This window comes from Homo sapiens, chromosome 4 (genome assembly GCF_000001405.40).
Source record: "Homo sapiens chromosome 4, GRCh38.p14 Primary Assembly".
NCBI classification, from domain to species: Eukaryota; Metazoa; Chordata; class Mammalia; order Primates; family Hominidae; genus Homo; species Homo sapiens.
In genome coordinates, this window is record NC_000004.12 from 88,735 (window position 1) to 206,042 (window position 117,308).

Genomic DNA, 117,308 nt, shown 5'->3' on the forward strand with positions numbered 1-117,308 from the left:
AAATGAGTTTATTGTGCCAATTTTTTCAGGTAAGTACTGGTGAAACTTAATAATTCATGGGATGTTTTGATATATAATTATAGTAAGCATAAGAAAGTACTGGGTAATAGATGCTCCATAATTAGCCATAAATATTATTCTTTCTGGAGTGAGTTTGTAGCTCCAAGTAAGAGAATGAAAATGTCTATAGTGAAGAAATGGCAGTCTGCATGTGGAGAGAACATCTGTTACCAGGCTGCAAAACTGACTCATTCTGAATTTAAAGAGAACCTCTGATTTTATTTTCTAATTATCTTTAGTTTTGGAATATCTTTATGGTTTATTCCCAGCTATGTATGCCTCACACCCCTTCTTCTTTGTGTTATGGCTACAGTCTTCTCACTGTTCTCTTTTTGCCATGTAATTTCATACAGACTTTCTATGTTCTGATTAGAAGTTTGAAATTTTTCAGTGTGGTAAATTGTTTTTAACTGGAGTGTTTGAGGTTATTTATAGCTTATCAATGCAATGTTTAGATCACTTAATTGAGATAAGTACTTTACTGTCTGCAGGGGCATTGGTGGAACATGAAGTGAAACACCAGGACCTGGTTCTGGAGTTATGGAGGGCAACTCCAATCCCCAGTGTGGGCCCCAGCCTCTGGCACACTGGTGCATGCCAAAAAGTACTCCTCAGGCCACCACTACTCTAATCAGTGCCCTTGCTACCATCACTGTTGTCATCTGTGCTTGCATTCCCCTGGTGCCTGGAAGTTCTGTTCTCCAGGTGGCAGATGACTGCTCCCGGCATTCACACGTTTTTATTCCATCTGTGGAGGAGTACTTTATAATTCTGACTGTCTTCTAAAAATCATTTCACTTAAGATAGCTCATTTAAATGGGATTATATACTCTTTGTCACTATGTTTCTGGTATATTTCACTAAATATGATGTCTTAAAGTTTTATGCTTATTGTAGCATGTGCATAATTTGCTATCTGAAGGTACAGCCATATTCCATTGCCTACAAATGCCATATGTTATCCATTTATCAAGAAACTTAAGTAGCTGTCACCTTTTTGTGTGTAGGGGGTTGGGGAATGCTCTTAAAAATATATGTGTGCAAATGTCTATTCCAGGTCCTGCTTTGGATACATAGATTCCCAGAAGTAGGATTCCTGGATTGTATAATTTCTCTTTTCTTTTCTCTTTCTCTTCTTTCTTTTTCTTTTTTTTTTTTTTTTTTTTTTTTTTTTTTGAGATTGGGTTTCACATTGTCACCCAGGCTAGAGTGTAGTGGTGCAGTAATGGCTCACTGCAGCCTTGACATCCCAGGCTCAAATGATCCGTCCACCTCAGTCACCCAAGTAGCTGGGACTACAGTCACATGCCAGCATACCTGACTAATTTTTGTATTTTTTGAAGAGATGGGGTCTCAGTATGTTGCTCAGGCTGAACTCAAACTTCTGAGCCTAAGTAATTCTCCCACTTTAGCCTCCTAAAATGTTGAAATTACAGGCATGAGCCACAGTTCATTTTTAATATTTTGGAAAACCTGCATCCTACTTTTATTGAGGGCTGCATTATTCTTTTCCACCAACAGTGCATGGAGGTTCCAAATCCTACATACTTGACAACATTGATTACTTTTTATTTGTTGAACAGTGGCCATGCTAATGGGTGAGAGTTAAGAGTTCATTGAGATTTTGCTTTGCATTCTTCTCATAAGTGATTTTGATTGTCTTTTCAAATTCCTCTTGGTTATTTGCATAGCTTCTTTTAGGAAATGTCTTTGAAGACACTGGTCCATTAAAAAAATGAAGTTATTCACCCTTGGTGGTGGTTATGTTTCAGAAGTCAAATGGTGGATGGCATTTGTACTCCACTTAGTGTTTCCCTTGATGTGTGGATATGCAGAAGGTTTTGAAAGTTTGATATAGTACCTTTTCTAATTCCCTTCTTGTTGTTCCTGCTTTTAATGTGATATTCGAAAAACCTGCCAAAACCAATGTTACTAGGCTTCTCCCTATATTTTCTTCTAAGTGTTCAAGAGTTATATGTCTTTTAATTTTATGTTTTTATGTTTAGTGTGTGTAAAGTATTTTGTTTGCATTGAAGAGAAAGGTCCAAGTTCGTTATCTTTCATTTAGACGTTGAGTTTTCTCACACCATTGGTTGGGGAGTCTGACCTTTTCTTCACTGTTTGGTCATGGTAACCTAGTAAAAGATTATATGATAATACTTGCACAGGTTTATTTCTGGGTTCTTTGTTCTGTCATGTATCTTTTTTTCACTTTATGCCATTACCACATTGGTTTTATTTTTGTAGCTTTGGACTCTTTTGACATCATGAGGTATGGTACTTTGTTCTTTTCTAAAGCTGTTGGCTATTCATGGTACCTTGAGATTACACATGAATTTTAGAATTATATAAAATATCTCTGCCAAATAAGTAACATTGGAATTTTAATAAGGATGACATTGAATTTGTACAATACTCAGAAATATTGACAGTTTAACAGTATTACATCTCCTGGCTGAGAAACATGTATTTGTGTCTGTGTTTGTGTGTTTGTGAGTGTGTGGATTGGCATCAGAGATAGTGCTGAGATGCAAGACAAAGAGTTCAAAGTGTTTCCTTGGCCTGTCTCTGGTCTCCTGCACAACTCTTAACATACAGAAGGTAGGCTAACCACTTGATCCTCAACTGGTTTATCTTCTTAGATGTATCATTGTCAAGTTGGTAGGAAAATAAAAATTCCTTTCACAAGTTGAACACAATTGTCTGCTTTTGGCCAAATCTCACACCCAAAGACCCAGAAAGTTGGAAGTTAAGGAAGATAAATTCTCCATGGTAGATTTGTAGGTTAATTTGTTTTATTGAATTTTTTTTTTATTTTCAAATTTTTCGGCACTGTGTCATTTAATCAGAATAAGGCACCGTATATGTTTTATCCTTGCCTATATTTGCATATCCATATAAAATGGAAAGAGAACAAAAGACATAAAAAGAACAAAGGAAAGAATGTAAAATAAGAGAGGAAAAAGGAAGCAAAAAAATGCAATTTTAAAAGTGCTAGAAATTAGAACTAAGAAAGCATCTGGGCAGTGTAATCACCATTTTGTTGTACAAGGCCCAAACCAACAGATGCTCCTGAAACAGAGATATCAGACTGCAAATAACTCCTGAACGTTTTCTATTTTTACTGTATTTTATTCTTTCCCTAAGTTACCTCACTTTGTTTTGTCAGCTGAAATTAAACCCAGATATATTAGTTTGTATTTACACTGCTACAAAGAAATACCTGAGAATGGGTAATTTATAAAGGAAAGAGGTAGCTGGGCATGGTGGTTCACGCCTGTAATCCCAGTATTTTGGGAGGCCGAGGTGGGTGGGTCACAAAGTCAGGAGTTTGAGACCAGCCTGGCCAACGTGGTGAAGCACCATCTCTACTAAAAGTACAAAAATTAGCCAGGTATGGTGGCTGGTGCCTGTGATCCCAGCTATTCAAGAGGCTGAGGCAGGAGAATCACTTGGATCTGGGAGATGGAGGTTGCAGTGAGCCAAGATCTCGCCAGAACAGCATGGGGGAACCACCCCCATGATCTAATAAGCACCCGTGAGTTCCCTCCCCAAACGTGGGGATTACAATTCATATTACAATTCAAGATGAAATTTGTGTGGATACACAAAGCCAGACCATATTATTCCACCTTTGGTCACTCCCAAATCACGTGTTTCTCACATTCCAAAACATAATTAGGCCTTCCCAACAGATCCCCAAAGTCTTAACTCATTTCAGCATTAACCCAAAAAGTCTAAGTCCATAGTCTCATCTGAGACAAGGCAAGTCCCTTCCTCCTATGAGCCTGTGAAATCAAAAGCAAGTTAGCTACTTCCAAGATATAATGGGGGTACAGGCATTGGGTAAATACACCCATTTCAAATGGGAGAAATTGGCCAAAACAAAGTGGCTGCAGGCCCCACCCAAGTCCAAAATTCAATAGGGCAGTCATTAAACCTTAAAGTGATCTCCTTTGGCTCCATGTCTCACATTTAATTCACACTGCTGCAAGAGGTGAGGTTTCACAGCCTCGGGCAACTTCACCTCTGTGGCTTTGCAGGGTAGTCTCCCTCCCAGCTGCTTCACAGTCTGGTGTTGAGTGTCTGTGGCTTTTCCAGGCACACAATGTAAGCTGACAGTGGATCTACCATTCTGGGGTCTGGAGAACTTTGCCCTCTTCTCACAGCTTCAGTAGGCAGTGCCCCGGTGGGGACTCTGTGTGTAGGCCTCAACTCCACATTTTTTTCTGCACTGCCCTAGCAGAGATTCTCCATGAGGGTTCTGCCCCTGCAGCAAACTTCTGCCTGGACATCCAGGCATTTCCACACATCCTCTGAAATCTAAATTGAGGCCTCTCAACTTCAGTTCTTCTGTGTGCCTACAGGACCAACACTATGAGGAAGATGCTAAGGCTTGGATCTTACATCTGAAGCAATGGCTCAAGCTGTACATTGGCCCCTTTTAGCCATGGCTGGAGTGACTGGAATCCAGGGAACCAAGTCCTGAGACTGCACACAGCAGGGTTTCCTGGGCCTAGCCCATGAAATATTTTTTGCCTCCTAGGCCTCCAGGTGTGTGAGAGGAGGAGATGCCACAAAGGTCTCTAACATGCCCTGAAGGCATTTTCCCCATTGTCTTGGTGATGAACATTTGCTCCTCACTTCTGCAGCCAATTTCTTCTGAGAAAATGGGTCTTTCTTTTCTACCACATCATTAGGCTGTGAATTGTCTAAACTTTTATGCTTTGTCAACTTTTGGATGTTTTGCTGCTTAATTTCTTTTGCCAGATAACCATAAATTATCTCTCAAGTTCGACCTTCCACAGATCTTTAGGACAAGAGCAAAATGCTACCAGTCTCTTTGCTAAAGCATAGCAAGGGTCACCTTTATTCCAGTTCCCAACAAGTTCCTCACCTCCACATGAGACCATCTCAGCCTGGACTTCATTGTCCATCACTACCAGCATTTTGGTCAAAGCAATTCAACAAGTCTCTAGGAAGTCCAAACTTTCCCACATCTTTCCTTCTTCTGAGCCCTCCAAACTTCTAGCCTCTGCCTGTTACTCAGTTCCAAAGTCACTTCCACGTTTTTGGGTATCCTTATAGCAGTGCCCCACTGTGTCAGTACGAATTTACTGGTAAGTTTATTTTAATGCTGCTCTGAAGAAATACCTGAGACTAATTTGGAAGAAAAGAGGTTTAATTGACTCACAGTTACCATGGCTGCTAAGACCTCAGACTCTTACAATCACAGTGGAAGGGGAACCAAACACATCCTACTTTACATGGTGGCAGGAGAGAGAAGTATCGTGCAAAGGGAAGAAAAGCTTCTTATAAACCATCAGATCTCGTGGGAACTCACTATCATGAGAACAGGGTAAGGGAATTAACCGCATGATCTAATTACCTATGATATCCCTCCCCGAAAATGTGGGGATTACAATTTGAATTAAAATTGAAAATGAGATTTGGCTGGGGAGGCAAAGCCAGACCATATCATCAGTTCTCTAACAATATTTTACTTTGTTGTTATAATCCAGGTCCAAAGAATAAAAATAAAAATGTTTTCTAGTCATGGTTGCTTTATTTCTAAAGTAATCTGGGCAGATTGATCAATTGTTATATGAAGTTGGGACAGGAATCATTTATTAGCATTCTGAACAGGGATCCTGGCCAAGAAGAGAAATTCTTTAGAAAGGAGCCAGGGGTTCCATATATAAGAAAAACTCTTGGCCAGGTTCAGTGAAAATGACAAGCAATTTTACTCTTGCCAGACAGAATTCTGGCTGGCTGTGTGGACAAAAAGCCCAACTTTGGGGAATTCAATCCAAGACCTATCTACCTTCAGTCTTCTGCTGACTTTTGCATGGGGTTGTCATGGTTTTCTGTCTTTTATTTTATTTTATTTTTTAACAATCTGGCCACCATTTTGTAGGGTGACTGGCTTGCTGGGGCTCCACTCCAGAACCTAGTCACCTTGGATTTTCCAGTACCTGGAAGTTCACCAGGGAAGGCTGAAAACCAGCAAAGATAGCAGCCTGCCCCTTCCTCTGGGATCTCCATCCTAGGGGGATACTGATCTGTTCCCTGCCTGAATGCATCTGTAGGAGGTGGCTGGAGACCCTGGTTTGGAAGAAAAAGTCCGGCTGTGTTTTGGTAGAGCATCTGTGCTGTTGATAGATGCAGGAGGCAGATGAGGGAACCTGCCCAGGGTCTTGTCTGCACAAGCCCACAATGAACTGGGGACCCACCAGTGCACTGGGGGAATGGGATGGAGCTAATGGAAAGTTCACACTTTGTGTAGGGGGGAGGAACATGGCCTCTTTAGTTCCTCTGTGGTGGCCTGGTGTTCAAGATTCCTTCTCACTTTGCTGGGAGGTTTTGTTTTGTTTCGTTTTGTTTTCTCTTTTTACCCAATAAATTCTGCTCGTCACCCTTCAGGGTGTCTGCAAACCTAATCTTTCCTTGGTGTGATAAGAATTCAGTTTTAGCTGAGCTAAGGAGAAAATTCTAAAAAATGTTGGTGCCCAGACATGGGCCTTGAGGAAGGGTAAGATGCAAACCAAGAATCTTTTTTCCCTTTTGCTTCTAAGCCTTTTCATCCTTGTACTTCTTCTGAGAATAGAGGAAACTGCACACCACCTCACTCCAACAGTCGCAGGTGCACATGAGATGGACCAGTGAATGGTCACTCCCCTGCACCCTCTGGGTTGGGGCTGGAGTGCATGGCTTGGGCAGTGAGTTATCTGCCACTTATCCAGTTTCTCCCCCTCCTCTGACCAAGGACTCCAGCTCTATCCAAGCCCTGGAGAAAATAACCCATTTGCATAAGAATAAAAAGTCTCTTTCCTGTCCTACACTTAAACCTTTTTTATTCATTTTCTCCACCCCGTCAGAAGTTAACTTTTAAGTGAGAGAGTCCCCCCCACCCCCCCAACCCTGCTTTTAGAGAACATTTTACTAGGCCAGGACACCAAGTATCACTGTGTATATTCTCTGTAAAGTTTTAATTATAAAAAAAAAAATTATGAAGTTGGTCATAAGCTGTAGACAATCTGGTGTGCTTTGCATGTCTTCCTGTTTGATCAGTAGGGATCTTTGCTGCAGGCCTCCATTTTGTTTTATGTCCTTGGGGACGTGACCTGTAACCACATGGCAATATTTTGCTTTAGCCTCTGCAGTCTGGGTTCAATCCTGGGTAAAGGAATGAGTACTTTTGGGTCGATATCTGTGTGACTTTCGCCATTTGGTGATTATCTTCCCTTCATGAACAACTCTTGAGTTTTATCTTAAACCTTCCTTTTTCTAAGTTGCCTTTAAAGGTTTTAGATTTTGTGGCCAGGTGCGATGGCTCACGTCTGTAATTCTAGCACTTTGGGAAGCGGAGGCAGTTAGAACATGAGGTCAGGAGTTCGAGACCAGCCTGGCCAAGATGGTGAAACCCCATCTCTACTAAAAATACAAAAATTAGCCAGGTGCGGTGGTGGGCATCTGTAATCCCAGTTACTCGGAGGCTGAGGCAGGAGAATTGCTTGAACTCAGGAGGCAGAGGTTGCAGTGAGCCAAGATCGCTGCACTGTAGCCTGGGCAACAGAGAAAGACTCCATCTCAAAAAAATAATAATAAAATAGATTTTGTAAGAACTGCTTACCCCTTTGAAACTCAAGTTAAATCATAACCTTAATTGGTGCTTGTTGGTTTCACCTGTACAGTTACTTTTAGGAAAGTCTGAAAACCAGAAATATTGGCTGCTTGGCACAGCTAAAGCAGGTAATGGGGAATTTAAAAGAATTTTCTTAAAGTACATTCAGCTTAACTAAAAGTGCATACCCAGATTTTATACACACACACACACACACACACACACACACATATATACATTTTTTTTTTTTTTTGAGACTGAGTCTCGCTCTGTAGCCAAGCTGGAGTGCAGTGGTGTGGTCTCAGCTCATTGCAACCTCTGCTTCCTGGGTCCAAGTGATTCTCCTGCCTCACCCTCCCGAGTAGCCGGTACTACAGGTGCACACCACCATGCCCAGATAATTTTTGTGTTTTTAGTAGAGACAGGGTTTCACCATGTTGGCCAGGATGGTCTCAATCCCTTGACCTCTTGTTCCACCTGCCTCAGCCTCCCAAAGTGCTGGGATTACAGGCATGAGCCACCATTCCTGGCCCAAGTTATAGGTATATTTAAAGGCCTTATTTTTTTTTTTATTGGACCTTGTTTTGCTGAAAAAAAGGATTCTCAGTCGACTGAATTCTTTTTCTCCATTTTGTTTTTCCACTTTTAATACATGCATGAGAGGCCAATAATCTAATTAGGAGATTGGGAAACAAAACATCTTATAGCTACTGGATTCTTTTTTGCCTATGTATTTATATATGTGCTGTATCTATGTAATGTCTATTTTTATAAAGCTCTAATTGACCTAGAGGAAAATGAGTTTTTGAATCAAATATTTTTTGAAGGGAAAGTAAAAACTGTGGTACATTGAAGTTCACATGACTAATCATTGAGAAATAAAAACAGACTTAGCAATTATTGGTAAAAAGCAGATGTTAAAATATACATTTTTGTTCAGGGTTAAAGGATTGTTCTGAATTAGATAAGATAAAGCTAAAAGTTTAAACAAGTTATAAAAAGTTTCTATAAAATTCATCTTGCCAAAGAAATTTTGTCCATGAACATTAAATTACGAAAGGTATTATATGTTTTTTTGGTAAATTAAGCATTTAAATAATAGCACAACAAGGTACTCTTAAGGCACTAATCTGCTCTTTAGCAAAATTTGTAAAGTGTTATAAACGGGTTTTACTTTTGTAAATTTTTTGAAACAATTGTGGCAAAATAAATAACATGGTAATCTGGAATTCTATTTCATAACATCAAGTGTTTTAAACCTCTAACATTTCTTCCCAAAATCAAACTTCAGTTTCAAAATTGTCTTTCCTCGTGCCTGACTTTTGAATGCTACAGAGGGCCCCTGGAGTATCCAAAAGAGAGGTAAACTGGATTATTTGACATATTTAGTTACATGGGATTGCCAATCTTCTTTAGGTTATATAGGTTATATTTTGATAAATATTCTATAGGTTATATTTTGATAAATGATACTAATATATGTTCCAAAATTGTATGAGATTTCTAATGTCTGAGTATATGCTATCAAAATTAAGGTTTTTATGTTAAGTTATTGTAAACCACAGAGATTATCAAACTTCTTTGTCAACTGTGTTTCTGACTATAACTACCCTGGACATTTTGTTATTCAAAGACAATTGTCTTGTTTAGATCCTTTTCAAGAGATAGTTTATAAGAAGCTACAGAACTGTGACAGGTGCTCTCAAATGCAGTTTTCCAAATAACTTTGGAGATCATGACATTGAAATAAAGTAAAACATACAAGACTCATGAAGAGCTAAAATGTTCACAAATATCAAGCAGAACAAGGGTTAACTAAATGGACTGAACTAATAGAAAACTGAAATATTTTTTTTTTACTTATGGTTGGACGATTGCTGATTCTTGTTTTGTTTTTCAGAGTCAAGGAAACTTATTTTGAGCTATTTATAACCTTTAATAATTGGGTAAGGTATACTCCTGTGAACAAAATTTGGAGCACATTTGGTCTCTCTCTCTCTCTGCCTGGCTTCTCTAGAATTTCAAAACTAGCTGTGAGTATTCTTAACTTATGACAATATAGTTGTTTGCATCAGTGCAATAAGAATTCATTTTTCTTTTGCAACAGGATGCAACTGGAAAAACTTGTTGTTTCACCAAGGCTTTGACTGGAAGGGTACATTTCCCTTTAAGGAGTTAAGCTTGACTTGCAGAGCTGATAAAAGCCTCTTGGAAAAACTGGCCTTATACCTTGTTACACAGTCCCCAAACAAGGTTCCTAACCAGCAGTGAGTAAAGAATGTCACTTTCCAACAGGCCCAGGAATCACGTGCTCTTGGGACCTCAAGAAGGGAGGAGTTTAACAACTCATAGGTATTTGAGAATGTAAACCCATGGTTGGACTTAGCTTTGGAAAGTTCTATCTGAGATTCTTTGTGTACAGAGTTCCATCAAAGCCAGTCTAAAAGGCCCATATAGAAATAATTATTCTTGCTGTACTTTATGCAAATAATCAGGCCAAGAATAAGACTGAAGTCTATTTTGCAAACAACACAGTCCTATCATGGTTTTGTTTAGATGGAGTCTCACTCTGTCACCCAGGCTGGAGTGCAGTGGCACGATCTCGGCTCATTACAACCTCTGCCTGCCGGGTTCAAGTGATTCTCCTGCCTCAGCCTCCCAAGTAGCTGGGATTACAGGCATGCACCACCATGTCTGGCTAGTTTTTATATTTGTTTTTTTTTTATAGAGATGGGGTTTCACCATGTTGGTCAGGCTGGTCTCAAACTCCTGACCTCATGATCCACCCGCCTCAACCTCCCAAAGTGCTGGGATTACAGGTGTGAGCCACCGCACCTGGCCCATGCTTTGTTTTTTAATACAACTGAGAGAGAAAAAAAAATTTTTTTTTTTTGAGACAGAGTCTCGCTCTGTCACCCAGGCTGGAGTGCAGTGGCATGATGTTGGCTCACTGCAAGCTCTGCCTCCCAGGTTCATGCCATTCTCCTGCCTCAGCCTCCCAAGTAGCTGGGACTACAGCTGTCCACCACCACGCCCAGCTAATTTTTTGTATTTTTAGTAGAGATGGGGTTTCACCATGTTAGCCAGGATGGTCTGGATCTCCTGACCTCGTGATCTGCCCACCTTGGCCTCCCGAGAGAGAGAAATTCAGTTTCAATACTTATCATCATTAAATTCTAGTCTTTAAGTTTTTGCCTACATTTTAGATTAACCCTGCTTATTTCTATAAACCAACCATCAATCTCTGGCTACAGCTCAGAAGGAACAAAGGGGATGGGTAATGTAAAAACCTGGATCAACATTCTAGTTCTGGGCAATTATTATGCAAATCCTGTCAGGTGATAGGAATAAATAGGGTGCCCACCCAAATCTTAGCAAGCATAACTATAGCCACTAGTTATCTGGGTATCTCATAAGACATCCTTTTCTCTCCCTTCTTAAAGGAGGACTCAATTCCACAGTTTCACCTTAGCATTTAGCTTATGACAAAGAGTCTATGCAACCACTCGGAGACACATTTTTGTCCCAATCTCAATTCCAATCTTTGGGTCGATGCCCTTGGAAAGGAAACTGGATCTGAGGGATTTGGAGGCAGATGATAATGGAGCTTAGAAGGCACAGTGTAGGTGAGCACGACTAATTCCTGCTGATTAAGACAAGCCTCCAGTTTCATAGATAAAGGTCATCTCTCGTACCCATGACATAAATGAGGTTTAGGGAACTCCATACTCCTGACAGCAGGGCATATAGGGTGTACGTGGGTAAGAGCAGATATCCCACCCCCTAGGCCTCCCTGTTAACATGGGTAAAAGCCACATTGACACCCATGGGCAGCACCCTGTTGCAGTCACCAAGACTCAGGGATACAAGGATGGAAAAGGTAAAGAAGATCCTCTTCCTTCTCTCCCTCACATACCCCGAGTATTTTCTGGGAGGAGAAGAGAACCAGGGATGCCTGCTCCCCTCTTTCTAGATGAGTAGCCATTCATCTTCAGTCTGAACCTATTTTGATTGCATTCTGAATCCCTGGGACTCCCTGAGAAAAAAATGCCTTCTTTTTTCCTTTTTCCTCCTCTGTCCTCTCTTCACTGACAGGTAATTGTGTCTCTGTAATATGGGACACTCATTTCAGATGCATCCTCCAAACTGGGAAAAGTTAATTTTGAAAACCTTAAACTGGTTGGCTTAGGACTGGGCTCTCAAAAGGGTTTACCAGAAGACTGACATGCTGGCAAAAGCATGAAAGTTTTTTTGCCAGCTGGGCTTGTGGCCTCCGTCTCCCTGTGCAAACTGGTAAAAGGCTTTGGGATTTTTAAGCTGTCCTTACCCCCACCGCTGTTTTTTTTTAATACATGTTTTCTAGTAACCTGGTTTTTCTTTTCACATTCAGGCCATCAAACTCCAAACCATCACGCAACCAGACTGGAGCCTCAAACAATAACCTTTTTTGCCAGGAACCCTTTCATAGGCCCCTGAGGGAGATCAGACTGCTGTTTTCTGAAAACAGTACCCTCTGTCAGCAGGAAGCAGTTAAGATTGGTCTTCATCCTTATCTTTATTCTAACGGCAGTTAGATGTACTTCTTTAGGTGCAAAATGATAGATGCAGGAGGCAGATGAGGGAACCTACCCAGGGCATTGTATGTGTATGCCTGCAATGGACTAGGGACCCACCTGCACACTGGAAGGGTGGGGTGGAGCCACTGGAACATTTACACTTTGCGCAGAAGGGAGGAGCCTGGCATCTTCAGTTCCTGTGTGGTTGCCTGGTGTTCAAGATTCCCTCTTGCTTTGCTGAGAGTTGTTTTTCCTTTTCACCCAATAAATTCTGCTGCTTATCCATCAGTGTGTCTGTGAGCCTAATCTTTCCTGGTCATGTGACAAGAACCCAGTTTTAGCTGATCTAAGGAGAAAATTCTGAAACACTGTGTTGGGGATCCCTTCATCCCCTAATTGGTTTGGGCTCTCCAAGGCCCACAGTCTTCATTAGCTGAGATGCACAAACAGCAAAAGTGATGACCCACCACACCCTCCTGGGCATTCCATCTCAGAAAGAAATTAGAACTCTGATGGACTTAGAACATAAACAGGGGTGGTAGGAATCTCTGGCTGGGAGGACACGCCCAGTAAGAAGGAATTAATTGGGGTCCCATTTAAAGAAAAAGTCAACCTATGCCTCAACAAAACTGCCATGCCATGGTGGGGAACCACCTCTACCCTGGCCAGCTTGGACTCTCCAAAGCCTGCAGGCTGGAACGACTGAGTCACCCAAATTGCAAAGGTGGCAGCCTGGCCCCCCTCCCTGCACACTCCATCCCAGACAGAAATCAGAATTCTGTCCATAGAATATGGGTGGGGGTGCCTGGAAGCCTCTGCTGGGAGGAATCACCCAGTGAGCAGAATGAATTGGGGTCCCATTTAAAGAAGTTGGCCACATGTTGGTAAAGCAGCTGTGCTATGCTGTGGGGTTTCTTCCTCATTTGGATCCTTTGGACTCTTCAAAGCCCATAGGCTGCAATGGCTGCATTATCCAAAGAGCAAAAATGGTGACTCACCTCTCCTGTCAAGGAGTCTCACCCATCTCAGGTAGGTGCTACTCTGTTGCCAGTGGCTGTCTGGAATTCTGAGCCAGTGGGTTTTATCTTATGAGGTGCCATGGAAGTGGGACCAACAGACCAACAAGAGCTTCTTAAGCATGTACTTCAAGAAAAAAATATTTTTGTGTCTAAAGTTTGAAAGTAAGAAACTTGATTTGAGAGCTGACATGTCTTTTCTTCAGGGTTATCAGTCCCTGGCAGCCTTTCACTCACAACACTCTAGAGTTCACAAAATGTTCCTATATCCCATCTCTTCTCTGATCTTCATACCCTGAGGCTGTGCAAAATAGGGGCTTGAGTCCCATTTTGCAGATGAAAAAGCTGAGGCTCAGAAAGAAAAGATAATACACAAAGTTTGAGGCAGAACTGGGACTAGAACACAAGATTCTCAAACCAATGCTTTTCCCATCATTAAATCATTCCTTGGGCTAGGAATCCATTAAGACTCCAAAAGATAGAGCACTATTCAATGCGTCCTATCAACATTAGACCTGACCCACCCCAGAAAACTAAACAGCTCTGGGACCCTGAGGTGGAGAACTCAAAGAGAATGATGCCTACATTTGCACATTGGAGCTCCAATCCAAACTCTGCCACTCAACTACAGAACCTCACTTTCTCAGCCTCAGCCTCTTCTGCTATAAAATGGAACTACAGAAGGCATCAAAAATCTAGGGATAAGGGCAGAACTGTACTCTGAATGCAGGAGTGACTGTAAAGTGGATAGCGCTCCTTGACTTTTGGTTTAAACACATGGATGGTATGTTGTGTTTCTTTGTGTCACCTCCATTGTGTCTAGTTCATGGCTCCAGATCCTGGGGGCTTCTCACCAACCCTTATGCTAACTGATGGGTGGATAGATGAATGAATTAGTAGATGAAAATATAGATATAGAAAGATGAATGGATGTGTGGATCCTCAGGGAAGCAGAAAGAAGTAAACAGGAAGTCAAAGAATGAGGCGATGATTGATGGATGGAGAGTCCATGCATGAAATAGAGGCATAGTCTCCAGACCTCATAACTCCACCCAGCCCCAGCACAACCTCCCTTGGGGTAGCAGTGACATGCTTCAAATGATGCCCCCAGTCACCATGACACAGCTTCAGAAGGTGCCATAGTCCTGGGGCCAATCATGGCTCATGAGAAAGGTGCAGAGAGCCAGCAGAAAAAAAAACCCAGCATGATAAAGTGCATGTTGAAGCTCTTCTCACCTGCCATGGCTTCTTCATCAGGCCCTAGTCTATTCACTGCTGGCAGAGGGTATGCATGTCATCCAGCATAAACACTCAGACAGGCTCACAGTGGGGGATAAAGCTCTGGGATTGCTGCAAATTGAGGCTTAAAGGGAGAGTAAGAACCCTTCAGGTCCAGACACAGTCCCTGTGCCCGCAAGTTCAGCATAGCACGAGGCAGCACAATTGAGTGGACAAGTACACCTACCCACCCACCTTCACTCCTCACCCTCCTGCATTTTCTGTGGGCTAAGCAGTCCTGTGGGACATGTATGAATCTGAATGACAGAGTATGCAGGAAAGAGAGAAGGGAAGGTTACCAGGACTGGGCCCCAGCCAAGGATTTGACATCACCTTATTTGCCTACTATAGGGATGAACTATGTGGACAGGTGCCCATATTATTACACTACATTAATACAAATACACCTCCCAGCCCTAGAAAGTAACATACAATTCTGCAGCCAGGAGACGTTAGAATGCTGCTCGAGGATTCCAGGATCTCAGAGGCTGGATTTCAGAGTTCTGAATTTTAGACTTTTCAAGGACATGTGCCCATCTGGGGTTCAGGCATAATAGACTATACTTACTAGATGGTGACTGTGTGCATGCCACCATAACATGTTACACTATTAACTCATTTAAGGGACTCCATGAGGCAGGTACTGCTATCTTCACTTTACAGGAGACACTGAGCACAGGCAAGTAACTTGCCCATGGTCACAAACCTGGAAATAGCAGAGCAGCTGGGATGTGAACCCAGAGTCTGTGTACTTAGCCACAGTGCAATCCTGCATAACTACAGAACAAACTATGTGTGTGAGCTCTGATGGCAAGGCAAGCTGGCTGGGTTTAGATCCTGGCTCCTCGACTCTGGGGCAGCATGGTCTTGACCTGCCTGTGCTTTAGTTTCCTCCTCTGTAAAATAAGCATAATAACAGTGTCTTCTGGGTTTGGAGCTGTCTCCAGGTTTAGCCTCCCTGTGTTTTTTCTGTCCCCTTCACACTCTGGCCACCAGCCAGTCCTGCTTATAATAATCTCCTCCCATTCCATACCAAGGCTCTGGTAAATTAATGTCTGTGCAGGGTGTGAATGACTGACAGCAACTAACTCAATTTCCTAGCAGCCTAATCCAGAAGGATGCCTTCCTAAAAATAATATTCTAATTTTGGATAAATTTTAATTTATTAAAATTATAATTTTAATTGTTATTAATTCCTGGGGACAGGCTGGTGAAAAAATTTCCTGGGGACAGTCTGATGTCAAAAATCCATTTCCTTTACAGGATTACAAGAAAATAAGAACTATCAATATCTCTAAAAGACCATGTTCACTTGCAGTGTTTATGAGGTTAAATGGTTGATGCAGGATAAAAGGCTTTCATTTGGCTCCTTGACTTTCTGGGTTTTTGGATTTTCCTGTGTTTGGTCATCACCTTCTCTCTCCTCCTCAGCATGGCTGTGCTTGTTCCCTAAACCTACACCTGTGCTCACACCAGGCCTTCTGCCTGGTAGTCCAACCCATAAACCCTTTTTCTTTTTTTTTTCTAGACAATTAAGTTAAACTCAGGGTGACTTTTAATATTGCCAGTCAATATTAATGAAACACAAGTCAAAGACAAATACAAACATATTTTACAACAAAATCAGTGAGAAAGCCATGGACAAATTCTTTTTTTTTTTTTTTTTTTGCAAAATACATTAGCCAGTATTAGTAGTCAAACGGCTAATCACAGAAAAAAATCTATTTTGTAAAAAACTTGGAATGTCAGAAGTAATTCTGGCATTACAAACAGCTGTGTAGAGGATCACCAAGATAAGTTTATATACACATACACTTGAGAGAAACCAGACAAAACATTGAACAACAGACTAACAATATGATCAAATACAAAATTGGGAAGGAGGTATTTTTTTAAGAGTCAGGGAAGTTCATTACCAGAACAAAATTACAAAACTCAGTAATTATTATACTGGATTAATACAAAATTCCAAAGCTTTAAAGTTCAAAGAAAAAAAAAAGGCCAATAGCTGCTTTTCATCAAGACCAGCTGTACACTTTACATATTTGTTTCAAAAAGAAAGCCTATTAACAACAGTAATTGTTTAATGCTAAAAGTTTACAGCAGAGACAAAACTGAAATAGCAAATTTATAAGGCAATACTTCCACAGAATTATCATCCCATGTCTCATGCTAAGGCTACAAAGTGCTCCCAGTTGGATATACAAGTATAATTCACTTAAAACATATATATATAGAGAGAGAGAGAGAGAGAAATTTCATACACAGGTGCATTGAAGGCTGAGTAGTAATGGGCGGTTTTAGCATTTGCCTTATTGAGAGAATATGTTTGTGATCAAGCCCTTGAATCCTTTCTTCAGGCCACCGCGGGAAAAGATACCTTCATTACAGGACAACAGCACACTGAGAGCAACACACCACCACAGCGGTTAATTTTGCAAAGACTGCGTTAACATCCGCCAGTGACTGACATTTTACAGAAGACAGACTGGTAAGACTATATAAAAGCCTGAAAAAGCTATGGTCAAAATACAGTTTTCAATTGTAATTCACAAATAAAAGTCCTAATCAGTAAAACCACTGACACCAATAGAGAGAGTAATTGCAAATTGGATTCTAGCAGTGATTTCGACCTAGCTTGCTTTTTTCATAGTGTTTTTTGCGGGATGAGTAGGTGGGAAATGAGTAGTTTACTAGAAGGCTGACAGAGCACTTCATTTTCTTTCTAATAAGCCAAGATGTTGTGTTCCTATGCGTGGTGGACCTAGTGGCCTCTGATCAGTGAAGAGTGCTCCTTCCTCAGCTGCAGCCTTTACCATCTATGCCCTCGTGAGTTCTTTTTGTAAAAGTGTATTTTTGAAAGTTTCAACATTCAATCCTATACACAGTGGTTCTCTACTCTTCCTAGAAGCAGACAGCAGCAGTGAATGCTTTAGAGGGCCATTGCTGAGGGTCTTCTCTCTGGATATGAATGAATCATAACTTTTAGCAACTCTGAAAATTCTTGGGAAAGCACTTGTGGTATCTGAGGTAATCTATTCTCTCTGATTCCATGCCATTGGTCTCCATTCCTGGGAAGAGCACAGACCAGCAGCACAGACCACTGTGAGGGGAAGTGCAAGATATCTGCTTTTGGTAGATGGTATAATTCTCCTGTAAAACTTCACTTGCAAAAAAAAAAAAAGACTATCAGTCTCTTCAACTTGTGGGTTAGAGATCCTTGTTACATACCCACAATCACGAATTTTACAGGTAACTTTGTTGGATGCCCAGTCATCTTCATCTCCTTCTTCAGAGGCAGCACTGGGGATTGAGGTTTGAGACAAGGTTCCTTATCCCTGTGAATTAAAGACATTGAATGAATATACCTCGAGCCCCGGCCAACTTGCAGAAGGAGATCCTTCAACTCTGCTTCTTTAAAGTAACTCGTGATTCGGTAATTTTCACTTATAGCATCAACAAACCTTCCACCATCACGGTATCCATTCTGTGTAAGCATATGAGCATCTGCCCAAGCAGACAAGTGTCAAAGTACGCGAATGCCGTCCGAGCACTGCCTGAGCATACACTTCTCTCAAAGGGTTCTGCTCATCAACGGAGCCGGCCAGTGACTTTTCTGATCGCTTAATGGCATAAATACATGTATCCAGCCTCTCCACGCTGTTAAAACACAGAATCAAATTCTGCAGAGCCCATTTTCTCTGGCTCATGAAATTCTGTTGTAGGCCGAGAGTTCACATCGCTTTCAGTAACTGTAATTCTCTAAGCAGGTGTAGTTTCATCTTCAAACTCATCATCACTGGCTTCCATGTCTTCACCGCAGGAGTCAATCCCAATACCTCCTCGTGCTACCACGACGCTGTCCTAGCAATGACGCAACGCAGAATCCGGAGTAAAAGGGTGAGAATTCACAGGAGGAATCTGTGGCCGATCAAATCCCTTTTCCTGGTATTTCTGTGTCTCTGAAGAGGGAACTAAGCAGAGGTGAACAGCGCTGCGATCCATCCCTGGAGCTTTGGAGCGCAGACTCTCGGGCGTGCGGCGGTGTCAGAGCCGCGCTTGCGGGAGGACTGCGCGGGGCACCCGGGGGTCCCACAGGGACCAGCAGACGCCCCCTCCGTGCCCGGCGCGCCCCGCAGCCCCGCACGAGGCGTTCCCAGGGCCCCGGCGCCCCGGCCGGGAAGAGCCGCCCAGGAATCAGGCAGCCGCCGGGCCTCGACCTGCGACGAGGAGCCGACCCGCCGTGTCCCGTGAGTCGCCCCGGGCCCTCCGCCCGCCCCTCCGCGCTGGGCAGGGCCCCAGCAGCTTGTCCTCCTCCCGCTCCCGGGCTCGGCCCGGGCTCCATGGGGCTCCAGGCGGGCGGCAGCGGCCAGCGGTCCCCTGAAGGGCCGAGTCCTCCCTTCCCTCCTCCTGCTCCTCCCCCGCGCGGTCGCCGAGGGCGAGACCGACTTTTGCCGCAAGGTGCAGGCGGCCCGGGCGGCGGCGGCTCGGGAAACGCATGGCCCTGGGGACGCGGCGAGGACAGGAGAGCCCGGCTGCGAGGTCGGGACCCTGAGGCCCAGGGGCGGGTCCGCGGCGTGCGGGGCCCTGGCGGCTCCTCTGTGCTGCGCTGGGCTCCGGGCGCGCGGGATGCGGGCAGCGGCGGGACGGTCCACACGGGCGGGGCGGCCGGGTTCACCCTCCTGTTCCACCCGCGGGGTCTCCTTCACTCGCAGCCGCCATCGCCAGCCCTCAGCTCGGTCCCGGCTACACTTGAGAGTTCGGAGGATTAATGGGAAAATGTGTGTAAAGTGCATTGGAAATGAGGGATTGTCGGCAGTTTCTCCTCCTGTTCCTCTGCCCGGCTCTTTCGTCTCCCTCCAGCGCAAAGCAGGGGACAGGCGAGAAGAGGGTTAAAGAGCCTGTCGTCTCCCAGCACAGGGCGTGCTAACCAGTGTTTTCAGGATCCTTGGAGTGGGACCATCCCCACAGGACCCTCGCGGGGGAAGGGGAAAGCGCACACCGATTTGACAGATGCAGAAACGGAGGCCCACGGAGGCAAGGTGAGCGGCCCAAGGTGGCAGCACCTGTCAAGAAGAGAGCTAGAGTCCAGCCAGGTCCCCTGTCAGTCTCTCGCTGAGCCCTGCTGTGTGGCGGACACTCTGAGGAGCACAGGCTTCGGCGATGGATGGCACGCTGTCCTGACTCCTGGGGCACCTTCTGTGGCACAATATGGTCAAGGCTGTGTAGCGTGCCTGAGGTCCAGCAAGTGCATGAGGCAAAGAGAGGGCTAGAGGGGGTGAGGGCCGACAGGACAGATTCACAGAAGGTACCCTTGAGAAGGCAGTTAAAGCTCTTCTTCCAGGGAAGGGAAAGATTTCCAGGCACAGAGGCCAACATGTGCAAAGGCACAGGGGCAAGTACCCACTGACACACAGCTGGAGAGAAAGCTCTAAGTGATGTGTGCAGGCTGCCCACATTGCATCCTCCTCCGGAGACCTGCTCCTCCCCAAACCCCATCCTTCCAGTTAGTGATCCAGGCCACTGTCCTCACCTCCTCTCTCACACCCACCTCCTGTGGGCCCCACCTTCAAGACATAAGAATCCAATTGCTTCTCATCCCCCATGACTACTCATTGCCTTCATCCCTCTCCCCCTAACTGGTCTCCACTTTCATTGTTGACCCCTGAAGTCCCTTTGCAACCCACCACTAGGTGAGACCATATCAGTGCTCTGCACAGAACCATGGACTGGCTTCCTGTCTCATCAGAGTAAAAGCCAGAGGCTTTAAGATGACCCACAAGGTCCCGGAGAATTGGCCCATGCTGCCTGCACATCACCCCTCTGAGTTTGCCTGCCACCGCACCTCCTCTCACTTGCTTCCCTCCGGCCACCCTGGCCCTGTGCTCTTCCTGGAACATACGGGCTCCCCAGTCCCCCTGCACCTGCTGTGTTTTCTGCCTGGACTGCCCTTCTTCCAGATAGCTGCTCTAAAATTGCAGAACCTCCTCCCCCAGGGGTTCCCTGTCTTCCTTTCCCAATCTCTTTTTCTCCATAGTCCTCATCACCATCTGTCACACTATGTACATTATTTATTCATTTTGTCTGTTATCTGTCTCCCCCAACTAGAACTCAAGCTCCCACAGGATAGGGACATTGTTTGGTTCACTGCAATATCCCCAGGGACTACAACATGGTAGGCTCTAGATACATATGTGAATGGAAAGACGGAGTCAAAGTGCCTGGGAGAAGGAGGTGGGAAAGGAAATATAGGCAGAGAACTTCCTGGGGTTAAGGCATCTGACATTTTTCACGGAGGTTATGCAAGGGAGAGAGAGGAATCAGACGTTAATTTTCAATTAGGTAGAGAAAAACTCAACGGAGAAATAATTAGCATCTGGATGAGTGGCAGGGGAGATTGCTGATTGAGAGGGGCTGGGTTAATGTAAAGACCTCCACGGGAGTGGTTCACCAGCCCACTCAGAGGATAACAGAAGTCCAGGGGTGCCCAAGGAAAGCACAGAAGAGGCCTGAGTTGTGAGGGTCCCTGACAGCTGAGCCTCTAGTGGCCGGGACAAGATGAGGTCCGAATAGTGGGTGAAGAAACTGGACAGTTGGACCCAAGAGGAAAAAGACCAGGAAGCAAAACGGAGCCTACTGTAGGCTACAGAGTGGCAGAGCTGGCACTCATGTGGCTCCTTGGTTAGGCACCCTGCCTTTGGGCACAAGGAGCTCCATTGACAGTGAGGCCACTGTGACTTGGAAGCAGACACTGGTTCACGCTGGTCAGGAGACTGTCTTCCTCTGTGGCCCTGGCTCGCTATTCTCCAAGGTGCTGGTGACCTTGAGCAAGTCATCGTCCCTCCTGTGGGCTTTCAGTTAGGACACAGATTAGTGGAAGAGCGAGAGAGAGACAGAGGTGTTTCTGTGCTTCCATCCTTTCCCTCCCCTGCCTCTTCAGTGCCTGCCTGATAAAGTGGTGCCTGTTGGTCACACTCGCTACTCATTAAGTCACCTTTCCTGGGGGAAATTCCTCGCCTTGGGTATGGGAGGTTCCATTATTAACCCTTTAGGAATTGCAGAGGGTCTAATGAATCTGTGTGTGGCCATTTCAGGACCCCTTCAAACCTACACCTCCAGACCCCTAGATCACCCTGGGTTAATATTGGGACAGGAGGAAGAAGCAATGACAGGAGAGAAAGAAAGGAAGGGAGGAGGCACAAAAGGGGATCGATCTGGGGTTTGGTGATGGCAGAGGGAGAGGGTCACAAAAGATCCTGGAGGTGAGGAGTCAGCCCAGGGAAGAGATTCCAGAGAGAGGGAAGGCTGTGCAGGGGCCCCAGTGACACTGGCCAGAGCAAAGGGCAAGGGGGAGGGAGTGGAAGAGGTGAGAAAGTTAGAAAGGAAGGGAAGGCCCAGATCAAACCTCGAGGCTCCCTTCTCCGCAGACCATTGTGAAGGTTTTCACTATTCAAAGTCCCAGAGGGCTGTGATATTGGTTTCCAACAGCTCAGTTTGGCCCAGTATCTGAGCTCAGAAGAGACTGCAGGGTCCTTGGGCAGAAACAGGGAGACCGATTCTGGCCCCTCACACTGTGTGCCAGGGCTACTGAGACAATGATGCAGGCCTGGGTGGGAGGACCCACACTGATGCTGACTTTGTTCTCTGGATTTTCACGTCTCCAAGGCAGTTTTCTCACCCATCAAATGAGAACACCACCATCTGTTGCAGAGCATCTTTGAGGAAGACACAGTGGCAGAGGACCTGACCCATTCAAGGAAAATATCTTGGGCCCCAAAGTAACTAAGCTAAAGGGAAAATTCAAGCTGGCAATGCTTAGGGCAAACCTGCCTTCCATTCAATTCAAAGTCATCCCTCTGCTCACTGAAATAAATGCATATCTGATTTCCTCCTTTAAAAAGGCTAATCAGAAACTCAAAAGAAGGCAATGGATTGTCTCTCACCTACCTCTGTCCTGGAAACCCCCTCCCCACTTCCAGTTGTCTCGCTTTTGCTTGGAGTTGTCCTACCTTTCTGGACTGAACCAGTGTTCATCTTACATATGTTGATTGATGTCTTATGCCCCTCAAAATGTATAAAACCAAGCTGTGCTCTGACCACCTTGGGCACATGTTGTCAGGACCTCCTGAGGCTGTGTCATAGACATGCCATCCACAACCTTGGCAAAATAAACTTTTTAAATTAACTGTCTCAAATTTCAGGGGTTCAGAGGGAACAGAACGAAGGCAATGGGGGAGCGAAACATTGCCCCATGTTTATGCAGTGCCGCTGTGTGTGGGGCATGTGCAGGTACCTGGGGGGACATAAACAATCCTAAGACTGGGAAAATGCACGACACTTTGGTAAATCTCCAGGCCCAGGAGTCTCAGAATGAAAGGCTTCTAGGAGGCAGAGGTAGGCCTGGAGATTGGGAAAATGGGAAAATATTCAGGGGAAGGTGTGCCAGGTGGATGGACTTGTGTGAGCAAAGAACAGGAAGGTTGAAAGTATAGGGCAGGAGGGGGAGATGGTCAGAAAGTCAATTTGGAGTCAGGTTGGGAAGAGCCCTTGATGCCACGCTCCAGTCTGGAGTTTATTTTGTAGCAGCAAAGCGCTTCTGATGGGTTTAGAATAGAGTACTAAAGCGAAGACATAGAGTCCAGCCAGAAACCCCAAGGGAGGATCCTCACGGCCTCTGGTGAGGAGGGCTTACTCCTCCACAGAGGCCATTGCTCCATCTCCCAGTCCTTCTGACACTCTCTCTTATTCCTGCACCTACAAAGTTTGGGATCCTGCTGTGGCTCACAGTGGAGCCTCCTCCACATCCAGGGCTGGCCTGGGCAGTTTCTTGGCTCCCTCTGCTCCTCTTACTGGCATCAGGTTTCAGAAAGCTTCTGTTTCCTGCTGCCACCCTCCCACAGGTGTGGCAGCCTCAGTATTCTGTGAGCTCCACGCGGGGTCCTATAGCAAGGGCCTGAAGATGGATGCTGAGAGCCACCCCTAAGAGGGATGAGAACTCAGGTCTGGTGAAAGAATGCAGCACCTGGAAGTGCTTTGCCCTGGTGCCCTGGATTCCGCTGGTCAAGGTCACAACTCCAGAGTCCTGCCTACCCTCCCTCCCCACCTGCACCTGTAGCAGGATAAGCCACAGACGAAACCCCTCAGACACCGAGTTAAAGAAGGAAGGGTTTTATTCGGCTGGGAGTGTCGGAAAGACTCACATCTCAAAAACTGCGCTTCCCAAGTGAGCAATTCCTATCCCTTTTAAGGGCTTACAGCTCTAAGGGGGTCCACAGGAGAGGGTCATGATTGATTGAGCAAGCAGTGGGTATGTGACTGGGGTAATCAGAACGGAACAGAACAGCAGGGATTTTCCCAGTGCTTTTCCATACAATGTCTGAAATCTATAGACAACACAAGCAGTTAGGTCAGGGGTTGATTTTTAACTACCAGGCCCATGGCGTGGTGCTGGGCTATCTGCCTGTGGATTCCATTTCTGCCTTTTAGTTTTTACTTCTTTCTTTGGAGGCAGAAATTGGGCATAAGACAATATGAAGGGTGGTCTCCTCCCTTACACCCTCTTTCTCAGCTCTTTTTACGAGTTCAGATTCTCCATTTACCTGCTTGTCTTCCCCAACAGACTGCCAGCTCCTGGAAGACAGGGACTTATCTGACTCACCCATGGGCCATAGGGCCTGGCTGCAAGCAGCCTAGTGAGGACTTCCTAACCTCAACTAAACTGCAGGGCTCACTGTGGGCAGGAAGTAGGGGAGCAGCTATACTAGCTGCTGCCCTGGACCTGCCATGAGCCATTGATATCCATTATTTCCAACTCACAGCCACCCTGACAGAGCTTAGGGGGGACTTTTTGATTGTCTGCATTGCCACAGAAATTCAGGAATGGGGAAATCATGGGCAAAGATGAGAGACAGAAATCCTACTTATCCTTTTCTGGTAAAGAAGTGTGCTGGTAAGAAAACGGGTTACAAGGCCAGACACAGTGGCTCATGCCTGTAATCCTAGCACTTTGGGAGGCCAAGGCGGGCGGATTGCCTGAGCTCAGGAGTTTGAGACCAGTCTGGGCAACACGTGAAATCCTGTCTCTACTAAAATACAAAAAATTAGCTGGGTGTAGTGATGCAAGCCTGTAGTCCCATCTACTTGGAAGCAGAGGCAAGAGAATCACTTGAACCTGGGAGGTGGAGGTTGCAGCGAGCTGAGATGATGCCACTGCACTCCAGCATGGGTGGCAGAGTGAGACTCCATCTCCCCAACTAAGAAAAAATAAAATGAGTAACAAAGGTGGCTGGAAGGTGTGGGTCTTGTTGCAAGCTTCCTGGAGACCCACTGATTTAATAGCCTTACAAATGTGCATATTATTTGGTCCATCTAGCCATTCCACTTGAAACCTGGCCAAAAAAAAAAAAAAGAGACATAGCCTTCAATACAATTAAAGATACAGAACAAAGCAAAAGATTGTATCACTGTTTTCTTTCTTTTTTCTTTCTTCTTTCTTTTTTTCTTTCTTTCCTTTCATTCTTTCCTCTCTTTCTTTCTTTCCTTCTTTCTTCTTTTTTTGAGAGAGGGTCTCTCTCTGTCACACAGCCTGGAGTGCAGGGTTGCACTGCACTTGATTTTCAGGCATCTAAGGCAGGATATTGCTTAAGCCCTGGAGTTCAAAGCTGTGGTGAGGTATGATCCTGCCACTCCACTCCAGTCTGGATGACAAAACAAGACCCTGTGTCAAAAAAATAAAGTGTGCAGTTTAATAAGTTCCAAAATACATGTGCACCCATAAAGCCATTACCACAATCATAACAATGAATATGCCCATCACACCTCCAAATTTCCTATGTTCCTCGGTAATCTCTTGCTCGACCCCTCCCTGCCTCTTCCCTTCACATTGTTAGGCAAGCAATGATCTTTTTTCTGTCAGTATCAGTCAGTTTGTTTCCAGAGTTTTATAGAAATGGAATCATAACTCTGTCTCTCTCTGTGGCTTCTTTCACTCAGCATAATTATTTTGAGATTCATCCCTGTTGAAGTATGTGTCAATAGCACATTCTGTTTCACTGCTGAGTCATATTCAATTGTGTGGATATGTCACAGTTTGCTTATTTATTCACCTGATGATGGACATTTTCACTGGTTCCAGTTTGGGGTTATTACAAAGAAAATGAAACATTTGTAAGCAGTCTTTGTGTGAACATATGCTTTCCTTTCTCTCTTTCTCTTGGGCAAATATTTGGTAGTGGAATGGCTAGATTATATGATAGGTGAACATTTACCTGTTTAGGAAACTCCCAATTTTTTTCTCAAAGTAGTTTTACCATTTTACATTCCCACCAACAGTGTGAGTGTTCCAGTTGTTCCACATGATAATATAAACTTGGTATGGTTAGCCATTTTCATTTTAGCCATTTTAATATGTGGAGAGTAATTTCTCATTTTGGTTTTAGTTTGCATTTTCCTTATTTCTGTTGCTTCCAAATACAGACTACTGTTTATGTTGGGCATCTTTTTATGTGCATATTTGCCATTTGTATATCTTCTTTTGTCAAAGACATTTGAACAAGAGCAACTCCATCTCGAAAAGGGGCTGGGTAAATAGAGGCTGAAACCTACTGAGCTGCATTTCCAGGAGGTGAGGCATTCTTACTCACAGGATCAGACAGAAGGTCAGCACAAGATACAGGTCATGAAGACCTTTCTGATAAGACAGCATGCAGTAAAGAAGCCAGCCAAAACCCACCAAAACCAAGACGGTGATGAAAGTGACCTCCGGTCATCCTCACTGCTCATTATATGCTAATTATAATACATTAGCATGCTAAGAGGCACTCCCACCAGCACCAAGACAGTTTGCAAATGCCAAGGCAACGTCAGAAAGTTACTCTATATAATCTAAAAGGGGGAGGAACCTTCCTCATTCAGGAAAACTCACGAATAATCCACCTTCTGTTGAGCATACAATCAAGAAATAAGTATAGTCAGTAGAACCAGCTCATGTCCCATCTCTGCCTGTGGTACAGCCAGTTTTCATTCCTTTACTTTTCTAATAAACTTGCTCTCACTTTACTCTATGGACTCGCCCCATATTCTTGCTGGACAACCAAGAACCCTCTTTTGGGGTCCAGATCAGGACCCCTTTCCTGTAACACCTTGGTGAGGCCTATTCAAATCTTTGGTCAGTTTTAAAAATCAGTTTTTTCCGTATACACTCTGGAAACATGTCTCTTATCAAATATATGATTTGCAACTACTTCCTCCCAGTCTATGGCTTATATTTTAAAAATTAAAAGTTTTTAAATTTTTTGATAAAATCTAATTTGTTAATTTCTTATTGCACGCATTGTGTTTTTCATGTCTTATGGAAGAAATCTTTGCTTAATTCATTGTCATAAAAGTTTTCTTTTAAAAGTTTTCATCTAGAGACCACAAAGTGAAGTGATCTGGACCTGGAGATGTTTTTGTGAGCAAGTTTTTAACTAGAAATTTAATTTTTTTTTAGAAATTTAATTTTTAAAATAAATACATGCCATTTAGATTTTTTTTTCTTGGATCAGTTTTTGTAGTTTGTGTCTCAAATGTATTTTAAGTTCTAAAATTTAGTGACATAAAGCTGTTCAGACTATTTCCTTATCCTTTTTACATCTGTGAACATCTGTAGCTATGTCACATCTTTTAGTCTTGATATTGTTATTTTGTGCCTGTTCTCTTTTCTCCCCTGACTGACTAGTCTAGATATAGGATAATCAATTTTATTAATTTTTTTTAGAAAACTAGCTTTGATTCTATTGACCTTTCTCTCTGTGTGTGTGTGTGTGTGTGTGTGTTGTTTTCTATTTCATTGATTTCTGTTTTGGTCTTTGTTATTTTCTCTTTTCTCTTTGGGTTTAATTTTACTTTTTCTAAATTTTTAAGTTTAAAGCTTAGGTCATTGATTTAGACCTTTTTTTCCCCTAATATGATTACTAATGATATAAATTTACCCCAAGCTCATTTTCAGAGGCAGCTCACAAACTTTAGTGTTTTTATTTTCATTCAGTTCAAAATACTTTCTGATTTTCCTTTTGATGTCTGCTTTGACCCATGGATTATTTAGAGCATGTTGACTTTTTATCATGGGTTTGGGGCAATTTTATTGTGATGTGTCATAATTTTCTTTGCAATTCTTGCACTTTGAACTTTTCATAATTTACCAAATTTGCTAATTTTTTGGCTGCTTCTTCAAATATATTTTTGATCCCCTCCTCTTTCTCCTCTCCTTTGGGGACTGCTATCATATATATATATATGTATATATATGTTAGGGAGCTTCAAGTTATTGTACTACTAGCTCACTGATGCACTCTGGATTTTAAAAATTCTTTTTGTTCTCTCTCTCTGTTTCATTTTGAATAGTTTTTGTGGTTCACTAATCTTTTCTTCTGCAATTTCTAATTTGCATAAGATGAAGATTTGAGGTTTCTGTATCTTGATGTGTTAGGCCTTCCAACCTTCTGCTGGTTTTTTGAACATGTGTGTTGCCCTTGGTGAGAACATGATCACTGTGCTTGTGCATAGATGCCTTTACTTTACCCTGTATTCACTTCCCATGACCTTTCTCTCCGCCTCTTTTCTCTGTGTCTCCATGCCAAATGAAAAACAATATTTTCCTTCATTGGAGGGAACAAGTAAGAGTCTTAGGATTTCCAAGGGAATCCTAGCATTGTAAAGGTTTTGAGGAAAGAGGCTGCAGGCCCGGCCAGAGGAAGAAAATCCACTTTGTTTGGAGTGGAGTTCTGCCGCACTCATGTCAGATGACTTTCACATTTTAAAGAGATTTCTTTATAACACTAAGACATTCTTTGTAAAAATTCAAGTGGACTTGACTAAGCTGAGGGTTCAGAAAATGGAATATGAGACATGGGCTTTTTGTGGAAAACAAAGATTGAGAGGGAACTTCCCCATAGTAAAAGCAAAATGGGAAGTGCAGGGTGAGACCCTTTTACACAGAGTGGTGGAGAGAAAATAGAATACTGGAAAGATTCGCCTAGATGCAGAGTGGCCTACAGAGAAACCGCAGCCCTGTTTTTATTTCTCTGGAGTCTCCAAATGGATTATTCAAGGAGCATCCTGTGTAAAGAATTGAGTCAAGGAAAATATTCATACAACCAGCCTGAGTCAATGAGGCAGTGAGAGGGTGGTACACACGCTGGTGATTATTTCATACCAGCAATGCTTATTTCACTGAGGATATTTGAACCTTCAAATCCTCTTCTCTAACAGCCATTTGTGACCCCAAGAGTTGTGTGGAACATTTTCTTTTAAAACACCCTCTCTACATTTCCCATATACTCAGTTTAGCTCTCAGAGAAGGAGCTAAATTATAAAGACAGTGAAGAGTCATCTGAAGTAGTTCTTGGATGTAAAGAAGAAGAGGGTGACTTCAGCAGGCTTTGTATCAAAATCAGGCTGAAGGCTTGTTATGGGTCTTTGTACCTCTTCTCTCTCCCTCCAGCTGCTGCCTGCCTCCTGCCTCTGTCCCTCAGGGCTTGCTGACTCTGCCTTAGTCCTGGGGCTGGCTATTCAGTGGGCTCCTCACTTCTGGCAGTGTAATAGCAACAGAATGTGATTCTTGGGGTACCCCTTGGGGAGCTGAAGGTGGCTGTATTGATGGATCTATTTTGGGACGCAGGAGAAAAGATGCACAGCCCCATCTTCATGCACAGCCTCATCTTCCAGGAGCCATGACTCAGAGGAAAAGGGTGCTTGGATTTTGTTATAGCCATTTGCTTTGTGGAAATTAATGTTTACCATTTTGTATAAAAGAGAGAATATGCATTAGGTCTTCCAACTGTTTATTTTTTAGCTTCCAACTGTATATGTTTATAGATTTTTAAACCAAGATGCTTTATATATATTTTTTTGTGGAAGTATGATAAGTTTTATGGTGCATGGTTGGTACTGTAAACTTGTTTTTCAACTCTATTTTAGATTAAGGGGGTACATATGCAGGTTTGTTTGATGTGCATATTGTGTGATGTTGCTGTTTTGGGTATGAGTGATCTTGTCACCCAGGTACTGAACATAGTACTCAACAGTTTTTCAACACTTGCTTCCCCTCCTTCCTACATCTACTAGTTCCCAGTGTCTATTGTTGCCATATTTATGTTCATGAGTACCCAACGTTTAGCTCCCACTTATATCTGAGAAAATTCAGTATTTGATTTTCTGTTTCTGAATAAATTTGTTTAGAATAATGGCCCCCAGCTGCTTCCATGTTGCAGCAAAAAAACCCATAATTTTATTCTTTTTATGGCTGCATAGTATTCTGCGGTGTATATGTGCCACATTTCTAAAATCCAGCCTACCACTCATAGGTTACTACGTTGATTTCATGTCTTTGCTATTGCACATAGTGCTGCAATAAACAAGTGAGTGCATGTGTCTTTTTGGTAGAATAATTTTTTAAAGATAAATACCCAGTAATGGGATTGCAGGGTAAAATTGTAGTTCTAAGTTCTTTGAGAAATCTCCAAACTGCTTTCCACAGTGGCTGAACTGATTTACATTCCTACCAGGAGTGTATAAGTTTTCTGTTTTTCCCACAGTTTCACCAACATATGTCTTTTGTTGACTTTTTAACAATATCCATTCTGACTGGTGTGAGATGATATCTCACTGTGGTTTTGATTTGCATTGCTCTGATGATTAGTGATGTGGAGCATATTTTCACATTTGTTGGTGCTTGTAAGTTCTCTTTGGATAAATATCTGTTCATGTTTTTGCACATTTTAAAATAGGTTTATTTGTTTTCTGCTTGTTTAATTGTTTATATTTCTTACAGATTCCAGAAATTAGACCTTCATCAGATCCATAGCTTGCAAATATTTTCTTTCATTCTATAGATTTTCTGTTTACTCTGTTGATAGTTTCTTTTGCTAAGCAGAAGCTTTTCAGTTTAATTAAGTCCCACTTGTTAATGTTTGTTTTTCCAGAAATTGCTTTTGGAGACTTAGCCAAAAATTCTTTCCCAAGGCTAATGTCAAGAAATATATTTCCTAGGTGGCATTGTAGCATTCTTATAGTTTGAGGTCTTAAATTTAAATCCTTAATTGATCCTGTGTTAATTTTTGTATACGGCCAAAGGTATAGGTCTGGTTTTACTCTTCTGCATATGAGTAGCTGGTTATCCCAGCACCATTTATTGAATAGAGAGTGCTTTCTCCATTGCTTATTTCGCCAGCTTAGTTAAAAATTAGATGGCTGTAGGTGTGCAGGTTTATTTCTGAGTGTTGTATTCTGTTCTATTGGTCTGTGTGTCTGTTTTTGTACCAGTACCATGCTATTTTGGTCACTATAGCCTTATAGTATATTGGAAGGTAGACAGAGTGATGTTTCTTGCTTTCAGGCAAAGTAGATCCTGAGTCCCAGCCAACTGCTTAGTAGCTTTGGGGCAGTTATATAAACCTCATCTGCAAGAAAAGGCATAATAAAATTGATTGCATAAATGACAAATTTTTTTTGGCCAGGCGCAGTGGCTCACACCTGTAATCCCAGCACTTTGGGAGGCCGAGGTGGGTGGATCACCTGAGGTCAGGAGTTCGAGACAAGCCTGGCCAACATGGGGAAACACATCTTTACTAAAAATAGAAAAAGTTAGCCAGGCATGGTGGTATGTGCCTGTAATCCCAGCTACTCCGGAGGCTGAAGCAGGAGAATTGCTTGAACCCAGAAGGCAGAGGTTGCAGTGAGCTCAGGTCATGCCATTGCACTCCAGCCTGGGTGACAAGAGCAAAACTGCATCTCAAAAATAAAAAAGACAAATATTTTAAAATTTCTTCTTGTATTCATGCCCTTGGCAGTGGCTTTTATAGTCGTTCCCATCAAGAGACAGATTCTGCTTCCCAAACCTTGACTCTTTCTTGCCTTATTTGCACTGGCCAAAGCTGTGCACATGACAGTATGTCAGTTTGGTACCTAGGTTCAAACAGTTTTAAATGCTTCGTTTTGTTTTTCAGAACCCTTTCATCTCTATTAGAACAAGCCCATTTAACTTTCTGGAGGATAAAATAGCATGCTAAGAAAAGCCAAAGTGCCCCAGTTTACAGACAGCTCACTCCCAGAAGCAGAGCCACCTAATTCACCAGCAGCTGAACACTCATGCCTGAAGGAGCCAAACTGAGCCCAGAATAGCCTTGCTGAGCCCAGCCTAAATTTCCAACCACCTCAATCATGAGCTAGTATGTTTTGAGATTGTTTGTTATGCAGTTATAGCTTAGTAATATATATACCCATTAAATACAGGATGCCAGGACAGATTGATTACAAATAACCTGCAAACGCTCGGCACCCTGTAAGTATTGATTTTATTTTCCCTTTATTTAATAGATTTGTTGTAAGATGGTATTCAGTTATTCAGAAGTGAGGTAGGAGAATAGGGTGTAGAGGCAGGGAACTTAAGGCCAATTTGTGCTGACTTCCTAAAAGAAAAAACACCAAGATCTGGGGGCAGGGAACCTAAGACCAGTTAAGGCCAACTTCCAACAGCTAAACCGAAAGAAAAAGAACCCGTCCCCCCACACCAGAGTGGCAAAGGATCAAAGGCTACTCTCCCTACAACCCACCCCGTTCCACCACTCCTCAGACGGAAAGGGAGAGTGCCTTGGAGTGGCCACAGGCTAAGCACACGCCATCCCTTCATCTGCATAGGATGTCAATTCCTGTCAGTTTTTAATTAGCCACAGACCAAATCCTTCATCCAGATAAGGGGCAGCCAATAGGGACCCCAAAAGCTGTACTTAAAACCCAGAAAACTTTGTAACCAGGTCCTTGAGCCATTTGCTCGAGCCCACGCCCACCCTGTGGAGTGCCTTCTCACTTTAATAAATTTCTACTTTTGCTGCTTCTTCCGGTGTTTTGTTCCTCTGTTACTTTCTGCGTTTTGTTCAATTCTTTGTTCAAAATGCCAAGGATCTGGACAACTCACACTTACGGCCTTCCTTCTGGAACAGAAGTGCAGGTAGATGTGGATGCAAGTGATCGGTGCTTAAACTCACAGCATGCCCCACGCCACAGGAGAAAAACACACAGTTACAGCCTGACAATTAGGTCCAAAGATAAATAAGAAACAAGAAGTTTGCCTTTAATCCATTCCCTCTACATCTAAACTTTGGAGGTCAAGGCTGCGAAGATATCTGAAGACATTGTGTTCTCTCCTACTGGAGCCCCATCATTCTTTGTTTATTGTCTGATATTTAAAAGGAAAACAAACCTCTGAGAGAGGAAGCAGTCAGAGGCTGGTTAGGCAGATAGAGAGGGAGGGTTTTGGGACAGAAAAAACACCCACAGGACCGCACCAGCACTGCCCCTGTAGCTAGCAGGAAGAAATGTGGTTAACAACTTCCTTATGCCAGGATGTTGCTCAGAAGGGATTTTTTCAACTTAGGTGCAGGCGCAATAAATCAACCTAAATGTCCTAAACTTGACCCAGCTTATTAGAATATCGTACACACGACATTAGCATTGTTGTTTTAGCACACCCCTTCCCCCATTTCTCCAAGTTTTTGCTTAGGCACTCATGGGTAATAACTAAGATGGAGTCACTGTGGCCCACCCCAGGCATGCACAGATGCAATACCCTTAGTGGGGAACTTACCCCTCCCATTTAGGCAGAACCCCAGAAGACTTCCTTTTTCTTGCCCCATAAAAGACCCAGAACTCGGATGCATGAAGTGGCTCACGCCTGTAATCCCAACACTTTGGGAGGCAGAGGCAGGTGGATGACTTGAGGTCAGGAATTCAAGACCAGCCTGGCCAACAACATGGTGAAACCCCATCTCTACAAAAATACAAAAAATTAGCTGGGCATGATGGTGGGTGCCTGTAATCCCAGCTACTCAGGAGGCTGAGGCAGGAGAATCACTTGAACCAGGGAGACAGAGGTTCCAGTGAGCTGAGATCAAACCACTGCACTCCAGCCTGGGCAACAGAGCAATACTCTGTCTCAAAAAAAAAAAAAAAAGAAAAAAGAAATTAGGCCCATTTCAGGCAACCTGCTTTCAGGTCCCCTTTTGCTGCTGAGAGCTTTCCTTTTGCTTAATAAATCCTACTCTGCCAAACTCACTCTCTGGTATTGCCATGCTTCATTCTTCTTGGTCGTGGATGAGAGGCTAGACCTGGCTGAACTGAGGAGACCACCACATCTCTACAAAACAGCAACTGGGAGACCGTGGTCTTCACGTGGACACTCTCAGCTTGCAGCCCCTGCTCTCTCTAGGGGTTCTGTCCCACCCACCCTTGATCCTGAGGAGAAAAGTTGGTAGAGAGGCTGTTCCCTCACTTCCAGCAGAAAAGACGTGTTCAGGCCCTCAATTCCCTGAGGTCAGAACCCTCATGTCTGCACTCAATGTGGCAGCCACCTGCCATATGTAGCTACTGGGTACCTGGAATGTGGATGGTTTGAAGTAAAATGTGCTGCAAACAAAAAATGCACAGTGAGTTTAGAATAATTATACCAGAAATATACTTTACTTCTTTTTTTTTTTTTTTTTTTGAGACGGAGTCTTGCTCTGTCGCTCAGGTTGGAGTGCAGTGGTGCAATCTCGGCTCACTGCAAGCTCTGCCTCTCGGGTTCACGCCATTCTCCTGCCTCAGCCTCCTGAGTAGCTGGGACTACAGGTACCCGCCACCACGCCTGGGTAATTTTTTTGTATTTTTAATAGAGACGGGCTTTCACCATGTTAGCCAGGATGGTCTCGATCTCCTGACCTCGTGATCCACCCACCTCAGCCTCCCAAAGTGCTGGGATTACAGGCGTGAGCCACAGCGCCTGGCAAAATATAGGTATTCCTAATTATGTGTCTGGAGTTGGTTCCTTCCGGTGGGTTTGTGGTCTTGCTGACCAAGAATGAAGCCACGGACCTTTGTGGTGAGTGTTACAGCTTTTAAAGATAGCACGAACCCAAAGAGTGAGCAGTAGCAAGGTTTATTTTGAAGAGGGAAATAACAAAGCTTCCACAGCATCGAAGGGGACCCCAGTTGGTTGCCACTGCTGGCTGGGGTGGTCAGCTTTTATTCCACCTCCCATTTCCCCTTAATTGTGCCCTCCCGTGTTCCGTTTTTGTCCTATCACAGTGCCCTTTTTTCAATCCTCCCTGCAATTGGCTACTTTTAGGATCCTGCTGATTGGTGCATTTTACAGAGTGCTGATTGGTGCATTTTACAATCCCCTTGCTAGCTACAGAGCACTGATTGGTGCGTTTTTACAGAGTGCTGATTGGTACATTTTACAATCCTCTTGTAAGACAGGAAAGTTCTCCAAGTCCCCAGTTTACCCAGGAAGTCCAGCTGGCTTCACCTCTCAATTATATATTGATCACATATTAAAACAATAATATTTTGGATATAGTAGGCTAAAATTATCACAAACAATCTCACTTGTTTTTATTATTTTCGATGTGGCTAATAAAAAATTGAAAATTCACTAATAGCTAACATTTTATTTTTTAGAGGATTACTTCCTTCTTAAAATCTCATGTGTCCTACTCAAAAGACCAGAGGCCAGAAAGGTTATAAAACATTAAAATAATTGTCATTATATTGTTTCCGTTTGTGAACAAGTTTGTGTATGCACGCGTGCATGTGTACGTGTGTGTGCATGTGCGTGCATGCATGCGTGTGTGTATAATTTATATTATAAATGGACCTAACCTTACATACCACAAGGTTAAAAAAATGACCACTGGGCTGTACCAAGCCAAGCACAGAGATAACACCCCAGCCTGGGCCGGGCGTGGTGGCTCACGCCTTTAATCCCAGCATTTTGGGAGACATAGGCGAACAGATACCCTGAGGTCAGGAGTTCAAGACCAGCCTGGCCAACATGGTGAAACCCTGTCTCTGCTAAAAATACAGAAATTGGCCGGGTGTGGTGGTGGGCACCTGTAATCCCAGCTACTTGGGAGGCTGAGGAGAATCGCTTAAACCCGGGAGGCAGAGGTTGCAGAGAGCCGAGTTCGCGCCACTGCACTCCAGCCTGGGCGAGAAGAGCCAGACTCAAAAAACAAACACAAAAAACCTGCCTCAAAGTACCAGGAGGCCAGAGCCTGTCACTCTCGCCTCATTCAGTGCTGTGTATGGTTGCAACTTCTGTCACTCAAGGCCTGAGGCGGGAGACTTACAGCTCTATCCAATTAGAGCGCTGGATTGACAACTGCCGAATGAGGCGCGCAGCAGAGAGGAGGGTGCGGCATCCGGGATCTGGCGCGGCTTTTGCTTGTAGCTCCAGCCAGAGCTCGGTTAGGGCCTCATCGCTCTGCTCCCGCTCCTTAGGGAAGCCTCGGTGATTCTGCCACAGCCTCAGCCTCTGTGGCTCTGTGACCTGCCGGTATTGGATGATTCGTATCTAAGACTCTGGGACACTCCTGAAGTCGGGAAATGGTGAGTGTGCAGGGCAGGGCGTCCCAAGGCTGTGGAGGCCTCATCGGAACCGGCGGGAAATGGCGGCGGTGGGAGGAGTCTGTGAATGGAGTTCCCGCTCAGCCCTCTGTCCTCAGTCCCCTCCGGTGAGGGACCCGCGCTCTTGTCAGTCCCCGTACAGCGGCTCTGGCCCAGCCTGCAGCCCTCCTTGTGCAGCTCTGCGCCGGTAGCCCTGCACTTTCCCCGGGCTGTGGAGTGAGTAGGAGCTCATCCGGAAGACACCGCGGCGGCCTGCGCGGTGCCGGCGTGGGAGGAGCTGTGGTCCGGAATCCCGTCCCTACTTTACCCTGTTCAGAATGAGATTGAGGCCCCATCAAAACATGGAGTTCATGTGAGCAAACAGGACTTATTAATGGGAAAGCTCTGCCGTGGCTCGTGGTTTGGGGACTGCCAGCGGGTCTTGAAGGAAAGGCTTTTGTGAGGTGTGTGAGGAAGCGAAGCAAATCACCTGCCTGCGCCAACTTTGCCGCCAGTCCCCTTGCCCTGTGCGCCTCCTCCGCGTGGCTGTTCCTGAATACGCTGGTGTCTGTTCGCATCTTTTAGAATACGCTGGTGTCGGTGCGCACAGCGCTTCTCTTAGTTCTGTGAGTAGTTCTGCCACATTATTGAACTTGAGGAGGGTGTGGGCGTCCCTGGTTTGTAGGCAGGGGTTCAGAAATGAAGACGGGTGTCCAGAGGCAGGGACTGGCGTCTGCAGGAGAGCAGCTGCGGGAAGAGTGCTGAGCTTGTGGGGTCAGCGCTGACTCTGGGTGGTGTCGTTAGTGAGTTGCTGGACACCCCGTTGGGGTTGGAGCATTGACTGGTGTTGAGGAAACTCCGCAAGTTTTCTGTCAGAAGAAAGACATGGCCGAGTCTGGGTTGGAGGAAGTCACCTGGTGTCCGCAGGAGGCGCGGCCGGGTTCTGCACAGGCGCTGTCCCGCTGGGCACTGTCCTCTTCCTCCAGGCCTCCTCCCGGGGAGAAAGGGGACTGGGAACTTAGAGGAAAGCAGTTCTAAGAAACATCCCTTCCCCGCATCCTGCTGCCAGCCCCCACCCAATGCTAACCCACTCCTGAGCACGCCCACTGGGCATTCGCACGGCCACACCTGGCCTAAGACAGGGTTCTACCCTCAGGAATTGTGCCCATGGCAGTTTTGCTCCTACAGTTTTCTGCCAAAAGCACACGCAGTGCCCAGAAGACTCCTGGCTCATCTCAACCCCAGATCTGTTTAGCAGGAGCCCGTTTCCTTCTCCAACCCAGGCTTCTGGACCATCTGATCTTAATCTCCTATGCCTTTATGGACTCAGGAATCAGTCAGTGCGTAGCCCTGCCTGGGCCTGTACCTGTAGCACAAACCAGTCCTTTCATCAGTTGTGCCCTGCCCCCACCCCATGGCTCTTGATAGCTCCTTGCTGTCTTGTGCTTTTTCCTTCCCCACAAATCCTCTTTTCTGTGCATACAGTGTGCCCAAGTTCATCCCTTACGTGCCTACAAGAATTCAGACGTTAGGGAATTCAAGACCATGCCTTAGACCTGGCTGTTGTAGGAGCAAATACAAATTAGAAGAGGCTTAATGATTTCTCTTTAGAGTGAGGGAAGAATTTTTGCTCTTCTCCCTTTTCTTAAAGCATTTAGGTGGAAAATTTTTATAATTATTTTCACCAGTTTTTGAAATATATGTAAATCATTTTTATCAGTTAAATAGGTCATTTGTCTTTTTTGACTCAGACTTGTCTTTATCTAGGACTTGGGAACTATTGCTTTGAAATGTGAATAGCAAGAATATATCCCACAGTTTCTGTAGGAGGGTGGGAGGCTGCCTTCAGCAGGTACCTGGCTCCACATTGTGGGTCTACGTCCTGTCATGAAGATGTGGGAAGTTTATTTTTCTTTTGAATATTACCAATTAGAAAACCCAGATTACCTCCCAAATTACTAGGTGAAATAATAAACTGTGTAAATGGTGCTTTCAAGTCTTCTACTTAAGAACTAATGGTGACTTTTTTTCTGTGTTTGCAGTCTCTTAGTAGATTGCCTGTGATGCACATCACATTTTGGTTTAATTATATAACAAAACATTTTCTTGCTGTTCTATTATGGTGGAAAATTTTTTTAGGATTGGAGATAATTTTTCTCTTTTTTTTTTTTTTTAAGACGGAGTCTTCGCTGTGTCGCCAGGCTGGAGTGCAGTAGTGCGATCTCGGCTCACCGCATTCTCCACCTCCCAGGTTCAAGCGATTCACCTGCTCAGCCTCCTGAGTAGTTGGGATTACAGGCGCGCCACCACACTCAGCTAATTTTTTTGTATTTTTAGTAGAGACGGGGTTTCGCCATGTTGGCCAGGATGGTCTCCATCTTCTGACCTCATGATCCACCGGCCTTGGCCTCCCAAAGTGCTGGGATTATAGGCGTGAGCCACCGTGCCTGGCTGAAAATTTTTCTTTTAGTCATATTTTCCATGCACTGTTTAGAAGTACTGGACGTTATATACAAAGTGCCCACCAGGCTTCACTTGAGAGAAAAACCTTTCTTCTCAGGATTCCAGCCACAACCCACAATTGTATGACAAAGTGCAGCAAGGTGCTCCCCAAATCTGCAAACAAAATAGTCTCTCTATTTGGGATCTACAGTCCCTTCTAGAGCAGTTAGACTAGATTTCTACAAAAATCACTTCAGGACAGCAATCAGTTATTTCACCTCCTTCAGTGCTCCTGTCATCTTCAGATCTGACACGGATTCAGAGATCACGGGGCCCATAAACCCAACCAGGATCATACATGTGCATTGATTAAACTTGAGAACTTCAATTCTCTCCCTCCTCCCTTTGCCCAAATGCCCGCAAATGTGCATAGCTCACCAGCCCTCCAAGACCTAAATGTGCAGTTCCAAATTCTGAATTTATTTTCTGGGATTTGAGAGAAGAAAAGAACTTTTATTTGAGAAATACATGTTCTTTTAATGATCAGACCCAGAGACTGGTTAAAATGAGACCACAGTGATGTACTGTTCCCGTCTTTGAACTATTTGTCTTTTGAAATTGCTTGCTATTGGCACAAGTGGCTATAAATTAACCTAATAATGCCACACTGGACACTATAATCCACACCCAATAGCTTAACAATGTATATAACCAATCACTAACCAATGTTACTTCTGTAAATAAGAATTCCTGACAACTTTCTATCCTGCCTTCCTTTTTGCCTTTACAAATATACTTGTAATTGGAGTGTATATTCAGGTAGCTTTATACTCCAGGATTGCAGTCTTCAAGCTTTGGCCCCAGAAAACTCTCTACTTATATTATGTTTATCCCAGTATTTCCTTTTAGGTCAAAATATTCTTAAGAATGTGTTGAAGGAGCCTCCATGAGGTGATCTCTCCTCTGGTTTTACTCTGCTTACTCTAACCCCTAAGAATGTAGAGGCACATTGATCCCACCTAGAATCTGCATACAAAAGTTGGCCTCTGCCTGGGATTCCCAACACTGGACCAGACTTTGGGTTGAAGACATACGAAAAACTCACAGAAGACATTTTCTGCATCATGAGAGGTCAATGTAGACATCTTAAGCCCCATTTTTAGAGTGGGGCCCTTTGAGTTTTCCAGATCTTGTTCAGTGACCTGCTACAGCTGTGTGAGAGGCTTCTGATGGGAACAGAATCCTGTGGCAGAATCTTTAAGTGTAAACAAGCATCTTAGCAGTGGGAGGTAAGGCCACAAAATATCCAGAGCCTTAATGACAACCATAATCACAAGTGTACCTTCCTCCTCTATACTGTGTTATGGGAGTAGAGTACTTTTGTCCTTCTTCTTACCTCAGAGTTAGCTGATCAGGGACAGGGGATATCACATCTGGAGCCAAGATGTGCAGGACCACCAGGACAGCGCCATTTTCTGTTTGCACCACACAAAGTCAGCCTGAGTGTCTCCTCCGTGGATCACTATGAGGGCATCATTACTCAGCATCTTTGAGTAATGAGACATTTGAGGATGTCATGTGCAGACTGGGGTCAGTCTGACAAGGTCTAATTCTGCTCCCATTTCAGAGGAAGATAAGTGACTCATGCAGGGTTTGTTCCTCCCCTCACAGAAAGAATCTCCTTGGTTTGTACCCAGATAAGAATTGCTCCAGTTTTCTGGTTCTTTGGTGAAAAATGAGGAATCTGGAGACTCAAACTGATCAATAAGCTAATTGCTTCTATTTCATATGATCATTAGAAAAAGACATAAAGCAGTCATGGTCCCTACCATCAAGGAACTTGCAGTCTAGAGCACATGAATAAATGATTGAATTCAGCATCGTGTGTTCAGTACAAAGACAGAAACTGTATGGAGACTTAAGCTTAATTTGTGTTACTTCCCTTTTATTGTTTTGTGAGTTTTAATGCCACCATCTGATCAGCTGTTCATTGACAGAAGAGAAATTGTTGTTATTATTTGTGTTGTTTTTACCTTGCTAAGAATAAATAATTAGCTTCTAATATAATTGGTCTAGAAAAACATAAGGGTTTTGGTTAAATTCCTTGTTATTGTGTGTTATAATGTTATAAAATAGGGAATTAGCTAAAATAGATTAAGATACAGAAACTCTGGGAATCAAATTTCTCTTGGGCAGGCTTAGAAAAGACAAAACTGAAAATACTTACGGGCATAGAGAGCAGATGCCTAGGGCCCACCTTCTGTCCCAGTTCTGCCCAGATCCACCCTCTGCTGAACCTTGTCCAGGTCTTACCCCACACTGAAATCTCTCACAGAACTGCTTAGAGGAGATCAGAGTTTGGGGTGGCTACCCCTACTGCCTCTCCAGAGCTGGTGCTCACAATTTCCTGATACCCAAAAGCAGATAAATGAGGAAAAGCAATATACTTTTGTGCCTTAAATTCTTTTTTATAAAATTAAAGTCAGTGTTTCTAGAGACATCCTATCCAGCAACCTGTTCCCCATCTCTGCAGTTTCAGTGGTTTTTTTCACAAGTCTCATAATAACTACAAACACAAAAATAAAAAATTCCTCTGAATTGCACTTAGCACTTCCTTTCTGTATCTGTCCCGTCTCTCTATATTGAGCTATTATTCTACGCATTTAAAAAAAAAAACAATGATAAGAAAACAGAAGAACAAATAGAAATGCTGGGGCCCTGCATTTAAATCCTGGGAAGCATGGGACTACTTTTCAGGATGTTATAGTATTAACACACATAATGTGAACTTCCCAGCACACTGCTCTATGGCATACTTCTGAGCACATAGTACATGCTCTATAAAGATTGCATTGATGCATATACACGTTTTTCAAATGCAGACTTACTCAGACTTGCCACCATCTTCCGCCTCTGTAAACATTAAAGGGCTTGCAGAGAATGCCGTATTTCAAGATGATGATTGGTGGTCTTGTCTTCGGATGTAAAGTATTTGTGTCGTGATAAGGGTGTTGCAGTGAGGGACTCATGCTGTGACTGCTTTTTCTAGCTGAGTGGTATAATGGGTCTAGGGGGAGGAGTGTCAGCAATAAGAAGACTTGCAATAACAGGAGACTTGCAATAAGAAGCTAATTCATGGACCCTTTTCAAACCTGCAGAATTTTGTTACTTACAGTGAGGCTTTGAATACCAAATAATTTATATGCATTTTGAACCTTAGAGGCAATGCTTGGCTGAGTGACTCTTAGCCCAGTCTTGCAGTAGAATTACATGGACAGTCTGAAGAGAAACCATAACGTGTGCCCTCCCCACAGATCCTGTCTGTTTTTCTGGGTGGAAAAATTCCTGTTTTTGGTTAGGCGCGGTGGCTCACGCCTGTAATCCCAGCACTTTGGGAAGCCGAGGCAGGCGGATCACGAGGTCAGAAGATGGAGACCATCCTGGCCAACATCGTGAAACCCTGTCTCTAATAAACAAAAATTAGCCAGGCATGGTGGCGGGTGCCTGTAATCCCAGCTATTCGGGAGGCTGAGGCAGGAGAATCACTTGAGCCTGGGAGGTGAAGTTTGCAGTGAGCTGAGACCGTACCACTGCACTCCAGCCTGGGCAACAGAGCGGGACTCCGTATTAAAAAAAAAAAAAGAATTCTGTCACTTGATAAATGTGTATTTTCAGGAACTCTTAACATTCAAGGATGTGGCCATAGAATTCTCTCCAGAAGAGTGGAAATGTCTGGACACTTCCCAGCAGAATTTATATAGAGATGTGATGTTGGAGAACTACAGAAACCTGGTCTCCCTGGGTAAGGATAACTTTAATATGTAATTCCTAATACTTTTTCAGAATTTCATTTTCTTCCTTTGTAGAATGTCTCTTGAGAGCTTCTGCTTTGCATGAATTAATTTCAGTTCCTTCACGAAAAAGTTGGGAGTTTGGTGGTATAAAAAATAAAATCTTTAGGATGTTTCATCTTTACATAAACCTTCTTTTGAGCTAATTTGTTTCCTTCGCTCTAGGCTAGTGGTAATTCTAGAAATTAATGATATAAAATAATTGTCTTTCACATCTTAACATGCAATTTGCACTACTTATTTTTGATTCAGTAGTACTCGGTAGTGGAACTTAAAGCCCACAGATTTAAAATACTTAAATATTCTACAGATTCTGTCGGAAAACAATTTTTGGATTAATTTTCTAGAATCTTCCCTAATTTCTCTATTCTACTTAGCATAGTACTAGGTTGGTAATTGGAGTATCCCCAGCAATAGTCATGTTAATTTTTTTTTTAATAAAACAGGTGTTAGTATCTCTAACCCAGACCTGGTCACCAGTCTGGAGCAAAGAAAAGAGCCCTACAATTTGAAGATACATGAAACAGCAGCCAGACCCCCAGGTAGGTGAGAGTGAATGGAGGAGAGGACACAGACAAGGAGGCCAAAAGTCAAGAAGGAAGCCAGGCCTTCAAATGTTGTTTGAGAGGCTGAGCACCGTGGCTCACGCCTGTAATCCCAGCACTTTGGGAGGCCGAGGTGGGTGGATCACCTGAGATCAGGAGTTCAAGACCAGCCTAGCCAACATAGTGAAACCCCGTCTCTACTAAAAATACAAAAATTAGCCGGGTGTGGTGGCGGGCGCCTGTAATCCCAGCTACTTGGGAGGCTGAGGCAGAGAGAATTGCTTAAAAACACAGGAGGCGGCCGAGGCGGGTGGATCATGAGGTCAGGAGATCGAGACCATCCTATCTAACATGGTGAAACTCCATCTCTACTAAAAATACAAAAAATTAGCCGGGTGTGGTGGCGGGCGCCTGTAGTCCCAGCTACTCAGGAGGCTGAGGCAGGAGAATGGCGTGAACCCAGGAGTCGGAGCTTGCAGTGAGCCGAGATCGTGCCACTGCACTCCAGCCTGAGCGACAGAGCGAGACTCCGTCTCAAAAAAAAAAAAAACCCAGGAGGCAGAGGTTGCGGTCGGCTGAGATCGTGCCACTGCACTCCAGCCTGGGCGACAGAGCGAGATTCAGTCTCAAAAAAAAAAAAAAAAACCCAGGAGGCAGAGGTTGTGATTGCGCCACTGCACTCCCTCCTGGGCAATATAGAGCTAGACTCTGTCTCAAATAAATAAATAAATGTAGTTTGGGAAGCTCTGTGACAAAGAAAATAATTTCTGAAAAGGCTGCATTTTTTCTCTTAGGGTCATCTTCTCTCCCATGCTCTTAAATCTAAGAATTCTGTTTTTCCTTTAGTGATCTCCCTTCAAGTTTACAGGGAGTGCCAGTGTCCACTTTATCACTTACAAAGGGCTACATGATCTGACTGCTGTTCATTGCTTTTGGGGACCTGGGAACATTTGTATTATTGAGGAGCTCTATGTTAAAGTTTTTCTTTTTTTCAAATATTGTCTTTGCATCATGTCTAAAATGTGTACGGTGACTAGTGGATATATTGGGATTTGGTTCAGAGATCCCAGGAACACCAGAGACAGTTGTTGCAGGTATTGCATCTTTTCTGCTTAGTGATTTTTAATCCTATAGAGGTTGCAAATGTAATTCTACAAAAATTCTTACTCAGCAATTTTATCAGAACAATAAGTGTTTTCCTAAATATGAAAAAATGTAATTTTATTTTACTTCAAAATGTTATTGTTTTAATATAAACTGAGATTTGTAATTTAAACTCTATTTTTGCAAGTTTTCAAATTATTTAAAGCATGGGTTTCCAACCTTTTGGCTTCCTTGGACCACATTGGAGGAAAAATTGTCTTGGCCACACATAAAATACAGTAACGTGGCCGGACACGGTGGCTCACACCTGTAATCCCAGCACTTTGGGAGACCGAGGGGGCAGATCATGAGGTCAGGAGTTAGAGACCAGCCTGGCAAGCATGGTGAAACCCCATCTCTACTAAAAATACAAAAATTAGCCTGGCATGGTTGTGCGCACCTGTAATCCCAGCTACTTGGGAGGCTGAGGTAGGAGAATTGCTTGACCCCAGGAGGTGGAGTTTGCAGTGAGCTGAGATCGTGCCACAGGCACTCCAGCCTGGGCAACACAGCAAGACTCCATCTTAAAAAAAAAAAAAAAAAAATATATATATATATATATATATATATATATATATGGTAACACTAATAATAGCTGATGAGTTTAAAAAAAAAAAGGTTTGTGAATAATTTTTGTGATATCCACTACCACAGATAAGTAAAAATGCCCTCACATTCAAAGGGTTGGCCACCACTGATTTAAGGTATCTACTCACCTTCTAGATTTCTTAAATGCACTGTCATCAACCAGCTTAGAACATTGCTAAGTGTATAGTAAGCTCTCAATTATTACCTTATTTCTTAATAACTATTATCTTTTAATTTTGTCTTATTTAGTAGGAAGCCTACTGAAGTTCTGTTGAGATCTATCTATATATAAAAATGTGTGTCTCACACACATACACATACCTATATAAGTTATATATGTGTATAATAAATTCTTACTTAACTTTGCTGATAGGTTCTTGGAAACAGTAAGTGAAGCAACATATTAAGTAAACTAATTTTTACCAGAATTTAATACAAGAGTTATGTTTGCATGACATATAGCAACAATGTTCATTTAAAGATGCACTTTTCATGAACCTATTTTGAACATAAAGTGAGGACTTACTGTACATACATGTGCAACCTGGATTTTTCTGATAAATAAAAATTGTATAATGTGTACAGTATAATGATTTGATATGTATATACATTGTAAAATAAAATATAGTCAAGTTAGTGAACACATCTATTACCTCAGGTAGATAACCAGTTTTTTTGTAGTAAGAACACTTAAGGTCTACTGTTGTAGCAAATTGTAAGCATACATTACAGTATTACTAACTATAAATAATGCTATTTTGCTGATCTAATGCTGAATGTACTTTAGATTTTTCAGAGTTACTCAAGTTACAACTAAAAATTTGTACTCTTTGAACAACATTTCCGTATTTTCCACCCTCAGGCACTAACAATCACCATCAATCAATGTTAAAGTTTTTTTGTTTTGTTTTGTTTTGTTTTGTTTTTGAGATGGAGTCTCGCTGTCACCCAGGCTGGAGTGCAGTGGCGCGATATCTACTCACTGCAAGGTCTGCCTCCCGGGTTCACACCATTCTCCTGCCTCAGCCTCCCAAGTAGCTGGGACTACAGGTGCCCGCCACCACGCCCGGCTAATTTTTTGTATTTTTAGTAGAGATGGGGTTTCACCATGTTAGCCAGGATGGTCTCTATCTGACCTCGTGATCTGCCCACCTCGGCCTCCCAAAGTGCTGGGGATTACAGGCGTGAGCCACCGTGCCCAGCCAATCAGTGTTAAAGTTGTTTAAGGTTACACTTAAGTTTCAAAATTGTGTTTTCTATTACTGTGAAAAATGACACTAAAATTTTCACTTTGAATATATAGATCACTTATGATAATACGGTACTTTGACAGTATTAGTTATTCTAATGGAATATTTTTCCATTTATTTGTGTCTACTGAAATTTCTGTCATTAACATCTTATTGTATTTAGTGTATACATATTTAATCTCATCGGTTAAATTTACTATGATTAAATTTTTTATTTTTAAATTGTTGCAAATGAAAATTGTTTCTTTTTTGTTTGTTTGTTTTTGGAAAGTTTGTTGTTACTATTTGGAAATGCAACACATATTTTTATGTTGGGCCAGTTCCAGTGACTCATTTCTGTAATCCCAGCACTTTCAGAGGCCAAGGCTGATAGATCACTTGAGCATAGGAGTTTAAGATGAACCTGGGCAACAGAGTATTAACTCTGAAAATCTGAGACAGGTCTCAGTTAATGTAGAAAGTTTATTTTGCTGGCCAGGCACAGTGGCTCACGACCGTAATCCCAGTACTTTGGGAGGCTAAGGTGGGTGGATCACAAGGTCAAGAGATCAAGACCATCCTGGCCAACGTGGTGAAACCCCATCTCTACTAAAAATACAAAAATTAGCTGGGCGTGGTGGCACGCGCCTGTAGTCCCAGCTACTAGGGAGGCTGAGGCAGGAGAATCACTTGAACCCAGGAGGTGGAAATTACAGTGAGCTGAGATTGCACCACTACTCCAGCCTGGAGACAGAGTGAGACTCTTGTCTTAAAAAAAAAAAAAAAAAAGTTTATTTTGTCAAGGTTTAGGACACGTGCCCCTGACACAGCCTTAGGAAGTCTTGATGACGTGTGCCCAAGGTGGTTTGGGCACAGCTTGGTTTTATACATTTTAAGGAGACATGAGACATAAATCAATATGTGTAAGATGTACATTGGTTCCATCTTGAAAGGCAGGACAGCTTAAGCAGGGATAGTGTTTCTAGGTCACAGGTACATGAGAGACAAACTGCTGCATTCTTTTGAGTTTCTGATTTGTCTGTCCAAAGGAGGCAATCAGATGTCCCTTTATCTCAGTGAGCAGAGGGATGACTTTGAATAGAATGGGAGGCAGGTTTGCCCTAGGCAGTACCCAGCTTGACGGTTTAGCTTAGTGATTTTGGGGGCCCCAAGAGTTCCAAGATTTATTTTCCTTTCACAAGATTATGTATCCTGATGCTTTAATGAATGCATTTATTGAGTTTTTGTTCATTTACTCTAGAGTTATATATATGTGCATGATTATATAATCTACAGACAGTAATGTTTTTATTTCTTTCCCAAAGCTGGAGAGCTTCGTTTTCCTTTTCCTTGCCTAATTGTTCTCATACAAATTTTTAGTAATATGTTAAGATAGAAGCTGTGGCCCTGGAGGCAGGCCTGCAGATCTTGGCCTCAGCTGTGGTCTCTGAAGCAGCCCTGTGTCTGTACGTTTGAAGGATCTAACAATGATTATAATTTCTGTAACTATAACAATGATTACAATTTGGCAGGTAAAGAACTCCTTTTGTTCTGTCCTCCTGCTGATGAGATTACCTCTGCTTTTGATGGTTGTGTTACCGGAGATTTGGACAGTCATGGATTCTTTCTGGGCCCTGGAAAGATTAAATTTCCTTGAGGACATTAATCTGTATGGCAGGCAGTAAGGCAGGGTTTTGAAGTTTGTCTGCGTATGATAGGCCAAGTACCAGGTGTATGAATGGGTTTGGCTTCTACTGACTACCGGGGAACAGTTTTCACAGGTCTCTCTGAGTCCCTGAGTGTGTACAACTGGCCATGGACTGTGGCTGTGAGGGCTAGAACTGAGTCACAGGACTGCTTCAGGGAACATAGCTGAGGCCGAGATCTGTAGGCCTGCCTCCAGGTCCATGGCTGGGTGTGTCTCCTTGCAGGTCTCTTGATAGGAAGGACCACTTGTGTACTGTAGCTGAGAGGAGTTTGAGACAGGTTGCAGAACTGCTTCAGCATCCTTAGTAAGACCAAGCTTAGTGTGCCATGTTTTATCTGCAGCCATGTCTATGGGCTCTTGAGTTGGCCACCTGGGTGAGGCCCTGCTTTTTCCAAATATCCCTACTTGATCTTTGGCTCCACTGAGGTTTCACAACCCTAGCCAAAGGCAAGCACCTTTCTACTTGTGTTTTCTGTGAGTTTACTACTTAAGATATCTTACCTAAGTGGAATCATACACTGTCACTTTATTAGTATCTTATTTCACTTAAAATAATGGCTTTAAGATTTATCCTTATTGTAGCATCTGACAAGATATTTTCATTTGAAGCTAAGGAATATTTCATTGTATGTATAAGCCACATCTTTTTAAATCATTCATCTATTGAAGGGTGTTTGAGTTTTTTCACTTTTTGGCTTTTGTAAGTGATATAGTTTGGATCTGGGTCCCCATTCAAATCTCATGTCAAGTTGCAGTCCCTAGTGTTGGAGGTGGGCCTGGTGGGAGGTGATGGGATGGTAGGGTTGGCTTCTCATGAATGGTTAACACCATCCCCTTTGGTACTGTCTTTGGCATAGTGAGTTTGTTCTCCTGAGATCTCATTTTTTAAAAGCATGTGGCACCTCTCCTTTCACTGTCTCTTGCTCCTGCTCCCACTATGTGAGGTGACTCACTCTTTGTTTGCTTTCTACCATAATTGGAAGCTTTTTGAGGCCTCTCTAGAAACAGAAGCTGCTATGCTTCCTGTACAGCCTGCAGAACCACGAGCCAATTAAACCTTTTTCTAAAAAAAAAAATTACCTAGTCTCAGGTATTTATAGCAATGCAAGAATAAACTAATACAGTGAATATTGCTGCAGTAAACATGGATGTGCAAATATTTCTGTCAGATATACTTTGCATATTTTGAATAGGATGCTCAGAAGTAGAATTAGTGGGTCATAGAATAACTTCATTTTTTTTTTGGAGGAACCCCTATACATTTTTTAGGGGCTGCATCACTTTCTTCCCACCAGCAGTGCACAAGGGTTTCAATTCATCTACATTGTTGACATTTGTTATTTTTTGTTTGCTTGATATTGGCCATTCCAATTAATACACGATAATACCTCATTGTGGTTTTGCTTTACATTTTTCTAAAGATTAAAAATTTTTTCAATAATTGTTTGCTGTGTGTATTTATTCTTTGGAGAAACATTTTCACCTCCTGTTCATTTGTTAATCATATTACTTACTCTTTGTTGACTTTTTGGAGTTTATTCTGGGTGTTAACTTCTGTCAAATGTATACTTTTTACTTTTTTTTTTCTTACTCGGGACTGACTAAATGTTTATTTTAATGTTCAGAGATAAATTTAATGTAGTCCATTTTTCTGTGTTTTTAAATTTGTTACTCATGTAGTTGATGCTATATGCAAGAAAACATTGCCAAGACCAATGTCATAATCTTTCTTCCTGTATTTTCTTCCAAAAATTGTAGAGTTATGCTTCTTACATTTAAATATTTAATTTATTCAAGATAGTTTTTGTATATGGTTCAGGATTTTAAATTTTTATGAGTACACAGTAGCTTTTTGTATCTATGGGTTACATGAGATATTTTGATGTAGGCATGAAATGCATAAAAATCATATCAGGGTAAATGGGTATTCATTACCTCAAGTGTTTATTCTTTGTTTTACAGACAACCTAACTACATTCTTTTAGTTATTTAAAAATGTACAATTAAATTGCTTTTGACTATAGTCACTCTGTGTACTAGCAACTGCTACATCTTACTCTTTCTAATTATTTTTCTACCCATTAATCTTCCCCACTTCCCCCAGTCCCCTGCTACACTTTCCAGCCTCTGGTAACAATCCTTCTGCTCTCTGTCTCTATGAATTAGTTTAATTTTAGCTCCAGCAAATGTGTGAGAACATGCAACGTTTGCCTTCATGTGCTTGGCTTATTTTTCTTAACATAATGACCTCTAGTTCCATCCATGTTGTTGAAGATGATGGGATCTTGTTCTTTTTTATGATTGAAAAGTACTCTGTTATGTATGTGCACCACATTTACTTTGTCCATTCATGTAAGGGACACTTAGGTTGCTTCTAAATTTTGGCTAATGTGAACACTGCTGCAGTGAAAATGGAGCTTCAAATATCTCTCTGATGTCCTGATTTCCTTTCTTTTATGTACATACCTAGCAATGGGATTGCTGGATAATATTGTAGCTTTATTTTTCATTTTTTGAGGAACCTCTAAACTGGTCTCCATGGTCATTGTAGTAATTTACATTCCCACCAAGAGAGTACTAGAGTTCAACTTTCACTTTTCTCCACATCCTCACCAGCATTTATTAATCACCTGACTTTTGGATAAAAGCCATTGTAACTGGGGTGAGATAATATCTCATTGTCATTTTGATTTGCATTTCTCTGATGATAAATAATGTTGAGCACCCTGTCATATGGCTTTTTGTTATTTGTAGGCTCTCTTTTGAGAAATTTCTATTCAAATTTTTTGCTTATTTATCATCAGATTTTATCCTATAGAGCTGTTTGTGTGCCTTATGTATTCTTGTTATTAATTCCTTATAGGCAGTTTCCAGATATTTTCTCCCATTTTATGTGTTGTCTCTTCACTTTGTTGATTGTTTCACTTCCTGTTTAGAAGCTCGTTAACTGATGTGATTCCATTTGTTCATTTTTGCGTTGGCTGCCTGTGCTTGTGGGGTATTACTCAAGACATCTTTGTTCAGTTTAATTTCCTGGAGAGTTTCACCAATGTTTTTTGTAGTAGTTTCATAGTTTGATGTCTTAGATTTGTCTCTAATCCGTTTTGATTTAATTTTTTTTAGATGGCAAGAGATAGAGGTCTAGTTTTATTCCTCTGAATATGGATATTCAGTTTTTGTAACACAATTTGTTGAAGAGACTCCCCCATTATATTGAGGCAGGAAAATAGAGTCTGGAGGCAGAAAACATAAGACCACTTCACACTTCACCTTTCCATAGGGCATGGGCCATAAATAACTTTGTAACTTTATTTCATCCTCTCCATTTACATAGGGCATACTAGGGGGTATTTAAACTCCCAAAAATTCTGTAATGGGGCCTTTGAGCCCCTACGCTTGGGCTTTTTCCCACACTGTGGAGTGTATTTTCATTTTCAATAAATCACTTCATGCCTTCCTTGCTTTGTGCGTTTTGTCCAATTCTTTGTTAAAGACGTCAAGGACCTGGACACCTACAACTGGTAACGTATATTTTGGCCAGCCAGGAGGAAGAAGTAAGCCCAAAGTTTGGGATTCATTTTTCTCTCTTTCCTTTCTGCTCCATACAAGAGCTTTCTCTTTTCATTTCCAACTTGGAACACTTGGTGGGCAGCACCTAAACGTGGAGGCAACTGCAGGTTTCTGGCTGTGGCCTGTGAAACTAATGGGTTTCCGTGCAGAGAAGGCTGACTGCCACCTCCTGGTTTGCTTAAGGAACCTGGGTCTTTTTCATTTTTTTTTCCTTTATTTCTCAGTCTTTAAGTCGCTGTTTATAATTGCCCTGCCCAGAAGGGGGAATGACTTTTTTTTTTATCTTTTCTGCACGTGGTCCCCGATCCCTATGTGTGGCGCAGTTCAGAGCAAACTCGCACATGTTTTAAGGGACTTAAACCTTCTTATGCTAAATTCTTCCCTTACCGTACTCAACTGGCTACGGAACAAAAAGGCCCACCCGGCATCCAGTTCTCATTGCAGTTCATGGCTATTTTTATAAAGCTTATAGTGTGCTCTGGAGGTGCCCACCTAAGGTCAGAGACATCTGACACTGAGATCGGATCCACAGGAGGATACTCTGTGGGTCCTGCGGACCTCAACCTTCCCAAAGGGGACGTTCTTGGCAGAGGTTCTGAGGTCTGGTACTAAACCCTCCTTGGAATTTTCTCTCATAGTTGCAATGCTGTTTGGCCCCAACATTGTTTGGAATTTGGAGTTTACTGTTGAATGGAAAAGTGGAATGGCATTGTATCTATGCAGGCTTTTGTGCTGTGGTTCCAAGCAGGGGACCTGGTTAATGTGTGATGCCCTCCTTTGGTATGGTTTGGCCCCAGTGCTCTTTGGATTCTGGGGAGGTTTGGCCTTTAAAAATCAAACTGCCATGGAGACTGCTTTACCCAAAATTTTGGTTCACAGCCTTCATTGGATTATCTACTGGGGCAAAGTAAAACCAGTAAGTTTCTATTGCTATCTCATGGCTAAGGTTCCAAGCTATTGAGTCTTCATTTATGTGTGTGTATACATGTCTAGATGTCTTTATTTGCATGTACACTTACTGTTATATGTTATGTCTACCAAATTGGCTTATAAGTAAAAGAGCACTCATAAGTAAGTCTAAGCAATTTTCAAGTTCATGTGACTTAAAGTATAACTTTACTAAACAAGCTAGCTTTAAAATTATTGGTGGAATAAAAATATAAATGCCTTCATAATTATCAGCATACATTTTGTCTGAATTTTATGTTTGTCTTTGCTAAATATTTTTAAATGTCAGTGTTAATTCAAGCTGGGAGCTACTTAGGGTGAGCCTGCCTTCTTCCATTCTATCCGAAGTCTCTTCTAAAGTTGCGGAATTGTCCATATCCATTAGTTCAGGATTTTTTGTTTTTTAGGGTTTCACTAAAGTTTCAGGTTTCTATTTAACATGTAATTCTGTATACCAAATGTACCAGAAAGGGTTATGTTATTCATGAAAAAAAAAGAGAATAGTTTTGTCTAATTCAATAGTTATCTAAAAGTTGGTTCAAATTACAGATTTAAAAAGGTTATTCATAAAACAATGTAGTAAGGAATCATTAGGCAAAAAATGTGGGAAAAGTTTAAATCATAAAATATTTTTTAAACCCTGATAAAGAATTGGAGACGTTTGGCTAATTAAACATTTTCATAAAGCTGTTAGTTTTGATTAAAGTAAAATAAAAAGTATTGTAAAAATGCATCAGCAGTTTGGCAATTATTTTTTTAAATATAGTTAAGCATGAAGCTGGATATAATGTAAAGCCAAATTTCACATACATGCTTGTTTCCTAATGCCTGGCTTTTTGGATGGATCAGAGGGCCACTGAAAACATTCAGAAAGGAGGTAAACAGGATTATTTGACATGTTTGGGTACATGTGATTGCTAAAATGATGTTCAATCTGCTTTAGGTTATATTTTTGTGAATAATACTAATATATGTTCCAAAACTGTATGAGATTTCTAAAATAGTATATGCTGTCAATTATAATTATGGTTATTATGTTATTATAAACTGCAGAAATAATCAAATTTCCTTGTATAAAGCTACTGACCTACTAACACAAGTAAAACAAAAATTAAATACCAAAACAATACAATACAATTAAAGCTTCAGGTATATTTGGTCACCTGGTGGGCCATTTAAACATTTTATAAAGGGATTTCATTCAGTTGTTATTTTCAATGCATGTTTTCTGTTGTATAAAAGCTTTACTATGCAAGGAGGCTGAGATTATTATGCTACAGTATATTTCCAGCAGGTAAAAAAGCTTTTTATGGTTTAAATCTTCTGAGAACATAGGAGAAAAACTGTCCTTGCCACCCACACTACAACAAAATGTCAGGACTTTGGGCTTTAGGTTAACGGGTTTTGATAAGGGTCCCTCCACATTTTTGGAACTGTGCAGCCATTGGAACCCTTGAGGTGAAGCTAACCAGGGAGATTTCTCCCAAGAAGATGGCATCCTTGATGTAAACAGCTTTTCCCAAGTTCACAAATTAAAACTTCTATCATAAAACTCTTACCTTTGAATTTTTTTTCTTATGCTTCTACAAACATTAAAAGTAGAAAAGGGATCTGTTAAGTGCATTTATGGAGTATACTTCTATTTGTGAAGGAGTTTGCAGCCAGCCTTATATATGGATAAGCTTATACTTAGATAAATAAAAGATGAAAGCCCAGTCAGTGTAAGTAAGAAACTTTAATGGTACATACATTGCCTCATAATCAGTCCAAAAACAAAACATTGGTTCACTCCTGTTAACCCACACCGTGGGCTAAAGAGACCATTGCCAGGAGGCCTTCACTCTTCTAGAGGGGCATCATTTGTTAGGTCCTTTCCCATGGTTTAAAGTAAAAGAAGCAATGATTTAAAAAGGTATCCCTCATGATAGGCTCTATAGCAAATTCTACTGTAAAGGCTACAGTTACACAATAGACTTTAAATTCTTTTGTGAAAGTTATAATAGAATTGACTAAACAAAGAGGTACCTGTGCAGCTGCTGGCACTTGTGGCTTATGGAGAAATACATCAAATGAAGATTATAGAAATTCAGTGGTAGGGGATTAACAAAGAAATTGCTTAGTTAAGTAAGTAAACTCTTTATCTGGCTCATTCTTTGATCTATTTAATTTTACGAGGTTTGGTTTATGGAAACCTTGAGTAAGGAGCATACTGTGAACTCTTGGTATTTTCCTCCCAATAGTCATAATAATAGTCTCCCTTGTGTGCTGTATTCTCTCAAAGGTTTTAAATGCTTGCATGCAGCCATCTCTAGGATGTCATATGGTCTCTCTTCAACTAGAATAACAGAAGCTAAAAGAAACGTGCAACCATGAGAACACCGTAACCTATAAATAATGTGCTGAGACCAGAAATCCAAAATGATGGTAACTGAGAGTGGCTCTAAGGCCCTAAATTTTGGACACACACTAATCTAAGTGAGAACCTAACCAAAAAGGGGGAATTTCGTTTTGTTTTGTTTGAGACGGAGTCTCTGTCACCCAGACTGGAGTGCAGTGGTGTAATCTTGGCTCACTGCAACCTCTGCCTCCCAGGTTCAAGCAATTCTTTGCCTCAGCCTCCCAAGTAGCTGGGATTAGTGCCTACCACCACGCCTGGCTAATTTTTCTATTTTTAGTAGAGACGGGGTTTCACCATTTTGTCCAGGCTGATCTTGAACTCCTGACCTTGTGATCCACCTGCCTTAGCCTCCCAAAGTGCTAGGATTACAGGCGTGAGCCAGTGTGCACGGCCAAGGGGGAAGTTTTTAAACAAAATTCTGGGATGCCATTGTTTTGGACTAAGCTCATACACTAGGCACCAACAGACCAAAACAAAATGGAGTTGCTTGTGCCAAGACTTTAAGGAAACACATAAATTCTAGAACAAATCAGGTTTTTTTTCTCCTGCAAATCTCTGTAACAAACATTCTTAACAGCATAGGTATCCACCCCCATTATATCTTTTAACCAAACACGTTTGCTCTTGCCTAGAGACCATCAAGCTTCACTGATCATGCAGTGAAATCTCCAGCCAGTTCCAGGTGAAAACACACCCCTGGCCATCAAGAAACTACCCTGCCTCCACTAGACAGAACAGGGCGAGAGTACTGTGATCCCCAATAGACAGGGACTATGCCCCAAGCCAGCATAAAGCAGTTACAGAAAGAAAAAGACCGTTGACCCCCCCGTCTCCTATAAGGATTTATGGGGATCACATCTCTCGGGGGACATGAGGCAGGAAAACGGTCTGGAGGCAGGGACCATAAGCCCAATTCACACTTCAGCTATAACAGGAAATATCCTCTCCATAGGGCATCCACCGTTAATAACTAAATTTACTTCACCCTCTCCATTTACGTTGGGCATACCCAAAGTAACCAATGGAATACTCTAGGTGGTATTTAAGCTCCCAAAAATTCTGTAAGGGGGCCTTCGAGCCCCTATGCTCGGGCCCGCACTGTGGAGTGTACTTTCATTTTTAGTAAATCCTTTTATTCCTTCCTTGCTTTGTGTATTTTGTCCAATTCTTTGTTCAAGATGCCAAGAACCCGGATACTTTCTAGCGGTAACAATATATTCCTGACAGCTTTGTCAAAAAGAAGTTTGCTGTAATATGGATTTATCTCTGCATTCGCTCTACTGTTTTACTGATCAGTTTTATGCCATTTTAATTACGGTAGCTCTGTTGTATCATTTAAATTCAAATACTATGATTCCTCCAGTTTCTTTTCTGGTACAATGGCTTTGGCTATTTTGAGTCTTTTATGGGTCTGTCTACATTATAAGATTGTTTTTCCTATTTCTGTGAAGAATGTCATTGATGCTTTGATAGGAATTGCATTAAATCTGTAGATCATTTTGGGTAGTATGAAAATTTTAATAATACTGATCCTTCCTATTCATGAACATAAAATATCTTTCCTTTTTTTTCTCTTGTTTAATTTCTTGCATCGATGTTTTATAGTATTCATCATAGAGATCTTTCACTTCTTTGGTTAAGTTCATTCCTGGTATTTAATTTTAATTTGTGGCTACCGTAAATGGAATTACTCTCTTGGTTTGATTTTCACATTGTTCACTGTTGGCATGTAGAAACACTAATTTTTTAATCCTGTATCTTGACTAAATGTATGAGTTCTAATGGTGTTTTAGTGAAGTAGGTTTTTTCAAATATAAGACCCCATCATATGCAAAGTTTTTTTTGTGACAGATTTTTTTTTTCTATATGTCTCTTTTGTTTGATATAGCCACTCGTACACTTTTTTAGTTATTGGCATGGAATATTCTTTTTCATCTTCGAACCACTAATTCCCAGTGTGGGAATAATGATACTAACCCTTTCATGAGAGTAGAGCTCTCATAACCTAATAGCTTCTTAAGGGGCTCACTTCATTTTCTCACAGTGGCAGTTAAATATTAACATAAATTTTGGAGGGACACTCAAACAATAGCAATATGTTTTCACTGGATAAGTAAATGTTTTTCTATTTAGAGGAATTATTGATGAGAACTTATTACTGCCATTTTGTTCATTGTTTTCTGACCAGTTAGTAGTTTCTGTGTTTTAATTCTTTCATGCTTTCTTCCCTTGCGTTTTCTTGAATTTTTGTTTTGTTTTTCTTATATGCTTTGATTCTTTTTCTTTTGTATCTACTGCCATTTTTATTTTAATTTCCAAGAGACTTACATAAAACATCTCATAGTTATAAAAGTCTAGCTTGAGATAACAATGTAACTTCTTTTTTTGTACAGATAGGGTCTTCCTTTGTTACTCAGGCTGAAGTGCAGTACATTCACAGCTTAGTGCAGCCTCGACCTCCCCAGGCTCAAGCAATCTTCCCACCTTACCCTCCTGAGTAGCTGGGACTACAAGCACAAGTCTGTCTACTTTTTTTTGTACTTTATATAGAGGCAGGGTTTTGCCATGTTGCTCAGGCTGGTCTTGAACTCCTGGGTTCAAGCACTCCACCTGCCTTGGCCTCTCCAAGTGCTAGGATTACATGCATGAGACATCACACCCAGTGCTTCTTTTTTTAAAAAAACCAAACAGCTTTGTGAGATCTTTATTTTATTTTATTCATGTATTTATTTTAGAGACAGAGTCCCGCTATATTGACCAGGCTGGTTTTGAACTCCAGGCCTCAAGCAAAAGTTACCTTCTATGTATAGAAAAATTAAACAATTTTACTTCCTTTAACACACTATTTATGTCACCCTTTACTTTTTTTTAATATTGTGTACCTGTTAACAAATATACTGAAGCTATATGTGTTTTAATGCTTTTTTTGTAACTTATATCAGAGTTAAAAGTGATTTATGCACCATAATTAGTGATATAGCCTTCTATATATATATATATATATATATGTTTTCCAGTAAGATTTATACTTTTATATGTTTTCTTGCTGTAAGTTAGGATTCCATCCTTATAACTTGAAAAATTCTCATTAACATTTTTTTGTAAGACAGGTCTAGTGATTATAAATTCCCTCAACTTATTTTTTAATCTGAGAATATCTTGATTGATACTTCATTTGTAAAGGACAGTTTTGTCAGGTATAGTCTCCTTATTTGTCAACGTTTTTTCTTTTTCTCTGTTCATTTGCACTTTAAATATACGGTCTCACTTCTGTGTGGCTTGCATGGTTTCTGCTGAGCAATTTACTGATAACCTTATAGATGTTCCCTTATATGAGAAGAATCTCTTTTTCTTGCTTCTTTTAAGAATCTCCCATTGTCTTTGAATTTTTGGCAGTTTAATTATAATTGTGTCCTGGGCAAGTTTTTTATCAAGTTCTTCTTGCTACTGATATTTTGAGCCTCATAAAACTGAATGTCTGTATTTCTTCCAAGATTGGGAAAATTTTAACACATTATATCTTTAAACAATAAAAAAAAGTTTTCTCTCTTTTGAACCTCCTAAAATATGTACCTTTTTATGGTTTATCATATAGCATGGGTTCCAAATTCTTTATTCACACTTTCATTTTTAAAAAATTTCTAATTAGAAACTTTCAAATGACTTACGTTTGCTGGGGTGTTTTTTTTTTATATAGCTGAGTCTCCTGTTAAAGCTTTCTCTTAAATTTTTCAGTTCTACTATTTTTACTTTGACTCCAGCATATCTATTTGGTTCTTTTTTAATGGTTTCTTTTTCTGTATTGTGATTTTGTTCATGCATTGTTGCAAAAAAATTTAGTAATCTGTGTACTTTTGCATCTTACTGAGTTTTTATTTTTATTTTTTATTTTTCTTGAGACAGAGTCTCACTCTGTTGCTCAGGCTAGAGTGCAGTGGGGTGATCTTGACTCACTGCAACCTTCACACTCCAGATTCAAGCGATTCTTTTGCCTCAGCCTCCCAATTAGCTGTGACTACAGGTGTGCACCACCACACCTGGCTAATTCTTGTATTTTTAGTAGAAAGAGGCTTTCACCATGTTGGTCAGACTGGTGAGATGCTTGAAGATTATCTTGAATTCTCTGTTAGTCATTTTTTAGATCTGTGTTTTATTGTAAGTGGTTACTGGAGCATTTTTAGTTTCCTTTGGTGGTGTTATATTTGCCTGATCCTTCATGATCCATTAAGGATGTCCTTGCGTCTGAAGAAGCAAATGCCTCTTTCAGTTACTATAAACTAGTTTGGGGAGGTAAATATCTTCTTCTGTTGGATCTCTGGACTGATGCGATTTCTGCTGATATTGCAGTTAAGTGCATTGGAGCCAGGTCATGTAACTACTACCGGGCCTGCCATGAAGTTCATGCTTGGCAGACCTGTAATCAGGGCATCAGACAGTTGTGGTTTCGTCTGTTTTCTGAGAACACCAAACTTTCTTCAAGATGTTGATCAATATGACTAGTGCTCAGAAAAAAAAAATCCCAGCACTTTGGGAGGCCAAGGCAGGTGAATTGCCTCAGCTCAGGAGTTCGAGACCAGCCTGGGCAACATGGTGAAACCCCGTCTCTACTAAAATACAAAAAATTAGCCAGTCGTGGCAGTGTGCGCCTGTAGCCCCAGCTACTTGGGAGGCTGAGGCAGGAGAATTGCTTGAACCCGGGAGGTGGAGGTTGCACGGAGCTGAGATCACACCACTGCACTCCATCCAGCCTGGGCGACAGAGCGAGATTCCATCTCCAGGAAAAAAAACCCTCCAATTATATCTGGGGGTGCTGATACAGTAATGTTATCTGGTGTGACTCCTGTGAGGCTTTTGCTGGTTTTTGGAAATGCTCTAATCCAGTCATTGGACAGGTTCCTGGAAGAGCAGGGTTGGTCCTTGATCACAGCTGAAAAGGTGTGGAACTGATTCATAGGGCTGCTTCAGGATACACAGCTAAGACTTCAGCTCTGTTTCTGGGTTCACGGCATTTATGCCTTCAGATTTCTGGGCGGGCAGGACTGCTCCCAGACTCTAGCGGACAGGGAATGGCGCTGGTTACAGGGCTACTTCAAGATTCATAGTGGGAATAAAGTCAGCCAGCATGCCTATAGGTGTGCTTTTTGGCAGGTTTCAGGCTAGGAAAAACTGCCCCTGGACTTTGGTTGCATGGACTCGGAGCCAGGTTATAGTGCCACATCAAAATCCACCATCAGGGCCAGGTGCAGTGACTCACATCTGTAATCCCTGCACTTCGGGAGGCCAAGGTGGGCGGACCACCTGAGGTCAGGAGTTCGAGACCAGCCTGGCCAAATTGGCCAAATCCCATCTCTACTAAAAATACAAAAATTTGCTGGGCATGGTGGCGGGCATCTGTAATCCCGCTTACTCAGGAGACTGAGGCAGCAGAATTGCTTGAACCTGGGAGCTGGAGGTTGCAGTGAGCAAATATCACGCCATTGCACTCTGCAGCCAAGGTGACAGAGTGAGACTCTGTCTCAAAAAAAAAAAAAAAAAAAAAAATCCACCATTGAATAAATATTGGCAGGCCTACATCCAGGGGCACAGATGGATGTTTCTGTGGGTCTCTGTGTGTGCAGGATTTCTTCCACACTATGACTGATCAGGGAAAGGGGTGGGTTTTGGGCTAATTTATAGATCACAGGCAGGACCAACATGTCAAGGCCTTTCACCTGAGACACAGGACATTATGAATTCTCCTAAGTGTCTTGGCAGATGGTGATAGTGGCAGGAACAAAACCAAATGATCTATAGCTATGTTTACAGTGAGAATTATTCATATTTCATTCGGTAGCTGGGACTATGATGGGCAAGCATGCCACTCAAGCAAGTGCATGCCCTCTTAATACAGCCCTCCTCAGTCTTGGATTCACAATCTTTTACATGGATTTCTAAGTTTTCATAAAGGTTCTTTTGTCAGGGCATAACTGCTGTATTTTCATAACTAGAAGTTGTGGGTAGAGAACCTCCTATTCTGCCATCTTGCTATGTCACTCCCCTTGTATGTTTCACTTTCTGATATGTTCTATGCCAAATTATCTGATTTCAAATTCAAAATTTCTGAAATAAAATGCCCAAGTTTACACATTGTGTAATAAGTACATGTATTGACATGGCTCATTTTCATTAGAGCATTTTATTAATTATTGAGATGCATTTTCTTTTACTGCTTTACATTTCATGCCAAAGATTCAAAATCCCGGCTCTTCAATAAGAACATAGTCACAGTTAAAAACTGTAGTTATTTAAAGGATTGTTTTTATGGTACATCTGTATATATTTAATATTTTGTGGGTTAGAATTTTTATTGTATTCAACTCCATTTTACTGGGCAATCTTTTTTCATGTAGATACTCCTTGATTATTTAATTTTTTTCACTTCTAATCTTCATATTTGGTAATTTTCAAATCTATACCTTTAATGATCAAGTGGTGTTTAATTCAAATAAAAATAATTGGGTTTCACTTGAGGCAATTTAAAATACATTTATAAATCAGACATTTTTATTGCCTATAAAAGTTAGGTGGTATTTGCCTGTATAAATAGTGCCCCTCCTTTGATTATAAATTATTTATTTTCTTTGGTGGTCATCAGTGTTTTCTTGTGTAGGTGAGTAGTCAAAAAACAGTGTAAAGTTACCATCTGTTTATTGTCTTATTACATATTATTCTGTGAGACAAACACTTTTGCAATTTGCAGGTAATTTCTGAGGAATGTAACCTTTTTAAGTAGGTGTAAATAATAGTTATAAAAAAATAAAATTGCCTTCTTAAACATTTTCAATTGTACGGTCTAGTGATGTTAAGTATATTTACATTATATTGCAATGGGTGTCTAGATTTATTTTATCTTGTAAAATACAATACCCAATAAAAAATAAACTGCCCCCCTTTTTTTCTTCAGCTCCTGAAGAACACCATTTGACTTACTGTTTTTATAATTTTGACTAATTTTTATATTCTTATTAGTGTCATTAATGTCTGTTTCTGTTTGACTATCTAATTTAATGTAATGTTCTCAGGCTTTGTTTTTGTAAGATATGTCAGAATATCTGTTTTAAAATGAAATAATATTCTATATATATGTCACATTTTAAAAATCCGATACTGATCTGTAAAGGGACATTTGTGTTGTTTCCAGGAATTGTCTTTTGTAAATAATAATAAATGAACATGCATGTGTAAATATCTATTTAAAGTCCTGCTTTGAATATTCTTGGGATATTTTGGATACGATGATGTAGTACCATGTGTATTTTCATGTTTTTGTTTCCTGAGCCTTAGGTGTTATATCCAAAAATGATTGCCAAGACCAGTGCATGAAGCCTTATCATTTATTGTTAGATTTCATATATGTGTAAGATCATCTGGTACTTGTCTTGGTGGATCTGGTTTATTTCACTTAATGTAACGGCCTCCAGGTTCATCCGTGTCCTTGCAAATATCAAATTTTTGTTGTCTTTTATAACTGAATAGTATTTTGTTGTGTATCTGTACTAGATTTTCTTTATCATCTGGCTTTCAATAATTGGATTGATTCCATATATTGGCTATTATAAATAGTACTATAATAAACATAGGAGTGTAGATGTCTCTTTGACATACTGATTTTGTTTTTTTTAGCTACAAAGAAAGTAGAACTTTTATATGCTCCAGCAATAGTGTTTAATTTAAAAATTAAAAATAGAACTAACATGCTTCAGCAGTCCTGTTTAATTAAAAAATAGAACTAACATATGACCCAACAATTTGAATTTTGTGTGTGTGTGTGTGTGTGTAGTCATCAACATTTTATTGTCTAGGTGATGAGTCAAAGAAACAGTCTAAATTACCATATATTGATTGTTTAAATATGTTATCCTGTGATACTTTTTTTCCTATAATGGCTCTACTAACTTACAATTTTACAACTGTATTTGTTTTCTTTTCTATACAGTCTCACTAACAATTGTTAGTCTTATTTTTTAATTAATTAATTTATTTATTTTTGAGATGGAGTCTTACTCTGTCACCCAGGCTGGAGTGTAGTGGTGTGATCTCAGCTCCCTGCAACTTCTGCCTCCCGGGTTCAGGCAGTTCTCCTGCCTCAGCCTCCCAAGTAGCTGGGACTACAGGTGCATACTGCCATGCCCAGCTAATTTTTTTTTGTATTTTAGTAGAGACGGGGTTTCACCGTGTTGCCCAGGCTGGTCTCAAACTCCTGAGCTCAGGCAGTCTGCCCAGTTTGGCCTCCCAAAGTGCTAGGATTACAGGCATGAGCCACCAAGCCCAGGCAGTCTTTTCAATTACAGTCTTTTCAATAACAGTCATTCTCACTGGAGTAATGTTTTTTTGTTTTGTTTTGTTTTGTTTTGTTTTGTTTTTTTGAGACAGAGTTTTGCTCTGATTGCCCAGGCTGGAGTGCAGTGGCATGATCTTGGCTCACTACAACCTCCGCCTCCCAGGTTCAAGTGATTTTCCTGCCTCAGCCTCGCAAGTAGCTGGGACTACAGGTGCCCACCATCATGCCGTACTCATTTTGCCTTTTTAGTAGAGATGAGGTTTCACCATGTTGGCCAGTCTGGTCTTGAACTCCTAACCTCAGGTAATCCACCCACCTCAACCAACCAATGTAGGGGTGGGTTGCCCCTACACACCTGTGGGTGTTTCTCGTAAGGTGGGACGAGAGATTTGGAAAAGAAAAAGACACAGAGACAAAGTATAGAGAAAGAAATAAGGGGACCCGGGGAACCAGCGTTCAGCATATGGAGGATCCCGCCAGCCTCTGAGTTCCCTTAGTATTTATTGATCATCCGTGGGTGTTTCTCAAAGAGGGGGATGTGTCAGGGTCACAAGACAATTGTGGGGAGAGGGTCAGCAGACAAACACGTGAACAAAGGTCTTTGCATCATAGACAATGTAAAGGATTAAGTGCTGTGCTTTTAGATATGCATACACATAAACATCTCAATGCTTTACAAAGCAGTATTGCTGCCCGCAGGTCCCACCTCCAGCCTTAAGGCGGTTTTTCCCTATCTCAGTAGATGGAGCATACAATCGGGTTTTATACCGAGACATTCCATTGCCCAGGGACAGGCAGGAGACAGATGCCTTCCTCTTGTCTCAACTGCAAGAGCCATTCCTTCCTCTTTTACTAATCCTCCTCAGCACAGACCCTTTACGGGTGTCGGGCTGGGGGACGGTCAGGTCTTTCCCTTCCCACGAGGCCATATTTCAGACTATCACATGGGGAGAAACCTTGGACAATACCTGGCTTTCCTAGGCAGAGGTCCCTGCGGCCTTCCGCAGTTTTTGTGTCCCTGGGTACTTGAGATTAGGGAGTGGTGATGACTCTTAAGGAGCATGCTGCCTTCAAGCATCTGTTTAACAAAGCACATCTTGCACCGCCCTTAATCCATTCAACTCTGAGTTGACACAGCACATGTTTCAGAGAGCACGGGGTTGGGGGTAAGGTTATAGATTAACAAAATCTCAAGGCAGAAGAATTTTTCTTAGTACATAACAAAATGGAGTCTCCTATGTCTACTTCTTTCTACACAGACACAGTAACAATCTGATCTCTCTTGCTTTTCCCCACAAACCAAAGTGCTGGGATTACAGGCATGAGCCACCGTGCCTGGCTGTGATGTGATATTTTATTGTGGTTTTTAAATTGTTATTTTTGTTTTAAGTTTGTTATATATTCTGTAAGTTTATCTTTTGTCATAAGTATACTTCGCAAATATTTTCTTTCATTCTGTAGATTATCTCTTCACTCTGTTGGGATTTTTTTGCTATGCAAAACATTTTTAGTTTTTTGTAGTCACGTTTGCAGATTTTTACATGTACTTTGAGGTCTTAAACATTTTTTTCTCTGTAATATGTGGTAAAACATTTCTCTATGTTTATTTCAAATAGCTTTATATGTTTGGGTTTCCCAAACATATAAATCTTTATTTGTGATTGAGTTTTTTATATCAAAAGAGGTAGGGGCCTAGGTTTATTTTTTACTTTTTTTGATTATCATGTAGATACTCAGTTTTCCTTGCACTATTTATTGAAAAGACTCTCTTTCTCCAATGTGTGTTCTAGACATCTTTGTTTAAAATCCCTTGGCTCTAGGTTCATGGATTTATTACTGGGCTCACTGGATACTGTCATCTGTCTATTTTTATGCCAGAATCATGCTCCTTTGCTTATTGTAGCTTTATATTATATTATGGAGTCAGGTAGTGTGATGTCTCCAGCTTTATTCTTTTTGCTCAGGATTTCTTTGGCTATTTGGGGGTCTTTGGTAGTTCCCTATAACGTTTAAGCTTGTTTTTTCCATTTCTGTGAAAAAAGTCATTGATATTATGATAGAGATTGCATTGAATCTGTAGATCACCTTGGGTAGTATAGCAACTTTCATAATAATTTTTCAATTCATGAGCATAAAAATCTTTCAGTTTTTCATATTTTTATCAATGATTTATAATTTTCAGTGTAGAGTGTTCAGCTTTTTAATGAAGTTTGCTGCTAGACATCTCTTTTTTATTGAGGATGCAGAAGCAGCATTTGGCAAAATTCAACATGCATTTGTGATTTAAGAAACTCAACAAATTAGGTATAGATGGTATGTAGCTCAACACAAGAAGGGCCACATTTGACAAATCTATGGCTGAACAAATCTGTATACTGAACAGAAATCTATATACTGACAAATCTATATACTGAACAGAACAAAAAAAGCAGAAAATGTTTTATTTGAAATTTGGGACAAGACAAGGATGTTATTTGATATTATAATTGTGTATGACAATATTCAACTGTGTACACTATAAGACAGTGATATGGTTTGATTGTGTCCCCACCCAAATCTCATCTTGAATTATGGCTTTCATAATTCCCATGTGTTGTGGGAGATAATTAAGTCATGGGGGCAGTTTCCCCCATACTGTTCTCATGGTGGTGAATAAGTCTCAGGAGATCTGATAATTTTATAAGGTTTCCCCTTTTGTTTGGCTCTCATTCTGTCTTGCCTCCTGCCATATATGACATGACTTTTGGCTTCTGCCATGATTTTGAGGCCTCCCCAGCCACATGGAACTGTGAGTCCATTAAACCTCTTTTTCTTTATAGATTATCCAATCTCAGGTATGTCTTTATCAGCAGTGTGAAAATGGACTTCTGCAGTAAATTGGTACCAGTAGAGTTGGGAACTGCACCTGAAAATGTGGAAGTGACTCTGGAACTGGGTAACAGGCAGAGGTTGGAACAGCTTGGAGGGCTGAGAAGGAGACAGGAAAATGTGGGAAAGTTTGGAACTTCCTGGAGATGTGTTGTATGGCTTTGACCAAAGTGCTAATAATGATATGGACAATGAAATCCAGTCCAAGGTGCTCTCAGGTGGAGATGAGGAACTTGGGAAATGCAGTAAAGGTGTCTCTTGCCATGTTTTAGCAGAAAGACTGGTGGCATTCTGCTCCTGCACTAGAGATCTGTGGAACTTTGAACTTGAGGGAAATGACTTAGGGTATCTGGTAGAAGAAATTCCTAACCCATAAAGCATTCATGAGGTGACTTGGGTGCTGTTAAAAGCATTCAGTTTTAAAAGGGAAACAGCATGAAAGTTCAGAAATTCTACAGCCTGATGATGTGATAGACAAGAAAAACCCATTTTCTGAAGGGAAATTCAAGCTCACTGCAGAAATTCGCATAAGTAATGAGGAGCCAAATGTTAATCACTAAGACACTGGGAAAAATGTCTCTAGGGCATTTCAGAGAACTTTGTGATAGCTTCTCCCATCACAGGCCCAGAGGCCTAAGAGGGAAATAATTTTATGGGTTGGGCCTAGGCCCCCCTTCCTAGGGCGTTGGTGCCCTGTGTCCCAGCTACTCTACCCATAGCTAAACAGGGTCAAGGTACAGCTTAGGCCTTGGCTTCAGAGGGTCCAAGCCCCAAGCCTTGGTAGGTTCCATGTGATCTTGAGCCTGCAGGTACACAGAAGTCAAAAGCGAGGTTTGGAAACCTCTGCCTACATTTCAGAATATGTATACAAATGCCTGACTGTCAAGTTTGCTGCAGGGGTGTGGCCCTCATGGAGAACCTCTGCTAGGGCAGTGCAGAAGGGAAATGTGGGGTTGGAGCCCCCACACAGAGTCCCCACTGGGGCACTGCCTAGTGGAGCTGTGAGAAGCAGGCCACTGTCCTCCAGGCCCCAGAATGATAGATCCACTGATAGCTCGCACCATGCACCTGTAAAATCCACAGACACTCAACACCAGCCCATGAAAGCAGCCAGGAGACTGACTGTACCCTGCAAAGCCACAGGGGTGGAGCTGCTCAAGATCATGGGAACCTATTTCTTGCATCAATGTGACCTGGGTGTGAGACATGGAGTCAAAGGACATCATTTTGGAGCTTTAAGATTTGACTGCCTTGCTGAATTTTGGCCTTGCATGGGGCCTCTAACTTCCTTGTTTTGGCCAATTTCTCTTACTTGGTATGGGTGTATTTACCCAATGCCTGCACCCCCATTGTGTCTAGGAAATAACTAACTTGCTTTTGATTTTACAGGCTCATAGGTGGAAGGGACTTACTTTCTCTCAATGAGACTTGACTGTGGACTTGTGAGTTCAACCTGAAATGAGTTAAGACTTTGGGGGACTGTTGGGAAGGCATAATTTGTTTTGAAATGTGAGGACATGAGATTTGGGAAGAACCAGGGGTGGAATGATAGGGTTTGGCTGTGTCTTCAGCCAAATCTCATTTTGAATTATAGCTCCCATAATTCCCATGTGTTGTGGGAGGGACCCAGTGGGAGATAATTGAATCAGGGCAGTGGTTTTTCCCATACTGTTTTTACAGTAGTGAATGACTCATGAGACCTGATGGTTTTTATAAGAGGTTTCCCCATTTGTTTGGTTCTTATTCTCTTTCGTCTACCACCATGTAAGATGTGCCTTTCACTTTGTACCTCCCACAATGATTTTGAGGCCACCCCAGCCACATGTGAGTCCATTAAACCTTTTTTTCTTATAAATTACCCCATCTTTGGGTATGTTTATCAGCAGTATGAAAATGGACTAATACAGACAGTGTGGAGCACAAGTCAAATATGCATCAGTGATATGTCTATTTCCAATATAAGTCTCTGTGTTTATCTGTATTTGTATTGTTCCTGCATTGTTTATAAGTTGTATACTTGCTCTGTTTGTGTGTATACAATGATCATTTTACCCTGTCTAGGTGAGTTGTCATTGAAATACTTCTAATTTTACCCTCTATTTATTTGTGAATCTATATTTTTATGTGTGGGAGAGCACTTTTGTGATTAGAAGATAATTTCAAAAGCCATCATACCTCTGTATCTCTTCTAGATATTACTATTTTTAATTGTCAAAAAAAACAGACTTTACAATCTTAAATATTTTTAATACTCAGTCATATTATATTGACATTGTTATGCATTGTATCTCTAGAATGTGTCTTGCAAAGCTAAAATCACTCTACACATTAAAAAACCATGTATTTCTGTTTTCTGGCGCTTTGCAAAAACAATTGCTTTCTATTTCAGAATCAGACTGTTTTAGATAGCTTATGTAAGTTGATTCATATAGTTTCTGTCTCTTTGTGGCTGACTTATTTCATGTTGCACAATTTCATTAAGATTTATTTTTATTTCATTAGATTATTTTTTGCTTCTAAAAAACTAATATTAATATTTCAAATTATATTTATCCATCTGATGAGAGACATTTGCATTACTTTCGTTTATTTGCTTCAGTAACAGTGCTGCAATAATTATGAGTGTACAAATTACTCTTCATGTGACCATGTATATGAGAGTTTATGTTTGTGCTGGATTTAATCTTATCCATCTAGCTGTTCCGCTTATACTCATACTAAATTGTTTCAATTTTTAGCTTTGTATGTGTTTTGAAATCAGGAGCTGTGATGCCTCCAACATTGTTGTTTTTCTTTTTTTCTTTTTGTTTCTTTCTTTCTTTCTTTTTTTTTTTTTTTTTTTTTTTTTTTTCAGACAGTTCCACACTTGTTGCCCACGCTGGAGTGCAATGGTGCAATCTCAGTTCACTGCAACCTCTGCCTCCCAGGTTCAAGTGATCCTCCTGCTTCAGCCTCCTCAGTAGCTGGGATTACAGGCATGTGCCACCATGCCCAGCTAATTTTGTATGTTTTTAGTAGAGATGGGATTTCTCCATGTTGGTCAGGCTGGTCTTGAGCTCCCAACCTCAGGTGATCCACCCACCTCGGCCTCTCAAAGTGCTGGTATTAACAGGTGTGAGCCACCGCACCCGGCCTTGTTGTTTTTCTTATTGAAGATCGCTTGGTGCTACATTGTCTCTCGAAATTTTATCTAATTTTGGGGTTGCTGTTTCTATTTCTGGAAAAACTCGATTAGAAATTTGACAGGGATTGCATTTAATCTGATTATTACATTCAACAGTCCAGATGGCTTCATAATATTAAATATTTCAAACATTGAACAAGAGCATGCTAAAGAGTATATTGTTTGCTTTCTATAATTATGTAAGATTTTCAGTTTTTTTATTCTACTCTCTTTCCAGTTTGGTCATAAAAAGTAATCTGTAAAATTTTAATTTAAAAAAATTTGTTGAGGGTCTTTTTGTGGCCTAACCGGTGGTTTATCAAGAAGACTTTTGTATGAGCTATTGAGAAGGGTGTGTATTCTGCTGTCATTGAGCAGTGTTTTCTACAATTCTGTTAGGCATAATTTTTTAATACTGCTTTCAAGTCTTCTGCTCCCTTATGAATATTGTCTTTTTGTTTTATTCATTACAGAAATTGGGGTATCAAAATATCCTAGTATAATTATATTGCTTTGTATATCTTGGCTTTACTTCTGTCAGTATTTGCTTTATATATTTGAAACCCTAATGTGAGATACACACACACACATTAATATGTATATATACACACATTTGTCATGGGTTTCCAGTAAATGAACACTTTCATTATTGTTTAATGTCCTTTGTCTCTTATAAGCTTTTAGTTAAGGCATATTTTATGAAATAGGACAGTTTTTCACTTAAGATGCACTTTGTGTAATATAATTTTGACCTCTTATTTGGTTATTTGCATGAAATGTCTTTTTTCATCTTGCCTTGTCTCCTTCCTTTAATCATTAGATTTTAAGTGACTTGTAGAAAAGCAGGTTGGATCTTGTTTTTTTAATTGTTAAAATTTTTTTATTCAGTGCATGTATTTTGAATGGAAAGTTTACTTCATAAATATTTAAATAATTTGCTGACAGAAAGGCTTACTAATATTATTTTATTGTTTTACTTGATAATTTTATCTTTGTCCCTTATTTTCTGTCTTTGTGTCTTTTTGATTTTTGTATTGATAGGCCCTTACTTCTTGTTTTTTGAGTATCTCTACAGATCCTTTTTTATTTGATATCTTGGGAATTACATAAAATTTCTTAAATTTAAAATAATATATTTTAAACTGGTAAGAACTTAACTTTAGTTGCATGTTGAAATTCTTCCTCATTATATCTGCCCTCAACTTTATTATTGATGTCACTAATCATATTTTTATTTTGCATATTAACAGTTTATGATTAAGGGGTTTTTTTGTTTGCTTTTATCTTTCACATTTTGGAGAATAAAATATTTTCTGTGCTATCATGATAATGATATAGAACTTTATATTTTTGTATGTGCATATCTTTCCTAGAAAATTATGTTTTCATATGATTATGTTTTGTTTTCTTGCATTATGTTATTTTCAGTGAAAGATACTTTCTTTAGCCTTTTTTTTTTTTTGCAAGGCAGATGTAGTGCTAATATACTTTTTCAGCATTTGGTTATCTTGCAAGGTCTTTACTTTTTCTTCATTTTTAGGACAGTTTTGCTGGTTATATTAGTCCCACTTAGGAGCTATTCTTTTTTTCTTTTTTCTTTTTTTTTTTTTTGAGATGGAGTCTTGTTTTGTCGCCCAGGCTAGAGTGCAGTGGCGCGATCTTGGCTCACTGCAACCTCTGCCTCCTGGGTTCAAGCAATTCTTTTGCCTCAGCCTCCCGAGTAGCTGGGACTACAGGCATGTGCACCACACCTGGCTAATTTTTTTGTATTTTTAGTAGAGACAGGGTTTCACCATGTTGGCAAGGATGGTCTCGAACTCCTGACCTTGTGATCTGCCCACCTTGGCCTCCCAAAGTGTTGGGATTACAGGTCTGAGCCACTGTGCCTGGCCGAAGCTATTTTTCTTTCACCACTTTATATTACAATTCCATGACATCTGGAATTTTTTTTTTTTGACAGATTCACTGGTTATCTTATAAGACCACACTTATTTATAAATGACACATCACTTTTACCTTGTAACTCCTAAGATTCTCTTCTTGTCTTTGACTTTTGAAACTTTGCTTGTATGTGTCTTGTTATAAATCTCTATGTGTGTATCCTAGTTGAAGCTTGTGGAGCATCTTCAGTTTTTACATCCTTTTTTTACTTTTGAAAATGTCTCAGTCATTATTGTTGTATTTTTCACCTTCATGACTTGTTTTTTATATTTTTAATGTTTTCATTGATATTCTTATTTTTCTGATTTTATAAATTGTATATGTTTCTATTTCACTCATTGAGCATTATTCAGGTTAAACTTTTAAATTTTGAATATCTTCATTATTTATAGTTGTTTTCTGAAAATTTTCAAATTTTTTAATTGGGCCATGTTGCCCTAGTATTTTGCCTACATTGTAATATTGTTATTTGAACATGAACTAAAAGCTATTTGTCACAATCTTTACAATGTTGCCTTGTCCTCACATAGTCTGAAACCAGTTGTCTTTGATAGAGATTATGGGAGCCTCTCATACATGTTGTAAGGGTGTGTCTTGTCTAGAATTTTGTGTTTATTCTTCAGTTAAAAGAGTTTGTTCATGTTTCTTCTTATGGTTTCTAATCACTTGCTCTACCTGTTCCCTGTTTTTAGCACTGCTGTCTGCTCATGAAACATTTACCTTTGGTCTCAGCAGACTCACCACCATTTCTTTCAGCACCCTGTATTATTGGAGACAGAAACCAGCTTTTGTAATAATTTCCAAAAACCAGAAGTAGGAATGCGTGTGTCACTATTTTTCCTCTAAGAAGCCAGGTGTTGGCAGTTTACTCCTAAAGCACAATGCTATATTTGTGGGAAGGAAGAGCTGCAGTGGGTAAATGTAACATACTTTACTTCGTGTTTTATGTGGCTCTTGGAATTGTGCTTACCTGAGGCATTGCACATAATTAACTCATTTATAGATTTCACACAAAGGCATTTTGGTCAGTATATTTTTGTTATATATGTCTGTAAAGAAATTATGGCCTGTGGTATTTACTGAGCATCTTACTGATATACTTTGTATAATTTTATATATTAGATTTGTAATTGTATTAGATTTGTAAAGTATATTTATTTACTTATTTGTTTATTTATTTATTGAGATGGGGTCTCACACTGTCACCTTTTCTGGAGTGCAGTGGTGTGATCTTGGCTGATGGAAGCCTCTACCTCCCGGGTTCAAGGGATTCTCCTGCCTCAGCCTCCCAAGTAGCTGGGATTATAGGCATGCACCATCATTCCCAGCACATTTTTTTTGTATTTTTAGTACAGACAGTGTTTCACCATGTTGGCCAGGCTGGTCTCGAACTCCTTACCTCATTATTTGCCCACCTTGGCCTCGGAAACTGCTGGAATTACTGGCTTGAGCTATAGTGCCTGGCCTGTAAAGTATATTTATATGAATCTAGTAAGTGGGATAATTTGTTATTTTTATTTCTTTCAGCTGTGTGTTCTCATTTCACCCAAAACCTTTGGACAGTGCAGGGCATAGAAGATTCATTCCACAAACTTATACCAAAAGGACATGAGAAACGTGGACATGAGAATTTAAGAAAAACTTGTAAAAGTATAAATGAGTGTAAGGTGCAGAAAGGTGGTTATAATAGAATTAACCAATGCTTATTAACTACCCAGAAAAAAACAATTCAATCTAATATATGTGTCAAAGTTTTTCATAAATTTTCAAATTCAAACAAAGATAAGATAAGATATACTGGAGATAAAACCTTTAAATGTAAAGAATGTGGCAAATCATTTCACGTGCTCTCACGCCTAACTCAACACAAAAGAATTCATACTGGAGAGAACCCCTACACATGTGAAGAATGTGGCAAAGCCTTTAATTGGTCCTCAATTCTTACTAAACATAAGAGAATTCATGCCAGAGAGAAATTCTACAAGTGTGAAGAATGTGGTAAAGGCTTTACTCGGTCCTCACACCTTACTAAACATAAGAGAATTCATACTGGAGAGAAACCCTACATATGTGAAAAATGTGGTAAAGCTTTTAACCAATCCTCAACCCTTAATTTACATAAGAGAATTCATTCTGCACAAAAATACTACAAATGTGAAGAATGTGGTAAAGCCTTTAAGTGGTCCTCATCCCTTAATGAACATAAGAGAATTCATGCTGGAGAGAAACCCTTCTCATGCGAAGAATGTGGCAATGTCTTTACCACATCCTCAGACTTTGCTAAACATAAGAGAATTCATACAGGAGAGAAACCCTACAAATGTGAAGAATGTGGAAAATCCTTTAATAGGTCCACAACTCTTACGACACATAAGAGAATCCATACTGGAGAGAAACCCTACACATGTGAAGAATGTGGAAAAGCCTTTAATTGGTCCTCAACCCTTAATGTACACAAGAGAATTCACTCTGGAAAAAATCCCTACAAATGTGAAGATTGTGGCAAAGCCTTTAAAGTGTTTGCAAACCTGCATAATCATAAGAAAATTCATACTGGAGAGAAACCCTACATATGTAAACAATGTGGCAAAGCCTTTAAACAGTCCTCACACTTGAATAAACATAAGAAAATTCACACTGTAGATAAACCCTACAAATGTAAAGAATGCGGGAAAGCTTTTAAGCAGTACTCCAACCTTCCTCAACATAAGAGAACTCATACTGGAGGAAAATTTTAGAAATGTGAAGAATGTGGGAGCCTTTAAGTCTTCCTCAGTCTTTTCTAATCATAATTCATACTGGAGAGAAACTCTACACATGAAAAAATTGACAAAGCTTTTAACCGCAACTCAATCTGTTCTAAACATAAGAGAAATGGTATTGGTGAGAAGCCATAAAAATATGAAAAATGTGGAAAAGCCTTCAAATGCTTGTCACATATTACTGAATATAATTCTTACTGCAGAAAACCCCTAGGAATATTAAAAGTGTGGCAAAACCTTTAACCAATGCTCATATCTCTTTGCACATGATAGCATTTATACTTGAGAAAAATTGTACAAATATAGAAAATGTAGAAAAGCCATTAATGCCTACTCATGTGTTACTAAATATCAGAGAGTTTGTACTTAATAAAAGGATTATAAATGTAGTATTTGTTGAAAGACCTATTAGAAAATACAGGTCTTAAAAGTGAAGAAGAGTATTCTGAAGATAGACAATAGAAATAGTAAGAGGGTTGTAGTACCTGTACTTGCATCATGGGTCTTATTGTGCATATTTCATACTAGAAGAAAACCCTGAAGCAGTTGCCCAAACTTTCTTTGACATTAGAGAATTTATATTGGAAAGAAATTTTACAAATGTAATAAATTTGGAAAAGCATTTGTTCAAAAACTATAGCTTAAAAAAAACCAGTTTATACTAGAAGATATTTTGTAGATGCGGTAAGTATGAAAAGATAGTCTGAAATTAAGACTAAATGTCAGAATATTTACAGTAGAAAGAAAAAGGCATTAACACTTGAAACATTACAGTATATCAGAGTGTAAAGTATAAAAAAATTCCAAAGCTGAAACTGTTAGATAATTTCTTTCTATATAAGTTGAAAAGGAGTAGCTTTTTGAAATTATTCCATTGAAATTATACTTTTTTTACCTGAAAAAATTATAGATTTTTTGAAAAGCAAATTCAACTCTAAAATTACTTCATACTGATTCAACTTATTGTTTATATGAAAGCATGTGATGAATTGTTGCATCAGAGGTATGAGTGATTCTTTTTAGGTGGGCATCATTCATGAACTTTTTTTTTTTTTTTGAGACGGAGTCTCGCTCTGTCGCCCAGGCTGGAGTGCAGTGGCGGGATCTCGGCTCACTGCAAGCTCTGCCTCCCCCTGGGTTCACGCCATTCTCCTGCCTCAGCCTCCCAAGTAGCTGGGACTACAGGCGCCCGCCACTACGCCCGGCTAATTTTTTGTATTTTTAGTAGAGACGGGGTTTCACCGTTTTAGCCGGGATGGTCTCGATCTCCTGACCTCGTGATCCGCCCGCCTCGGCCTCCCAAAGTGCTGGGATTACAGGCGTATTCATGAACTTTTACATGAATGAGTAAGGACATTGAAAGATGCATGAGATGATGCATACATCTTTGTGGTTGACTTATCATTGCATGATGCATGACGTACATGTTCAGAGTAATATTCTTCTGCATTATAGTGAGAGAAAAATCTTGAATTTTAGTAATAAATTGCTTTTACCAGTTGCACATTTATGTAATAAAATACAGTAAATTTTAAAATTCTCTTTTAAGATTGTGTGTGAACCTTACTCAAGGGTGTAGGTAAAAAATGGTAACAGTATACTTTTAGTAACATAGTTTAATGACATTTCTAGTAATTTCTTTTTCCAGTGGCTTTAAACAGCAAATAAGTTGAAGAATATTGTTCTCATGTTAAATTTTTATTATTTTTTATATTTAAATTTATTTTTAAAAATTTATGTGGGTACATGGTATGTGTATACATTCATGGCATAGATGGGTTACTTTGATACAGACATGCAACATGTAATCACATCAGAGTAAATGAGTTATTCATCACCTCAAGCATTTATCCTTTGTATTACAAACAATCCAATTATACACTTCATTTTTAAATGTACAATTAAATTATTTTTTATTACAGGTAATTTTATGATTGTATTTAGAATTATATCAGAATATAATTATAATTTAGACATTTCTGTGTCCTGAATAAATATGTTTTTAAATGTTCCATATTTTTCTTTGGACATCTGGCATCTCTTCTGGCAAACATGTACAGACTTCTAGTTTTGATTTACATGGAGATAAATATATAAACATATTGCTGTAAGATAAACCTTAGGTGTAAAAAAATTGTAGACCAAGCAATTGTGTTTGGAAATTTGTACCTATTTTCCAAAGAAAATAGCAACATTGGGACAAAAAATATTCTTTTAATAATATATATAACTTACTAGAAACATAAAAACCTAAAATATTCTGGAATCAAATCTACACTATATTCTTTGTATTTAATTAATTGCTGTAGAATCTAATGGATCATTGTTGAGAATCTCCTTGTGCAAATTATCTGTTTTGTCTTATACTCATGCTAGTGATATAATTCACTTGTTTCTCATAGTTTTTTGTTTTAACTTCATTAAGTATTTATTGTGTGAGCTGGTCAGAAATTATAAGAATGATTTTTATAAAATTTAGTAGAGCCCACAAAATAAATTTAAGATGTTCACAATGTGTGTGTTAAGTAACATTTAGTTAGAATATTTTGTTTAATTGGGGAACCATATATAAGCTGTTTAGTTACTGTTCCTTTCACTTTTTATAATCAACATAATTGAGTTTATTTATTGGGCCAATTCAAGTAAGTACTGGGAACACTTTATAACTTATGAGGATGTTTTGATATGTAATTGCAGTGAACAAACATAAGAAAGTGATAGGTGTGTAATAGCTGCTCCATAATTAGGTATAAATATTTTTCTGGAGTTTATTTGTAGGTCCAAGTAAGAGATTGAAAATATCTGTGGTGAAGAAATGGTATTAATTCTGTATGTTAAGAGGACATCTGTTCCCAGGCTGTAAAAGTGACTCATTCTGAATTTAAAGAAGATTTCAGTGTTTATATTCTAATTATCTTCAGTTTTTTGATGTCTTTATGTGTTCATCCTCAGCTGTGTGTACCTCACAGCCCTTCTCCTGATTTGTGTTAGTTTTTTCACTGTTCTCTTCATGCCATGTAATTTCACATGGATTTTCTAGGTTCTCATGAAAAGTTTGGATTTGTTTTAATGTGGTAAATTACTGTTTTTAAGTGGGGTGTTTGAGGGTATTTATAGCTTATCAATGCAACATTTAGATTACTTAAGAGTCATTTACTGTTCACATGTAAAAGGATTAAGGCAGTCAGCATTGTTTTTCTCTGTAAAAGAAAAATTTTATGAAATTCTAAACAAAGTATGTTAAATGAAACATAAGCTAGAATAGGTAAAGCATCAATATGAGTGGGTTGCATATTGTAAGCATCATATGAAGAAACTCATCCAAATTTTGAAATCTCTTAGAAGAAAATGTCTTAGAAATTAATTTCTAGGCCGGGTACAGTGGCTCACACCTGTAATCCCAGCACTCTGGGAAGCTGAGGTGGGTGGATAACCTGAGGTCAGGAGTTCGAGGCCAGCCTGGCCAACATGGCAAAACCCCGTTTCTACTAAAAATACAAAAATTAGCCAGTTGTGATGGTGGGTGCCTGTAATCTAAGCTACTTGGGAGGCTGAGGCTGGAGAATTGCTTGAACCCGGGAGGTGGAGGTTGCAGTGAGCTGAGATGGCGTCACTGCACTCCAGCCTGGGTGACAGAGTGAGACTCAGTGTCAAAAGAAGGAAATTTCTTGGAGACAGTGATAGGTGAGATATTTTACGTTCTTTTTTTTTATTATTATACTTTTAAGTTTTAGGGTGCATGTGCACAACGTGCAGGTTAGTTACATATGTATACATGTGCACATGTGCCATGTTGGTGTGCTGCACCCATTAACTTGTCATTTAATATTAGATATATCTCCTAATGCTATCCCTCCCCCAACCCCACAGCAGGCCCCAGTGTGTGATGTTCCCCTTCCTGTGTCCATGAGTTCTCACTGTTCAATTCCCACCTATGAGTGAGAACGTGCAGTGTTTGGTTTTTTGTCCTTGCAATAGTTTGCTGAGAATGATGGTTTCCAGCTTCATCCATGTCCCTACAAAGGACATGAACTCATCATTTTTTATGGCTGCATAGTATTCCATGGTGTATATGTGCCACATTTTCTTAATCCAGTCTACACTGTTGGACATTTGGGTTGGTTCCAAGTCTTTGCTATTGTGAATAGTGCTGCGATAAACATATGTGTGCATGTGTCTTTATAGCAGCATGATTTATAATCCTTTGGGTATATACCCAGTAATGGGATGGCTGGGTCAAATGGTATTTCTAGTTCAAGATCCCTGAGGAATCGCCACATTGACTTCCACAATGGTTGAACTAGTTTACAGTCCCACCAACAGTGTAAAAGTGTTCCTATTTCTCCACATCCTCTCCAGCACCTGTTGTTTTCTGACTTTTTAATGATCGCCATTCTAACTGGTGTGAGGTGGTATCTCATTGTGGTTTTGATTTGCATTTCTCTGATGGCCAGTGATGATGAGCATTTTTTCATGTGTCTCTTGGCTACCTAAATGTCTTCTTTTGAGAAGTGTCTTTTTATATCCTTCACCCACTTTTTGATGGGGCTGTTTGTTTTTTTTCTTGTAAATTTGTTTGAGTTCTTTGTAGATTCTGGATATTAGTCCTTTGTCAGATGGGTAGATTGCAAAAATTTTCTCCCATTCTGTAGGTTGCCTGTTCACTCTGATGGTAGTTTCTTTTGCTGTGCAGAAGCTCTTTAGTTTAATTAGATCCCATTTGTCAATTTTGGCTTTTGTTGCCATTGTCTTTGGTGTTTTAGACATGAAGTGCTTGCCCATGCCTGCGTCCTGAATGGTATTGCCTAGGTTTTCTTCTAGGGTTTTTATGGTTTTAGGCTAACATTTAAGTCTTTAATCCATCGGGAATTAATTTTTGTATAAGGTGTAAGGAAGGGATCCAGTTTCAGCTTTCTACATATGGCTAGCCAGTTTTCCCAGCACCATTTATTAAATAGGAAATCCTTTCCCCATTTCTCGTTTTTGTCAGGTTTGTCAAAGATCAGGTGGTTGTAGATATGTGGCATTATTTTTGAGGGCTCTGTTCTGTTCCATTGGTCTATATCTCTGTTTTGGTACCAGTACCATGCTGTTTTGGTTACTCTAACCTTGTAGTATAGTTCGAAGCCAGGTAGTATGATGCCCCCAGCTTTGTCCTTTTGGCTTAGGATTGCTTTGCAATGTGTGCTCTTTTTTGGTTCCATATGAACTTTAAAGTAGTTTTTTCCAATTCTGTGAAAAAAGTCATTGGTAGCTTGATGGGGATGGCATTGAATCTATAAATTACCTTGGGCAGTATGGCCATTTTCATGATATTGATTCTTCCTACCCATGAGCGTGGAATGTTCTTCCATTTGTTTGTATCCTGTTTTATTTCATTGAGCAGTGGTTTGTAGTTCTCCTTGAAGAGGTCCTTCACATCCCTTGTAAGTTTGATTCCTAGGTATTTTATTCTCTTTGAAGCAATTGTGAATGGGAGTTCACTCATGATTTGGCTCTCTGTTTGTCTGTTATTGGTGTATAAGAACGCTTGGGATTTTTGCACATTGATTTTGTGTCCTGAGACTTTGCTGAAGTTGCCTATCAGCTTAAGGAGATTTTGGGCCTGAGACGATGGGGTTTTCTTGATATACAATCTTGTCATCTGCAAACAGGGACAATTTTACTCCTGTTTTCCTAATTGAATATGCTTTATTTCTTTCTCCTGCCTGATTGCCCTGGCCAGAACTTCCAATACTGTGTTGAATCGGAGTGGTGAGAGAGGGCATCCCTGTCTTGTGCCAGTTTTCAAAGGGAATGCTTCCCTTTTTTGCCCATTCTGTATGATATTGGCTGTGGGTTTGTCATAGATAGCTCTTATTATTTTAAGATATGTCCCATCAATACCTAATTTATTGAGAGTTTTTAGTATGAAGGTTGTTGAATGTTTTCAAAGGCCTTTTCTGCATCTATTGAGATAATCATATGGTTTTTGTCATTGGTTCTGTTTAGATGCTGGATTACGTTTATTGATTTTCATATGTTGAAACAGCCTTGCATCCCAGGGATGAAGCCCACTTGATCATGGTGGATAAGCTTCTTGATGTGCTGCTGGATTCGGTTTGCCAGTATTTTATTGAGGATTTTCACATTGATGTTCATCAGGGATATTGGTCTAAAATTCTCTTTTTTTGTTGTGTCTCTGCCAGGCTTTGGTATCAGGATGATGCTGGCCTCATAAAATTTAGTTAGGGAGGATTCCCTCTTTTTCTATTGATTGGAATAGTTTCAGAAGGAATGGTACCAGATCCTCCTTGTACCTCTGGTAGAGTTCGGCTGTGAATCCATCTGGTGCTGGACTTTTTTTTGGTTGGTAAGCTATTAATTATTGCCTCAATTTCAGAGCCTGTTATTGGTCTATTCAGATATTCAACTTTTTCCTAGTTTAGTCTTGGGAGGGTGTCTGTGTTGAGGAATTTATCCATTTCTTCTAGATTTTCTAGTTTATTTGCGTAGAGTTGTTTATAGTATTCTCTGATGGTAGTTTGTATTTCTGTGGGATCGGTGGTGATATCCCCTTTATCATTTTTTATTGCATCTATTTGATTCTTCTCTCTTTTCTTCTTTATTAGTCTTGCTAGTGGTCTATCAATTTTGTTGATCTTTTCAAAAAACCAGCTCCTGGATTCATTGATTTTTTGAAGGGCTTTTTGTGTCTCTATCTCCTTCAATTCTGCTCTGATCTTAGTTATTTCTTGCCTTCTGCTAGCTTTTGAATGTGTTTGCTCTTGGTTCTCTAGTTCTTTTAATTGTGATGTTAGGGTGTCAATTTTAGATCTTTCCTGCTTTCTCTTGTGGGCATTTAGTGCTATAAATTTCCCTCCACACACTGCTTTGAATGTGTCCCAGAGATTCTGGTATGTTGTGTCTTTGTTCTCACTGGTTTCAAAGAACATCTTTATTTCTGCCTTCATTTCATTATGTACCCAGTAGTCATTCAGGAGCAGGTTGTTCAGTTTCCATGTAGTTGAGTGGTTTTGAGTAAGTTTCTTAATCCTGAGTTCTAGTTTGATTGCACTGTGGTCTGAGAGACAGTGTTATAATTTCTGTTCTTTTACATTTGCTGAGGAGTGCTTTACTTCCAACTATGTGGTCGATTTTGGAATAAGTGCAGTGTGGTGCTGAGAAGAATGTATATTCTGTTGATTTGGGGTGGAGAGTTCTGTAGATGTCTATTAGGTCTGCTTGGTGCAGGGCTGTGTTCAATTCCTGGATATCCTTGTTAACTTTCTGTCTCGTTGATCTGTCTAATATTGACAGTGGGGTGTTAAAGTCTCCCATTATTATTGTGTGGGAGTCTAAGTCTCTTTCTAGGTCTCTAACGACTTGCTTTATGAATCTGGGTGCTCCTGTATTGGGTGCATATATATTTAGGATAGTTAGTTATTCTTGTTGAATTGATCCCTTTACCATTATGTAATGACCTTCTTTGTCTCTTTTGATCTTTGTTAGTTTAAAGTCTGTTTTATCAGAGACTAGGATTTCAACCCCTGCCTTTTTTTGTTTTCCATTTGCTTGGTAGATCTTCATCCCTTTATTTTGAGCGTATGTGTGCCTCTGCACGTGAGATGGGTTTCCTGAATGCAGCACATTGATGGGTCTTGACTCTTTATCCAATTTGCCAGTCTGTGTCTTTTAATTGGAGTATTTAGCCCATTTACATTTAAGGTTAATATTGTTATGTGTGAATTTGATCCTGTCATTATGATGTTAGCTGGTTATTTTGCTCATCAGTTGATGCAGTTTCTTCCTAGCATCGATGGTCTTTACAATTTGGCATGTTTTTGCTGTGGCTGGTACCAGTTATTCCTTTCCATTTTTAGTGCTTCCTTCAGGAGCTCTTTTAGGGCAGGCCTGGTGGTGACAAAATCTCTCAGCATTTGCTTGTCTGTAAAGTATTTTATTTCTCCTTCACTTATGAAGCTTAGTTTGGCTGGATATGAAATTCTAAATTGAAAATTCTTTTCTTTAAGAATGTTGAATATTGGCCCCCACTCTCTTCTGGCTTGTAGAGTTTCTGCCGAGAGATCAGCTGTTAGTCTGATGGGCTTCCCTTTGTGGGTAACCCGACCTTTCTCTCTGGCTGCCCTTAACATTTTTTCCTTCATTTCAACTTCAGTGAGTCTGACAATTATGTGTCTTGGAGTTGCTCCTCTTGAGGAGTATCTTTGTGGCGATCTCTGTATTTCCTGAATTTGAATGTTGGCCTTCCTTGCTAGATTGGGGAAGTTCTCCTGGATAATATCCTGCAGAGTGTTTTCCAACTTGGTTCCATTCTCCCTGTCACTTTCAGGTACACCAATCAGACGTAGATTTGGTCTTTTCACATAGTCCCATATTTCTTGGAGGCTTTGTTTGTTTCTTTTTATTCTTTTTTCTCTAAACTTCTCTTCTCACTTCATTTCATTTATTTCATCTTCCATCACTGATACCCTTTCTTCCAGTTGATTGAATCAGCTACTGAGGTTTGTGCGTTCGTCATGTAGTTCTCATGCCTTGGTTTTCAGCTCCATCAGGTCCCTTAAGGACTTCTCTGCATTATTATTCTAGTTAGCCATTCGTCTAATTTTTTTTCAAGGTTTTTAACTTCTTTGCCATGGGTTCGAACTTCCTCCTTTAGTTCGGAGTAGTTTGATCATCTGAAGCCTTCTTGTCTCAACTCATCAAAGTCATTCTCTGTCCAGCTTTGTTCCATTGCTGGTGAGGAGCTGCGTTCCTTTGGAGGGCAGAGGCACTCTGATTTTTAGAGTTTCCAGTTTTTCTGCTCCGTTTTTCCCCCATCTTTGTGGTTTTATCTACCTTTGGTCTTTGATGATGGTGATGTACAGATGGGGTTTTGGTGTGGATGTCCTTTCTGTTTGTTAGTTTTCCTTCTAACAGTCAGGACCCGCAGCTTCAGGTCTGTTGGAGTTTGCTGGAGGTCCACTCCAGACCCTCTTTGCCTGGGTATCAGCAGCAGAAGCTGCAGAACAGCGGATATTGGTGAACAGCAGATGTTGCTGCCTGATCGTTCCTCTGGAAGTTTTGTCTCGGAGTACCCAGCCATGTGAGGTGTCAGTCTACCCCTACTGGGGGATGCCTCCCAGTTAGGCTACTTGGGAGTCAGGGACGCACTTGAGGAGGCACTCTGTCTGTTCTCAGATGTCCAGCTGTGTGCTGGTAGAACCAGTGCTCTCTTCAAGGCTGTCAGACAGGGACGTTTAAGTCTGCAGAGGATTCTGCTGCCTTTTGTTTGGCTGTGCCCTGCCCCCCAGAGGTGGAGTCTACAGAGGCAGGCAGGCCTCCTTGAATTGCGGTGGGCTCCACCGAGTTCGAGTTTCCTGGCCGCTTTGTTTACCCCCTCAAGCCTCGGCAATGGTGGGCGCCCCTCCCCCAGCCTCACTGCCGCCTTGCAGTTTGATCTCAGACTGCTGTGCTAGCAGTGAGTGAGGCTCTGTGGGTGTAGGACCCTCTGAGCCAGGCATGGGATATAATCTCCTGGTGTGCGATTTGCTAAGACCATTGGAAAAGCGTAGTATTAGGGTGGGAATGACCCAATTTTCCAGGTGCCGTCTGTCATCCCTTTCTTTGACTAGGAAAGGGAATTCCCTGACCCGTTGTGCTTCCCGGGTGAGGCAATGCCTCGCCCTGCTTCAGCTCAAGCTTGGTGCGCTGCACCCACTGTCTTGCACCCACTTTCCAACACTCCCTAGTGAGATGAACCCGGTACCTCAGTTGGAAATGCAGAAATCACACGTCTTCTGCGTCGCTCACGCTGGGAGCTGTAGACTGGAGCTGTTCCTATTCGGCCATCTTGGCTCCACCTGTCGAGATATTTTACATTAACTTTCTATGACATACTTATAGCAAAACTTATTTTTTCATGCAGAATAGTCTATATTCTATATTTATTGTAAAGCATATACCGTACATGGTGACTAGTCACCATGCTGTACAATAAATTTTCTGAACTTAGTCAACTGTATTTACGTATTATTTTACAGAGATCTCTCCAAATGCCTCTTTTTTTCTGAATAAACAAGCATCCAGTAACCAGCATTTTGCCGTCTGGCTTATTTCACTTGGCATAATGTACTCTAAATTTATCCATATTGTTTCAAATGACAAGATTTTTTCTCTTTTATTACCAAGTAGTATTTCATTGTGTGTAAACACATTTTTAAAAATTTAAATATATAGTCATCTATTGGTTGAAAAACTCATGTAATGAAAATACATTTGTGTTAAAGCATGTATTAATGTAATTCAGCATGTAAAATTTTATTAATCATAGCTAATTTGTGCCAAACACTAAAACTCTATGTGTGTTAATAAATTTAATTCTCACAGTAACTCAATAACATAGGTACTTATTTTACGGAGAAAGATACAGAGCCACAGAGAAAAATGACTTGGTCACATTGCAAAACCAGTATTAAAACACAAGCAACTTTGACTTCAGAAATAACTCTTGTCTATTATAGTAAACACCTTCTTCAAACAAAATAAATGATTAACAACCATTCTTAGTAAAAATTTAACAAAAATGGAAACAACTGATACTTTTTTTTGTTATACATGTGTGTGTAAATGTATAAAACATGATACATGCCAGGTGTGGTGACTCTCACCTGTAATCCCAGCATGTTGGGAGGCTGAGACGGGTGGATCACAAGGTCAAGAGATTGAGACCATCCTGGCCAACATGGTGAAACTCCGTCTCTACTAAAATTAGATGGCCATGGTGGGGTGCACCTGTAGTCCCAGCTACTCAGGAGGCTGAGGCAGGAGAATCGCTTGAACCTGGGAGGTGTAGGTTGCAGTGAGCCAAGATTGTGCCACCGCACTGCAGCCTGAAGACAGAGTGAGACTCCATCTTAAAAAAATAAATAAAATAAAAATAAATAAATATGATACACAAAGGAGAAATACTTCCTGTATTTATACCATATAAACTCTAGAAATTGCCCTTTGGTACTGACATGTACTTGGGAACAACTTTTTTTTTCAACTGCCCTTCCCCACCCCTCCAGCAACTCCGTACTTACAGCATAATTTTAAACTAAACCTGTAGTCAGCAAATGCTGTAATGTAATTAAATATTATTTACTACAAACACAAGCAGTATACTCTGATTTTATTACCTTCGTTAATACAAATTTATTTATTGAGCTATTTCACTCGTTTAGTTTCCATTGTGCCCATTTCTCAGCTTTGCTGAAATACTACTACCTATAATTATTTCCACCAAAATCGTTTTCTATTTGTTTATAAAACTTTAAATTTTTAATCTTTGGGAACCTCAGCTCAGCAGTCAGAGCTCTTAGTCCTGACAAGAGCCCTAGAACTAGGAAAGAAACCAATAGTTACTATTTATACACAGTTCAAATGTGCCCTTTTAGTTTTCCACACTTAACAGCCATCTGAAAAGAAAAAGGAATTTTTGACAGCAAAGGATACTTCTGTTAAATATGGGTCGCAGGTTTTTACCCTATCCCAGGCTGTCCACCTACTACAAAAGTAGCTGTAGTTCATTGGTGGGGCTACCAGAAGGGCCAAGATAAAATTGCCCAGAGAAACAGGAGGGCTGACCAAGCAGCTAGGGCCACCACCTGCAGAGTCCATCCCACAGAATTTGGCTGAGCGAGGGATGAAAGAAGTATGCAGACACAGGTATTTTACCTAACAGTGCAGCTAGGGGACTGTACCACTTATCACCACCTACAAGAATGCAGCCGTGAATAGCCATTGATGCTCGCATTTGTTTACTACAGATGTAATGACAAAGGCTTGGAACAAACACAATTTGTGGGTAATAAACATCGTAGGCCCCCAAGTAGAGAGCAGTCCTGCACATGAATGATCAAAGGTCAGTTTTAGGAGATCAGTTTTAGGACAACATGAATAAACAAGCTATTTAGATAAATTCCTCTACATTCCTTTGTATCTACTCCTCACCCTTTGCCCTAGGGTAAGGACAGCTGCCTTCAGCTCATTCTTCCCCGAAGCTTTGCAAAACCTCCCGGCCTTCCAAGAAGGTTTGTGTCTTTCCCTGTAACTTTTTCTTACAAATTTTTCCACCACCCTGACCAATCTTCAGCCACCCTCTCTGGGAACGTTTTGTGGCCCTTATTCCAAATTTGTCTAACAACCTCCCCATCCTGCAATATGCTCACAAGAAAAAGAAATGGGTTATCAAATGTGAATATATCCTAAAACATGAAAGATTGTATAAATTGGGAGCGGTTCTCTGTCTTCCCAGGCCCTCCAACAGGAAGTAATAAGGGCACTCCATAATTCTTGTCACTTTGGGAGAGACCATCTCCATCAGCTGTGCAAAATATTTTTGTCAAGTTTGTAAAGCCTATCCATCTCGTGTCTGTAATAATCCTGGAGGCCCTAAGCCACTCTAGTTAATTAATTCAGCCTGTTCAGCAACAAGAAACCTAGCTAACAGGAAGACTGGCAGATAGACTTCACTTAATTGTCAGCCTGTCGAGGCTATAACTACCTTCTGATCTTTGGGGACACCTTTACTGGCTGGGTTGAAGAATCTCATAGTAGAATAGAAAAAATTCAAGTAATTTCCAAGGCCCTTCTCAAATAAATTATCTCTTGATTTGGGCATCCACGGTCTTCACAAAGTAACAAAGGTTCATATTTTATTTTACACACTACCCAGTTAGTGGCAAAAGCCCTAGGGATAAAATACTTTTTACAGTCCTCCTGAAGGCCATAACCTTCTGGGAATGTAGAAAGAACTAATCGAGCTATTAAAAGCACCCTGAGCAAATGATGCCAGGAAAACCTCTTTACCATGGCTAGAACTTCTGCCCATGGCATTTTGCAGATCAGAACAGCCCCTCAATTACATCTATGCCTTAGTTTTATTGAAATCCTATATGAGAGATCCTTTCTACTTGCAAACTTAACATTACACCAACAGGTTACCAAATTAACCCAGTACCTAAAATCCCTGACTCAATTTCAAGAGGCCATCCGGAGTTTGCCTGCCTAAGTGACACTTGCAACAACCAACAACCGTTTTACCCCGCAGGATCAGCAGTCCTCATTAAAATCTGGAGAGATGGGTCTTTTGGATCGCAACTAACCTCTTTACAAAAGAACCCCTTTACTGTCATACTTTCTACTCCAATAGCTATCAAAGTTTCTGGCATCTCTAGTTGGATAAATCACTTTTGAATAAAACCCTGGAAAGACTTTAAGGAACCAGATGTGGAACCAGAACTCAGCTACTGTTGTGAGCCACTGGAGGACTTAAAATTTCTCTTTGAATGAGAGGATAAGTAATGTTCTCCCTCTTTTTACCTTAAAGTAGGGCAATCCCAATATTGGCAATCTTATTTGCAGGGGCACTGTTTATTCTTTCTTTAACCCTATCTTGTGCAGCACCAGGAGTTCCAATAAGAGCTTGCTTTATCTAATATCAATTTTTTAGCCTAATGATTTATTTTACTTTTGGTTGCTTTAGTGCGTCAGCAATGTTAGTAATATTTTGATGTTTATATTACAAGTCATAATACTCTGCAGATTTACTAATATGCCTTTGTTACCATAAACCAACACCCCCTCCAGGGAAGAGTTAACTGTGACCCTCCTCAATTTAAACCTCAAAGCCATAATCTGAATAGTGGTCTCTATCTCTAATACTCTTTGGATTAACAGTCTTTTTTTTTTTTTTTTTTTTTTGAGATGGAGTCTCGCTCTGTGGCCCAGGCTGGAGTGCAGTGGCGCTATCTCGGCTCACTGCAAGCTCCGCCTCCCAGGTTCATGCCATTCTCCTGCCTCAGCCTCCCAAGTAGCTGGGACTACAGGCAGTCTTCTTAACAAGCATATCAATTTGGCCCTAATCTACTTGCCTTGGAACTATGCAGCCTAATGCTCTATGATCATTACTCACACTTCTGGCTAAAAGCACCCTTATAAGCTCTAATTGCCCACAACCTTTTAGAACTCTGCAGGCAGCTCCACAAGCACTAATGTCTGCCAATTCCTCCTATGCCTCAACCCAGCTGTGCATGAATTCCATTCAGGGTAAAAATGGCCTACTTGGCCACAATACAAGAATGGGCAACTACTCAAGCCCAACTTAGTTTCACTTACCATTGGGACCTCTTCATACAAAACCTTCCCCCTGCTAACATACTATTTCTAACCCAAGCTAAAGAGGCCTTTGAAGATTTTCTTAAGCCCAACCCCATTGTTTTAAGCCCCTTGTTCTCCCCTGTAACCCTCATTGGCCAGGCATCTCTATGCATCTATGCTACCATCAATTCCAGAACTCTTATGGGTGGGTGCTCTTGACCCAGCATAATGCAACACATCCAGCACCACTATTAATACCCCACAAGCTTTTTTAACTTTCATTAAATATTCCCGATACCAAATGAGATTCTCTACTTATCACCCCCAATATTTTAACTCCTGAACCATGTATCCAAAATGATGCCACTGAATTCTACCTCAATCACTCTTCTTGCAGTCAATCCAACCCATGGTATCAACCAAGCCAGTATGAATTATGCAATAGGTTTCAAGTCTTTTATTCCTTTCAGAAAACCCTTCTCCCAGATACTACTAGACACATGATTTTGTAGAAAAATAGACTCATTCTCTTATTCAAACTAATCACCCATGTCTAACTCTCTAGACAGCAGCAACTTTAGTGGCAGAATATCAGATACTGGGCAGCCAAAATGGACACTTGTCAATGTTTGGAGCTGACCTCAACTCTTTCTGCATTCATTCTTGTTTATGGAGTGCAGAACTTTACTTCCTATGGAAGATGCAGGCTCATCTCTGCCTCTCTGCAAATTGGACCAGAACATACACTCTGGCTTACCTCACCCCTAAAATTTCCATTGTTCTGGGTGATGCTTCTCTGCTGTTACCCTTATTTACCACCTCACACCAGATCAGCTCAGAAGTTTATCTAATTTCCTTCCACAATGAGCTTGTCATCACAAGTGCCACCACAGGAATAGCTGTCATTGTTATTGCCTCCTCAACTTTCCACAACCCATCTCTGGAACTGACTCATAAAATAGAAACCACTGCTCAAACTCTAACAGGGTTACAGCAACAGGTTTATTATCTTATGACTGTAGTTCTCCAGAAATTGTAGAGGTCTTGACACACTGACTGCAGCTCAGGAATAAATTCGCCTTATGCTAGGAGAAAAATGCTGTTTCTGGGTTAACAGATTAAGGCAAGTCCAGAATCATGTGAGAGATTTTATACACCAGGCCTCTTCCCTTCAGAAACATGCCACTTAGGTCTAGTTCTCCTGGGGTGCCACCTGGTCCCAGACCTCATGACATCTCATTTTGTTGGGATCCCTGGCCTTTGTCTTCCTTTTTCTCCTTTTTGGGCCTTGCTCACTAAATCTACTAACCAGATTTGTTCCTTCTCACCTAGAAACTCTCAGAGTTCAAATGGTCCTCTAACAGGAATATTAACCTACTTTTTTCCCTGCTGGAAAACTGTGTCCCTACACATTTTCTCTGGAGACTGCAAGTCAAACCTGAGAGAACATGGAGGATATCTTTCCCTGACAAAGGACAAAACAATGAGACACTGATGAGTTCTTTATCTCATGTCAGCAGGAAGCAGTTACGGAAGACCCACAGTGCCCCTAAACTCAAAGATTTTTAGGGTCTCAATCTGTTGAGGGGAGAATGTTAGAGTAGGCAGTTAGACATGAGCAGAAAAAAAAAGCCCCTGAGGGAGGAAAATCTCATGCTCCAAAGACAACCCGAAACATGTATGCTAAATTGAGCAGAGAGGACGGGAAATACCTGTGAAGAAAGAATACCCTGAAACACCCCTTAAGACACCCAGTAATTGCTCATACTGTGGTTAAACTGTCAGAATATAGCTAGTACATGCTGACATGTATACATCTTTGCATACACAGATACCTGAAAATGGGATTGCTGGATTGTATGATAATTTCATTTTTTTTTTTTTTTGAGACAAGATCTGTTTTTGTCACCCAGGCTGGAGTGCAGTGGTGCAATAATGGCTCACTGCAGCCTTGACATCCTGGGCTCAAACAATCCTCCCATCTCAGCCAGCCAAGTAGCTGGGACTACAGGTACATGTCACTACACCTGGCTAATTTTTGTATTTTTTGTAGAGGTGGGGTCTCCCTATTTTTCCCAGGCTGGACTCAAACTTCTGAGCTCAGATAATTCTCTCACCTCAGCCTCCCAAAGTGTTAGAATTATAGGCATGATCCACCACACCCAGCCATATTTGATTTTTAATATCTTGGGAAACCTCTATCCTAATTTTCTTGGAGGCTGCATTATTCTCTTCTACCAACAGTGCATGGGGGTTCCAAATGCTCTGCATCCTTGACAACATTGATTCCTTTTGTGTGTTGAATAGTGGCCATGCTAATGGGTGAGAGGTAAGAGCTCACTGGGATTTTGCTTTGCATTTCTCCCAAAAAAATAATTTTGATGATCCTTTCAAATGCCTCTTGGCCATTTGCATAGCCTTTTTAAAGAAATGTCTTTGGAGACCTTGGTTCATTTTATTAAAAATCAAGATATTCACTATTGGTTGTTGTGTTTTAGAAGTCATTTATACATAAGGGATGTTAATTCCTGTCGAATAGATTACTTGCAATTTCTTCCCCATCTCCTGGTTGGCATTTGTACTCCACTAAGCGTTTCCCTTGATATGCAGAAGGTTTTGAAAGTTTGATATAGTACCATTTTTTATTCTTTTCTTGTTACTTCTGCTTTTAATGTAATACTCAAAAAATTTGTGAAAATTAATGTTATTATGCTCCTCCCTATTTTTCTGAACGTTGAAGAGATATATGTCTCACATTTAGGTATTTGGTCTGTGTAAAATATTTTCTTTGCATGCTATCAAAGGGAAAGGTCCAAGTTCATTATCTTCTATTTAGGTGTTGAATTTTTTGACACCATTTGTTGGAGAGTCTGACCTTTTCTTCACTGTTTGGTCATGATAACCTAGTAAAAAATTATTTGATAATATTCCCAAAAGTTTATTTCTTGGTTCTCTGTTCTGTTCCATCAACCATTTGTTTGTCTTTATGCCAATATCACAATGGTTTTATTTTTGTAGCTTTGGAATCAGTTTTGACATCATGAGGTGTGGTACCTCTAACTTTGTTTTTTTCTAAAGCTGTGTTGGCTATTCATGGTCCCTTGTGATTACATATGAATTTTAGGATTTTATCAAATATCTCTGTAAGAGAAGTAACATTGGAATTTTAATAAGGCTGACATGGAATTTGTGCATCACTGAGTAGTATTGACAGCTTAACAATACTAAGTCTCCTGACTGAGAAATGTATGTGTATGTTTATGTCTGTGTTTGTGAATGTTTGGAATTGCATCAGAGATCATGTAAGGTGAAGAGAAAGAGTACAAAGTGTTTCTATGGCCTGTCTCTGGACTCCTGCACATTCCGAACCATGGAAGGTAGGCAAACCACATGATCTCCAGCTGTTTTATCTTTTTAGATGTATCATTGTCAAGTTGGTATGGCAATAAAAATGTCTTTCAAAAGTTGAAAACAAATGTCCGTCTTTGGCCCAATCTCACACACAAATACCCAGAAAGTTGGAAGTTAAGGAAGGTAAATTCTCAGTGGTGGAATTGTAGGTTATTTTAATTCACTTTATTGAATTGCTTTTTATTTTCTAATGTTTGGCATTGTGTCATTTAATTAAAATAAAACATCATATATGTTTTATCCTTGCCTTTATTTGTATATCCATGTAAAATGAAGAAAGAAAGAACAAAAGAAAGGGAGAGAAAAAGAAACAAAATGTAAGAATTTAAAAAATGAAAGGAAGAAAGGAAGCAGAGAAAAAAATAAAATTTTAAAAGTGCTATAAATTAGAGCCAAGAAAGCATCTGGATAACGTAATCACTGTTTTGCTATACAAGGCCCAAGCCAGCAGGGCCTCCTGGGAGAGACAGAGATATTGGAGACTGCAAATAACTCCTAAACAATTTCCATTTTTATCGCTTTTCATTCATTGTGTAAGTTACCTACACTTTTTTTGTCAGCTGAAACTAATTCCAGTTGTCTAACAATATTTTACTTTGTTATTATAATCCAGGTTCAAAAAATAAGAATAAAAGTGTTTTCTAGGCTGGTTGCTTATTTGTAAATTAGTCTAGGCAGAATGATCAGTCTAGAAAAGAATCCTTTATTAGCATTCTGAACAGGGATCCTGGCCAAGAGGAGGAATTCTCCAGAAAGGAGCCAGGGATCTCAGTATAAGAAAAACTCTCGGTCGGGTTCAGTGACAATCACAAGCAATTTCACTCTGACCAGATTAGACTCTGGCTGGCAGTGTGGAAAAAGCCCAACTTTGGGAGAATCAAACCAGGACCTTCCAGGTATTCATTCATTTACCAAGAAAGCATTGATGATGTAAAGTGATGTGCATCACACTGTGTTTAGGGCAATCAAAGTTAAATAAAAATGCATAAGGCATATCCACCTTTCTGGAAACACACTCTAGTTGGGTGCATCTGAATGCCTACATTTGGTGTTGCTATTCTGGGGAATGTGATGATATTATTGTGGTTTTAGTAGCATTTCCTAATGAGTAATAATATTGAAACATTTTACATGCCACTTAGAATTTGTCTATTCAAATGCTTTATTCGTGTTGCATTGGTAAATTATTGTATTAACTCATAAGAGTTCTCTTAATATATTTATTCCTAGACCCAAATCAGATTTAAAACTTAAAATGTTTTGCCATTAAATATTTTGTCTTTTGTATTCATTATGATTCTGTTCAAAAAGCAAATGTTTTTCTGTTTCATGAAGTAGTATTCTTTATTTTTCTCTTGTTTTGAGACAGGGTCTCTGTCACCCAGTCTGGAGTGCAGTGGCACAATTGTGGCACACTGCAGCCTCAATCTCCTCTCCTGAGGAGCTGGGACTACAGGCCTGTGCCCCAGTGCCCAGCTTTTTTTTTTTTTTTTTTTTTTTTTTTCGTAGACATGAAGTCTCACTATGTTGCCCAGGGTGGTCTCAAACTCCTGGGATTGTGTAATTCTCCCACCTCAGCCTCTCCAAGAGCTAGGATTACAGGCATAAGCCATTGATCCTGGCCTAAGTTTTTCTTATTCTTGATTTTGCTTTTGTGTAATACCTAAGATATTTTTTGCCTAATCCAACATTATAAAAATTTACTCTAATTTTTGTCCAGTGAATATGATAATTTTAACTTTTAAAATTAGAGATATAATCAATTTTTAATATTTTATTTTGTGTGGTTTGAGTTAGGTGGTTCAGCTTTATTTGTTTGCATGTTGACAACTGATTTCTCAGTATCATTTGTTGAAGAAACTTCTGCTATTAAAATTTCTTGGCATCTTTGACAAAATTAATTTTACCACAAAGTAATATATTTATTAATATACCACAAATTCTATTCCTTTAATCTATAAAAATCTATTTTTTTCACTGTATTTCCAACTCTTAAGTCCAGGGGTACATATGCAGGATGTGTGGGCTTGTTACTTGGGTAAATGTGTGCCATGGTGGTTTGCTGCACAGATCATACAGTCACCCAGGTATTAAGCCCAGCATCTGCTAGCTATTCTTCCTGATCCTCTACTTCCTCTCACCTTCCATACTCAGGCCCCAGTGTGTGTTTTTCCCCCCATGTGTACATGTGTTCTCATTAATTAGCTCCCACCTATAAGTGAGAACATGCAGTATTTGGTTTTCAGTTCCTGCGTTAATTTGCTAAAAATAATGGCTTCTAGATCTATCCATGTCACTGCAAAGGACATGATCTCGTTCCTTTTTATGGATGCATAGAATTTCATGGTGTTTATGTATCACATTTTCTTTATCTAGCCTGTCATTGATGGGCATTTAGATTCATCCCATGTCTTTGCTATTATGAGTGGTGCTGCAATGAACATACACGTGTATGTGCCTTTATAATGAAACAATTTATAATCCTTTAGGTGTATACCCAGTTATGGAATTGCTGGGTCAAATGGTATTTCTTCCTCTAGGTCTCTGAGGAATTGCCACACTGTCTTCCACAATGGTTGAACTAATTTACACTCTCACCAATGGTGTAAGAGCATTCCTTTTTTCCCACAACCTTACCAGCATCTGTTGTTTTGTGACTTTTTTGTTATAGCCATTCTGACTTGTGTGAGATGATATCTCATTGTAGTTTTGATTTTGATTTATATTTATTTATTTATTTATTTATTTATTTATTTATTTATTTATTTTTGAGACAGAGACTCATTCTGTTGCCAAGGCTGGAGTGCAGTGGCATGATCTCGGTTTACTGCAACCTCCACCGCCTGGGTATAAGCGATTCTTCTGCCTTAGCCTTCTGAGTAGCTGGGATCACAACAACCACCAACATGCCTGGCTAATTTTTTGTATTTTTAGTAGAAATGGGGTTTCACCATGTGGCCAGGCTGGTGTTGAACTCTTCACCTCAAGTGATCCGCCCACCTCAGCCTCCCAAAATGCTGAGATTACAGGTGTGAGCCACTGCGTTTGGCTTGCTTTTTTCTAATGATCAGTGATGTTGAGCTTTTTTTCATATGTTGGTTGGCCACATGTATGTCTTCTTCTGAGAAGTGTCTGTTAATATCCTTTGCCCACTTTCAAATGGGGATGTTTGTTTTCTTCTTGTAAATTTGTTCAAGCTTTTTATAGGTGCTGGATATTTGACCTTTGTCAGATGCATAGATTGCAATTTTTTTCTATTTTGTAGGTTGTCTGTTTACTCTGTTGACAGTTTCTTTTTCTGTGCAGAAGCTCTTTAGTTTAATTAGATCTCATTTTTAAATTTTTGCTTTTCTTGAAATGGCTTTTTGCATCTTTGTCATGAAATCTTTGCCCATGCCTATGTCCTGAATGATACTGCCTTGGTTTTCTTCTAGGGTTTTTATAGTTTTTGGTTTTACATTTAAGTCTTTAATCCATTCTGAGTTGATTTTTGTATATGGTGTAAGAAAGGGATTCAGTTTCAGTTTTCTGCATATGGCTAGCCAGTTCTCCCAACACCATTTATTAAACAGGACATTCTTTTCCCATTGCTTGTTTTTGTCAGATTTGTTGAAGACCAGGTGGTTGTAGGTGTGCAGTCTTATTTATGGGTTCTCTATTCTGTTCCATTGGTCTATCTGTCCGTTCTTGTACCAGTACCATGCTATTTTGGTTTCTGTAGCCCTGGAGTATAGTTTCAAGTCAGGTAGCCTGATGCCTCCAGCTTTGTTCTTTTTGCTTAGAATTGCCTTGGCTATTTGGACTCTTTTTTGGTTCCATATGAATTTTAAAATAGTTTTTTTCTAGTTCTGTGCAGAATGTCAATGGTAGTTTAATGGGAATAGCATTGAATTGAATCTATAAATTTCTTTGGGTAGTATGGCCATTTTCATGATATTGATTCTTCCTAGGTATGGGCATGGAATGTATTTCCATTTGTTTGTGTCACCTCTGATTTATTTGAACCATGGCCTTTAGTTCTTCTTGAAGAGGTCCTTCACTTCCCTTGTTAGCTGTATTACTAGGTATTGTATTCTTTTTGTGGCAGTTATGAATGGGAGTTCATTATTGATTTGGCTCTCAACTGGCCTGTTTTTGGTACATAGGAATGCTAGAGATTTTTTTTTTCATTGTTTTTGTATCCTGAGACACTGCTGAAGTTGCTTGTCAGCTTAAGAAGCTTTTGGGCTGAGACAGTGGGGTTTTCTAGATATAGGATCATGTCATCTGCAGAGAAGATAGTTTAATTTCCTCTCTTTTTATGTGACTACACTTTATTTCTTTCTCTTGCCTGATTGCCGTGGCCACAACTTCCAATACTGTGTTGAATAAAAGTGGTGAGAGTGGGCATCCTTATCTTGTGCTGATTTTCAAGGCAAATGCTTCCAGCTTTTGCCCATTCAGTATAATGTTGGCTGTGGGTTTGTCATAGGTGCCTCTTATTATTTTGAGGTACATTCCTTCAATACTTAGTTTATTGAGAGTTTTTAACATGAAGGATGTTGAATTTTATCAAAGGCCTCTTCTGCATCTATTGAGAAATATCATGTGGTTTTTGTCCTTAGTTGTGTTTATGTGATGAACCACATATATCGATTTGTGTATGTTCAACCAACCTTGCATCCCAGGGATGAAACCTACTTGGTCATGGTGGATAAGCTTTTCAATGGGCTGCTGGGTTGAGTTTGCCAGTATTTTGTTGAGGATTTTTGCATCCATGTTTATCAATAATATTGGCCTGAAGTTTTCTTTTTTTGTTGTTGTATCTCTGCCAGGTTTTGGTATCAAAATAATGCTGGCCTCATAGAATGCCTTAGGGAGGAGTCTGTCATTTTCATTTTTTCTGGCATAGTTTCAGTAAGAACGCTACCAGCTCTTCTTTGTACCTCTGGTAGAATTCAGCTTTGAATCTGTCAGGTCCTGGGCTTTTTTTGGTCAGTAGACTCTCTATTACTGTCTCAAATTCAGAACTTGTAATTGGCCTATTTAGGGGTTCAATTTCTTCCTAGTTCAGTCTTGGGAGGGTTGTGTGTCCAGGAATGTGTTTATTTATTCTAGATCTTCTAGTTTATATGTGTAGAAGTATTTATAATATTCTCTGATTGTTGTTTGTATTTCTGTGGAGTCAGTAGTAATATCTCTTTTATTATTTCTGATTGTGTTTATTTGAATCTTCCCTCTTCTTTAGTAGTCTAGCTAGAAGTCTATTTTATTAATTTTTTCAAAAAAGCTCCTGGATTTGTTGACATTTTGAAGGGTTTTTTTGTGTCTCTATTATGTTCTGTTCAGCTCTGATCTTGGTTATTTTTTGTCTTATGCTAACTTTGGGGTTTGTTTGCTCTTGGTTCTCTAGTTCTTTTAGTTGTAATGTTAGGTTGATGACTTGAGATCTTTTTAGCTTTTTAATATGGACATCTAGTGCTGTAAGTTTTTCTCTTAACACTGCTTTAGCTGCATCTCAGAGATTCTGGTACATTGTCTCTTTGTTCTCATTAGTTTAAAAGAACTTCTTGATATTTGCCTTAATGTCATTATTTACCCATGAATCCTTAAGGAGCAGGTTGTTCAATTTCCATGTAGTTGCATGGTTTTGAGTGAATTTCTTATCCTTGAGTTCTACTTTGCTTACACTGTGATTTGAGACACTGTTTGTTATGATTTTAGTTTTTTGCACTTGCTGAGGCATGTTTTAATACTGATTATATGGTCAATTTTAGAGTAAGTGATATGTGGTGATGAGAACAATGCATATTCTGTTATTTTTGGGTGGAGAGTTCTGTAGATAATCTATCAGTTCCACTTAATTTAGGGCTGAGTTCACATCCTGAAATCTTTGTTAATTTTCTATCTTGATGTCTAATATTATCAATGGCTTGTTAAAGTACCCCACTACTATTATGTGGGAGTCTAAGTCTCTTTGAAGGTTGCTAAGAACTTACTTTATGAATCAGGGTGCTCCTGTGTTGGGTACATATATATTTAGGATAGTTCACTCTTTTTGTTGAATTGAAACCTTTACCCTTATGTAATGCCTTTCTTTGTCGTTTTGATGTTTGTTGGTTTAAAGTCTGTTTTATCAGAAACTAGGATTGCAACCTCTGCTTTTTTCTGTTATCTATTTGCTTGGTAAATTTTCATCCATCCCTTTATTTTGAGCCTATGTGTGTCTTTGCTTGTGAGATGGGTCTTTTGAAGACAGCGTACCAATGGTTCTTTGTACTTTATTCAGCTTGCCATGCTGTGTCTTTTAACTGGGGCACTTAACCTATTCGTATTTAAGGTTAGTATTGTTCTGTGTGATTTTGATCCTGTCATCATGATGCTAGCTGGTTATTTTATAGACTTGTTTATGTGGTTGCTTCATAGTGTCACTGGCTGACACTATGAAGTGTAGTGGCTGGTAATGGTAACTTTCCATATTTAGTGCTTCCTTCAGGAGATCTTGTCTGGCAAGTCTGCTGGTAATAAATTCCCTCAGTATTTGCTTGTCTGAAAAAATTTTATTTCTCCTTCACTTATGAAGCTTAACTTAGCCAGATATGAAATTCTGGGTTGGAATTTCTTTTCTTTAAGAATGTTGAATATTGGCCCCCAATCTCTTCTGGCTTGTAGGGTTTCCACTGAGAGGTCTGCTGTTAGTCTGATGGGCTTCTGTTTGTAGGTGGCCTGACCATTCTCTCTGGCTGCCTTAACATTTTTTCTTTCATTTTGACCTTGGAGAATCTGGTGATTATATGACTTGGGAATGGTCTTTTCATGGAGTATCTTACTGGGGTTCTCTGCATTTCCTGAATTTGAATGTTGGCCTGTCTAGCTAGGTTGAGGAAGTTCTCCTGGATGATATCCTGAAATATGTTCATACGTCTCAGAGGTTTTGTTCATTCCTTTTCATTTTTTTCTCTATTCATGTCTGCCTGTCTTATTTCAGAAAGGACAGTCTTCAAGCTCTGTGATGTTTTTCCTCCACTTGGTCTATTGTGCTATTAATACTTGTGATTACATTGTGAAGGTCTTGTAGTGTGTTTTTTCAACTTTATCAGGTCATTTATGTTTCTATGTATACTGGCTATTTTGGCTGTCAGCTCCTGCATTGTTTTAACTTGATTCTTAGCTCACTGGGTTACAATGTGCCCCTTTAGCTCAGCAAAGCTCATTTGTATTCACATCCTGAAGCCTACTTCTATCATTTCAGCCATTTCAGCCTCAGCCCAGTTCTGAACTCTTGTTGGAGAGGTGTTGCAGTCATTTGGAGAACATGGTGCACCCTTACTTTTTGAGTTTTCATCATGTTTGTGCCACTTCTTATCTTTGTGGGCTTATCTATTTTCAATCTTTCAGGTTGCTGACCTTTGGATGGGGTTATTGTGGGGGTTTTTTGTTGTCGTTTGTCTGTTTGTTTTTCTTTTAATCATCTGGTTGCTCTTTTGTAGGGCTACTGTGGTTTGCTGGGGGTCCACTCCAGGCTTGGTTTTTTTGTTTTTTTGTTTTTTGGGGTTTTTTTTGTTTTTGTTTTTGTTTTTTGTTGAGACGGAGTCTCGCTCTGTAGCCCAAGCTGGAGTGCAGTGGTGTGATCTCGGCTCACTGCAACCTCCACCTCCAGGGTTCAAACGATTCTTCTGCCTCAGCCTCCCGAGTAGCTGGGACTACAGGTGTGCACCACCACGCCCAGCTAATTTTTGTATTTTTAGTAGAGACAGGGTTTCACCATATTGGCCAGACTGGTCTCGAACTCCTGACCTCAAGATCCACCCACCTTAGCCTCTCAAAGCACTGGGATCACAGGCATGAGCCATGTGAGCCACTGTGCCTGGCAGTCACCTTGGTTTTTTAAGTACCTGGAAGTATCACCAGTTAAGGTTGCAATACAGCAAGGATGGCAGCATGCACATTCCTCTGGGGTCTCCATCCCAGGGGGTACTGACCTGTTGACTGCCTGAACACAACTGTAGGAGGTGGCTGGAGACCATGGTTTGGAGGTCTCACCCAATCAGGGGAAAGGGGATGAGCAACCAATTAAAGGAGGAGTCTGGCTGTGTTTTGGTAGAGCAACTGTACTGTGTTGGGGGGATTTGTTCAGCCCCCAATTGGCTTGGGCTCTCCAAGGCCCACAGGCTGCACTGGCTGAGATGCCCAAACAGCAAAGATGGTGACCCACTCTGCCTCCTGGGCACCCCCATCCCAGGGAGAAATTAGAACTCTGTTGGCCTTAGAACATGGGCATGGGTGGCAGGAAGCCCTGGCTGGGAGTACCTGCCCAGCAAGGAAAAATGGATTGGGGTCCCATTTAAAGAAACAGTTATGCCATGCCTCGACAAAACAGCCATTCCATGCTGGGGAACCACCTTTGTCCCAGTCAGCTTGGACTCATAAGCTGGAATGGCTGAGTCACACAAACAGCTAAGGTAGCAGCCCATCTTCCCCTTTCTGAGCACTCTATCTTAGGGAGAAATCAGAACTCTGTTCATAGAATATGGGTGGGGCTGGCTGGAGGCCCCTGCTGGGAAGACTCATCCAGCGAGGATAATGGATTGGGTTTTTATTTGAAGAAGCAGCCTGGCCATATCTTGGTAAAACAGCTGTGCTGTGCTGTGCTGTGGGGTCCCTTCCTCATTCGGATTGTTTGGATTCTCCAAAGCCAACGTCCAAGCAGCAAAGATAGTGGCCTGGCCCTCCCCCAGGGGCTCTGACCCATCTCAGTCAGGTGCTAGGCTGTTGCTGGTGGCTGGAATTCCAAGCCAGTGGGTCTTATCATATGAGGTGCAGTGGAAGTGGGGCCCACAGACTGTTGCTGCTCATCCCCCTGGATTCAGCCTCTTCCTGGAGGCATGCACTGACCTCCCACCTTGTCTGAGTTGCAGTCACCTTTGTTGGAAATCCCAGGACTGAAGTGTGTAAAGCTCCTGGGTCTCTGTGTGTGTCTAAGCAGCTGCTCTACTGAGACTCCACACAACTCTGTGTGTCAGGCCCAAGGCCCTGGTCAAGTGGGCTCACAAGGGGCTCTCCTAATACAAGGGTTGCAAAGATTTGTGGGAGAAGTGTGGTTTCCTAGGGTTGCAAATTCACTCACCCCTATTCTTGGCTGGGGCTGGGCGTTTTGTTGGCTCTGTGTCACTCCCAGATAGGTCCTCAAAATCTATCCTTATAGTAGTACCCTATTGTTTGGTTATGATAACATTTTAGTAAGAACTGATATCAGAAGTAAATTTTGTTTTTATTTTCAAAGTCTCATGTGTGTTTGATTTTTTTTTTTTGCACATCCATATAGAATTTAGAAAGAGCAGCTTGTCAATTTACATTGAAAATAATTTACTTTGAAATTTACATTGAATCTGTAGATTATTTTTTTTTTTTTTTTTTGAGATGGAGTTTTGTTCTTGTCACCCAGGCTGGAGTGCAATGGTGCAATCTCGGCCCACTGCAACCTCTGCCTCCTGGGTTCAAGCAATTCTCCTGCCTCAACCTCCCGAGAAGCTGGGATTACAGGCATGTGCTACCATGCCCGGCTACTGTAAATGTTTTCATTGGGTATTTTGATCATAACGTTTCTTATTGATAACCTTGAATATTAGATATATCTTTCCTTATACAGTTTTAAAAATTTCTTTCAGCATTTTAAATAATTTTCACTGTAAAGTATGTGTACTTGCTTTTAAAAATATGTTCCCAAATGGTTTTTCCAATGTTATTATTAAATTTTTTCTTGACTTAATTTTTAGTATGTCGATTACTGTTATATAAAAGTATTATTTCATCTTGTATATTAATCTCGTATTTTGTGACATTAATAAACTTTATTAGTTCAAGTAAGTTTTTGATAAATTTATAATAGTTTTTTATACAACACTATGGCAAGGAAATAGTATTCTACTTCTTTTCTAATCTGAAGGTTTTATTTATTTTTCTAGTATAGTTTTCTGGCTAGTACTTCCAGTACAGTGTTAAACAGAGTGGAAGAAATGTACATTCTTGTTCCATTTTTTGAACTTACACATAAAGTCTGCAATTATCCACCAGTAAGTGTACTATTAGCTGTTGATTTTTTATACATGCTTTCTAGCAGGTCTTAGAAGTTCCATTCTAGTAGTTTTCTGAGTGTTTTATCATAAATAGGTGCTGGATTTGTCAAACTTTTGCATCTATTTAAGTTGTCACTTTTTTCTATTGTTCAAGTAACATTTTGTAATATGTTGATTTTTAAAATATTAAGCCAACACTGCATTTGTGAAAAACTATTACTTGGTCATTGTATGTAATCAGTTTTACATATTGCTAAATTTAGTTTGCTAACATTTCTGATAATTTCATCAGGAATTCTATATTTATATAGGATTTTGGTCCACAGTCTTCTTTATTTGTGATCCTTTTGTCTGCTTTTAGTATCACAGTACTCCTGGCTAATAGATAAACAGAAAAATCTTACCTGTTCTAGGCCGGGTGCGGTGGCTCACACCTGTAATCCCAATACTTTGGGAGGCCGAGGCAGGCAGATCACGAGGTCAGGAGACCGAGACCATCCTGGCTAACACAGTGAAACCCCGCCTGTACTAAAAATACAAAAAATTAGCCAGGCGTGGTGATGGGCGCCTGTAGTCCCAGCTACTCAGGAGGCTGAGGCAGGAGAATGGTGTGGACCCGGGAAGTGGAGCTTGCAGTGAGCTGAGATCATGCCACTGCACTCCAGCCTGGGTGAGAGAGCAAAACTCCATCTCAAAAAAAAAAAAAAAAAGAAGTTTTAAGTCAATATAATGAGGAAAATAGTAAATATATTAATAATGTGGAAGAAACAAGAAGCTATAAGGTGACAAATCTTATTTGGAAAAAGTCAAATATAAAGTAAACAATTAAAGATTAATCAGTCTATTTAATTTACAACATTTGAGTGAAACATTGAATTAGTCTGAGCTAACGAGAAGATTAGGGAACCTAGAATACTGAGCAGAATTAGTGTAAAAGCAGAAAAGGAGAAGAAGTTATATAACCACAAATATACATTTATGAAAAGTAGAATGAGAGGAAATAAAACAAATCTATTTTTTTCAACTGAGCGTGGTGGCTCATGCTTGTAATCCCAGCACTTGGGGAGGCTGGGGCGGGCAGATCACAAGGTCAGGAGTTTGAGACCAGACTGACTAACATAGGGAAACCCCGTCTCTACTAAAAATACAAAAATTAGCTGGGCGTGGTTGTGGGTGACTGTAATCCTAGCTACTTGGGAGGCTGAGGAAGGAGAATCACTTGGACCCAGGAGGCAGAGGTTGCAGTGAGCTGAGATCGTGCCACTGCACTCCAGCCTGGTGACAGAGCAAGACTCCATCTCAAAAAATATATATATATTTTTTTCTACAGAATATATTTTCAAAAGTGAAGTCAATATTTAGAGTTGGTATCTTCTAAGTTTCTAAAATCAAAAACCAGACATAAGTCTTTTTTTTTTTTTTTTTTTTGAGATGGAGTCTCACTCTAGTCACCCCAGGCTGGAGTGCGGTGGTGTCATCTCGGCTCACTGCAACCTCCGCTTCCGGGGTTCAAGCAATTCTCCTGTCTCAGCCTCCTGAGCAGCTGGGACTACAGGCACACACCACGACACCTGGCTAATTTTTGTATTTGTTTTAGTAGAGACGGGGTTTTACCATATTGGTCAGGCTGGTCTTGAACTCCTGACCTTAGGTGATCCACCTGCCTCAGCTCCCCGAAGTGTTGGGATTTCAGGCATGAGTCACCGCACCCAGCCTAAGTCTTTAATAGAAGAAACACAGTGGGTCAAAAAATAAGGAAATTAAATACCAAAAATAGCCAAGCCACCTAACATCAAAGAGGAGAACAAATCACTATAAATCAGTGAGAGAAAAAATATATACTTTACAAGGATGGAAGTAAAATGTCCACAACTTGTGTAGAACCAAAACCAGAAAAATAAATATAAATGGAAATGTGAGAAATTATTCTTAAAGCTGGAAATGGACACTTACCAGCAATACCTTCATCAAAATGGGTAAGTTAAAATATTTTGAAAAGAAAAATATTAATTTGGTCATCAACAGCGTTACGGGTGGGTCTTTGTTCTTAGAGCTCCCAAGATGGTGGCAGGCTGCTCCCAAGATGGGGCGGGCCGCTCCCAAGATGGTGGCAAGACTTTTATTCTCTGACCTGGGGTTCTTGGCCTCATGGATTCCAAGGAATGGAACCTTGGGCCATGCAGTCAGTGTTATAGCTCTATTAGAAGCCCTGGGTCACGGAAGAGAACCGTGGAACCCAGGGACTAGTGTTCAGCTCAATTAGGATGAACCCAGGCACTTAGCCACACAGGAACAATGGTGAGCCTCTAGCACAGTCAGGAGTGGCAATGGGCACCTCACTGGATCAGAAGTGCAGTGGACACCCTGCTGGATCCAGAAGGTTGGAAGTCAGTGGTGGGTCTGCGATGGTGGTGATCAGCAGTGGTGGATGGCAAGCGATAGCTCAGCTCGAGCCGGAACAAACGCAGACCAGAAGAGTGTGCAGTTGCAAATTTAATAGAGTGAAAACAGAGCTCCCATACAGTGGGAGGGGACCCAAAGGGGGTTGCCACTCCCTGCTTGAATGCCTGGGTTTATATCCCAATCATTGTCCCTCCCCCTGTGCTCTCAGTTGATACATGATTTGACTATTTCTTTACCTCTTGCTTTTAGCTTAATTTGTATTTTAGTGAACCCTCTTTACTACCTGATTGGTGGGGTGTGAGCTGAGTTACAAGCCCCGTGTTTAAAGGTGGGTGCGGTCACCTTCCCCAGCTAGGCTTAGGAATTCTTAGTCAGCCCAGGAAATCCAGCTAGTCCTGTCTCTCAGTCCCCCCTCTCAACAGGAAAACCCAAGTGCTGTTGGTGAGGTTGGCTGGACAACTCTTAACTGCTATCTGCTGAACTGGGGCATAGTAGGGGTCATGCAGTTGAGATTTCCTCGGGAGGGGTGCCTTCAATGTCATCAACATCAGAGCAGGGGCTAGCAGGCCAGTCCATGGGTCCACAGTAGATCTTAGTCACGGACTGCATCTGGGGCTCCATTTGAAGAATGATTTGTAGTTTTACAGCTTCGATTCTGGAAGAGACAAACTTAACAAGGGGGTTAAAGATACAGAGATTGAAATGTATGACCTGCAGTGCAGGGTATTATTTCTTCAGCACACTTCACAGGCCCTGACTATCTGCTTGATAGCTTTTAAAAGGCCTGGTCCAGTAAATAATGATTTGGCCATCTGATGGGTGCTATCAATGCCTAAGTGAAAGGTTTGGTGAAGAATTTTAAGTAATTTCCATTGGTTAGCTGCAGGCAAAAGTATTTTCCTTCTTCAGTGGCTAGCCATCCTGAGGGGAGGAAACTATGTCCTTGTGAGGTTCCCCATTCTATTTCTTCTGCTGAGTACTGGGGCTTGGTTTCCCAGAGGGGATTACACCTTACTAGGGGTCCTTCTATAAGTATTTCTAATGGAGGGTTCCACCTTGCGGCTCTTTTCGCTTCAATATCTGCTTGGCAATTCCCTTCTATTTCCCTTTCCTTTCCTTTCCTTTCTGGTGACCCCGGCAGTGTTAGATTGCCACCTCTTTAGGTTTCTGTACAGCCAATAATAATCTCCTAATGGCTTCCTGGTGTTTGTTAGGTGTTCCCTCAGAAGTTAGGAATTCCCTTTCTCTCCATATTGCTGTGTGGGCATGGAGGACTAGGTAAGCATACTTACAGTCTGTATATAGATTTACCCTTTTTCCTTCTCCTAATTCTAGTGTATAATGGCCCCGGCTTTTGCTAGGATGTCTCTCCCTAAGAAAGGAGTGGGGCTTTCAGGCATAATTAGAAAGGCATGTGAAAAGAGTAAAGTTCCTCAGTCACAACTTAGTGGCTCAGAGAAGTATCTAGTGACTGTCTGTCCTAGGAACCCTTGGATAGTGACAGATCTGGAGGACAGTTGTCCGGGAGAGGAGAGTAAGACTGAGAAGGCTGCACCAGTGTCCAGGAGGCAGTTAACCTCCTGGTCCTCAATGGTCAAGCATACCCGGGGCCCAGTGAGGGTGATGGCATGGGCTGGCACTTGCCCCAGGCACCCTCAGTCCTGCTGCTGGATCATCTGGTTAGTGGCTTCTGACTAAGAGAACCTTCATCCCCTGGGGCAGTGGGCCTTACAGTGATTCCCTTGACATAAGGGCATGGACAAGGGGGTGGATTATTTCTATTCAGACAATCTTTTTTAAAGTGTCCTTGTAGACCGCACTGGAAGCAGCCCCTATTAGGCATTTGATTTGCCCAGCCTTTCCCTGTTCCAGAGCCTCCAAAGTCCACTTGCCTGAAGGCCATGACTAAGGTGGCCTTTTTCTTATCCCATTTATCCCATTCTGCCTGCTCCTCTTGATCTCTATTATAAAAAACCAAGGCTGCCAAGTTCAATAGGGTTTCTAAGTTTTGCTCCGGGCCTAAGGCGGGCTCTTGAAGTATTTTTCTAATGTCTGCAGCTGACTGAATGATAAACTTATCCTTTAAGATAGTTGGCCCTCAATAGAGTCAGGTGACAGAAAGGTATGCTTCCTCAATGCCTCCCTTAGTCTCTCCAGAAAGGCAGTAGGATTTTCTTCCTTTCCCTGTGTTACAGTGGACATCATTGAATAATTTATAGACTTCTTCCTAGTTTTCCTTAGTCTCCTATCACAAAAATTAGTAAATGTCTGTGGCACCAATCTCCATGTTCTGATTCTGCATCCCAATGAGGGTCTACACTGGGACCTGCCTGCTTACCTGTGGGGAATTGTTCTTTTTCCTCTGTTGTTATCCTATCTTTGACCTGACTGAGATATCAGAGATCGCCAAACTCTCAGGCTACAGTTATGGTGGCACTTCTCTCATTTGGGGTTAGTGTCTGATCTAGCAGTAGCATTATATCTCTCCATGTCAGATCAAAGGATTCTCCTAACCTTTGTAAAACATCAATATAGCCGTCAGGGTTATCAGAGAATTTACCTAGGTCTATTTTAATTTGCTTCAAATCTGAGAGGGAAAAAGACAAATGCACTCTGACTGGGCCAAATTCTCCAGAATACATCTTAGGGGCATTTTTGCCTTGGGGGAATGTTTCCCATCTGAAAAAAGAACATAGGGATGCCACTACCCCTAGCCATTTTCCGATGAGCATTAGTCCTAGGGCATCCTTTATGGTCCTAATGCTTATTCCTTTCCAGGGTGTGTAACCACCCATGGACCTCTGCTTATCAAATTAGTTATGCTCACCAATGTAGCAGTCCTGCACCCCTTTTCCTGCCTTTCTTGACCACAAAGAAAGGGGTCCAGGCTGCTGGATTCTAGTGGTCCTTTACCAGAGTGCCCAACATTGCCTTTGTGCTCAGGGGTGAGTCCTAGAGCTGGGCTGGGTTCCTGAGTATTTCATAACAACCCAGCTGCCCCATCAAGATGCATCCCTATAAACAACAGTTCTTATGCAAATTCATTTCAGAGAGGGTGTAGGTAACCTTTTGAGTCAGGATTGAGATAGTTTTTTGATTCTGTAAGTACTTTAAGGCTTGGCTGAGTGCAAACAGCTCACACGTTTGGGCAGACCAATTATTAAGCAATTCTCCTAACTCTGCTTCCATAAGAGACTCCCTGTCAATTACTGCATACACATTGTGGTTTTTTTTCTCAATCACCCGGGAGGAACCATCTGTTGTCCTGTCCTGAAGGGAGTTCCTCCTTAGTCTGGTCGGACCTTTGTATGGTAATTAAGATTTAAATCCCCTGTTAGGAAATCTGCTGGGTTAAGGGAATTTTCAGTGATTAATGTTAAATCACCTTTTTCTAATAGAATAGCCCTATACTTTAAGATTTTTGAGTTAGTGAGCTACGTTTTTGCTTTTTTTTTTTGACTTAGGATAGCTCTGAACTGGTGAGGTGTGCTCACAATGAGGTTTCCTCTAAAAGTTATTTTTTTACTATCTTCTGTTAGCAAAGCAGTTGCCGCTACAGATTGAATGCATTTGGCCCATCCACGGGTTACTGGGTTAAGAATTTTTTATAGGAAGTCTACGGGCTGTCAGTGGTCTCAGTGTTTTCAGGCTACACCCTTGTTTACGCTGACAACAAGGTAGTATTGGAGGGTTATAGGGTCACGGAGAAGACCTTCAATTATCAATTATAGGTTTTAAATTTACCCTGGCTTTTAAAGGAATAGGGCACACTTTTTTCTTTACTACTTCTGTCTTTCTCTTTTTTTCTCTCTTTGACTCCCTCTTTGTCTCTCTGCCTCTTTCCTTTCTCTCTCTGCTTCTCTTTCCTCTCTCTCTCTCCCCTCTCTCTCTCCCTCTCTCTCCCTCTCTTTTTCCTCTCTCTCTCTAACTTACTCAATTCGCCTTCAACCTGATCTATTATTTGCCTTAGACCCAGTTCCAGTTGTTAAAGTACTGGGTTATCACTTCTAAGGCCCTGGCCAAGGAGCCAAGGCTTGGAGATTGTATTGCAGAGGGGTCAGCTGGGTAGAAATTGGGGAAGGAGAGCATCTTACACAATGGGAGGGCAATCTTCCTAGCCATTTACAAACTTGGGGCCCTGGCAAGGGTGGTGGGGAACAGGTCCCACATAACTGCCCATGTCAAGAGCTGTATGCCTAAATTGGGAGGGACACCAGAGACAAGACTCTCTGGGTTCATAGCCTAGGGGCATAAAGACGCAGTGTAGAGCTTCCTTAGATACCTTTGGAGATACAACTTGCTAGAGGAAATGAAAGGCTGAACCATTAGTGCCTAGGAGGCAGGGATCAGAGGAAATAGATACAGAGGTAAGGAGAATTTTGAGGCTACACTTTCAAGAAAGTCGTGGTCAGGACCCAGGAGGTATGGGTCAGAAGGAAAGGTAGGGGTGCATGCATAGGCAACTGTTGAGAAGAGACTTCTGGCTGCACCGTGATCTCAACCAGCTAATGCTGAGAGTTTGGGATGACAGCTTTCTGCCACTAGTCAGCCCTCAGCTTCCCCAGGAAAATTGTGAAAGTGGAAGCTGGTTCCAGGCAGACCAACACTCCCAACCCAGAAGGGTTGGGGGTTGTTAGAAAGCCCTTCCCAGGAAGGCTGACACCTGAGTCTTTAGTCTGGCAGCCACGCTAATCATTTTTAACTGGCTGACAGGTGCCCAGTATTTTCCTCCAATTCTAAGGAAGGATAGGACAGAATAGCAAGTGAAAGTGGTCTGATATTACTCACTGCTTTGGAGAATCCCCATATGAGGCCACTAAATGTTATGGGCGGGTCTTTGTTCTTAGAGCTCCCAAGATGGGGGCAGCCCATCCCCATCTTGGGAGTGGCCCGCCACATCTTGGGAGCTCTAAGAACAAAGACCTGCCCATAACAGTAGGAGCTTTTTAAGCATGTACTTCAAGAAAAAAGAAACATTTTTGTGTTTAAAGTTAAAAATAAAAATGAAAGAGTGAGAGACTTGATTTGGGAGTTGACATGTCCTTTACTCAGAGGTATCAGGACCTGGGAGCCTTTCACCCACATAAAACACTCTAGAGTTTACAAAACATTCCTATATTCCATTGCTTCTTTGATCTTTATACACTGTGAGGTGGTGCAAAATAGAGGCTTGAGCCCCATTTTTCATATAAAAAAAGATGGGGCTAAGAAAGACAAAGATAACACACAAAGCTTGGGTCAGAACTGGAACTGGAACACAGGACTCTCAAACCAGTGCTTTTCCTGTCACTAAATCACATGTAGGGCTAAGAATACATTAAGACTGCAAAAGATAGAGAATTGCTCAATGCATTCCACCAAGATTAGACCTGACCCACTCCAGAAAGCTAAGCCACTCTGGGGCCCTGGGGTGGAAAACTCAAGGAAGAGAATGATGCCTACATTTGCACATCTGAGCTCCAATCCAAGTGCTGCTACTCAGCTACAGAGCCTCACTTTCTCAGCCTCACCTTTTTCTGCTATAAAATGGAACTATGGAAGGCACCAAAAATCTCAGCATAAGGGCAGAACTGCACTCTAAATGCAGGAGTACCTGGCAGGTGGAAAGCACTCACTGACTTTTAGTTTAAGCACATGAGTAATATGTTGTGTTTCATTGTGTCTCTTCCATGGTGTTTCATTCATGGCTCCAGATCCTGGGGGCTTCTGATCAACCCTCCTGCTAAGTGATGGATGACTAGATGAATGAATGGGTGGATGAAAGTATGGATGGAAACATGGATGGATGGATGAATGCTCAGGAGAGCAGAAAGAAGTAAATGGAGTCAAAATGAGAATGAGGAGATGACTGAAGGATAAAGAGTTGATTTATGAGATAGAGGCATGGTCTCCAACCCTCCTATCCCCACACAGCCTCACCAACACCTGCCTTGGGGTAGCAGTGGCACTTGCTTCAGATGATGTCCCCAGGCACCATGACATAGCTGCAGAAGATGCCATAGACCTGAGGCTGATCATGGCTCATGAGAAACGTGCTAAGAGCCAGCAGAAAAAACCCAGCAGCACAATAAAGTTGATGTTGAAGCTCTTCTCATCTGCCATGGCTGCCTGGCCAGGTCATAGACTATGCACTCCTGGCAGAGGGGGTCCACGTCATCCAGCATAAACACCCAGACAGGCTCACAGGGAGGCATGAAGCCCTGTGATTGCTGCCAATTGAGGCTTAAAGTTAAAAGGAGAACAAGACCCCCTCAGGTCCAGACCCAGTGCCTGGGCCCACAAGTTCAGGTGGCAAGAGGGAGCGCACTTCAGTGAAAAATTGCACCCACCCACTCAACTTCATTCCTCACCATCCTGCCTTCCCTGCAGGCTAAGCAGTCCTGCAGGGCACCTATGAATCTGAATGAGAGAGTATTCAGGAAAGAGGGAAGGGAAAGTTACCAGGACTGGGCCCCAGCCAAGGATTTGACATCACCTTATTTGCCTACTATAGGGATGAACTAGGTGGACAGGTGGCCATATTATTACACTATATTAATACATATACACCTTTCAGCCCTGGGAAGCAGCATACAAGTCTGCAGGGAAAAGATGTTAGAATGCTGCTGGAGGATTCCGGGATCTCACAGGCTGGATTTCAGAGTCCTGAATTTTAGACTTTTCAAGGACATGTGCCCATCTGGGGTTCAGGCATAATAGTCTATATTAACTGATGGTGACTGTGTGCATGTCACCATAACATGTTACATTATTAACTCACTTAAGGGACTCCATGAGGCAGGTACTGCTATCTTCACTTTACAGAGGACATTGAGCACAGGCAAGTAACTTGCCCATGGTCACAAACCTGGAAATAGCAGAGCAGCTGGGATATGCACCCAGAGTCTGTGTACTTAGCCACAGTGCAGTCCTGCTTAACTGCAGAACAAAATTATGTGTGTGAGCTCTGATGGCAAGGCAAGCTGGCTGGGTTTAGATCCTGGCTCCTCTACTCTGGGGCAGAATGGTTGATCAAGTTACCTACTGTGCTTCATTTTCCTCCTCTGTAAAAGGGGCATAATAACTGTGCCTCCTAGGTTTGGAGCTGTCTTTGAGCCTAGCCTTTCTTTGTTCCCCTGTACCCTTCACATTCTGTGCACCATCCAGGCCTGCTTTTAATGAGCTTCTCCCATTCCCCACCATGACTCTGGTAAATTAATATCTGTGCAGCATGTGAATGACTGATAGCAACTAACTCAATTTCCTTGCATCCTAACCCAGAGAGATGCCTTCCTAAGAATGGTATTCTAATTTAGGATTTTAGTCCTGGGGACACCATGACTCTGGTAAATTAATATCTGTGCAGCGTGTGAATGACTGATAGCAACTAACTCAATTTCCTTGCATCCTAACCCAGAGAGATGCCTTCCTAAGAATGGTATTCTAATTTAGGATTTTAGTCCTGGGGACAGGCTGATGAGAGAGATAAGATTCCTTTACAGGATTACAGGAAAATAAGAACTATCAGTATCTCTAAAACAGAATGTTCACTTGGAGTGTTGATGGGGTTAAATGGCTGATGCAGGATAAAAGGCTTTCATTTGGCTCAGTGACTTGCTGGGTTTGGGGATTTTTCTCTTCTTGGTCATCACCTCCTGCCTTTTGCCCACCCCATGATGGTGCTTGTTCCCCTAACGCCACACCTGTGCTCACACCAAGCCTTCTGCCTGGTAGTCCTACCTACAGACCTGTTTTGTTTTTTCTTTTTCTAGACAATTAAGCTCAGAGTGATCTTTAACATGCCAGTCAATATTAATAAAACACAAGTCAAAGACAAGAGCAAAGATATTTTAGATCAAAATTAGTGAGAAAACAATGGAAAAATTGTATTTCTTTTTGCAAAATCTGTTTGCCAGTATGACTAGTCAAATGGCTAATCACAGATACAATGTATTTTGTGAAAAACTTAGAATGTCAGAAATAATTCTGGCATTTCAAACAGCTGTGTAGAGGATTACCAAGATCAGTTTATATACACAAACACTGCAGACAAACCTGGCAAAATATTGAACATCAGACTAACAGTACAATCGGATACAAAACTGGGGAGGAAGGAGGAGGTTTTTTTTTTTGTTTGTTTGTTTGTTTATTTGTTTGTTTTTGAGACAGAGTCACGCACTGTAGCCCAGGCTGGAGTACAGTGGTGTGATCTTGGCTCACTGCAACCTCTGCCTCCTAAGTCCTGATTCAGGCAATTTTTGTGCCTCAGCCTCCCAAGTAGCTGGGATTACAGGCATGTGCCACCATGTCCAGCTAATTTTTGTATTTTTAGTAGAGACAGGGTTTCACCATGTTGGCCAGGCTGGTCTTGAACTCATGACCTCATGATCCACCCACCTCAGCCTCCCAAAGTGCTGGCATTACAGGCATGAGTCACCGTGCCTGGCTGGTTTTTTGTTTTGTTTTGTTTTTGTTTTTTTTAGAGTCAGACTAGTACAATACCAGAAAAAATTACCAAACTCAGTAAATATTATTTGGCATTAATACAAAATTCCAAAGGTGAGGGGAAGGTGCATTTTTTTTTAATGCACCAGGTTTAAAGTTCAAAGGATAAAAGGCAAATAGTTGTTTTCATCAAGAGCAGCTGTACATTTCACATAATTTTTTCAAAAGGAAAGGCTATTAACAACAGTGATTATTTAATGCTGCAAGTTTACAGCAAAGACAAAACTAAATAGCAAATTCACAAGGCAATACTTCCACAGAACTATCATCCCATGTCTCATGCAATGCCTAAAAAGTGCTCTTAATTGGATATACAAGTATAATTAACGTTAAAAAAGAAGAAATATAAATTTGACACGCAGATACATTAAAGGCTGAGTAGTAATGAGTGGTTTTAATATTTGCCTTGTCGAGAGGAGAATATGTTTGTCATCAAGCACTTGAATCCTTTCCCCAGGTCACTACAGGAAAAGATATCTTCATTAAAGTGCAACAGCACACTGAGAGCAACACACCACCACAGCAGTTAATTTTGGAAAGGCCACTGTAAGCTCCACTAGTGACTGACATTTTACAGATGACAGATTGGTGAGTACACAAAAGCCTGAAAAAGCTATGGTCAAAATACAGCTTTCAATTGTAATTCACAAATAAAAGTCCTAATCAGTAAAACTACTGACACCAATAGAGAGAGTAATTGCAAATTGAATTCTAGCAGTGATTTCAACCTAGCTTGCTTTTATCACAGTGTTATTTTGGTGGGGTGGTTAGGTAGGAAATGAGTAGCTTAGTATACTGGAAGGCTGATAGAGCACTTAATTTTCTTTCTAATAAGTCAAGATGTTGTGTTCCTCTGGGTGGTGGACCTACTGGCCTCTGATCAGTGAAAAGTGCTCCTTCCTCAGCTGCAGCCTTCGATATCTGTGCTTTCATGATTTATTTAGGTAAAAGTGTATTTTCGGACTTCTCAACATTCAGTTCTATACATAACTGTTCTCCTCTCTCTAGAAGCAAGCAGCAACATTGAATGCTTTATCAGGGCAATTGCTGAAGGTTTCTCTCTGGATCTGGATGAATCATAAATTTGGGCAACTCTGTAAATTCTTGGAAAAGCCTATGTGGTATCTGAGGTAATCTTTTCTACCTGATTCCATGCCACTGGTCTCCATTCCTGGGAAGAGATTCAGCACCAGCAGCACATACCACTGTGAGGGCAAGTACAAAATACCTGCTTTTAGTAGATGATATAGTTCTTCTGTAAAACTTCATTTCCAAAAAAAGGACTATCATCCTGTTAAATCTGTGGACTAGAGATCCTTGTTACATGCCCAGGATTACCTATTTTAAGTATAACTTTGTTGGATGCCTAGTGACATGCTTTGGCTGTGTCTCCACCCAAACCTCATCTTGAATTATAGCTCCTATAATTCCCATACGTTGTGAGAGGGACCTGGTGGGAGATAATTGAATCATGGGGGCAGTTTCCCCAATATTGTTCTCCTGGCAGTGAATAAGTCTCAATAGTTCTGATGGTTTTATACAGGGAAACCTGTTTCACTTGCTTCTCTCATTCTCTCATATCTGCTGCCAAGTAAGATGTGCCTTTTGCCTTCTGACATGATTGAGAGGCCTCCCCAGCAATGTGGAATGTGAGTCCATTAAACATCTTTTTCTTTATGCATTACCCTGTCTTGGGTATCTCTTTACTAGCAGTGTAAAAATGGACTAATACACTAAATTGGTACAGGTAGAGTCAAGTGCTCCTGTAAAGATACCCAAAAATGTGGAAGCAACTTTGGAACTGGGTAACAGGCAGAGGTTGGAACAGTTTGGAGGGCTTGGAAGAAGACAGGAAAATGTGGGAAAGTTTGGAACTTCCTAGAGACTAGTTGAATGGCCTTGAGCAAAATGCTGATGATGATATGAACAATGAAATCCAGACTGAGGTGGTCTCGGACAGAGATGAGGAACTTGTTGAGAACTGGAGTAAAGGTGACTCTTGTTATGTTTTAGCAAAGAGACTGGTGAGTTTTGGGCCCTGTCCTAGAGATTTGTGAAACTTTGAACTTGAGGGAGATGATTTAGGGTATCTTGTGGAAGAAATTTTTAAGCACCAAGCATTCAAAATGTGACTTGGGTGCTGTTAAAAGCATTTAGTTAAAAAAAAAAGACAAGAGAACATAAAAGTTCAAAAAATTTGCAGCCTGACAATGTGATAGAAAAGAAAAACCCATTTTCTGAGGAGAAATTCAAACCAGCTGCAAAAATTTATATAAGTAGAGTAGCCAAATGTTAATCACCAAGACAATGGGGAAAATGTCTCCAGAACATGTCAGAGGTCTTCATGGCAGCCCCTCCCATCACAGGCCAGAAGGCCTAGGAGGACAAAATGGTTTAGTGGGCCAGGCCCAGAGCCCTCCTGCTTTGTGCATCCTAAGGACTTGGTGCCTTGTGTCCCAGCCACTATGGCTGTGGCTAAAAGGGGCCAAGGTACAACTTGGGTTGTGGCTTCAGAGGGTGCAAGCTCCAAGCCTTGGCAGCTTCCACATGGTGTTGAGCCTGCAGCTGCACAGAAGTCAAGAATTGAGGTTTAGGAACCTCCATCTAGATTTCAGATGATGTATGGAAACGCCTAGATGTCCAGGGAGAAGTTTGCTGCAGGGGCGGGGCCCTCATGGAGAAACTCTGCTAGGGCAGTGTGGAAGGGAAATGTAGGGTCAGAGCCCATACACAGAATCCCTACTGGGGCACCACCTAGTGGAGCTGTGAGAAGAGGGCTATCGTCCTCCAGACCCCAGAATGGTAGATCCACCAACAGCTTGCACCATGCACCTGGAAAAGCCGCAGACACTCAATGCCAGCATGAGAACGTAGCCAGGAGGGAGGCTGTACCCTGCAAAGCCACAGGGGTGGAGCTGCCCGAGACCATAGGAACCCACCTCTTGCATCAGCATGACCTGGATGTAAGACATGGAGTCAAAGAAGACTATTTTGGAGCTTTAAGATTTGACCCACTGGATTTTGGACTTGCATGGGGCTTGTAGCCCCTATTTTGGGGCCAGTTTCTCCCATTTGGACCAGCTGTATTTACCCAATGCCTGTACCCCCACTGTGTCTAGGAAGTAACTAACTTGCTTTTGATTTCACAGGCTCTTAGGCAGAAGGGACTTGCCTTGTCTCAGATGAGACTTTAGACTGTGTGTTTTTTGCTTTTGTTTTTGTTTTTGTTTTTTGTTTTTTTTGAGACTGAGTTTCACTCTTGTTGCCCAGGCTGGAGTGCAATGGCATGATCTCGGCTCACCACAACCTCTGCCTCCTGGGTTCAAACGAGTCTTCTACCTCAGCCTCCTGAGTAGCTGGGATTACAGGCATGTGCCACCGTGCCTGGCTAATTTTGTATTTTTAGTAGAGATGGGGTTTTTCCATGTTGGTCACGCTGGTCTCAAACTCCCAACCTCAAGTGATCTGCCTGCCTTCACCTCCCAAGGTGCTGGGATTACAGGCATGAGCCACCACACCCAGCCTGGACTGTGGTCTTTTGAGTTAATGCTGAAATAAGTTAAGACTTTAAGGGACTGTTGGGAAGGCATGTGGGGTTTTGAAATGTGAGGACATAAGATTTGGGAGGGGCCAGAGTTGGAATGATATGATTTGGCTGTTTCCCCACCCAAATCTCATATTGAACTGTAGTTCACATGATTCTCATGTGTTGTGAGAGGGACCTGGGGGTAGTTAATTGAATCATGGCGGCAGTTTCCCCAATACTTTTCTGTTAGTGAATAAGTCCTCCTGAGAGATCTGATGGTTTTATAAGGGGAAACCCTTTTCACTGGGTTCCCTCATTCTCTCTTGTCTGCTGCCATGTAAGATGTGCCTTTTGTCTTCTGCCATGTTTGTGAGGCCTCCCCAGCCATGTGGAACTGTGAGTCCATTAAACCTCTTTTTCTTTATACATCACCCAGTCTCAGGTATGTCTTTATCAGGAGCCTGAAAATGGACCAATACCCCCATTCATCTTCATCCCCTTCTTCAGAGGCTGCATTGGGGATTGAGGTTTGAGACATGGAAATATTACCGGTTTCATGTCCATGTGAATCAAAGACATTGAATGAATATACCTCAAGCACCAGCCAACTTGCAGAAGGAGATCCTTCACCTCTGCTTGTTAAAAGTAACTCATGATTCTGTAATTTGTATTTGTAGCATCAACTGACTTTCCACCATCACAATATCCATTCTGTGTAAGCATATGAGCATCTGCCCAAGCAGACAAGTAAGTGCCAAACTACGCAAATGCTGTCCAAGCACTGTGTGAGCATAAACTTTTCTGAAAGCATTCTGCTCATGAACAGAGCCAGCCAGTGACTTTTCTGATCACTTAATGCACTTATCCAGCCTCTCCACAGGCAGCCCATGGGGTCTCCCGGGAGTGTTGGCATTGGGGCGGCCTTGGTGCTGTCCCAAGCCCCATTCCCTAGCTTGTGCAGTGCCATGAGGTTGGACTCCTGGGTGCGTCCTGGGCTCTGGCCCACCCGCGATGCCATCTGCCTGTGTGGCCAGACCCAGCTCCACCCTGCGGGGCTCCGCAGCTCGGGGTCACCCAGGGGTGTGGTCCCAGCTTTGCCCTCAATGCCCATGCTGTCCGCCCCGGCCCTGGCTTGGCTGACAGTGGCCAGTCCAGGTGGGGCTTGGGCTAGGGGCACGGCCCTCCCACCTTTCCGGAATCCAAGTCCTCGCCGCCACTGCCAGGTCCTGCCAATACCCCTGGTGGCCCTGGCAACACCCCAGTTGCAGCATCGCCATCGCAGGGCAGACCCCGGCCAACCTCAAAGCGACTGTGCAGTGGGGCCAATGAGGACTAGGGCTGTGCAGCACAGCCAGGGTGGGGGTGGCGGGCCACCAGGAGCTGCTTGGAACCAAGGATCCTGGGGCCATCCCACCCCGCACAGCTCTGGGTGAGCTTGGGGAGGGAGACACACTCTCATCCTACCTCGCCCCACCCGACAGCGCTCCGAGTCCTGAGTCCCCTCACCCCCATTCTACAGACACAAAGCTGAGGCCAAAGACAGGACGCTCACTTCCTGAGTATTTGCTGCCTGCTGCGTGGACACCACCAACCTATTGTTTACAGCAGTCAGAGACCCGCCCCCCAGACCCCCAGGACCCCCAGGACCCCACTCCCTGGCAAGGAGGGTGTCCTCAGCAATGGTGACCCACACCAAAGCGCTCCCCATCCAGGGTCACTGCCCCAGCCGGTGTGAGGCCTGTAGGGCACTGGGGATGCGCGACTGACTCCCCTAAACCTGCTTTTCCCACGTCAGGGAGGGCTGCACACCCAACTCAGCTCTGTGAGGACGGACTGATGTTGGCATGCAGGCTGTGGCCGTGAAGGGAGGGTTTGTGGAGGGGCGATTTGTGA

At 41.1% G+C, this 117,308-nt stretch overlaps 2 protein-coding genes and 2 pseudogenes across 8 annotated transcripts, besides 5 other annotated features; 1 reads left to right on the forward strand and 3 right to left on the reverse strand.

Annotated features, from left to right (window-relative positions):
- On the reverse strand, positions 17,027-19,204 carry WEE1P1 (WEE1 pseudogene 1; annotated as a pseudogene).
- LOC124900641 (uncharacterized) lies at positions 34,470-36,857 on the reverse strand. Its single transcript, XM_047416469.1, has one exon. It carries the CDS (start codon positions 36,512-36,514, stop codon positions 36,038-36,040), a length of 477 nt encoding a protein of 158 aa, XP_047272425.1. The 5' UTR covers positions 36,515-36,857; the 3' UTR covers positions 34,470-36,037.
- ZNF718 (zinc finger protein 718) lies at positions 35,742-113,572 on the forward strand. 7 transcript variants are annotated; one of them, NR_110527.2, is made up of 5 exons: positions 35,767-35,939; positions 42,054-42,180; positions 42,676-42,771; positions 112,347-112,477; positions 112,898-113,570. NR_110527.2 is itself a non-coding variant. In NM_001289930.2 (4 exons), the coding sequence occupies exons 2-4, from the start codon at positions 42,147-42,149 to the stop codon at positions 73,386-73,388; spliced, it is 1,341 nt and encodes a 446-aa protein (NP_001276859.1). In that variant the 5' UTR covers positions 35,767-36,562; positions 42,054-42,146; the 3' UTR covers positions 73,389-75,428. The 7 variants fall into 7 exon arrangements, 4 of the variants coding, with proteins under 4 accessions (NP_001276859.1, NP_001034216.2, XP_016863469.1 ...); NM_001289930.2 differs by lacking the exons at positions 112,347-112,477; positions 112,898-113,570 and adding an exon at positions 72,178-75,428 and having other exon boundaries at positions 35,767-36,562; NM_001039127.6 differs by lacking the exons at positions 112,347-112,477; positions 112,898-113,570 and adding an exon at positions 72,178-75,428.
- Positions 35,752-36,191: an enhancer, noted in NCBI's record as "active region_21123". NCBI's record gives its function as "activates an Ori minimal core promoter by ATAC-STARR-seq in GM12878 lymphoblastoid cells {active_cell/tissue: GM12878}" and the evidence as "EXISTENCE:reporter gene assay evidence [ECO:0000049][PMID:35858748]".
- Positions 36,482-36,681: an enhancer, noted in NCBI's record as "active region_21124". NCBI's record gives its function as "activates an Ori minimal core promoter by ATAC-STARR-seq in GM12878 lymphoblastoid cells {active_cell/tissue: GM12878}" and the evidence as "EXISTENCE:reporter gene assay evidence [ECO:0000049][PMID:35858748]".
- Positions 36,942-37,001: an enhancer, noted in NCBI's record as "active region_21125". NCBI's record gives its function as "activates an Ori minimal core promoter by ATAC-STARR-seq in GM12878 lymphoblastoid cells {active_cell/tissue: GM12878}" and the evidence as "EXISTENCE:reporter gene assay evidence [ECO:0000049][PMID:35858748]".
- Positions 62,630-63,489: an enhancer, noted in NCBI's record as "OCT4-NANOG-H3K27ac hESC enhancer chr4:145148-146002 (GRCh37/hg19 assembly coordinates)". NCBI's record gives its function as "activates a minimal SCP1, AML or CMV promoter by ChIP-STARR-seq in primed H9 embryonic stem cells {active_cell/tissue: H9 hESC(primed)}" and the evidence as "EXISTENCE:reporter gene assay evidence [ECO:0000049][PMID:30033119]".
- Positions 84,936-85,470: an enhancer, noted in NCBI's record as "NANOG hESC enhancer chr4:167459-167993 (GRCh37/hg19 assembly coordinates)". NCBI's record gives its function as "activates a minimal SCP1, AML or CMV promoter by ChIP-STARR-seq in naive H9 embryonic stem cells {active_cell/tissue: H9 hESC(naive)}" and the evidence as "EXISTENCE:reporter gene assay evidence [ECO:0000049][PMID:30033119]".
- LOC100288172 (WEE1 homolog (S. pombe) pseudogene) lies at positions 112,489-116,294 on the reverse strand (annotated as a pseudogene).

Excerpts from the sequence above, each read along its gene's own strand:
- ZNF718 (NM_001039127.6), top strand. Across the intron at positions 42,181-42,675 it reads CAGAAACCTGGTCTCCCTGG|GTGTTAGTATCTCTAACCCA; the intron begins GTAAGGATAACT and ends TTAATAAAACAG. Across the intron at positions 42,772-72,177 it reads AACAGCAGCCAGACCCCCAG|CTGTGTGTTCTCATTTCACC; the intron begins GTAGGTGAGAGT and ends TATTTCTTTCAG.
- LOC124900641 (XM_047416469.1), bottom strand. The coding sequence starts at position 36,514 with ATGCGAACAGACACCAGCGTATTCAGGAACAGCCACGCGGAGGAGGCG.